This window comes from Amborella trichopoda, chromosome 4 (genome assembly GCF_054954075.1).
Source record: "Amborella trichopoda isolate Santa Cruz 75 chromosome 4, AtrichopodaSantaCruz75HAP2 v2.0, whole genome shotgun sequence".
In the NCBI taxonomy this organism is placed as follows: domain Eukaryota; kingdom Viridiplantae; phylum Streptophyta; class Magnoliopsida; order Amborellales; family Amborellaceae; genus Amborella; species Amborella trichopoda.
The window spans coordinates 26,679,871-26,824,049 of record NC_142339.1 but is presented as its reverse complement, the minus strand read 5'-3'; the positions used below and the strand labels follow the sequence as shown (position 1 = coordinate 26,824,049).

The following is a 144,179-nucleotide window of genomic DNA, read 5'->3' as shown; positions in this document are numbered from 1 at the left end:
GTTTGCTCTTGATTCCAGGTTTTTATGCGCTGAGCCAATCCCACCTGAGTGACGTTCACCACCTCTGGTCGCGATTCCTACGCTCTGTCACCCTCCAACAGGGGTCCAGGGGTGGGGTAGTGACACCTTACACCCTAAAAAATTGTCAAGAGCCTCTTCAAAATTCATTCTTAACTCGTCTGCACGCCGCAAGGCCTTATCCCTCTACTCCTTGAGCTCGAAAATACTCTTGGCAAATACGTCTGCCAAATCACAGACTGACACCGCTTTGGAGCCCAGCCGCTCCAATGAATGAGAATGTCGACGTACCATCTCCTACCCCAGAGGCATCGAGATTTTAAGGAGGCCACGCGAGTTTTCAGCTCCCCAATCTCGCACTCCGCAACCTGAATTTCATCAAAGAGACTAGTGATTTCCTTTTTGAGATGAGCCTGGTCGGAGAGGTGCTGGGCCCTTAACCGCTCATGCTTCTCCATGACCGCACCCTGGCTGGCCAAACGTTTCTCAAAGATGGTCAGGCATTCCTCATTGGATGCTCGCACCTCGGTTTCACACACGTGAGCCTCGAATCCCCAATTTGAAATGTCCCCCAACAGCCTATCACTTTGAAATGTCCCCAATTTGAGATGTCCCCAATTTGAAATGTCCCCAATTTGCAATCCCCAATTTGAAATGTCCCCAATTTGAGAAAGGACACCCATTTATCATTTGAAGGCACAAGCGCAGCATCCCCCTCAACATTAGAGCCTTGTCATCTGAGGGTGATGAGGAAGGAACAGCCACACTGACTACATTGAGAAGAGGGACTTCAAGGATGGGGTCCCTTATGACAAGGGCAAGAGATTCTCCTGAGGGTGACGAAGGTTCAAGTGAAGCCTCCAGCGAGCGCGCCTCCGAGGCTGGCGACTCTAAGGTGGGTGACGCCGCTGATCTCGATGAAGAGACTCTCGGAGAGGGCGTTCTCTCCGCCTCCACTGCCAAAACAGTCGAGGCAAAGGTTGCGGGGAGCGCAGTATACATAAAATGGTCACTAACAGAAGGCGACACCTCCGCCCTGGCTCTCGAAGAAGGCCCCCTCAATTGACCATCCGAACCGGGCGAGGATGAACTTATTCCTCTGAGTGGAGCCAACACCGCTTCTGAGGGCGGAGGCAATGGAAGGCATAGTCGGTGTTGTACAAGCCCCCACCCACGCGTGTTTCACAAGCGACGCCGCCGAGGACGTGTCTGAGGTAGACGGATCCTCCTCACTCACACGGACTCTTCTCACCAAAGCTGAGGAGGTAGGTTTCAACTTCTTCACCCCCTTTCTCTTTCTTCCTCCTTTTCTACCCTCCCTCATAGGAACACTCACCAGCTCCATAGCCGTGCGGACCCTCGGATCGTGCTTAGCCTTGTCAATTCCACCAGTCCGCGACCCACTTTGCCTCGGGGTAGCCAACCCCTAGGCAGGTCTTTCTTCACTGCCAGAGACAACACCCTCCTTCTCCCCAACAAATAAGAAGCTAAGGCCAGCAAAGAAAGACTTTGTCCAACCTAACAACGACAGATACTCCATGCCTACCTCGTCCTTCTCTAAGGAATGGGGTCTCGCGAGCTCTTTCTAGCTGAGGGGGGGGGGGGGTAATAGTCTAGCTCGAAAATTCGAGAAAAGAGAGGAGTGAAGCACTTCCCAGCCCTACCATCCCAATGAGAGCAATTGATCTCTTGCCAAGGGTGGTTCATACGCCAGTAGGCACGGCTGGCAGCATCCCACCACCGTCGGTATTCATCGATCACACAACCCAAGTGACCGTAATGAGGAATCACGAACCAGTTCGAGCCCGGGAGGTCGAGACAAGTCTCACACGCCGTCATCATGTCAAGGTTGGTTCAGCCCTCGTGACTTGTCACCGAGGCCTCGGGTTCATGTGGCCCCCCTTTTCTTCCAAAGTTAAGGATACGGGGGCACAACATCCCTAGTCTAGGCTGTGCTGACACGCAAAACAATGAGGAAAATGCCCCTCAAGTTTCTTGTCACCTACAACTCGGTACGAGAGAATACAACCTCGTATGCTCTCTCTTGTATCCGTGGTCGCCCCGTCGAGCGACTTTGCAAAGCCGACAAGAAAGACCTTATCAGAAGGGCCACCCACAGGAAAAAGGTTGCCCTTGGTAAAGAAGGTAGTCGTGGTCAGGAGTTTACGGGCATCCCTCGGCTCCCTAGGCACAGGCTCCATCCCGGTGATCTTTAACATGTGGCGGCAGGTGGCATCAGTCAAATTGCCATTATTTTCATATGCCCCCTGAAAATACACGGAAAGCCACCCGAAAATGTACTGGATAGGGAAGCTTGTCGTAAAACACCCAAGAAGATCTTCGCCTGCAAGGGCCTGATTCACGATGTCCCTTGGGGGAACCTTCCCATGAGCAATGGCTCCCAGCCCATGGAAGATGCTGCATAAAATGTGCAAAGCTAACACGAAGCCGGCCCCTTCGACCATCATACAGGCCACATAAAAGCAGCATGGCTGAATGAAGTAACCCCTCGAGCTCGGCAGGTCAAATTTACACAGGAAGAGGGCCAGGTGCACAACCACGTATACGCGGTCCCGCCCTACACGCTTAGGAGGGTCACTGTCTTCTTAGAATCCTTAATGGCCTCTGCCATCAGCACATTGTCATTCCACATGACGTTTAAACTTGCGTCTTCCCTCCATGATCCGGAATGCACCCTTCCGGATTTGAGCTTGAACTCCGAGAGCAAGAGCTGATAAATCTCAAAAAGTTCACTATGACCAGACGGAGACGGCCTACCCCTGATGTGTCGGGGCCAAAGATGGCCAAATTGCTTGGTACAAACTATTTATACTCCTCCCCTAATAAGGGAAGGCCGCCCACAAAGTACAAATCCAGAAGGGTAATTCCAAGTTCACCAGCCTCTAAGTGCCAACTATTATTTCTAGGGCACCATGTCTCCAACAAAGCCTTGATGGTATTGGGGCAGCCGTCATAATAGCTAGCCGAGTACTGACACACCGTGGCTAGTCTGCAATCCTTCAAGGTTTTGGTGAAAGAGTCAAGGACGTCAAACGTCTAAGTGTTATACCCGGCCACAAATTGGTGCTTCCCTCAAAACGAAGAGCACCGGCAGCCCATTGAAGGCCGGCTTAGCCAACATCCTCTTTCCTAGCATGGGCGTATCCTTGTTGAAAGCAAAATTCCTATGCAAGGCATGATAAAGAGGTGTGTCATCTCTCTGGATCAGAGGCTCCTCATCGTCGCTCCCAAATGTGCTGAGTTTGGTGCTTTCCCCCACATAGGTGATGCTAGAGGGCCATTTTATCTCCAGGGTAGGTTCAATGTTTCCAAGCAAGGTTCCCCTCACCAAGACGATGCCCGTATAAGAATTAGTTCCCAGCTCCCCCGAACAGGGCAACTGGTTCACGTCAAGAATGTTCGCTGCAAAGAAGCAAAGGAAAGTGAGGTGAGCAACTCAGGTCATGCTGCTTAACAGGCAGCAAAAGGAAAGAAACCTTACCAGGAGAAGGGGCGACGCTTGTGCAGGCCATTACTGTCAACAGACAACTTTGCTTGAAGAAGATGAGGGAAGAGACGCGAGCGGAGGATAGAAAGGAAGTCATGATTCACAATTCAAAGGTGAATCCCTATGCGTCCCCCATCTTATAAGAACCAAAGAAGGGAGATCGCACGTCTCGCAAACCGATGAAGCAAGTGAGTGGCCCAATTATAAGAGGGCGCGAGCAGCACGCAGAGCAAAGTGTCACATGAAAACAAGAGGACGGAAGAACAAACACACGCGAATCGAAGTGTCGCACGAGCGAAATGTCACGTGGCTCAGAGGTACGGAAGTACGAACAACACGTGAAGCGACGTGCCACATGTGCGAAACATCACACCTCGTCCCGAGGAAGCATTGAGGACATGTAATCACGTTATCGTACAATGCCAACACAGCCCTCTCATTCAGCATTTACTACTCCGCATGTGTTACGCGGCTCATCAAAAATGGCACACCTACCACCAGCAAAATGTCGCTCAGGTACGCAACTCTTCCCCTCTCAGCCCGTACAAATCCCATGCCCACTCAAAAGCTTGGTGCACACTCATGCACCACTATACTCGACGAGCAAGCGAACTTTATTCTTTGTCTCGCCCACACACACATGACCCTCTGTGGACCCCAAAAAAAAAAAATGTGGGATCCTTGCGAAAATCAGAAATGACGCATACCCCAAGGGCTGGGACGAAAACTCGCAAGGGTGTTCCAACCACCGAGTCAGACCAAACGACAGCTACTGCATAAGCAAAATGAGAGTTTGACCATTTCTTATCCTCACCATCAGCAGGGATAAGAACTAAGCCAATGAAAAAAAAGCGGCGCAATGGCAACACACACACATGCACACAAGTCAAAGAAGGAGAATTCAACGCGAAGGAGAATTTTATTTCATGAACAAAGAGGATTACAAGATTGATGGTAACTTCAATAAAAAGAAGTACATCTGTTCTGGAATGAATCCACCCCCTCAAGAGCTTCGCTGCCTCCTCGCGGTGGTGTTGCCTTCTAAGAGGTTGTGTCCATCTCTTCAAGCAAGACTTGAAGAAAACAAAGAGCGCCTCTTCCTTCTACGTGTCCTCCGGCAAGGGCGAGGGGCCAAAACTTGGTTACCTGAGCAGCAACAAGAAAAAACCGAACAATAAGGGCCCTACTCCACTTACCAATAGTTTACCCAAGCATCGAACTAACAGACCGACCCGATCCTCTGATCGGTCGACCACCACCAAAAAAAATGACAAGCTAACCACCGCCCCTGCATTTTACCATCATACCTAAAAAGGTATGTCGGGATTAACGGTGGCTGACCCTCCACATCTTATACACGGCCATGAACCTTATGCCATGGCTTCCGTACAAACAAAGGAGCCCTGAAGCCATAGGCCCACCATTTAGTACAAATCCGCTACCGCCTTCCACTGGGTCAAACATCTTCACCCAGATGCCTAATGCTCAAACACACCCCAAAAGCCGGGACATGACAGCCAGCGCCAACATAGGACCTACGAAACACAGAAGAAAGAAAAGTCTTTGCGCGACCTTGTCACACCCCAAGTTTATAACACTAAAATTTCCTGAGATGTGACAGTTTATTATTAAGGAACAACACAAGTTCTAAATTTTTACTATATATTATATTGCTGCAAAACAATTTTTTTATCATATTCTTCTTATACTATGTATAAAACAACATTAAAATTTTATTTACATACTGCACTAACACGAATTTTTCTATTTCTAAAACTTTTGTACAAAGTCTACTCCAACTATTCTTAACATGAAGATCAAGATATTTACATCTTTTGATGGGACAAAATTATAATGGCGAATTTGAGTCAAAAGTTACAAAGGAATTTAATCATGACTACAATTCCTTCAAGGATGGTCCTGCTGCATTCGAACTATGAGACTGCAATTACCTAGAAAAATTACATAATTTGGTGAGTTTGGCTACTCAATAAGTGACCATTACTATCCATACAATTCACGGCTAGTGGTGCAAATATTTCTTTAAATAATACATATTAAGCAAAATTTCAGAGTATCGATTTCATTTTAATGCACACCATTAAATAAATTCATTTCTAATCTCACCCAGGTCATGTATTCCTTATTGGACAATTAAAATAGGCATGGTACATAAACTAAATGTACGTGATTCACTTCGGGATCATATATAATCTAATAGTGTTAAAACATCACTGCATTTGAGTATCAGGCATGGTCAACAGGCATTTACAACAACAAAATCCAATCAACGTGCATTCACAACAATACAAATCCTGCAATAGAAGCACTAATCATTCACAACAACAACAAAAATATTGTAGTAGAAGCACTAACCATTCACAACAATAGAAATCCTGCAGTAGAAGCACTAACCATTCAAAAAACAAAAGTCCTGCAGTAGAAGTACTAACCATTCACTGTAATAGAAGTTCTGCAGTATAAGCATTAACCATTCACAACAACAGAAGTCATGCAGTAGAAGCACTAAATTTAAAAATATTCACAACAACAGAAGTCCTGCAGTAGATACAGTAGCCTTACAAATATTCACAACAACAGAAGTCCTGCAATAGAAGTACTAACCTTGGGTCCAAGGTTAGATCTTCTACCATCCCACAGGAAGAAGCACCACCAACGGGTAAATCTGTTGCGTGGTACCTCACACATGCACACAGTTCCAGCACGCTTTGGGGATTTTGATAGGCAGAGGGCTTGCTAGACACGACCCTCTCATGTGCCCTTCTAGGGAGAGAGCGTTACACAACCAAAGGAGGACCCAATGCATAGTGCACTAACATAGGTTTGGGGGGCACGACCCTCCCCAACAATCACATCCTAACTCTGCTTCCTATCATGGAGAGTTAGGGAAAGATCACAGCTGCCGGCACCATATCACATCATATCATAACAAGGGCATGTTTTCATATTCTCATATCTTATCAAAAGCATGTTACCATGCTCACATATCTCATCAGAAGCATGTTGCCATGCACACATATCTTATCACACATATCTCATTAGAAGCATGTTACTATGCATGCATATCTTATCACACATATCTTATCATAAACATGTTGCCATGCACACATATCTCTTCAAAAGTATTTTGCCATGCACACATATCTCACCAGAAGCATGTTGCCATGTACATATATCTTATCGCACATGTCTCATCAGAAGCATGTTGTCATGCGCACATATCTTATTAAAAGCATATTGTCATTAAACAAATATATATATAACTTATAGTATCGAAAATATTACAGTTAAATGCAGGAATATCTCAGGGAATATAGAGATATCAGGGAAATGAAGTCACTTACAATACCTAACATTTAGGTTGGAAATATTACCATTAAACACCGAAATACGTGATACTTACTGTTGATCAATTTATAAGGAGGCGACAATGAACCACACGAGTTAGGGTTGCCAGGATCTCTAACTGTCGATCTATGGGCCATAATCAGTGAGCCAAGCAAGTTAGTGTCGTGAAGACCTCTAACCGTCGGCCTATGAGCAGAAATTGGCGAACCAAGCAAGTTAGTATCACAAAGACCTCTAACCATTAATCTATGGGTAGCAATCTGTGAGCCAAGAGAGTTAGTGTCACGAAGACCTCTAACCACTAGCCTGTGAGCAGCAATCGATGAGCTAAGCAAGTTAGTGTCACAAAGGCCTCTAACCATCGGCCTATGGGTAGAAATCGGTGAGCCAAGCGAGTTAGTATTGCGAAGAACTCTAACTGTCGGCCTATGAGCAGCAATCAACAAGCCAAGAGAGTTAGCATCGCAAAGACCTCTAACTGCTAGCTTATAAGCAGCAATCGGGGAGCCAAGAGAGTTAGTGTCGTGAAGACCTCCAACCATCGGCCTATGAGCAGCAATAGATGAGCCAAGCGAGTTAGTGTCACGGAGTCCTCTAACCACTGGCCTATGGGCAGCAATAGGCGAGCCAAGTGAGTTAGTGTCGTGAAGACATCTAACTGCCCATCTATAAGCAGTAATCAGTGAACCAAGTGAGTTAGTGTAGCAAAGACCTCTAATCATCGGCCTATGGGCAGCAAGTGGCGATCCAAGCGAGTTAGTGTCAAGAAGAATTATAATCGCCAGCCTATGGGCAGCAATCGGCGAGCCAAGCTAGTTAGTGTCGTGAATACCTCTAACTGTCGGCCTATGGGAAGCAATCAGTGAGCTAAGGAAGTTAGTATCACGAAGACCTCTAACCGTTGGCCTATGAGTAGCAATCAACGAGCCGAGCGAGCTAGCGTCGTGAAGACCTCTGACCGTTGGCCTATGAGCAGCAATCAGTGAGTCAAGTAAGTTAGTGTCACGAAGACCTCTAACCGCAGGCCTATGAGCAACAATCAGTGAGCCAAGCAAGTTAGTGTGGCAAAGACCTCTAACAGTCGGCCTATGGGCAGCAATCAGCGATCTAAGCGAGTTAGTTTTGCGAAGACCTCTAACCGCCGGCCTATGGGCAATAATTAGCGAGCCAAGATAGTGAGTGTCGCGAAGACCTCTAACTATTATCCTCTGGGAATCAGTCGATGAGCCAAGCGAATTAGTATTATGAAGACCTCTAACCGTCGACATATTAGTTGCATATTGGGAATATGGAAGTTGTACAATCAAAGGCAAAATCCTGAGCTCCTAGGATAAAGAACATGGGGTGTTAGTAGCAAAAATTATGATGTTTGTCCCCACAAACCCTGAAGGTACGCTTTTCAAGAGTAGGGACTGTGAGCCTTGCAGGATTTCGTGAGTGTAGCAGCTTCATGGCAGCTCTGGCATCATCTGTAAAACCTCTAGAAAAGATTTGGGCACTCATCTCCTCGGGGTGCGACTGCTACATGCAGTTTGTTGACTTAAGTTGAGATAAGTTAACACCCCCCAAAGAAGCCTACTTCCAAGGATGAAGTCGACTTTAGGCCTGGACTTGGTCCAACCATTGCAGTTTACACTCTTACACTACAGCCACTTTCTCCCTGCACTTGGTCCAACCATATCGCCATTGAAGGGAAATTGGTCTGTTGTCATGAATGCCGCAAAGGGGACATGTATGGTATCTACTAAAAAGGATGTTGTAAGAGCAACCATCGAAGACGTCACCTTTGATGACCTGTGTAAAGACACAGGGGATCGTTCGTCAAGGTATACAAAAAAAAACATAATAGTGAATCAAAGAGATGTAACACAAGATCCATCTTAGAGAGAAAAGTTTCATTTCCTAAACCCAACCAGAGTTGAATTGTTCCCCAATGGATTTGTGACGCTTAAATTGATTAAAATATTTAAAGAAACATTAAACTCCAACCAAATGACCACAGAACATCACACTCGGGGCCAAATTCGCCCATGCCTTTCATATCAAAGAAACATAGGATTTATATCATGTATTAGGAACGAAACAGTTCCAGATATTTAATCATATGTTACAGTTTATATCAACCAAATAAAGCAAAATAGGTCGAATACCCTTGATTCAGGTCTTGAACCTATACATTTGTTTTTAAGAATATATACATATAAAAGAAAGGAATAACACTAATGAGCATATCAGCCCGTAAACTTGAGATTACACACAAGGGTACCATTTCCTGGGTTTGCTCCTTCTCCGAGAATAGGTTTCAAATGGATTATGAAAAATGAATTGAATTTCTTTCTCTATGTGTATTAGACATGCTTAGAGAATAGTCATGTATGGGAATTGTCACTTTACGCCCTGTATATCTCAGTTAGTCTCTCTCAGTTTCACTCTTACGGAATTGCTCGGTCTTTATATGGGTGTCTGCAGTGCTTACCCGGTGCTAGCTGATACTTCATAAACTTGTACCATGTGGTAAGCTTCCTGAGAATAGAAGCTTTACCCTCTTGATTCTCTCAGCCTCTAATCAAAGTAGGGCTCAGGAGGCCACTGAGGTTTCTTTGACTTCTTGCGCTTCCTAGAAGGAGATGGCTCTGACTTAGCTCGAGCGGCTAGAGCATCAACAATTGTCAAGAATCTAGCTGCCTGAGCTAGCGTCTTTCTTAGCCACCTCCGGTGCATCCTGCTTATGTTGGTTCCTTTAAGTTCTCTGTCAAGAGCCTTGAAGTCTGGACATTTCAAGGTTGCACCTGCAGGAGACATAGAAGAGGAGGAGGGGGAAGAAGAAGAAGAAGAAGAAGAAGGAGGAGGAGGAGGGTTAGTAGGTGAGGGACCTTTAAGGTCATTCCCCTCATCAAATCGATCTGGTTAGCTTTTTACGTCATCACCAGAGTTTGAAGTGTACATGGAGTCTTTTAAGTCTTTCCCCTGCTTAGACCCTTGAGGGGTGCTTTTAATGTCGTCACCCTCATTGGACGTGCCCCGAGTAAGAGATGACCCAAGGGTATCCTCTTGATGAGACGAAGGTATAAGGTCAATGGCAACCGGTATGAAGTCTTGTAAATTCGGCAATGGAGGAAGAGGGCTAAGAAATTGTGACTTGACCGGTGGCTGAGGAATCTTGTTCTTTCAACGAGCAGCCCTTGGGGAGCGTCTTCTCCTAGTCACCTTTGGAGGTTCTTGGTCCGTCTTGCTAGGTTTATGAACAGTCGTAGCTTGATTGACTACCTCTCGCTTTAAAGATTTGAGTCTGCTTCGCCGATGGTAGACTCTCCACGGTTGGAAAGTTGAGGGTCCAGTAGGATCTGAATCATCATTACCCGGGTCTTGTGTTGGGAGGCCCTCTTGCACTAGTGAAACAGTGACTTGTGGATCTCCTTCCAAAATGTTACAAGGTTCTAGGCATCCCTGTATTTTCTTCATGATTATGTCATGAAAACTGAAGCACTTGCTGAGGTCGTCGCCCCATATCTGATGGTACAGGTACCAATGATTTTCAGTTCCCTGGGCAAGGAGTCGGGGCTTCCTTGCCAGCTTTGGAGTGATGAGGCCTTCTTGAAACATCATGACAAACAGGGCATGAAGGAGATTGGGCGCTTCATCTTCCTTGTGGACTATCACTATGTAAGAAGCCTCAGTTGCCCTGAATGCTTTCTTTAGTTCTTCAAGCTTGATCTGGCCCTTCTAGATCAGAGCCTCGATGAGGTCTTTAAGTGTGTAGCAATCTTTTGTGAGGTAGTTTACCCTTCAATGATAAGCACAGTATCTTGTGTGCGTGTCAAGACCAACTTGATTAGGAAACTTGATCTCGGGCAGCTCAATCATGTTTTGTTCTAGCAATAGTCAGAGCAATCTTGGAACCCATTCCTTTTCAAAAGGATAAACCTTATTCTGATGTCTAGTCCAATAGTCATCTCGATTAAGGTTCGCGGGTGGGGGTACCTGGTTGTATGATTGTTATTGTTTACCTGCCTAAGGCACAGCCTTTGTTGTGCCTACCCCTTTGGAGAGATCTAAAATCTGAGAGACAACTTTCTTTGGATCACTAATGGTGACAGCTGCACTGATCACCCCTTTTTGATGACTACCTCAGGGTTTGCTAAAGAGCTACCGTTGCCTCGGTTATTTCCTAAGCTTGCAGACTGTTGTCGTGACCCACCATGGTGGTGTAACAAGCTCTTTATGCGAACTGACTTAGCAATCAACTCTGACATGGAGGTCAGATTGGAGGCCTCAACATGTTGAGCAATCCTAGGATGCATGTTTCACACACAAGTCTGAACTGCCTCCTTCTCAAGCATGGGATTGGGATGTCGAGCAGCTAAATCTCTCCATCTTGCTATGAATTGGTCCATGGCTTCGTTAGGTTCTTCGGTCAAGCTGAGAAGCTCTATGGTTTCGACTTCTCTCTCAACCTCATAGAAGTGCTGGTGGAACAGTTTCTCCATTTCCTCCCAAGTATGTACTGAATTTGGGGGAAGCTGAGCAAACCACTAAAAGGCCAGGCCGTCTAGAGTTTCAATGAACTGATGGAGGAGGAGCCTCCCATTAGCTGTCATATCTGGACATGCCACCTGGAAGTGGGCAATATGCTGGTGCGGAGATGTAGTACCATTGAATAGGGAAAACTTCCCTTTCTTGTAGTCTGAGGGAAGCATCACCTGATCAATGTAAGAGGGGTATGGCTTTTGGTATAGCGTTGCACCCTGTATTCTAGGGATCTGTCTGTTCTTGATGTTGTAGGTTACCATAGCATCGATGTCCACCTGAGAGAGGTGGTGAAGGATAGAATTGTCCTGTGCGGCAAGAAGAGGGGGCTGCCTTGAAGTTGTATCATCAAAATGATGGGAATTGACCTCATGGTTAGCCGAATGTCACGCGGCTTCCATGCGATCAATCTTCTCCATCATTGCTTGCGCATCTATTCGAATCTTTCTGTGCATGCTTCCTGAGAGTCGCCAGGTTCGTTTACAACCATTACACTGACCATTTCTCCATGGAGGTCAGCTTTAGGTGCGGCTGAAGGTTCCTAAGGCTGGCGGGTACTTCGCGGCAGATCAGTCAACAGGGGCTCAGCATGCCCCTACTGGACTCGGCTCTTCTACGATAAGCGAGTGAGGACCGGTTCTCAACGGTCTTGAGACCGCGACTGCTGAGTGACTACATTATCTCCTATGACGTTGACCACAATGCAAGATTCTCACAACTCTTCTTCGGGCCTTGTCATCAAAAGAGGGTAGAAGGGGTTCCGGTAAAGAGGGTTATCGAAACTAGGTGCCCTGATTATATAGGTTGCTTCCTTGTCAAGATTTGCAAGCCCCTATCATGCTTGGGTTTGAGGCATTGATGAACCTCATGCCAGAACTGCGATTGGGATTGTGGCTAGTTAGCTCTTTTTGCTCAAGAGAGAGTTGTCTCCATTAGGTGAAGCAAAAGGTGTGGGCCAGGAACTGACGTCAACCTGGGCCGGGGAGGACGAAGGACTTGGTCTCCCATCATGTCTTTTCCCCAAGCTCTCTTATGGGCTCTAGAGGCATGGCTGAAATGACGAGGCTGGTTCAGGATGGTACTCTTGGGGAAGTCTTCGAGTACCAAGGTTTGAGGTACTTGCCCGAAGGAGATGAGGCAGACGAGGGAAGGAACGACTCACTATGATGCCTGAGTTGAGAGCGAGGAGTGGGAGTTTGGGAAGGCAACGCTTGTGCACCCTTTGAAGAAGGATTACGAGTGACTTGGGAGTCAACTAAGGCTCGAACAAGTGGCCTCGCCTTAGGAGACCGAGAACCGTGAGTAGGTGTATGTAAGGAAACAGGCATAAGCCTACCCCTTATAGGGTGCTCTAATGTGTGATGAGTGCGAGGACGAGAGGGTCATCTCTCGTATACTCGGGTTGGCGCAACGACGGCTTTGCCCCGAGTGGTCGAATGCACATGTAAAACGTGTATAGAACTTGTCCCGAGGAGGCCTGATCCTAGACACTGACTCGAGGTATGGCTCGAGTGGATGACCCACGAGCCTTAGGGTGTGTGTGGGAGGCAAAGGCCCCAGGGTCTCCTCCTCGGTGTTGAGTCTCTAAAGATAGAGACCCGAGGTGGTGCAGGAATGTGGGGGGTAACCCACAAAAGCAACGACAACTTGCTTGCCTTTTGCAAAAAAGGACTGGGCAGCTTTCGGTGTACCTCGATAATACAACTGACAAGTGACTTGCCGGTGACAGGATGTATTCTGTGAGTGGTAGCAGATGTACTACCAGTGTAGGGCGCCTTGATGGAAGTTCTACTAGGGAAAGGAGATGGGGAGTTAGGACCTTTAAGTCCCTCCTCACGCTAATCCAGGTTAAGAACTAGGAGCTAAACATTGGGTCTTTGCTTAGAAGGTTGGGAATGAAGTTCGAGGAACTTGTTCTCGAGGGATGCTGGTGAAGGAAAGAAATAGATGAAGTCAGGGTCTAACTTGCCACTGGCTTCAAGGTACGTCTTCGTCAAATCTCCTAGCTTACATGGGACCAGACTTTCGGGTTAGGTCAGAAGCCCCTGACTGGACCCCGCTAGACGGGACCTACAGGACATACCTTGAGCGTCAAAAGAAAACCTGGTGTAGCAGCAAATAATGTCGATCAAAGATTCGTACCATTTGGTCTACAAAAAAGGCTTGGTTATGTACAAGGAGGTCTTGACAAATGCCTCATGCTCCAAAACCACATATAGTCTCTTGAGGGTGTGGAATTTGACAAATATCCCTCAAACTTCCTGAATGATTGCACTTCTCAATTCTCTCGAAGCACAACATTCAGCGGGGCATGCAGTTGGAAGGATTTTATCATCAACATGAGGCCCCCGCTCAATAAAGGCCTAGCAAGTAGTGGAAATTTCAATAGTCTCAAAACAACCCCAGAACTAGCCAATATCTTCATGAGGTCTCTCAAGAGTATCCTGCCAAGTTTCATCACATTTTTACATGTCTAAGGCAATGCAAACTGAGAAACAGTTTCGGCAGAATCGGCCTCTAGCACCCTGAAATAGACCCCTATACCTAGAGCTACATTTTTAGAATCTCAAATTGCTATGATACCACCACCATTGGATCCGACACAGTTGAAAACCCCCAGGGGTCAAGTTTCAGCTCAAACGGACGTTTCAAGAAGAAGTTATAGGTGAAATAGTGAAACAGGAGAGGCCGCACACTATTCCTGTGCGGCTACCCGGCATCACTACACCATTGAAGGGACAATCACGATCAGTGAATTTTGACGCTCATATCTCAGGCTTCCCAAGTCGGATCGTGCTCAAATTTGGTGAGCATGTTCGTCGTGTTGAGACGAGCAATTCGATATATGAAACCCCCTGTAAGGATACCCATGCGTGAAGAAAAGCTAGAGAGAAGTTGCTAATCCATGAAAAAAGTGCAGAAAATTCAGCAGCGTCATGCCTCGCTCGAGTAGCCAAATCATGCCGCCCACGGGCCCGATCGACGCGAGACCAATTCCATTACGGACGTAAGGTCTCGGGCCATCTCTGACCCGAACCCCGTACATGATTAACAATCGAATTCTGCACACGAAGCCGACGAACAGACTGCAAATTCTATCACCGGAATTGATTCCGGTCAAAATTTCAAACTTACAAAATCTTCGTTCGGCCACGGAATCGAGCTGCATTTGGTGCCCCATGATCGTAGTGGCATGCTCAGCGTGATTCAGCAAAGAAAACACAGAAAAACATCAAGGAACGAACACATTATCGATCCAAAGTTTTAAGATCTACTCAAATTTCATGTCACATGATCGTGCACCAAAAACACGATCTATGGCTCGAAGTTGGCATCAATCGATCGCCATGCCGAGCCCTACAAGAAAACAATCATCTTACGATCAACCAAGCATCCGAAAATCCCTGGATCAGTCATACAAGATCACGCAAGTTCTAGGGCAACATAGGGACTGTTCTAGAATTCTACAACTTGTTAAGAAGGGGCAAATATGTCATTTTGCACCCTATTATCTAATTTCTTTTAATTCAATTTGATCTTAATTTTCAAAAATTATGGTTAATTTTGATCATCCACCCATGTTTGGGGCACACTTCTATATATACGTACCATCATTGTACGCAGAAGAAGGGAAGAGACAGATACACACACAAGAGAGAGTTTCACTTAATTAAAGTTTATCTTTTTTACCATTATTGTCTCACCTTTGAGAGAGAGAGTGAGGTGAGAGAATCTTTTGACCAGTACCCCCAGGGTTGAGGTAAACCTTCTCTATCTTCTTTTTCTTTTCTTCTTCTCTCTCTTCTTCATCTGAGTTCCTTGCAGAGGTCGTGCACGGTAGTGGCAGTGTCGTGCATGCCTCTCCCTTGGTCTCACGGGTTGTGCATGGTGATGGCAGTGCGATGCACGAGTCCCCCTCCCCTTCTCTTCTCCTGTCTCTTTCTTTCAGTGAAGTCTGTAAACGGCACTGTCTATTGCCTCCCACAGACGTAGCTGTGACGTCTCGACAAAAAACCTAGACGGTGAAGTTTATTACCTCCGGCAAGGTTCTTCCTCCACTATGCGTCTGGCAAGGATGGTGATACTTATCACCAGCCGCTAGAGGCTCTAGCAACACCCATCGCCATCCGTGAGCTTCCTCTACACGTCCACGAGCTTCCTCCGCATGTCCGGTGCCCATCTTCATTCTCCCTGCGTCCCACGCCTCTTGCCATGCGACCTAGGAGAAACCATCGTCGTGTACCTCGTTAGGATTCAGCGCCGTCCATAAGGGGTATGTCGTCTCCTCGTGTTGTCAATGACAATGCCTATTGACGTTCAAACTTCTCTTCTCTTTATCGTCTCGCCCCCTTCTCTTCATCCCTTTCTCTTCTCACTTGACAGAGGATAGACTTAGCTCAGCACCGTCATGCTAACCTCCATTTTGAGTAGTATTTCCGCCGTGCTGGTCTTGAGAACCATGCCCGTCTTGCTACCACTCCGAGTCGGTAATTTATGATTGTCATGCTAGTCTCACCCCTACGCCAAGCTCTCTTCTCTTCTCTATCTTTCACCGAACCTTGCACTTCATCGCCTTCTCATGTGAACGTGCATTGCTCTAAGACAAGGGTGGGTCCATTCGATCAACTTATCTTACAAACTAACCATAGAAGTGTGGTGCAGAAAAAACAAGAGGATTATAGGAGGTGATTCCCAACAAACTCAAGCAGCTGGGGGGCTTTCTTCGTGATTTAAGAGGGCGCCCACGCAAGCCAGACCAAGTAAGTCCCGTACCCACCTAAAATTCCTCTCTCATTGGTTGGTGTACTTGCCCTTGCCCTTGAGTGAGGTTCCGAGAGAGTGATCTTAAATCCCAAGTTCACCAGAAACCCAAGACACGTGCCGCCATATCACCTAGATCCAATGGGCAAGATCGAGGCACCTAACCAGGGTAGAGTGTCTTTGCGAAGACGACGATCGGCTAATGAAGCACCTGCAGTCAGGATCGAGGTCAGCAAGATAGTGACACTTGGACGACGGGGCAGTGGAAGAGATCCGTCGCGATCAGTTGAAGATGTTTAATTGGCGGCAAGGCGGCAGAATATTTGATCGTGATGCTTCAAGAGTGGCGCTTGGGAGGTGAGGCGTCAGAAGGTTTAAATGACAGTCAAACGAGGCACTGTTGTGATGACACTGTATGTGTGGTTGGACGACGTGCTGCTCGAGAAGCAGCGAGCTTTAATGATGGGCCTATGACCTCTATAAAAAGAGCCTAGGCCAAAGAGTGTGAGGGTAGCTCTTGCCCTTGTCTTTGTAAAGTTCCTTGCTTGCATCTCCTGTTGGTGGAGGATGCCCGGAGACTTTTCTTTCTTCTGTGTTTCACTAGGGAGCCCCTATGTTGGGGCTAACTGTCAGGTCCTGGCTTTTAGGGCGCGTCTGGGCGTTGGCCGTCTGGGTGAAGATGTTCGACCCAGCGGAAGGCGGTAGTGCATCCATGCTAGATGGCAAGCTTGTGGCTTTAGGGCCCCTCTGTTTGTACGAAATCTAGAGCGCAATGCCCAAGGCTGTGTGTAAACGCTTGGACGAACCGTTGCTATGGCTGATGAGAGCGTTTGCCCCAGGCTTTCGCTGGTAGTTGCTCCTTTGACCAGCTCTCGGCTCTTTGCCTTCTTCGTCGAATGAAGGCAGGAGACTCGTTACGGAATGGATGTACTTCCTTGTGGCTAAAGATTGTTGTAACCACGATTTTGTAATCTGTTTCATTTATGAAATAAATCTTCGTTTTTGCTTGGATGTTCATTGCTCTTATGCATTTTTTGTTTGTGTGTTCGCTCTTACCCATGGTTTGCCTCGTCTTCTTTTTCCTCGGCTCAGGTCTTATCCCTGTTAATGGTGAGGATAATAAATGGTCGATGGAACTGTCATTTTTCCCATGGGGCAGTTGTCGTCCACCTTGGTTTTGATGGTTGGGATGCCCTTACGAGTTTTCATCCCAACTCTTGGGGTATGAATCATTTCTGATTTTTGTGAGGACCCCGATTTTTTTTTGTTTTGTTAGAGACCACGAAGGATCCTGTGTGTATGGACAGGACAAGGAACAAAGCTCTCTTGCCTGTCGAGTGTAATGGTGCATGAGTGCGCATCGAGCTTTTAAGTTGGCCGGAGATTTGGAGTTTTGGCGACGGTACGTGTGTTGTTTTCGATGAGCTACGTCATGCATGGGGAACAGTAAATGATGAATGATGGGGTTGCATTGGCATTGTATGGCAACGTGATTACATGTCCTCAATGCTTCCTCGAGGCGAGGCATGATCCTCCGCACATGTGGGACATTACTTCATGTGATGTTCGTACTTTCACATCTTTTAGTCGCGCGATGTTTCGCATGTGCGACACTTCAGTTCCTGTGGTTGTTGTGCTTCTACGCTCCTATTTTCACTTGATGCTTCGCTCCGCATGTCGCTCGTGTCCTCTAGTAATTGGGACACGCGTTGCTTTGGCGGTTTTGCTTGACATGCGATCTCCCTCTTTGGCTCTTATAAGAAGGAATGTGCAGGGGTTTGCCTTTGAATTGTGAACCCTGATTTCCTATCTATCCTCTGCCTGCTTTTCTTCCCTCATCTTCTTTAAGCAGAGTTGTCTATCGATAGTAATGGCTAGCATAAGAGCTGCCCATTACCCTGGTAAGGTTTCTTTTCTCTCGCTGCCTATTGAGCAGCATTACCTAAGTTGCTCACCCCGCTTTCTTTTGTTTCTTTGCAACGAACATTCTTGATGAAAACCAGTTGCCCAATGTGGGCGACTTGGGGACTGATTCTTATACGGGCATCTCCATGATGAGGGGAACCTCACTTGGAAACATTAAACCTATCCAGGAGATAAAATGGCCCTCAAGCATCACCTACAAGGGGGAAAGTGTTGAACTCCGCAACTATGGGGGCGACGACGAGGAGCCTCTCATCGAGAGGGACGGCGTACCTCTCTATCATGCCTTGCACATGAGTTTTGCTTCCAGCGAGCATATGCCTAAGCTGGGAAAGAGGATATTGGCTAAGCCTGGCCTTCAATGGGCCACCAGTGCTCTTCGTTTTGAGGGAGAGCACCAATTCGTGGCTAGGTACAGCACTTGCACGTTTGACGTCCTCTATTCCTTTGCCAAGATCTTAGAGGATTGTAGGCTAGCCACGGCATGCATTATGACCATTGCCCCAATACCGTCAAGGCTTTGTTGGAGGCATGGTGCCCCAAGACTAACAGTTGGCACTTGGAGGGTGGTGAAGTCTACATCATCCTTCTAGATTTGTATTTTGTGGGAGGCATTCCCCTGTTGGGGGAGGTGTATGAAGAGTTCATACTGAGCAACGCGGTCGTTTTTGGCAACCGACCCATCAGGGGTAGGCTGGCTCTGTCTGATCTCAGTGAATTTTTTGAGATTTATCAACTCTTACTCTCAAAGTCCAAGCTCAAATCCAGCGGGGTGCACTTCGGAGCGGGGAAGGATTACTTCCACGACATCCTCCAGGACAATGAAGATGCAAGTTCAAGCATCCTGTGGAATGACAACGCACTGACGGCGGAGGCCATTAAGGCTTTCAAGAAGACCGCATATACCTGGTCGTGTACCTAGCCCTCTTCCTGTGTAACTTTGCCCTACCGAGCTTGAGGGGTTAGTCATTTGGCCATACTGATTTTATGTGGCATGTATGATGGCCGAAGGGACCAGCTTCGCTTTATCTCAGCCCATTTTGTGCAACATTTTCCATTGGCTGGGAGCCAATTCTATTGGGAAGGTTCCCCCAAGGGACGCCAGGAATGAGGCCCTTGCAGGCGAAGGTCTCCTTGGGCGTTTTACCACAGGCTTCCCGATCCATTACGTTTTTGGGTGGCTCTCCGCGTATTTCTAAGGGGCGTATGAGAGCAATGGAAATCTGATGTAAGCCACCTACCCCCGCATGTTAAAGATTGTCGGGATGAAGGTTGTGCCTAGGGAGCCAGGGGATGCCCGTAAACTCTTGACCAAGGCTACCTTCTTCACTAAGGGCAACCATTTTCTAGTGGGTGGCCCTTCTGAGAAGGTCGTTCTCGATGGCTTTGGAAAATTGCTCGACGGGGCGACCTCCGATACAGGGGAGGCTATGTACCTTGTGAGCTATTTGAGATTTATCAGCTCTTGCTCTCAGAGTCCAAGGTCAAATACGGCGGGGTGCACTTCGGAGCATGGAAGGATTACTTCCACGACAATCACCAGAATAGTGAAGATGCAAGTTCAAGCGTCATGTGGAATGCCAAAGAACCCCTGCGAAGGGTGGGACCGCGTATACCTGGTCGTGTTCCTGGCCCTCTTCCTGTGTAAATTTGTCTTGCCAAGCTCAAAGGCTTAGTCATTCGGCCAGTTTGCTTTTATGTGTCCTGTATGATGGCCAAAGGGATGGGCTTCGTGTTTTCTCAACCCTTTTTAGGCAGCATTTTCCATGGGCTGGGAGCCATTGCTCATGGGAAGGTTCCCCAGAGGGACATCGGGAATGAGGCCCTCGCAAACGAAGGTCTCCCTGGGAGTTTTACCACAAGCTTCCGGTCCATTACGTTTGATGTGGCTCTCCACGTATTTCCCGGGGGGTATGAGAATAATGGTAATCTGATGTATGCCACCCGCCCCCACATGTTAAAGATCGTCGGGTTGAAGGTTGTGCCTAGGGGCTAGGGGATGCACGTAATCTCATGACTAAGTATGTACATGCGACACCCTCAATAGGTGATAGTCATGATGAGGATTTGGCCATCGTCTCTTCGGGCCTACCAACCACACACAAGGGTCACACTGCCCCTTTGCAAACTACCTTGGGCATTTCTCCGAACTCATCAAGGGGTAACCTTGCTAACCTTTCTCTATTGTACTTTATGCCTATGTATCTTAGGGTTTTAAAACTCAACTGGCTTAGCTTGTCAAGCCTAGTTTGAGTCTCGACATCAATATTGCTAACTTTGGTCCCTTTGGATCATAATCCTTTAGTCCCTCTAGACCGTACTCCCACGGGAGTTATCATGTCACTATAATCATAGTTTTACATGCTCTCGTAAGGCTTTTATATGGCCAACATCTCCCACTTAAATTTTGAAGGCCTTACAATCTCTCCATCACATTTTCATCCCCTCATTACATTCTCTCTCTCAAGTTTTTCTTACTTATTCTCTTTGATGCTTTAGTACATAATCTGGCAAACTCCTTCGCCATCAATTATTTCAATAATGATTCATGGATGTAGGTTCTATAAGAGTCATGAAGCCTCTCTCTATGCTGCTTGGATCTCATCACGTATGTGGCTGTAGTCCATCTTTACATCCTTAGTAATAACATTGTGAATCATGAACTTGTTGTCGCAAAAGAAATTCATGAACCCCATAACATGGGGTTGTATCTCTGCAGCTCAGAATTTCTTTGATCATGTTGCTTCCTTTTGTAGCCAAACAACCAATAACATATATCCGTGTTCCATGGTGGACAACATTACAATATGTTGTTCCAACAGGTCCACCAAGCATAAGCAGGTACTCCCAATAAAATGATAAGTTATCTGGATCCCTTCGGCTTGCAATAGAGTACCTGTTATATCTGAATATTTGAGCAACTAAAACAATCGTAGGACTGTAGCAACTCCCACTCAAACAAAATACATATTACATGTATTGTCTCAGCATGCTCATGCCTATGCCATGAGGTAGCCCGGCAAGTCTCATGCCAAAATAACTCAATGGTCATGGTCACACGATATGCAATCCTTTTCTGAACCCCAAAGATTCAACCACATTAGTCTCTTTGTACTAAATCCACACAAACCCAATGATCTTATCCACACAACATGTGTCAAGGACAAGATGGGCATCTTAAGACATTCCCTATGGTTCATTGTCTTAGGTAATCGAGGATTCTAATGAACTAACTATTAGGTCACATAATATGTACTATAAAAATAGAGTCAAGATGTATGGGTGTTTAAAACCAGTGCATAGATAAATGATACTTTTTCCAATGTTTATAACACAATTTTCAAGACTCAATGTTTTTCCTTCTTATCAAAACCTCTTGACTTGGTATATTTTTCACCAGTAATAGTTTAGAAAATAGCACAGTAATTTAGTATGATTTTTACAAAAAAACTCGATGAACCTTGCAATAATATGGGGTTTAAAACATACCCATTGACCTAGGTTCTTCATAAATGGTCCAATTCAATTTTTCAAAATACATGCTTAGTCTTTGAAAATTATTTTACCACATATACCTTTAATTACTTACCAAGTCATGTTATAGCCAAAAAATGAATCATAAAATCCATCTATAATTTTATCCCAAAACAAAAGCATGACTAAATGATGGCTATCAAAACTCAACAAATATCCACATTTGGAGAGCTTAGGATGAGATCCTCATCTCATGTGGCACATCATACCACTAGACATTATCGAAAGCACAAACGACCAAAATGATTTTATCAGAGCATACAATAACGAGTGCAACACTCCTTCTGTGCTACATATTTTTTAATCAGCTATACCCATCTCTTATGTTTGATACTTAGGACATAGACCTTGATCGAGAACACCAAAAACCACATCCCATGTTTTTGCTACCTTAAGTGGCTCACACAAGTATAGGAAGGCACATGTATTAAAAGCTTATTAAAAAAATCAACTCTTTCAAAATTGTAGTATATATCAACTAAAGTCCTTACTCTTCATATTTACACATAAAACCAGCCAAGATATAATAAAAAAAAAGTATAAAGATCAGGTGGACTCAAAAAGTATATAAGTTATTGATTATCTTTTCCTATATGGCATAATCATGTAATGTGGGATAGATTTCATACCTCAAACTATATAGCGTAGTAGTGGGTCTTTCTTTATCCTTGTTTTTGCTTGCTAATGAACTTTTATGGCCTTGGAGGAGGACACAACTGATGGAGAATTACTTAGTCATCATTTTGACCTGTCATGAAAGTGTTTAATTCTTCAATCCTTGGATTCTCCTACTCATAACATGAAGAAATAATATTCTCTATACCATTACTCCAATGGTCACAAATTTGATTTTTTAAAATGATCTTTAGAGTTTCTAGGTTGCCACATGCATTTTGACAGATCCCTTTATTGTCAGAAACAAATGGAAACTAACATGACTTTTTACAAGTACATCATGTAATTCTTCACTTTAATTTTGCTGTAATTTCTGGGCTGAGAACCCCTCACATAGGGTTTCATAATTCCTCAATCTTTCATAACGTCTCTTTGAAATTTTATTGTCATCAATTAGACACATAACACAGTAATAGGACTCAGAATGAGCCTTAAATCCTTTGGATCATCCTCTAATAAAGTGAGCATCCTCTAATAAAAATACAATTTCTCTCAACTCACAAAAATTTTCCCTCTCCAACCTTTTGGGCTTAAAAATAGACCCAAATATACAATATGAAAATCATAGTTAGCCCCAAGGCACACCATTTAGTGGGTGCATGAATTGGAGACATCTACGTCACAATTCAGTCCATGCAGAAGAAAAAGAGGATGAATATACCTCAATAAAAAAATCTTTTTTCTCAATCCACAAGGAGTTTCTTCCTCAAACTTCTTCTGTTGAAAACTAGACTCAAAGCCACAACTCAAAATCATGGTGTAAATCCCAATTAATGTCTTTCAATAGGGAAATAAATAGGTAACATTCAAGTCACAATAAAATAGATCAGATTGCAGAAATTCAGGATGTCCCTTCTCCAAAAAAATAATATTTTCTAGTAATGCCCATGGAGTTTATCTATTAAATATATTTGTTAGAAAATAGACTCAAATGGAAATATAAAAACTAAAAGTAAGCCACAGAATAATAAGTGATATAAAATCATGACATTTTTATCACAGAAAACAGTCTTCATTGCATAAATCAATGTTTGAGCATCATTCAATAAAATAACCATATTTTTCAAACCAAAAGGGCTTCCTTCATGAAATTTTTTTATTTGAATGTAGACTCAATTTGAGTGAATAAAAATTAGATATTCCTTAAACATAAAAATATATACTTAGTGAAAAAATTCATGGAATGTAACATATAGTTTCTGGATTTTATGGATCATAATTGGCACCCTTGAATGAAGAGTCCATAACTCTCAATCCCTATATGATCTCCCAGTGAAATTTGCAGGGAGATGTTTATCTCAAAAAAAAAAAAAATCACTAGGTTATGCATAAGAAAATATCCCATTCTCTGGTTTATATCGATACTCAAAAAACTGCATAAAATAACATAATTTATATAATGCCTCTTGGTGTTGGAAACATGCAAAATTGTTTTTCGAAAGGAGTATCACTTAACCACAAAGTCATTGGCTCTCAACTCTCTGCTTCAAAACTCATAAAAACGAAAAAAACAAAAAGAAATATGGTCGCAAGAGATTTGGCTCTAATACCAATGAAAGGATGACTATGTGACTCAGGTAAGTGTATACCGATTAGATTTTTTTTACCTCTTTTTCTTTATTATCACCACTCAGATCAGTTACAAGTGTCCAAATACAACATATGTATTAATAAAAACACAAAGAATATCAAATGACTCTCACTTTCTTTCCATCAAAACAAAACTAATTCATAACATGAATCTAGAAATTACATAATGCTTGGATAAATTCAAGCGAACATGAAATAAAGTAATACCACATACCTTGCCTCAGGTTTCCCAAAGACTTCACACACCCCACGTCGGCTCTCCTCCACCGATGACGCACAAGATTTAGGCCTTTCTTCAATCTCAGCAAACTTGGAAGTAATTCCAAACCCTTTATTCAATTTCAAAGAGCATGTATACAAATATGGGGTTTTCTCTTCTATTCAATCTATTCGGGGTGTGCCCTTGTCTATGAATAAACCTTAGGGGCATGCCCCTTCCTTTTACTTTTCTTTTCTATGAGAGAGAGCGAGAGAGGAGTTGCAGTAAAGAGAGAGAGAGAGAGTGATTTGCCACATTGAGGGGGAGAGAGAGAGAGAGAGAGATCAAGTCCACGGATTTTTGAAGTCCCCATAGATATGCTTATATAGAAGAGAGGCTAGAGTTAGGGTTTGGCATCCTCATGAGATTTCATCTTGATCAAAGGTGCCATGTGAATCTTAACCTTACAATCCATAAATAAGCCATCATGATATTATGGAAGGTGCTAGAACCTTATCCATCAGCTTCCTTAACATAACCTTATCAAATATGTAATGTAGGGAAACCATAATACACTTGCATTTTATTTTCATTAAATCTCTACGCATGCTTCTTTTGATAAATCAATTAAGCCGGATTACAAAACCTTTACTTCTTTTATTTCAATCAAGTGGCTTCTTACACAAGTCAACACATTGGGAAAGATAATGAAGGAGGTTGGGTGTGCAACATTTGGGGCACTTGTGGGCCCCACACAAACCCCAAAAATAAGTGGGACCCACGAAACATAATGGGCCCCCCACATGTTTTAATAATTTTAAAGTCAATAAAATGTTTTTTAGAAAAGAAGTAATTTTATTTTATTTGAATAATTAAAAATATTAAAATGCACTTTAAACTTATTAATAAATCTGTTTGGAGAAAATAAAATTATAAAGATTATTAAAATAAACTGAAAAAACAAAATTACAGAGACTTCTAAAAATTTATTTTAATAATCTAAAAATCATTTATAATCAAATTAATTATTTTTAAATTAATTTGATGGGAATCATATCCAATTTTGTTAAGGAAAATACGCAAATACTGAGGCATTCCATCTATACTAAAGACCATGTTCCACAATTATTTTCTCAATCTGACCCAGTAATTCCCATGACCCACAATCTATCACAAGAGTTCATGATTAGACTACCAAATCTCACCATATATGATGGAAACACAACCCTGGTTTATGGATAACAGGTTCTCCCTAGAGACAGGCCTAGGTCACATAGACTTGTTTACACATATCGCAATTTGGTACATGGAGGTTATCTCTCGCACATGTATATGCAACACTTTCAATGGTGTCCAATTCTCGATACGACTATCATATGTATATTTGTCGTGTGATGGTCATGATGAAGATTTGACTCTCATCCCTTCAGGCCTACCGATCATACATAAAGGTCGCACAATTCCTTGAAAGACTACCCTAATCATCTGTTAAATCTCATCAAGGGGTGACCCTGCTAATCCTTTTTTATTGTGCTCTATGCTCAAGTATCTTGGGGTTTTAGATCTCAACTAGCCTAGCTCAAGTCAAGTTTAAGTCTTGGAATCAATCTTGTTAACTTATGTCCCTTTGGACCATAATTCTTTAGTGCCTTTGGACTACACTCCCACTAGAGTTATCATAACACTATAGTCATAGTTTTATATGATTCTATAAGGCCTTTAAATGGCCACATCACTGCAACAAATTCAGACATCGAGTCCACCACTTCCTCCTAAACCTTGATGCCAAGGCAACTGACTAGGGCCTATGACGCTGTCCCCTGGGTTTACCCCAACTCAAGTTAGGCCAAGTCTATCTTTAGCAAGTCCATAGTCATGTGCCCCAGGTTCAACCTAGAAAGCCCACTTCCTACTATGCCAAGCCTAACGACCCAAGACGTTTGTATAGCTCGTGCCACCTAAACAGCCATGATGTCAGACTTGGGGCTGCCCTCAAGGTGGCAAGACTTCTTCCTACCTCCAAATCCAAGGTCAAAGGCAAGGCTACAGAGGTTCACACCATCAACAAAGCCCCCATGCCTCTTAACTAGCCTGACCTTCAAAATCAATTAGACCAGGGCCGGACTTCTTAGGGCAAGAATCCAGGCCAACACAACTAAAGCCCGTCCAAAACCTAGTCTAAAGGCTCCAAGAGCCGAAGCTCGAGCCACCACAACTCATCCCTTGGGGCATGTGCCTTGAGTACCCTAGGCGTGACCCTGAATCTAATTTTGAGTTTTATGAGTCCTTCTCAACCAAACATCTTAAGAACCTACCCATGGTCAGGGCCTTCCTTCTTACGATGCACTAGCCTTGCCAAACCTCGTGGCCCATCTCGAGCCTTGGGTCGACATCCTACTCAAGGCCAATGGACACCTCCTACTCCGGACAAACATAGTCATGTCAGTTCCACCCATTAGGACGGCGTCACCAAAAATCATTTGTCCTGAACCACCAATTGTCCTAGATCTAGACATGACCCACCTCAAAGTCCACACTACCATCACCCACAGGCACAATAACTTCACGCTGCCCGCAGAAGGTCTACTTGGCCCCTGCAAAACCCCATTATCCACCCAATCTGCTGCACTAGCCGGCTTAGTCTCTTCTGGAAGAACCTCTAGCCTATAGTCACCACCATCGGAGGCGGCCCATTCAATCCCCCCCGGTGGTGCGCTTCCAACCGCCGGTTCAAGCTTACCAGCCCCCGATTCCACCTGTCAAGGTCATCATCATACCTGCTCTTGTCACCCTCTGACACAACCCCCTACCACCTGCACCATCTTCTCAACTTACTTCGACCGTCTTGCAGGCCCAACATCCTCCCTCTTCAATTCTTACACAACCCACATCAGCTGCCTCACCTGCATAGCCTACACAATTAGCTACAGGCAACCAACAAGCTAATGAGGTTAAGGCCTCTCCGCGAGCTAAAAGGCGAGTTGAGCACATTCAAACTGTCCTTGGCAAAAGTGGAAGTCCCCGCAAGTCTCCCACCTAGATCTTATGTTAAGGATGTTCTCAGGGATGTCAAACCCCTTTCATCAGGTTTCGTATTCCCTAAGTTCGAAAACAAGAATCACGTCACTACCTGCTAATTGTCCCTTCACTTGAGGACAAGCCTCACCGACTTAAGGCCATGTTTCAGTACACCCTTCCGGGACAACCCCTGACCTGGTTATGAGAGGTCGTCACTAAATATCCCGATTAGACCCTTGACGACATGTTTTGACGATTTGTTGAGCAGTGTTATAGGACCAAGCAGTAGCCATTTAGCCTTGGGGAATTGGTTACAACAGGATAGAACTTAGGCGAGTCATTCCCCAATTTCACCAACAAATTCAGGAATGCTACATCAAAAGTCATTGATTGAGAACTACCATTGAGGTCTCACATTAGCATGTGCTTGGATAAATCTCTTCCAGAGCTCATGAACTTATTTAGCCAAGGGTTGTGGCCCTTCTCCTTTCTGCAAATGATCGACCAAGTCGAACTGTAGTAAAGGCCAAAGGTGGTTTCTATATGTGTGAAGCCCAAAAACCTGACAGTGGCCGCACCATCCCAGATAAAGCTCAAGCGCAACAACAACAACAACAACAACAAAACAACAAAAACAACAAAAACAACAAAAACAACAAAAACAAAAACAACAGCAACAACAGCAACAACAACATCAACAACAGCAACAACAACAATAACAACAGCAACAACAGCAACAACAACAACAAAAAAAACAAAAAAAACAACTAAAACAAAAACAACAGCAACAACAACAGCAATAACAGCAACAACAGCAGCAACAACAGCTGGTGCCCAAGTAGGCCAAATTGTTATAACACCAATTGGACCCCAAGCTCATAATAGAAACAACCAGCATAGGGGTGCCAGTAGGAATGACAACAACAATAATTACAAGAAATAACACAAATGTTGGAGGCAAGAGGATATATTCCTGAAAGTCAAACTCCGATCATCTAAGGAATCCCTCTCCAACATTTTGAATAAAATCCTATGGATAGGACTCACTATCCCCTCTAATCATGTCCAACTTAAATTTGAGGTTAAGGACAAACAAAATGGCGCAACTGGAACTGAAATCATACTCATAATAACGAGGACTGCTTTAATTTAAAACGCCTTATTAGGGAGCTCCTAGGTAAAGTAGTCTTTAATCACACTCCCATCGACACACAGGTGGGGGCATCTAATCAGAAAATGGGTATCTTTGCTAATCCACTTCAGATAACGGCAAGATGCTCAAAGAAGAACCACCTAAGGAGGTTGCCCCTAACTCATTGGACATCATGATGCTCGAGAGCAAGCCACTTAAGGGGAACTTCGAGAATGCAATTCTCTCTATTTAGGAACAACAAGATACCTAAGGGAACGTACTGATTTGCCCTCACGACCTCACCCCTTACAAAGAGGAAGAACAAGATCAAGACCAATAGTTTAACATCATGAGGTTATTGGGTGATATTGTGTGCATTCCACGCTGCCATACTAAGACGGCATCATGGGTGGCCAATCCAAGTTTGCACTCGGATCCAAACAGTTTTACATTATGCAGTAAGACAGAGTGGTATAGTTTAGAGTCATGTGGCTAGGGCCATGTGTCATACAGTTTAACGTCATGCTACATGGGCATGGGTTTTTGTGAGACTTTTACTCATGACGATCTATGAGACCGCCATGTCCATCATTTGGGAGCAAGCGCCCATAAGGGTTTTTATCATCTTTTCTTATTTTATTTTTTTTGACATTTTTGCATGTAGCACCCTTGCAGGTTTTCTCTACAACCGTCTTTTCTCTCTTCTTTTTTGTGGTATATTCTACCCATAGTGGCCTTTCATATGTCCAATAAATGGATAGTATGCTCCTCCGTAAGATGTATTTTGGGATTGCGTGGTACAGTGAGGGAGTGGTCCGCAATGGAGGGGAGAAAAGTGGAGGTGGCATTTATCACGTGCATACTGCAGTTCACTTGTAATCCGGTGCCCAGATCTCTCTCTCTAACGTGACAAATAAAGTTTAACAAAAAATGCCCTGCTCTTATTCGATGTCTGATCTCGCTCTCGCTCTCTCTGCACGGGTAATCTGGTGCCCAGAGCTCTCTGTCTGTTTCCCTAATCTGGCACCAGAGCTCTCTATTCTCTCTCTATCTCTAGAGTCTAACAAATAAAGTTTAACAAAAACTCCCCAGCTTTGTTTGGAACTGTGATCTCTCTCTCTGCGCTTTGTTTCGAATTGTGATCTCTCTCTCTGTATCGTAACGCCTACCTTCTTGCCCACCCCTTCCTTTTCTTCTCTGTCTCACTTTTCTATGTTCTTAGCCGTTGGAGATATTAAAGGGATGATGAGTGCTTGATGCATTCCCCTTGCCAAGCAAGTTGGTTATCAGTGTCCTTGTCAGAAGGCCGATCTTCGTAATTATTTATTGCTATTCTTTTGAAGTTAATTTAAATTTGTGGAGAGAGAGAGAGGAGCCAATGAGAGCGAGGGGACATGCAGAGCCCATCCTACGACACAGATCGTTCCTCTTCGGTTGCTACTAGAGAAGAGGTGCGTTACCCAATTTCCATTCCTTGCAATTTTCATTTTTTGTTGAGCTGTTTGTTTCTTCACTTTTCACTTGTTTCTTCTTTTCCTGCTATATGGTCATTAAAATCCTTGGCAAGTCGGTTAGGATGGTCAAGTCAACCATAAATGGGCTACCCTGCCCTTAATCTATGGCCAAACTCTGCACTTCAGATGAATTGAGCTTTCAGAGTTAAAGGATTTCTGTATTGGAACAGAATTTCCATGAAGGGATATGTGATTTGTTGATTTGGTTTTGGTCTTGTTGAATGGTTTTTTCAATCAATGCAAGTAGATCTTGTAAGTATTTTTGGATGAGTTCCATTGGTCAAAACATTTCGTACATATAGTGTAACCCCTCTTGCATACAATGTTGGAGTTTCAGTTCTTATGAACGTTAAGATGTTGTTAAGAATAAGAAATGCTGTAGTAAATGTACCTGTAATTCAGCAACTGTGTGCATGCATTGCTGACCAATATATATATATATATATATATATATATATATATATATATATATTTATTTATTTATTTATTTTTATTTTTTCCATTCTTCGCTTGGTGATTAAATCTGAAACAGAAAGTAGAAGGGTTTCTCTTTCTCCCTTTTGGTTATCTGATGATTGGCAAGAGCAAGTGTGGGAATGTAATGGATACATGTTTAGTTCCCACAATACAGGTTTGCCATTTCCAAATATACCGAAATTGAAAAGAGGCAGTCACTATGAAAATCAAAATAGAACAGAAGTGGCATAATTAGCTAATATCTATCTGGAAGATGTTTTCTCGCTTAAAATAATCACAACACTTGAACACAATGCCTTGAAATCAAATTACAGCAACATAGTCCAAAATTTGAGCTCTCAATACAATTTATATACACTCAAAACTCACATACATGACTTCAAGTTGGTCCCAAGACAGGTCCCACTCAAGAAAACAATTTGGAGAATGAGACTACAACACAAAATTCATGCATCATGAAAGATTAAACAATATTTAAAATACTCAGACCAAAATACAAGACAAAGGGGGCTTATGATATCATTGTGTGGGATAGAATGGGATAGCACGTCAATGACAATGGTGGGACTATGGTGTGTCAAATCAAGCATATGGATGGGGATATTTTGGCATAGATAGGGCTACTAAAAATGAACTTCTAAACTCACTAAGAGGGGCTTTAGCTTGCCATTATACTATGGGAAATCTCAGAAAATATCATCCAAAATAACTCAAGGTAACTAACTTGAAACTATGCCAAAGATGTATGATGATGAAGGCATATATGGGCTATTCAATTGGGCATGAAATACTCTAGGAAAATCAACATAAAATAAGCAAGAGGGATGAATTACCTTGCTACTATGATGCATTTACAGCAAGAGGAGGAGGTTGAAGATGATGAAAACCTTGATGCTACTAGCCCAAAAGAAGACTAGAAACTACTGCGCACCATAGCATTCTCATACTAAACCATGGGGGTGTGCCTCTCTCTTTTCCTCAAGGGTTTCTCTCTGAACTTGGACCATAGATAAATAGCATTCAAGGGGTGAGAAGGAGCCAAATTCCTTGCCCTTCATCTCACACAATGGCTATCATATGTGTGGATGTGAGTTTGCCACACCCGTATCCCCTCTAATCCTAATTCTTCTCCAAATTTCCCATTATAACATATAAATTGAAATTCAATTCGAACAGACATTTATACCAAATCTCCACCACTGATCTACATGATCAATGTACAAGAAGTGTGAGAGAGACATAGCCCTAGGTGTGGCATCACACCTCTCTTTTCTTTTCTCTCCTACTTTATGAAATTCAAATTTCAATCCTTATGATTCTCTCTCTTAGTTGGCAAGCTTCATATATGTGTCATAACGCACACATATGTTGTCCTAAGACACATGTGTGTCATAAGACTCATGTGTACACATATTTGTCCAATAGAAATCACACACATAAAACGGAGTTAGAAAACCTTGATTTCAATTTGACAAAGCTCCATAAATCATAGAAAAAATCTACATGGCACTACACGTGCAAAAATTCACATCAAAACCATAACACACAAACCAGACATATCATCAATATGCCAAACATCAACCAAGGCACATGCCAATCTAGGCTGTTCACATCACCCACACGTCAGTAATATGTGGTGATGTGGTAGCCACATGGCATCAATTGGTCACTCGCCATTGGTCACTCGTGCACCACGTGTGGCTGTCCTCAATTATCGTGAAGCCCAGACAAATTTTAAAAATTCTATTTTCTCATCATTCTCAAAAATCAATTTTAATTATTCTCTAGCATTTTAGGACAATTTGGCATCACAGAAAAATGTACTTAAGGAAAATTAGGATCCTTTAGGAGATGGAATTCAGACTAGGGCACTCCACTTGGTTAGATCTGCAATCTTGATTCATTTTAGCAAATTAACCCAACAAGACCCATGCCCCACTGACTTTAGCAGGGGCCCATACTTGGCTTATCAAAGTCAACTCGATAGTTGGCTGGACTTCGAAATTATAGTGGATTGTAGGTGCACCCCCAAGGACACACACTCTTGCGGTTGTGGGTGTTCTCTCTCTTAGCCTATGTGCATAACTCTTTCAAGTGGATCATACCTTGAAAGAGTGCCTTCCTATTTGCAGCTGTATATCCACATAGTTTAAGAAGACTTGAGCTCAAGGGTTTTGGCTTATATCCTCTCATGGCCTCGTTTTTTCACAGAGGTCTCATTCTCAGAATAGCTCTCAAGCTATAGACAGTCTCAAATCCTCGTAAATGCTCATGTCGTAGCTCACACAATCCTGAGGTATGCTTTTGCCGACCGTGACTAGAGGAGACCCTCAAACCTCTCGGTCTAAAAGTCCCCTAAGCATTCAATCCTCCTGATTTGGGTTTTTATAACTCTTAAGATCCCAGTTTGCAACGATCTGGTGAGACACAAAGTTCTTGTTCACTCGCTTTTTGACCAAGAACCAACATAGAGTGGTGGGTCAAGGCCTTGAAAGGCCATGATTCCAACAATATATGACTCTAAAAGCAGTAAATTTGACTCAGAATTCTATCTGTTTCTTGAACTGATCATCTTTAAACCATTCTTAATGAATCTCAATTGAGCATTCATTAGGTTGAATAAGTTGTTGGCCATTTGAGTTTATATCTGGAGGTTTCTAAAACTAATGTAAGATTGTTATAATTGTTTTCTGTTTCTTATTTTTGAAGACCCTTTAAGCTAAAGTTAACCCGACTTGAAGATGTATATTGTTTCCAGTTAACTAACAAAAAAAAGGAAAATATTTCTTTCAATATGTAAGCAGTTGTGTTGATTTTTGTGATAGGATCCCACTAGGCATGACTATACTCAACAACCCAAATGAACACAATAATGCCAAACTTTGATCCTCTTTCTTCTTCCTTGTGCTCCAAGTACGAAATTAAAGGAAAATGGTTCTCTATCCTTTCATTATTCGAACTCCTATTTATACATTCAGCACTTTCCCACATACCAACAAGTAATTCAACTTCAAACTAATAACTAATCTATTCAAGTTGCCGAAACCAAATAACTCCTAAATCTTATTTGAAATATTCAAAATTCAAATAGGTAACTATCTAACAACCCATTCTAATCCCTTAGTTATAGCTACGGGTTCCCTAACACCCTCCTTCAAATCAACCTTGTACTCAAGGTTGGAAGTCTAGAAAGTGCTCACCCCTTACCTCGCCGGATCATCTACCCCCTAATCTACATTGCCATCCAGCATAAATAGCTATTGATACCTAATCTACATTGCCATCCAGCATAAATAGCTATTGATACTTACACCTATGGACGTGCGTGAACGTTTTGTCGTAATTATACTAGAGGCACTCGTCGCTACTCTCCTTCATGTCGATCCAAGTGAATTTCTTAATTGCAGGTCCTGCCTTAGAGGTTGTCGGCAAAGGTGGGATATCCTTTTGCCAATTAAATTGGTTTTTGCATTTGAGGCTAAGTCGTTATAGTTTTTCTTCTTGCATCTGTGCGAGGCCAATCATTTCTATCAAGATTGTGGGCTCGAATATCTATAATTGGATGTTATTACTTCCTTTAGATCTCTGATAATGCAGTCGACCAAACCTTTTCGGGCCATTTGTCCACCCAATTCCCATTGTTCAAAATGGGTTTGATATTACTGATCTGTTCTTGTTTGTTTGAATTTAGAGAGCACTACATCGAAATCTATGTATTTTTTGTGGGATCGCTGTAGAGATGGAGAGCTTTAACCAATTTGCCCATGTTAGAGTTGTTTGCGTCTTTTCATACCACTGGTACCATTGAACTACATCTCCTTCCATGTGGAGGGATGCCAAGAGAACATTTTGTTCCTCTGGCATATTCTGGAATTTGAAGAATTGCTACGCACGATATATCTACCTGGTTGTATCATCATCACTAAGCTTTGGAAAATCTAAATGGGTGCATCAGACTTGGATCGGAATTTCACCGTCACCATTGGGAAACATCCCTCCATTTGACGCATCTATCTTAATCATCCTGCTCCAGTTGACTGACTGATTTGCAACATCTTTTGGCATTGAAGATGCTAGCAGCTCGTAATGAAGGTTCATAGCTGCGATGGTCTCACGTATCCTCTGCAGCAGCCTTGAGTGTTGCTGCACTTTGCCTTCTAGCTTATTCATGTTTTCTTCCATCCATGCATGTTTTGAGTCTTCTGGCCTTCTTTGGGTGTACCCAAGCTTGATGCTCTGATACTAAATGATAAGATCCCACTAGGAAAGAGCATACTCAGCAACCCAAATGAATACAATAGTGCCAAAGTTTGATCCTCTTTGGAGGGGATCTTCCTCCTTGTGCAACACACACAAAATTAAAGGAAAATGGTTCTTTATCCTTTCAGTATTCAAACTTTCATTTATGCATTGACCACTTTCCCAACTACCAACTACTTATCGAACTTGGGACTTGTATCCTAACCTAGCTAAAGGAGATAAAGACTTCCAATAGTACCAATTTAAATTAATAACAAATCTATACAAATTAAGAAACTAACCCAAATTGTATAACTCCTAAATCTTATTTGAAATTTGAAATTTATTCAAATTGGTAATTGTTTAACTACCCATGCAAATTCCCTAATTATAGCTAAGGGTTTCTTAACATTCTATCTTGAATATTTAACTTACATAGTATGTTCATTCTTACACTAATGTTATCTTTTAACTTTTAAGTTCTAAAAATGCAAGACGACCTTTTTTACTAGTTTGCTAATTTGTGTTTGCATGGCTTTTATGAAAGACGCTATAGATCTTTGTTACCAGGATCTTCTAAGGTGGGGGTTGCTTCCACTCCAGAAGCTTGATCCCCCGCTCGAAGACATGGGATCTCGATTTTGGGCAATTCTTGATATATTTGCGATCTTGATACGGGAAATCAAGAAACTCTATCCCATGCAATGGGATCCTATGCCCAAAATCAAGGTTCCATGATCAAGCGGAACCACGATTCCACCAACTTGAAATCGAGTGTCGTCTACTTTGGGGTCGAGTTTCACCAGCACGTTTTTTGGTTCTTATATAATGTAGTATGGATCTCCAAATTTTTATGACCTATCAACTTTTCGAATGCTATGATTTTTTACATATTTTGCAATTCGCAGCTTTACACGCCTTGTGAATTGTGACTTGCGTCTAGTCTCAAAGAAAGCAGCAAGAGTGTGCAAGGAGAGAGAAGGAAGTAGTTGGATGGCGATTCAAAATTTAGTTGTGTTGTGGTTCTAGTGAGGAAGGAGGTTGTGATCAATACGTTTAACTTCCTTTGGGCTAGTTCATTGGGTCCTGTCCACCTTCCAAAGTACTATCACTTGTGTGTTAGTCAACCAAATCGAGCCGCTCATAGGTTGCCTTATGGGTGATGGAATAACATGTATACTTGGAAAATGCGAGGTCTCTCTTGTATTTATGTCATTGATCCCTTAGCAATCCCTGATGGAGGAGAGCTATTGGGAATTATATATGGCAGTGTCTTCTCTTTTTTCTTGTTGTTTAATGGAATTCTCTCCCTAATTACAATAAGTAGATAAATGAACTTTGGGAACCTCGATCCTAAACATAGCGATTTGCGATCCCATTCAGTAATGAATTCAGTCTTTTGCAGATATGGATTGCTCCCTAATAGTCAGGGATCTCGATCCCTATACCTGAACATTTTTCGGACCTTGTTCTCCCAACCACAAATCTGAGAGCCTACCTCACCTCGCGCATCCGATACCGATCCTAGAGCTCTTGTCGCTTCCGTTCCTATTAACTATGCTACAGATTTGTGGTCTAACTGAACAAAGCATGGAATATAGTAATGCAGTCTACTCTTTGTTTTTTTTAGTCCAAGCTTTTAGAAATTGGAATTATCTTTGCAGATTTTATTTGGTTCTTAGGGGCTAAAAATAGTCTCCAAGGTAGTTTACCTCCAGAAGATCGTGGGATATTTCTCAGTCTATAGGTGATGGAAAGAGGGCCATGCAAATGATTTTGTCCTAATGCATACATTACTTTATGCTCCAGGATGGTCAACTAAGCCAAAGCAATGATGGAAGCATCACACCTTCTCTTGGAAGAATTTCAGAGCCTTCTAGACATTGGAGGGATGTTTTCTGGTTGGGTATCTTTGTTATACACTTGGCTGTGTTGGGATTTGTCCTTGCAGTACTTGGACTAAATCGATTCAAGAAGTTGGATAGATTCAAAATCGACCGATACACATACAAGATTATTGAGAATGAAGCAGGACAGACAGAGACATATTGGCCTTTTTATGCTTTAGCAGCTGGTATTGGTACTTCGTTGGGATGGGCTTGGTTGTCACTACTAGGAACTCGTGCAAATCAAATGATGAAGATTTCAGTGCACATCTTGACAACTTACCTTGCTGTCATAAGTGCATTGTGTTTCTGGGACAAGCAGATTTTCTGGGCTATAGCATTTGCTATTGGTGCTGCTTTACAGTTTATGTATGTCATGTCTGTGATGGACAGGTAGGGTCTTCTTCTCTTCTATGTTGTTTTGCTCTGCCTTTTTCTCTTTTATCTTTCTTTATATGCAACTCCTGTCCCTTTTCCTTTTAAGTCAATTATGGTTGCCTACTAATATCTCTCTCATGCTCTGCCTTCCTAACTTTTTCTGTTAAAGACATTCATATTCTCTCTTCTTCTATTTATTTTCCTAATTGCGAGGGACAATTTATATGTCTGCTATTATTTATGCTCATCAAAATTCCTTAAGTTCTGTTGTTTATGGATTTTTAATATGAATTTTTAACACTTGTTATGTCCTTTGTAATCTTTTCTTAAGCATGTTTAGCAATCTACAGCTCTACTAGTTCCTCGAAACACTTACCTAAAATAGGACAGAAACAAATTATCACAGTCAGAGGTAACAATTCTTGTGTTAGAAATCCTTCTTGAAAAGTGTGTGGCTATGTAGAATTCCAAAACATATTTTAATTTTTTTTTGCTTTTCTTTATTAAATAACTGAATTTATACTTACAATTGCCACATTACAATGCAGCTAAACTCTAGGATCTTTAACTTTTACTACAAAGTAACATTTTATTAAAAAAAAAGAATTCAAACCTATGAATTCAAACGTACAATATGAATTCTAATACAATTAGGAATTCTAATCTAAGGAGTCCTAGTCTAAGTAGGAATCCTAATCCAAATAGGACTCCTAATACAATGAGGACTTCTAACACAAATAGGAATCAAGAACTGAAAATAAAACTAATAAACAAAAACTGGGAAACTTGCTAGACCTTTACCTAGGGTTACCCCCTTAAGACATAGCATATGCCACACCTGATTACCAGACTGATAGCGTACTTTGATCCGTTGGTCTTGCTGAATCCTTCGAACCTGGAAGCACCTTAGGCCATACCCTCTAACTAAATTGGGGATTAAGTCGAGCTACTAGAACTAGGGTTCTTAGACCTTTTAAACATTTGGGCCATGCCACTATGTGGCAGCACCCCTTAACAAGATGGGGATGGGCATACCCCTATCTATTCCCAACGTGGTGTGCACCACCCTAGAGAGGGGAGTAGAGAGATATATAGAGAGAGACGTCTGAAAATCAGATGCTGAGAATGAGAGTGGGACCCCCTTTATGTAGGCATGGATGGCCCTATTATACCTATCTCAATTAGGACTCAATTTACCCAAAGGATTTCCAAGTAATCTGTGAAGAAGAGAGAAATAAATCAGAGCCATCCATTTCTAAAATCGAGCTACCATGATTAGGAAGGAAAATCTAGGAACCTTTATCCCCTTAACCTTTTAGTTAGACTTGGAACTAGATCTCACATCCAATTCAAATTCAAAAATATTTCAGTGGAGCGATCCACCTAGGTGGGGCGTGTGGCCCATGTGGGCCCCCCACGTGTTGGATCTTGGCCCTTGATGCCCCCATATGGGTCCCACCTCGCCCTTATAATCCTTTAAAATATCATTTATGTTCTTTTAGAGTTTTAAGACTTAAATTAATTTGAAAAGATTTTGAAAAATATTTGAAAATCACAATAACATAAATGAAGCTGAAAATAATATTTTTAATGTTCTTAAAAATTCTAAAACACTTCGAAGTATCTTTCAAAGTGGATTGGTACCAGGGGGTCAAGAAAAGTGATTGGCAAGGCACTCCACCCGTGCTAGAAACCGTGATCGACAACTATCTTCTCAAATCAACCCAAAAGGACCCATGACTCACTGTCGTGGGCATATGCTCATGATTGACCTGTCAAAGATGACATATAAATGGTGGAACCACTGTCCTAGTATGTGGTTTTCAATTCCCTCCTATAAGCAAGTCATATACACATTATTATTTTGCGAAAGGGACTCTCTCTATGCACATGGACACACATCCCTTCAGAGGATTGCTTCCTAGAATGCAACTGTCATATGTACATGCTGTGTGGAAGTTTGTTTAGGGTTTGACCTTGCTTTCACAAGCCTACAAGTACGTGTAGGAGGCTAATAAACTCTTTCAGCCTACAAACTATCCCTGGATATATCTCTGATCTCACCAAAGGATGAATCTACGAAAACCCTCAATGATAGTGCGGCACCTGTGCCCAAGGGAAACAATTTTGTACATGACTCGGGCTATACATGCCTGACCTTAACTTAGTCATCCAACATACACTCCCACTTTCGTAGGCAAGGCCGGAAGCCTCAACGCATCCCATATTTTTTGGAAGCATGACACTTGTATTGATCCATACGAATCAGGGCATTTACACATCTTTCTTATTTCTACCCTGCTTTTTTCTTTCATAGCATCCAATCTTCTTGGACTTGATACTTGAGCTACCTTCGACATTATTATCCCTTCCATCCTATCCCCTTGTTGGCTGATGAAAATTCTTTTGAGAAGATGAATCTTGTAACCTTGCATAATTTAAATTCAGGTTACTCGTAATATAAATATATATAGATGTGTACCGCTACTACTATAGTAAGTTTCATAGCAACACTGGGAAATAAACAAAGAAAAAAAAATTGAGATTGGGAGAGAGGAAACATTATGTGCATTAGAGAGCAAAGAGGAAGAATAAAGGTAAGTGAAGGCGTCTATTTCTCTTCCTTTCTCTTTTTGAATATTTGTTTTCTCTTTTCCTATAACCATCTAATGTTTACCCACCAAAACCACCTAACCTTGTTGGGAGCTCATTGTTTGCAAAACCGGTCGGTTAGATCGGAACCGCCATGGTTCCGACTCCGGTTATGGCCGGTTCAGGGGTACTAGTAGCCTAGGGCATACTTGCAAAAAATTTTCGACCCAAACCCGGCCGGTTAGAGGTCAAACTGGCAATTTTTAAGTGAACCGGCCAGTTTTATGTTAACCGGTCCGGTTAGACGAGATAACGGCCGTTTTTTACGAAATAACGGTAATGAACCCGTTATAGCTGTTATTTCGAAATCGAGGCCGTTATTTGTAGCAGGCATTCTTGAATCCAAATTTTCACTTTTTTTATCTGTTTTCGTGCCTTTTTTTGTCCTTTTTCGTGATTTATTGCTGTAAATCACTATCTATAATCTATAAAACAAGAAATTTGGATTGAAACATAAAAAGAAAAAGAGTTTCTTAGATCAAAATGGCGGATTTTTTAGGTTTTTGAAAATTTCCGCCATTCTTTCAATAATTTCTTCAATACCTAATGGTTCTTGAAGAAATTTGGTGGTTTTGATAGATAATTGAATTATTCATCAGATTTATGTTTCAATTTGTTCAGAAAACCAAATATTATGGGTTGATTTTGGCTCGAAATGCTACTGCTCAAAAAACCTGTAGTTGATAAAAAAACACAGATTTTTTATCTATTTATTGGTCGTTTTTTATTAAATTGAGTTGTAGATTTTTATGATCAATGCTTGATCTCTCAAATAAAATAGGTATGTCTATTTATGATTGATTAAATGTTTTTATATGAATTTTTTCGTTGCACCATATCATGAAAATTTCAAGATCTGAAATTTCCGCCTTTTTTCAATTAAATTAAAAATACCGAATATGTTTTGATGAGATTTGGTGCGTTTGAAAGATGATCGAAGCCTTTGCAATACATGTATGTTTATTTGTTCGATTATCCAAACATTGAGGGTTGTTTCTTGCTCGAAATGTTGCTTAATTTTTGGGGTTTTTGAAAAATCCATTTTTCTAAAAAAAATATTTTGTTTAATAAAATTATGTTTTTTGATGAATACGGGAAGTGTTTTTCTATTTTTCTTAATAAAATTATTTTGAATAGATATATGATTTTTTAATAAAATTACTTTTTTTGATGCATATGGGAAGTGTTTTTCTATTTTGCTTAATAAAATTATTTTTAATAGAATTATGATTTTTTAATAAAATTACGTTTTTTGATGAATATGGGAAGTGTTTTTCTATTTTGCTTAATAAAATTATTCTTTTTGATAAAATGTTTTTTTGATGAAAGTGATTTTTCTTTTTGATAAGTGCATGATAATGTTGCTCGAGTTTTTTAAATTATGTTTTTTTAAGTGCATGATATAGTTATATTTGTAGTGATGGACATGAGACATTTTGTTTTTTTAAGTGCATGTAAAAATTTTGGTTGCCTTATGTACAATGAAACACTACTACGCCATCGTCTTGTATGTGTTTGGTTATTCTCTTTTACTTTTTCTTTTTTTTATCATTTTCTATCAAGGTTTTTGGAATGTTATGGAAAGAGTCTTTAAAAGATCAGCCGATTTTTTAAAAATCGGCCGACTAACTTGGGATCGGTCACTGGCCGATCCCAATCTGGCCGGATTCCAGAGAGAGAGAGAGAGAGAGAGAGAGTTTTACAAAGGTGATCTTAATTTCAAATCATCCCTTACATTTTGAGAAATTGATTTTTTTGAAAAAAATTCATTTTGCTTAGTAAAATTATGTTTTTTTATCAATATGGGAAGTTTTTTTCTATATTGCTTAATAAAATTATCTTTTAAATAAAATTATGTTTTTTAATAAAAAATTGTGTTTTTTGATGAATATGGGAACTGTTTTTCTATTTTGCTTAACAAAATTAATTTTTTTGATAAAATTATGGTTTTTTAATAAAATTATGTTTTATGATGAATATGGGAAGTTTTCCATTTGCTTAGTAAAATTATTTTTTGATAAAATTATGGTTTTTTAATAAAATTATGTTTTATGATAAATATGGGAAGTGTTTTTCTATTTCGCTTAATAAAATTATTTTTTGATCAAATTATTTGTTCTACTGTTCTTGTTTTTTGTTAAAGTCAATGCACAACACACTGATATGGATATGGTAGATACATATAATAACATATAAGAACAGTTGTACATTAATTTTTTGTTTTGTTGCATACCTTGATATGTACTTTTTGTGAAGTATGCCTTATTTAACTTCATCGAAAAAGTATTGTGTGAATTATGCTTTATCTAACTATATGGAAGCGATCCTTTCCATTTCTTGTCTTAATTAGTTGGCATTTTTATTTGATTTAATAGTATCAAGCTACTTTTGTTATTTGCAAAAAAGTGCATAAACTTTCATTCCTAATGTGAGCGATTTTTGTACAAAAGAAACTAGAAAGTTTTTCATGTAAGGTTTGGAATGAATATGTTAATTATTGGAAGAAGATGTTACATGACAAAAATATCTTCAAAAAATATCATAAGATATTTTCATGTACAGGACCATAGTATTCAAATATTAATTCATAAAAAGTTGTTTCAAATTTTTTTTTGTAAGATAATTATATGTAATAAGATATTATACACTTAATCTAAGTATTTCTATTTTTGTTTTTTTTTTGGGAGTTTTTGACCCATTTATTTTAAAAAAATCCACTTGACCGGTTATTCGGGTTAACCGCCCCGGTTAGTCCGGTTCCTGTTCAAACCGCTCTCAGCCCCATGTCCGGTTAACCGTTTCAGTTTGATTTTGCGAACATTATGTGAGCTTGTCCATAAACATTAGGTATAAAGTTTAAAAACTTTGTAATTCTCTCTCTCCCCTCAATGGGAAACTACCAAACCGCAAAATATTTTAAATTTCAAGTTTGAGGGTTGAATCAGCCTCTCTCTCCTCTCTCTCTCTTGTTGTATGTCAATGGTCAATGAAGGAGCTGATCCAAATCACACCCTTAAAATTCCATCCATTTCCTCCAAATGCATACTTTCGTTTGTATTATATGTCTACATGTTTTTGTCATTAATGTGTAGGAGCAGATTTTATAATCTAAAAGGGTATAAAGGTAATATATTATATTGTATGGGGTATTTATGTAATATCATATCCTAAAGTATAATATACAAAGTGAAATGAATTGGAGAAGTGGCCATGTGGAATTCAAGGGAGTCGATAACAAATTTTTCTCTTTACTTGTATTAGTATATATTAATTCCACTACCAAATGCCTCTTAAAACATTATTGTAAACAAGAAATTACAGTCAAGGATCTTTCTTTTATAGCCAAAATGACAAAATCCACGAACTGAATGCAAGCTTAAACTAACAATTCCAATACAAATAATGGGCTTGGAAATTGCAATAAAACTGAAGAACAATGATTTAAAATGAATGTAGAGAACCAAGATGACTAACTTGATTTTGCCCATGGTCACTCCCTTAAGACTTCGTACCCACACCCACACCTGATTACCTGACCAATGGCGCACTCTTATCCTATTGTCATGCGGAAATTTCTTAGTCAGGAAGCTTCCTTAGGCAATACCTTTCAAGTCTAAGGTTTTGAGAGCATAAAGAAAAGTAGGATTTCTTAGACCCCTTATCGACCTCTGTAGATCCCTTAATCAAAATAGGGAGGCACATGCCCCTCTTATTAACCATGCCACCTCTAGCTACCTAGGGTGGTGCATCCAGCCATTAGGGTCTAGATAGGGGAGAGAGAGAGAGAGAGAGAGAGAGAGTAGGGTGGAGTGGAGAAGAGAGGAGAGCGAGAGGCTAGAAGCTTGATATGTAGAGAATGGGAGAGGCCCCACTTTTTATAGCCTCTAACGGTCACTAGGTATGATTTATCCATTTAGGACTCGTCATCACCAATAGGATTTTAGGTAATCTTTGAGGTGAGAAAGAAACAAATTTGAGTCGTCCATTCCAAAAATAAGCTATTATGATTTATGAAAAATCTAGGATTATCCCCTAAATCTTTGACCCATATGTACTTCTAGTCAACCTAAGATAAGACCAATAAAAAACAAGTCTTCTACAACTTCCTCATCTCTCACAAGATTGTAGGAAGTCAAAGTCAAAAGATTTGGTCAAAGATTTGTAGAATAATTTTTTTAAAAAATATTATTTTGCTCCCACAAAATATAGACAAAAAATATTTTTCGAAGATTTCCTTAAGCTTTCTTACGAAAATAAACTCTTTTATTTTAAAATAATTTCAAGGTGAAGAGAAAGGGGGGCATCCCACGTTATATGTGACATGTGGGCCCCTGTGGGCTCTACGTGTCAGGGCTATATTCAAGGGCCCTAGATGTATTCCTACTGACCCCTCCATGATCTTAGAAATTATCTAAAATGCCCTTTGAGGGTTTTATATTGGCTCGTCAAAGCTTGCCAATAATAGTAGAACCATGGTCCCTGAATGCAGAATACTGGTTAATCCCCTTAAGAGTAAGTCACATGCATATATCACTATTGCGCAAAGGAGATATACATGTATCTCTTTTGTAAGGTTGCTTCTTATTATGCAGCTGTCGTGTTTACATGTCATGCAAATGTTTGTTAAGATTTCGCCCTTGCTCTCACATGCCTGCAGCTGCACACAGGAAACAACAAAGCTCACTTGCCAATAAACCATCCCTGGGTGCATCTCTCCAACCTTAACATGGGATGACCCTCTAAATACCCTCTATTGTAGTGCGTTATGCTTGGGGGAAAGGGTGTTGGACATGACCAGGGCCATAGATCGCCTAATCCTAGGTTATTCACTAACACATACTCCCATTGAAGTGTGCAAACTACCATAATTCTTATTTACATACTCTCACGGGCTTTAAAGGCCACAAACCCAAACATCTCCCACGTGGCCTTTGAGGGCCATACTTTCACTCCCTCTCAAGCTCATCCCATGTTCATGCTTGGCAAAATCGTAAAATCATTTTCCAACAATTCTTTTGTCAAAGCATTTGCGAACATAGTTTGTGGGGAGATAAGCCACCTCGATGTCTCTTGCTTGGGTTAGTTGCGAATGTGGTAATAGTTTGCCTTGATTTCTTGTGAAATCGTAGCTCTTTGGCTACACAAATTGTTGTTTAGCTATGACAAACAATTCTTACACACGACCACTATCACAAGCACAACTTGGTTATGTTGATTGAGTTAAGTTCATCAAGCGTGACTTCTTCCCACTATGCCTTTTCTGGATAAGTAATAGCTTCTTGGTAGGAACAAAATTCATGTAAGGGTTATCGTTCAATTCTCGTATAATATTCTTATAGGAAGGTGAAGAATTCAGATCTTTTCCTAATTCGGTTCCTTCTCCGAGGACAAGGGGGTTGAGGATCCTAGGCCTAGACTTGTGTCATTCATTATCTCATAGAAATAAACTTACTTATGAGTGGCATGTAACCTCAAGGAACTCTTTTGTCAAGGAAATGGGCATTCCTACTTCCTAGGACTGCCCCTATGTTAGGGTTGTAAAATTAGTTTCCCTTACCTTTCGTGGGTATCCTATGAAGATGGAATTAACAATCTTGGTTTTTAAGTTTGTCCTATTTTGATAGGGTATTAGGACATGGGTAGAGCATCCTCACACTACTAGGTGGTTAAGGGACGAAGCACAACCAGTGAAAATCTCATGAGTTAGTGGGATGGAATTTGTGGGAGTCTAGTTTAGAATATAACCGACTGTTAAAACTGCTTGCCCCCAAGAATCTGGGGAGAGCTTAGCATGGCCTATTGTGCTTCTCACCATTTCCATCAAGGTCTTATTCCGCCTCTTGGCTTCCCCATTCTATTGAGGAATGTACAACATAGTATATTGCTGAATGATACCATGCTGAGTTCAAAACTCTTTAAATAACCATGACGAATATTCTCCACCCCAATCGGTTTTAAGTACTTTTCTGGTTTGTTTAGGTTTCTACTTCAGTTTTATATGCTTTGAAACAATCTAGGGCTTCAGATTTTTTCCAATTACAAGTATACATAGTCAAAACGTGAGTTGTCATCAATGAAAGTGATAAAGTACCTCTTGCGGCCTTAGTGTCCGCATTCAAAGGTCCACAAATATCGTTATGGACAACTTCTAAAATGCTAGAAGTTCTTTGAGCTGTCGCAAAGGATTTTTTAATCAACTTTCTTTGAACACCTTTACAATCTCCGGTTAAGTCTCTATTGAAGTTTTTCAATGGTCCTTCTCCCATTAATCTCTCCATTCTCTTATGATTTATGTGCCCAAATCTCATATGTTAAATGAATGCATCATCATCATTATAACACGAGACATAGGAAATATAGTTCTTTATTGCAATTGAAAAGAAACCTTCTATAAGAAGAACATTCATGACTAATTCTTTCCCTAATTTCACTTCCACCATATTGCCAATAAAATTTGTGGAGTATCCTGCCTTAGCCATTTTAGAGACCAAAACCAAGTGCTTCCTCATGTCCAGAGAATAAAGAGTTTGCTTTAGGACATACTCTTTCCATTCTCCAACTGAAGAACATAATCTCCAATACCCAAGGTCTTGGATCCATGCTCTAAATTTGAATATGTTCGATCAACTTCTCTTTTCATCTTAGGTCCGAACATTGCTGCATTGCCATGGCTCCTCTAGTAAGGGAAGGAGTAGCATAATCAGCGTCGAGCTTTTGATGGATTTCTTTTGCAGTCTTCAGGGGCTCGTACTTGGGGGCATATCATCCATGGCCATGAGAAGGAGATGCTTAGCTTGGGTATTTTTGCGCTCCCACTAGCATAAGCATCCTTTATAGATTGCCTTTCATAAACTTTCTTCTTGGCTCAGGTGGATGGTTCTCAGTAAACATCTAGCTGAGTCCTTCAAAGAGGACACAACTAATTTTTCTCTTCTAACTTGCATAATTGTTCCCGTCGAATTTTCCCGATTTAATAAGTTCAGCCATAAAGCATTTTAGCTGCTATCTTTCTTGACTCAAGAATAAAAGAAAACTCCTAGAGTATGGCAGTAAAATATGACTGCTCTGATACTAATAAAAGAAGTAGCTATGTGGAATTCAAGGTAATAAAATAAAAGAATTTCTCTTTTTTATTAATAATACATCTGAATTACACTTACAAGTGCCATTAAACGTTGCTGTCAATAAGAAATAAAACTCTAAATTCAACCTAGGCTCTTCTTTTACTGCCAAATTAAATTGACAAAAGCTAGTGACTAGATACAAGCTTAAACTACGGATTTGAATACAAAGTGTTCTTGGAATTTTCAATACAACTAAAGAATAATGGCTTAAATAAACTTAGAGAGCTAGGAAGACTTTACCAGGGGCCACCCCCTTAGGACTTTGTGCACCCCACACCCGATTATGTGACCGATGACGTACTTTGATCTTGTTGGCCTGCTGAATTTTCTGAGCATTGATTAAAAAAGAGGTCTGCCCAGCATTTAGGCTGGTTAGGGGGGTCCTAGGCAGATCAACAAGCAGGCTGACCTTGGATGCCTGCCTAGTACCTCGCCTATGTTGGGATTTTGTGGCCATTTAAAGGCCTTATGAGAGCATGTAATGAAAGTTTATAATAGTATAATAATTAACTCCAGTGGGAGTATGGTTTAGAGGGGCCGAAGTTGGCAATAATGATGCCAAGGTTCAAACTAGGCTTGACGAGCTAGGCCAGGTTGAGTTCTAAAACCCTATTGCCTTGGGCATATAGTACAATCATAGAGGATTTGCAGGTTTAGCTCTTGATGAGGTCAGAAAGATACCTAGGGTGGTTGGCCAAGGGACTTCGTGACCCTTGTGCGCGATTGGTAGGCCTGAAGAGACAAGGGCCAAATCCTCATAATTACCTCCGCGTAGCATGTACATATGATAGTTGTACTGGGAAGCAGACACCATTGAGGGTGTGATATGTACATGTGCAAGAGATAGCCCCCATGTACCAGTTGGGATAAGTGTGCACAAGTTTGTATAACTTAGGCTTGTCCCCTAGCAGGGAATCTGTAATCCATAGACTAGGACTATGTTCTCATTACTAATTGGTTGACTTTGATAGTCCAATCATGAACTCCTGCGATGGGTTGTGGGTCATGAGAACTGTTAGGTCAGTTTGAGAAAGTGAGTGTGGCACATGGTCACTAGTAGAGAGATGGGGTGGCTCAGTATATTCACATTTCCTTAACATAGTTGGATCTAATTCCCATTAAAATAATTTTAAAATGATTAACTTTATGTTAAATGATTTTTGGAATATTAATATGGACTTTTAGAAAGGCTTGGAAATTTTATTTCATCAAAAATGATTTTGAATAACTAAAATTGATTTTTCAGGAATTTATAGATTTAGAGAGAAAAATAAAATGCCTATGGATTTCTAAAAATCATTTTATTAATTTTGAAATTTACTTAAGGTTGTGGGGGCCCAAAATTAATTGGGGCCCACCACATTAAGCCCATTTGAATGGGGCATGGGGCCACTAGAGTGTCACACCCCATTCCCTTGTATTCTCCCTATCTCTCTCTCATAAAATGGCTTGTTGAGGAAGCCATCTAGAAGGCATAGAACGACATGGATAATTGTTTTAAAAAAGAAAAGATTGAGATTGATTGAAAATCATATAACACAAATTGGAATGATATGACACTTATTCATAAAATGGATTTTTATGGTATTAGGTTAAGGAAACTGAGGAATACAGTTCTAGCACATTCCTTTTGATCATGATAGCTGATCTAAGGAATGAATGGCTAAGATCTCTTACCTCGCAGGTTACCTAAGATCTACGGTCAAGATTGAATATCCATTAGGATGGCTAACCCTAGATGCCAAAACCCTAGCAATTACATTAGAGATATTCTTTATGTGGGGGCCATTCTCTACCGCCTAATCTCTTATCTCTCTCTCTCTCTCTCTTCCTCCTAGGGTGGCACGCCACCCTTTCTCTACTCTCATCCTCTCTAGAGTAAGAAAGAAGGGGTATGCTCGTAGTAGATCAAAGAAAGGGGCATGCCCCAAGCTTATGAGGCAAAAGGAGGCCCTATCCCATATGCTTATTCTCTCATATTTGTGTAAAGGGTTTAACCAAGCTTCCCATTGGTGAGATTCAGTGATAGACCAAGATCCCACCATTGTTGTACGAAACCCAGTGTGGGCTATGCTAAGTCCATTGGAGGTAATCCTTTGGCAACTACTTTTATATTTTACTATCTTGTGCTTTCTTGTTCTCAATTTCCATTTATGTAATTTTGCTTGTGTAATAAAAGAAGTTTTAAAAAGTGGCAGAGAATCCTATTCTTGTTTTTGGTTATTTATTGAAGTTAAAATTGTAATTCTTAGACATATGTAAGTGTGTTCTAGCCGGTATTATAAAAGAAAGAAAGAAAAATTTTGAACTATACATACTTGGCCAGATCACATCGTCCTCGTTCAGCCTAGGCGGGCGCCCAGCATACCTGGGCGGGTGCCTATGAAATTGTGTCCGCCTAGGTGCAAAACTACCTATCGGGAGGGGTATTTTTTATTTGTATTTTGTTTGGATTATAAAAATGCATAAAAATGCATTTTTAATACAAATTCTAGACCTAAACAAGGATTACTAGACACCCCTTTCCCTCTTTTGAACCTAGGAGGCACAGGTTCTAGCTGCCGCCTAGGCCCCCGGTGACCTAGACCATCCAGCCGCCTAGGCGCTGCCCAACACTTTTTTGGAACACTGTTTTTGAGTTGAGAAACTTCCTTTAGACAATATCATTCAAGTCTAGGCTTTTGAGCATAAAACAAAACTAGGGTTTCTTAGACCCCTCTTGAACCTTTGTAGGGCATACTGCAAGTGGCATCTCCCTTAGTCAAAATAGGGTTGGGTGTACCCCTCTTATTGACGTATGGGTGGTGTGCCACCTCTAGCTATTTAGGGTGGTACGGGCCACCCCTAATCTAGAGAGGAGAGATAGATAGAGAGAGTAGGGTGGCATGGACGAGAGAGAGAGAGAGAGAGAGAGAGAGAGAGAGAGAGGCTAGATGCTTGATGTGTAGAGAATGGGAGAGGGCCCCCCTCTATAGGGCCACCAAGGGGGGATAGGGATGCCTTATCTAATTATGACTTATCATGACCAATAGGATTTTAGGTAATCTGCAAAGGTGAAAGAGAAACAAATATGAGCTATCCATCCAAAAAATCAGCCATCATGATTTAGGGTGGAATCTGGGGACCTTATCCCTTGAATATTTGACTCCTATCTACTTTTAGTCAACCTAAGATAAGAGCAATCTAAAACAGGTCCTCTAGAATTCCTTACCTCTTACAAGATTGTAGGAAGTCAAAATCAAAAGATTTGGTCAAAGATTAGAAGAATATTCTCAAAAATCTAATTATTCTTATGCTCCCACAAAATAAGGATGCAAAATCCTTTTCAAAGATTTCCTGAAGCTTTTCTAATTAAAACCAAACTCATTTATTTCAACATAATTTCAAGGTGAGCGAGAAAGGGGGATGTCCCACTTTAGGTGTGATGTGTAGGCCCCTGTGGGCTCCATGTGTCACAAATGTGGGTATGGTGGACATGTGGGGTTGGATCCAAGGCCCCACATGTGTCCCTAATGCCCCCTCCACAACCTAGGAATTATCTAGAATGCCCTTTATGGCTTTTTACTAATGCAAATGATTTGAAAAAATTTCTGAAAAAATGTCTAAAATTCATTGAAACATTTCTTAAGTTTGTAGCCGAAATATCTGGAAGTCGATTGGTACTAATGGATCAAGAAAAGTAACTGTTAGGGCACTCCACTTAACCTAGTAACAATGATCCTCGACTATCTTCTTCAAACAACCCAACGAAACCCATGATCCAGAATCCCATTCAAGGGCTAATGATTGGCTTGTCAAAGTTGGCCAACAAACAGTGGAACTACGGTCCCGGAATGTAGATTATAGGTTCCCCCCCCTTAAGAGTAAGTGACACTTACATATCACTATATTGCAAGGGGGACTCTGTCTATGCACATGTATGTGGCCGTTTACAGGGTTGCTTCCCGGTTTATGGTTACCATGTGTATATGCCGTACGGTAGTTTGTTGAGGATTTAGCCCTCGTGCTCAAAGGCCTGCAACTACATATAAGAGACCACGAAGCTCTCCTGCCTTACTTGTATGTCCACCTCTCCTCTACATTAAATTTTTCATTTACTTATTCTATACGTAATCTCTCTCTTCTCTTTTGTCGATCTCTCATATAAGAAAAAAGATCCATTACCTCTTCAAAATTAGTCTTCATAAAAGATCTATGAAACTCATTACTCAGAAAAGGGGGCTTGAAATTACATATATTTTTTAAAATATTTGTGCCATTCTAGGGCTCTTCCTCTAAGTCTTCATTTCTTCCAGAACTTGTTTCTGAATAATTAACACCAACAAATTTCCTTACATGAAAGTGCCAAATCTTGTGTTTCTTTTGGGTCACTTGGATGGATCTGATCCCATGCCAATTAAACAAACTCATAGAGAGAAAGAGTTGAGAATGGGGTTTGACAAGATGGTATCTAGTGAAAAGCCTGCATAAAGCACGTGGTTATAGTACGATCCAGCACTGTTGCATATATTACATCCATTTTGTCTCGAGAAGTGCTGCTTGGGATTACACATGACAGTAGTGCGTATAACTATAGAATTGTCTACATGAGACTTATCCCCTGTGAGTTTTGTATTAAGGCCCATTAGCTCTTGGTTGTTTTATGGACCTCAGTTATTTTCGAGTACTCATGATCCTATAGTATTCCCAATTTTGGTTGGAGTATTGAGCTTTATGTGGTTTAGAGAGGTACGTGACAGGTCATGGTGCGCGGGCTCCTTGATTAGCTGCTCTATGTACTTAAAGCAGGCTGGAAGACTGTTTTAGACGACTCTGGGACTCTAGTGTTTATAGGTACTGAATTAAAACATACAGGGCATTAACATCTTATGCTGGCTGAAGATGTTCTTTTGTTTAAGCCTACTGCAAAGTTTTCCCTAGTTTCTCACAAACAATGGATTCTCAGAGAAATAACTGAAGTCTGCAATTTTATTAAATCTGCTATGAATCTGCAAAAAATTGTCCAAACTGAGGTTACTTTATCTCAATGACTCTTGGGAGAATTGGGAGGTGAGGCAGGGTTCGGAATTTATCTTGAATTATAATTATGGATCTTGGGAATACAATTTTTCTTTGATATACGTTCGTTAGGATTATGATGTCGGTCTCAAGATTTGACTGGGCAGAATCCCTGCAACGAGCTAGGACTTGGGGACTGACATTAATTTTATCCTGATTTGGTGATTTGGAATTTGATTTGAAGCTTGCAAACTGGGAATTCTTGAGCCAGGTAGATTTTTGGAATGTCCCATGTTCGACTCCTAAGTTTTTTACCATTAACCGAAGACCTAAATGAAAACAAGTATTCTGCTGAACTTGGATTTATCCTTAATGAGTAGTTTCTGGTTTGGGGAAATTCAGAAATGTCTGGCGGGGTTTTATTGGATTGTGTATCTCGGTTGGGAGTAGAATTCATAGGAATGTTTATATTATCTAATATATAAATTTCTAGCTCATTTTGAAATCTTTTAGATGACTATTAGTGAGAGTCGTAGTATGAGTCGTAGAATACATTTAATGTTTTTATTAATATTTATTTTTTGATTGGACAGTTGAATCTTTTTATAACTCCATTACGATCGTCAATTGGCCATATGTATATAGTTGAGTTTGGCATGGGCATGCAAGTTGTTTCTCTAGATGCATTGCCTCTTATCTTCCTTCTGTTTTTCCTATTGCCATCTGAAACATTTATAAATACATGCTTAGAGGTGAGCTGCTATATAAATAAAGCAATTTGTTGGAACCAATGGTTTAAAAAGCGGATCGGTGACCCGGATCGGGCACCTCAAAAATCGATCCGGATCGGCAAATCAGGTGAATCGGTCAGAATAAAGCTTCAAAAAAATCCGAAAAAATTAAACGAATCATCAATATTAGCAGGCGTCTGACTACACCCAAATCCCTGAGTGTTAGTGTTTTGTTGTGTTCTCAATCCAAAATCCCCGAAGCTTGTCCATCTTCATGCTCACCTACATTGTCGTGCTCATCCCTACATTGTTGCTGTTGGGACTCGATATGTGAATAATATGGCTGGGATAGGGTGGCCTCAGAATCATCGTCTCTTTCATTTTCTCTTAGATCCCCTTCCCACTCTCCCTCATTAGGTGCAATATCACCGACATCACTGATGAATTGTGGATATGTTGGCTGGCTGCTTCCTCTTTCATGCTGCTCATCACCTTCTTCAAGATCTTCCTCACCGATAGCCTCAAGGAATGCTCTCTTGTGCAACACTGACTCTTCCTCTTCTACTACCCATTGGTCTGCTGTGTTTGTGATAAATATTGTGTCTAAGTCTATCGACCCATAGTCTTCAAGCTTCCTTCTTATTTGTCGCTCTCGGAGGTTTAAATTATAATGAACGTACACTAGTTTATGAAGCTTCTCAGAAGCAAGTCGATTCCTCCTAGTAGTGTGCAACCATTAGAACGTACTCCAGTTGTGCTTACAGCCAGTAGCAGAACATGTCTGGGAGAGCACCTTGATTGCTATCCTCTTTAGGTGAGGTGCATCAGTACTATATATCTCCCACCATTCAGCTGGATTAAAATGCAAAAAACACTGTTAGGGCAAGAACAATTCATAAGATTAAATATATAAATGAACAAAATATTAGCGAGGGGATAACTGGATCAATCATAGTTCGAGAATTCCTGGCAAGTCTAATTCCGAAGGATCCTATAGCATCCCTATACATAGCAAGCTAAAACAAATATATTACGTTTTAGTACATTATTCCTCACAAATATAACAACTCAATGAAGTTCTTACCTAAACATTATATAATACCTCTTGTATTGCTGCTATTTGGTTTCGATGGCTTCTCTCCAACCTTGCAATAATGTATCTGACCCCTTCCATAATCTTGTAGGGATATTCAGGTGTCAAATAGAAAAATTTTGGGTTGAAGTAATAACCTACAAAATATATAAATAGAAAAATGTCATTTACAATTTCATAAAAAAATGATTTAAAATGAAACATTGTAATGATATAAATATATATTTACCAGCATAATGAATTGGACGTCTAAATTTGGTGTTCCACCTCCTTTCTATAATCTCGATCACTTTGCTAGCAAAACTACACTTCTCCCTAATAGCTGATTTCGCCCTCTCAATACCTTCATAAAGGATACCCATGGTAGCTTTCTTGTCAGCATCCACCATTCTTAATACCGTGACCAAAGGGGCAGTGGCCTCTACAACACTAGAACATCGAGACCAGAACTGCCTATTTGAGACTATGTTGTCCACTTTTATACCGGTATTGGATTTCGAGAGGCGGTCATTTAACCACTCTTCACAGGTAAACAATCTCTTTAATGCACCTTCAGATTCTCGAATGGAGTCCACAGCTAAGTAATCGGTTGCAAAACGGGTTATGGCAGGCCTGATTATCTCTTTTTTCTTAGAGTGTTCTCTAAACAGAAATAAAATTTTAGAGTGGTTGTATATAAATCTCGACACCAACCTTGCTTCCTCTAGAGTCTCCTTCACAATTTTGATCTCACCGATCTCCTCTAACATAAGATCGATGTTGTGTGCAGCACACGGGGTCCATACTAGATGCTTCCTCTTATCCATCAACTTGCTGCCCGCAGAAACACGTGCACGCGCATTGTCCGTAATAAACTGGACTACATGCTTATCTCCCACCTCTTCCACTATCTGATCATATAGTCGTACGTAGAAGTTTGTATCCTTCTTCGTCCTTGATACTTCTTTGCTAAACAAAAAAGCTGTATCTTTTTGGGGAATAGGCCAAGAAGTTTAAAAACTTTTGCTAACTTTATTCAACCAACCATCACTCATGAGAGTAATGCCTGTCCTTGGCCAACTCTGTTTATATTCTTCAATCCACTTTGTAACTTTCTCCACCTCTTCATTTAATATTGGCCCACTGAGCTCATATGCCGTCGGGGGTTTTACCCCAGGCCCGACTCTTTGGATTGTACTGACTATAGGTGAAAAATATGGGCTATTGGCTGCGTCAAAGGGAATCACTTTATCATAGAACCATTTACCAACATATCTCCCCAACATGTTTCTTGAACTTTTATCCATGTCTTTTAGGGTCATTTGTTGTGACTTAGGCTTTGAGAGAAATGGGTCTTTACGACCATGACCTGCAATACTGGCACTCCTAGGTAACCTAGAAACAATTTCTTCAACATTTGATTCTCCTTGATACATATTGCCACCAACCCCTCCATACATATTTGAGTTGGCCCCGCCATACATGCTTGAGCTTGGCCCGCCATGCATGTCTGAGCTAGGCCCACCATGCATGTCTGAGCTAGACCCATCGGGCATTCTAAACCCACGTTCCCTCTGATATTGTTCATGTAAACTCAATCTTGTGGCCATGTTCAGGTCATTAGTATATTGCTCTTGTAGATCATTATTATATTGCTCTTCTGTATCATTCCTGCTTGATGGCGTATATAAACTAGCTATCTTCTCATTCATCGTATGCTTAACAATTTTTTTACCTTTGTTAGCATTAAGAATTGCCGCCATCTGTTTTTTTACATTACTAGGGACACTAGTGCATGCAGAAACCCCTGCCAAGTGTTGCTTGAACCTATGTACCCCACTACTTATCACTCTTTGACAGTAATTACAAATAATTGTCTTTTTTGTTGAGATCAAGTCTGACCCCATGTTGCCATGCAGGGTCTTCTGCAGATCTTGACATGATTCAATTGTTTTAAGATGTAAAAAGTTAAAAATTAGCCTGACAGTTCAACAAGAAAAATAATCACCATGTATAGTGATAATAAGTTGGGGTAGTTCATGTAGTCATATTTGTTGTTATTTGTTATTGCAAAATACCTCTATTGACAATAATATTTTCGTACATATCAATTACAAACATTCAGGATAATATAATACAAAATGCAAGCTCCAAACATGGCTACAACTCAATTATTAAGAAAATACATTTTTTGCATTAAAAAATTTATAATAAAAACAATTCTTCACAGAGCCACCTAACATCAGTCATTCCAACTAAAAAATGCATTAACAACAGATTAAAAAAATACAGTTTTGCATTAAAAATATAATAACATGCATTTTTTTGCATAAGTAATCTATCAACATACAATTTTTTCAACAAAAACTTTAACAATAAAAATTTTAAATATGGTTTCATACCTCATGATAATTAAAACTTTGTCACGAATTTCACATCTTTTCGGAAAATCATCATTTTTCAAAATATTAGATCATGGAAAAAAAAAAAAAAGTACAGCAAACTCAAACAATAAAAATAAAAAATTGGGTTTAATACATTATGATAATCAAAACTTTATCACGATTTTCACATCTTTTCGTAAAATCATCATTTTTCAAAAAATTCGATCATGGATAAAAAATAAATAAAAAAAAGAGTACAACAAATTTTCAAAAAATTCGATCATGGATTACAAAAAAAAATTCGATCATGGACTAAAATAAAAAATTAAAACATTTTCAAAAAATTCGATCATTGATTACAAAAAAAAATTCGATCATGGACTAAAAAAAAAAATCACAAATTTTCAAAAAATTCGATCATGGATTACAAAAAAAAAATCACAAATTTTCAAAAAATTCGATCATTGATTACAAAAAAAAATTCAATCACGGATTAAAAAAAAAAAATCACAAATTTTCAAAAAAATCGATCATGGATTAAAAGAAAAAAAATCACAAATTTTCAAAAAATTCGATCATGGATTAAAATAAAAAAATCACAAATTTTCAAAAAATTCGATCATAGATTACAAAAAAAAATTTTATCATGGATTAAAAAAAAAAAATCACAAATTTTCAAAAAATTCGTTCATGGATTAAAAAAAAAAATCACAAATTTTCAAAATAGTTGATCATTGATTACAAAAAAAAAATCGATCATGGATTAACAAAAAAAAATCACAAATTCTCAAAAAAATCGATCATGGATTAAAAAAAAAAAATCACAAATTTTCAAAAAATTCGATCATGGATTAAAAAAAAAAAATCACAAATTTTAAAGAAATTCGATCATAGATTACAAAAAAAAATTTGATCATGGATTAAAAAAAAAAAATCACAAATTTTCAAAAGATTCAATCATGGATTACAAAAAATTCGATCATGGACTACAAAAAATTCGATCATTGATTACAAAAAATTCGATCATGGATTACATAAAATTCGATCATGGATTACAAAAAATTCAATCATGGATTACATAAAATTCGATCATGGATTACAAAAAAACAAAAAAATAAAAAATTCGATCATGGATTACAATAAAAGAAAAAAACAATTCGATCATGGATTACAAAAAATTCGATCATGGATTACAAAAAACTCTATCATGGGTTACAAAAAGAACAAAAAACAAAAAATTCGATCATGGATTACAAAAAAAAAGACAAACATTTCGATCATGGATTACAAAAAATTCGATCATGGATTACAAAAAATTCTATCATGGGTTAGAAAAAAAAAAAAAAAAACTCTGTTCTTCACAGAGCCATCTTACATAAGGCATTTTAACTAAAAAATCCACCTCTAAGTGAATAAATTACATCCAATTGAGTACATTTTCTGATAAACAACAATATAAGGAATCAAAACCCTAAATTTTGAACACATTATCATCAATAAATCAAATCAAATCGATTAAATTGAGCAAAAAAAGAAAACGCAGTTCTTTTCTTCACAGACAACAGTCATTGAATCTAAAAAATGAAGCTCAAATTGAATAAATCAGATCAAATTGAATACATTTAATTACAAACAACACTATAACGATTAAAAACGCTAGAAATCTAACACATTATTTGTAATATATCATGAACAAAAAATCGAAAGGCGGAAAAAAAAAAAAAAACAGCAGAAATTTTTTTCCACAGACATCACTGTGTTCATCTAAAAATTCATGCTGTAATTGACCAAATTACATAAAATTGAATATGGTAAATCATAATAGACACAATAAAGATTAAAAACCCTACAAATTGAACTCATTATCTTCAAAATATGCAGTGAAATTAATCATATGGCGGAAAAAAAAAAACCCAAACTTCTTACCTGGTTTTGTGAACCCGAGCCTTCAATCGCCAAATAACTCTGTTTTTCTCAACGATTATCTCAAATTCGTAACAGAAGGTTTTGATGAATAACTTTATGATCAAAATGCCTACAAATTTTGACAGATTCATGCCCTATTTGGCATGAAACACAAGGAAAGGCGGAAACCCTAAAAATGCAACTTTCGTGATCCAAAAACACAAAATTTCTCAACCATTTAATCCGTGAAAAATCTGAATAAAGTTGTTTAAAGCTCGCATATTAGATCACATGCCAAAAAAAACAAGAAAAATGATCAAAAAATGTCAAATTTTGAAGAATCCCGTGAAGAACACTGTGCAGCCCGTGTTCTTCACGGGACTCACTGAGTCCGTACAGTGAATTGGCGAGTCACTGTACAGACTCGCCCGGTTCTCTCTAGAACCGGGCGATTCTCGGTTTTTCGTGTGATTCGAGACGCTACTGTCGATTCCCGAGTCGAACCGGGCGAGTCCAGTTCGACTCGGCGGTTTTTTAAACACTGGTTGGAACTAATCCATGTTTTTGGTGGCAATATCGAAAAAAGTGGGTGGCAATGGTTGGTGCTTAGAAAAATTTTTGTTTTACACCTAATTTATCAAAAACAGGTTTCCGTTCACAATGTTGGTTTTGCAAAAAGGCGTCAAGATGGTTTGGAACGTTCCTGAGGTTATGAGGGTTACCTATGCATTTATGGGATTAATGCTCGTGTGGTTCGCAATTTGGTCTTTTGGAGTATCTGGTGTGGTTGCTTCAAGCATAGGTGATGGTGGCTGCTGGTGGCTTCTTGGGGTGAGCTGGCAAGTTTTCTAATTTCTTCCATTGATTTAAGATTCCAACAATTGCATTCGTAGTATTGTATTGTAGCATACCCACCAATTTACTCACAAGTTTCTATATTTCACATACAGGTACTCTCAATCAGTTTGTTTTGGACAGGTGCTGTTCTTTGTAACACTGTCCATGTGGTAGTATCTGGTATGGTTGTTCTAGTTCTCTTAAACGGTGGTCAAGGATCATCATCAATGCCACCAAAGCCATTGCTAAGGACTCTGCAACATGCTTTGACTACATCTCTGGGTAGCATCTGCTATGGATCTCTTTTCACTGCTGCCATCCGAACATTGAGATGGGAGGTATTTTAAAGCCATAATTATATTTATTAGCTCTATTTAGTTATCTATTATTGGTCTTGACTCTTGATATTGGCAATTCACACATTTTGGCATTTTCTATAGATCCGTGGGTTTCGATCGAAAATTGGCAACAATGAGTGTTTGCTCTGCTGTGTAGACTTCTTATTTAATCTTGTTGAGACACTTGTTCGCTTCTTCAACAAATATGCATATGTTCAGGTAGTGCACACTACATATCTACATTCTTTCCTTTGTTTCTGGAGAGGTTAAGATTTACTATGAATAAAATTGAAGAGTTTCAATTTTCATCTTTCATTTCACAATTTTTTTGGAGCACAGTCACATTTACATCAAGATTGCTTAATGTTCAAGAACTATTTACCCTACTGTGTAACCCTATTTTTGTTAAATACTTGCTACTTAACTCGCATCTTAACGTTCCCAATAATGACGAATTACATAAATTGTTTGAAACATACATGATGTTTATGCAAACATGACATCAAGCTGCTCAGGGCAGGGGAATTCTCATTTGAGCCATCAAACTTTGTTGAGGGATCACCCCTTACTGATATGCAAACCTATGAAGATCTCCAAGAACATTGATGGCAACTTATGGGGCTCCTGCTCTTGCATAAATTTCAATGTAGCCTTTAACTATCTCCTCTCTGGCATTAATCATGCCTCTAACCTTGTTCCTATTTGAAATAAAGCAGCATGAAGATTTATGCAATGCCGATTGTTTCATGACATAATTTTGCTTTAATGTTTTTAAATCTATAATGTGTACAAGTTCATCATTAATCTTCAAGGACTAAAACAAATAAACTAATTATTTTGTTTATTCATTTGCCTAGTGTACTTTCGTTCATGTAAGATTGTGGATTCCCAGATTTGATGATTCTCTTGACCTCAGTATAGCATGATGTCTTTTGTGTCTGCACTATATTTTCAGGGAGTGGAGTTTGTACTCTTGGTAGTTTTCCCTCTTTCTCGCTGGGTTGGTAATATCTCTCCATGCAACTGGGAGATGAGGAGTTGCAGCATATATACTTGTAAAATTCGCCATATACACTTTTCCACTTATAATGAGTGGCATGCAGGTCTACACCTTGAGGGATAACCCAATGCACAGCCCACCCACCAGCTAGGTCTCACCCCTCTCCACTTGCAGTAACCCTTGTACACATGAGCATCTCTATGTTTAACTTCTTCCCACAAATATGTCAACTATTTTACCCTCTATTGGTCCCTTCATCGTTACTGTTATATATGCAACATCAATCAAAATAATTAAGGTACAAACACATCTTAGCTTCAAGGTTAATGTGTCACAAATTATCCTACCAGTTCCATGTGTCATAGCTGAAAAGGAGTGGCTACGTAGGATTCCAGGGGTGTAAATTCAAAACTTTTCTCTTTTTCCATTATTAATAACTGGTAATTCTACTTAAAATGCCAAAATTACAGAGTGGATGCATAAGATAAAACCTACTACATGCTATGGATCTTTAACTCTTACTGCCTCAAGAAGAATATATATAAAACTTTTATTCATGAACTGATCTCAGTTACAATGCAAATTCCAATACACATAGGATTTCTAATTCATGTAGGAATCCCAGTCTGAATAGGAATCATAATTCAAATAGGAATCCTAACACAAATAGGAATTGAGAACAAATTGGTCTGAGCTTTGCTTAGGATCACCCCCATAGGACATGGGACACCCCACACCCGATTACCAGGCAGATGGCACACTGGTCCTTGGCCCTTCTTGAGTCCTCCTAATCTAGGAAGCACTTATGGTGATACCCTTTCACAGAATTGTGGCTTGAGCATGAAACTGAAAACAATAGGTATCCTTTCAACCCAAAACTAGGGCATGCCACAATGTGGCACCACCTCCAACCACAAGACCTAACTGGGCTAGGAGTACTCTCCTCTCAGGCTAGCCAGGGTGGTGTGAAACCTCTATGGTCGTACCTTACTAGGGGAGTGCCTAACCTTAGAGAGAGAGAGAGGAAGCTAGAGAGAGAAAGATTGAGAGAGGTGGGGAGTAGAGGATAGAGGAGAGAGAGAGTCCAGAAAAGCATATGGTGGGTATACCATCTTCTAATAAGACTCGAATTTGACTAGGGAATCCTACGTAATATGTGAGAGGAAGAAATGATTAAATTTGAGTCATCCATTCTTTAGATTAGCCATCATGATCAAAGAGGAATCCTTGAACCATTATCCCTCAGATCCTTGACCCATATCTGCATCTATTGAAACTAGAATTAGACCTTCCATAATCCCATATAATTAGGATTCTCTCATAGTAAACACTTCTAATTTATGTTGGGGTCTGTAACCTTTAAAGCCCATGAGAGCATGTAAAATAATGAATTGTACTTGGTTATATAATTCAGTGAGAGTGTGTATTGGTTAATTGACCCAATGTTAGGCGATCTATGGTCTAGGACATGTCTAAAACCCTCTTTTGGTCATATGGAACTACTGTAGAGGGTTTTTAGAGTGTTATCCCTTGTTGAGGTCCGAGAGATACCCATGGGAAATTTATAGGCTAGGAGAGCTTCGTGATCTCCTTTGTGCAGATATAGGCCTGTAAGTGTGATGGCCAAATCCACAACAAACTTTCACACGACATCTATATGTGACAACCACATACTGGGATGCAATCCTACAAAAAGGTACGTGTACATGTGCATAGAGAATGCCCCCCTTCAACTATAATGATATGTGTGTGTGACTTACAACCAATAATCTACATTCCAATACCATGGTTCCATTATTTATTGGTCAGATTTGATGAGCTAATCATGAGCTCCTACAGGAGACTGTGCATCATTGCTCTCGTTAGGTTGGTTTGAAAAGATGGTCATGGACCATGGTTACTGGGTTGGGTAGAGTGCCCTGATAGTCACTTTTCTTGAGCCATGGGTATCAATTCACTATTAGAATTTTTCTTTTCAATATTAGAGATGATTCTATGAATTTTAGAATTTTTTGCAATTTTTAAAATCATTTTCAGCAATGAAAAACCTGAAAGGATGTTTTTGCAATTTCCAAAAATCTCTAAGGCAATGTGGGAGAGGGAGCCAAGGTCCTAGATCCACATGTTGCGGTCCCACATGGGTGTGGGACTTGGGGCCCTCATTGCCCACATGTCCTATCCTAGTGAGGATTTCCATGTCCTCGTTGGGTCATGGTTCATTGCAAACCAATCTGAAAAAAATAATCATATATAGCTTCACATAAGAATTAGGATATAATATAATTATTTATGGGCAAGCTTTCTGTGCTTCTTCTACGACATCAAACTTATATACTTCCCCTTATCCAACCCTCCATTCTAAATGGAGGCCTAAGATTGCCCCAATCACAATGTCACGTCTCTATGCTATTTTATTTTTAATTTTTTTCTATAAATATTTTGACACCAAATTTTGGACATCCAATCCTCTATTAAACTCGCACTAGCGAAAAATATAAAAAAAAAATATTTCTAATAAAATAAAATGACCAAAACACCCCTGAAAGTTTCAAGGGGTATTTTGGTCATTATATTTATCAAAACAATATTTTTAATATTTTTTATAGGTGCGCCCCAATGAGAAGATGACACCTACCAAATTTCATATTCATACAATTTGTATAAAAAAACTAAAAATAAAATACTTTGAGACGTCGGATCTAAGATCAAAAGGTGATTGGCTCTCTTGATCAAAACTAGACGGCTGGATGATTGGGGAAGCATAGATCTTCTATGCTGTAGGGGAAGTATAGAAACCTTTCCCTTATTGATTTATCTAAAAAAGTAAAAAAAAAATAATTGAATATCAAAACATGACATGTTGTACAAATAAGGAATCAACTATTCATAAAAGAATTCGATATAGGCCCTATTTCATTGTCCAAATGAGGAAAAATTCAATTAATAACAAAAAAAATTCAATCTTTCAACTACAAACATGTAAATATATCATAAAAATAAAAAAAAAGAAAAAGAAAAAACAAATGATTCACAACATAATACATTATTGCATAAACAAATCAAAACCCTTATTTAAATATGATAATGCTTTTAAAATATCAAAATCAAAACGATGTCAGCCCAAACCTTGTCTATTGGGTTCCAAAAGTCCTCTAAATCAACTACTAGAAGCTCCAAAACACCAACAAACTATTGCCTTTATTCTGCCCTCGGCACATTGCATTGAGGTGGCGCCTTGGCTGCTGCCTTCATTAAACCGCCTAGACAGGTAAGGCACCTAGATGAAAGCCACATAGGTTACCTGCCTAGATGCTGCCTAGGTGTTTTGGCCGCTCATCTGATTATGCGGCTGCCTAGGCGGCTGAGTTTTCGAACATTGGCGAGCTTTCACATATTCATACTATCTTGTTATAAAATTCCGACACTAACATCTTCCGCTTCTTACAATCTTGAAGTTCAGATTTTAATTCATAGCATGAGCCTCTGATCATGAGAATAGAACTCGTTGAGGGATCTGCAAAGATAGTACACAGTAGGTAAATTCACCAATTGAGCCAAAATTTCTTCAGACAAGGTTGAATTTATTCAACCAATACCATTTTGGCCTTTAACAAGTCAATCTTCAAAGGCTGGGTTGACCACCAAAGTGGTCTCTCTCTTCCATCTAAGTTTGTGTTTTCTTGAGTAACATATTCTGGTAGTGGCTTAGTATATCCATCCAAATGACCATAGAGATGTTGGCCTCTGATGAAGGGAGCAACAGTCCTTTTCCGGACAATAAAATTATCAGATTTAAGTTAGACGGAGACATATTGAGGATTCGGGAATGAAAACGAATTTGATTGACTTGGGGAATTGGAAAGCATTTACTATCCCATAGTAAAGGGGAATGAGCACATACAATCTCACGAAATCTGGAAAAGGAAAACAAGGAGAGATGATGGGAGAGATGACAGTGGAATAGTGTGGAGAAACGAAAAGATGTAGAGAGAATAAAACCAGATCTAGGGAGATGATGGAATAGTGTGAATAAAACCAGATCTAGAGAGAGAAACAAAAAAGTAGAGAGATTAAGAAAGAGTGTAGAAAATGATCTAGAGAGAGAAAGAAGGGACTCAATTTGCGAAGAGAAAGAAAACTAGTTTGCGCAAAGATGTTCAAGAGTGAGAAAAGGATCAAGGGGGGAAAAGCGAAGGAACTTGGATTGGTATAGAAAACGAATCTGAACGATAGACTCAAGATGTATTTCAGTAATGGATGGATCTATTCTCCTCACCAAACCTGCTTTGATACCATGTTAACTTGCGTTTGTTTGTGAAACTTCACAGCTGAAAGACAAACGAGAGGAAATGAGAGAGAGAATAGAGAATTATGCTTAGGGCTTGGCTTGAACTCCTCTAAGCATACCTACACGCTAGGAAGATTAGACTATATATATAGTGTAGTGATATTACATTAGGGTAGCAGTTTTACATAAGACCTTTGTACAAATACATATATCCAAAGGCAAGAAACAAGAAAATACACAAAATACACATGAGATCAAAACAATGTGGCAAGTCTAAGAGGGTGCAGATAGGGGGCTTCCACAAGGGGCATTGGGTTTGAGATCTCAATCTAAACCTTTAGGCTTTTGGGCAATGAAAGTGACCATTTCCATGCTACTTGGCATGCTTTCTTGATTCCATTTAAATCCCATGTGCTAGTGAGAGAAAGAGCTTAGTTTTAAATTTGAAACTTAGAGATAGAAAACTTTATTCAAAAGGTTTATATAAGGTGTCAACCTTATACTATAGAAGTGGTACACCTCTAAAATATACTTAAAAAGGTTGTTCCTGTGTTCAAAAACCCTACTATTGATCAAGTCAAACTCAATGTATATGATATAAAAAATAAAAAAAAAGGTTTCAAGGCGTAAAAATAATGCATCTTGTAACATATTATCTAGACTGTCTATTTTTTTAAAAAATAAGTGTTTATGAATCTACGCTATTTTTGGGGCTTTAAATTTCATAATTGGGGGTGAATATAGATTTTAGGTCATTGTAACGATTCCTGATTCTGGAAATGCATATTTTAGCAAGATTTAGAGGTGCATGTTACTTTAATTTTTTGAGGTTGACACCTTATATAAACCGTGCGCAACTTTATTTCATACTTAGGAGCACGCCCCTCTCTCAAAGTTCTCTCTTACGAAATCTAATTATGATGAAGAACAATTAAGTCTTTGATCCAAAATTTGAATTTGATTAAAATGAATTTAACCTTGAATATGACTATGCTCATTTGTAGGAATTTTGAATTGAATATTGGACTTAAATTTGGGTTTGAATTTTAGCCAAGGGATAATGGTGTTAAATCTGGACCCTTGACTTATGATAGCCAGCAAGGGATTGGATGGCTAGGATCAAGCCTCTCTCACCCCATAGATTTCCTATTTCAAGGGCTCTAAATGGCATTTAAGTTCTCTCTTATGAAATCGAATTATGATGATGAACAATAATTAAGTCTTTGATCCAAAATTTGAATTTGATTAACATGAATTAACCTTGAATGTGACTATGCTCATTTGTAGGAATTTTGAATTGAATATTGGAGATAAATTTGGGTTTGAATTTAAGCCAAGGGATAATGGTGTTAAATCCAGACCCTTGACTTATGATAGCTAGCAAGGGATTGGATGGCTAGGATCAAGCCTCTCTCACCCCATAGATTTCCTATTTCAAGGGCTCTAAATGACATTGTTACTATGTCAATTGAGAGAGAGAGAATGGAACGCCATAGCCTAGAGAGCTAGAGAGAGACTGGAAGAGAGGTTTATCCATGTGTGAGAGAAGAGCCCATGGTCTGCACCATGGCCTTGTGCACTTAGCCCACCTTGCTTCCATGCTCCATCAGGCTCCATAGCCTTGAGACATCATCTGGTCCTCCAAACATTGCTGTAACCTGCCGCAAAGTGCATTTACAGGAAGGTATTGTCACTTTCATTGTGTTCTTTACTTCATTTTTATATGTCCTCACTATGCTCTCATAATTACTATGCTCCATCATTTCAGACTAAAATAGGCACAAATTTTGTACCGCACACTAGCATCATTTTTTCTCTCAATCTTCTGCATCAAATCGGTCCCTAAATTGATCTTAGATTGTGCATTTGAAGTTTATTTTATGCTTTCCAAATATTAAGTGTGATGGAGCTTGGATCCTCGTGTTGTTGTAATGGAACTTCAGTAGGGGTTGTTGTAAATCCCGAGGAGGTAATTGCTGGGAAATTGCATGAGTTTTGTCTTGCCATGGCTTATGTCTTCTATGTACACATTTGTGAAAGTGTCTGTAATAATTGAGATTGCATTTAAGCCATTGGTGTATGTAAAAGTGTTTGATGTAATTCTAAGAATGGCTGAATTTTACATTAGTGTACATTATCTTGTACATATGCAATCTCATGGTGTCCAAATGAATGGAAATGATTATGGGCATATTATAAGGAGTTTGTGATCCTCTTTTCCTACTGCTTTGGAGTTGTAAGATTTGTTGTATCAATCAAAGTTGGCGGTCCTTTTGAAGAAAGTGTATATAATTGAGGTGTATATTTTTCTCTTTGTGAAATTTTAAAAGAGTTGTACCTAGGACAAGTATCTACACCAACAATTATGACCCTTCAGTTCAATAGTGGATAAGTTTCTGTGCTCCTCTAAATGATCTAGCTCAGCAATCTCTTCAAGTAAAGCCGATTTCTTTACATCCATAGCCCCAAAGGATTTTTTCCTCCAGGTTTTAAGCTTTGATTTAAGCAAATTGTAACTTCATACCATTCTATCCATCCAATGGAACTTGTTTTTTGTTGATTTTCAAAATTTTGGAGTTCAAATGCAGCAAAAGACTAGACATGTAGGGGCAGACAAAGACAAAGTATACACATGATGGTCGTACATGAATTTTTGAGTTGTAAACTTCACAAGATGGAACAGCTGGAGTACTTTGCATTCTTGACACAGGTAAACAGCCTATAAAGTATGTTGTGCTCAATTTCGTGTTGCCATCATTGCTATTGTGGTAAATGAAATTCACATGACAAGGTTAGTGTGTAACACAGCCAAAGTTAGTTGCTATTCAACAAACAAGCCTCTTCATTATAATTGGTGCATTATATATATACAATTCTTGACTACCATTACATCTGACTTCTCGTGCAATTAGGAGAACACTAAAAACGGAAGAAAACAGAAAAAAAAGATCCCTACCAGTATAGATCTACGTTTGTGGGTGAAAATTTTCCGCAGTTGGCACATGACTTATGAAATACAATTTTCCTAAGCCTTAGATATTTTCATCCTTGCTGCAAGGCAATTAGTTTGACATTGATTTCACAATTATCGAACATCTCATTTGAAAGATATTAAAAAAATTATATATAAATCCCATTGACCAAGAGCCATCTATTATTATGTCATAGGACCATGATCTGGATATCCGGACAATTAAAATTTTAAACTGTAGATGAGTGTTACTCCAAGATTGTAAATTTTGCTAATGTCTACTTGTATTTGGTTAATGGCCTTCTTTGTTAATTGGAAGCACTTGAGTGGGATAGTACAAGACATGGAGATTCATGTGGTGAGCATTATATGTTGACTCAGAAAAGATACTTCTGGCCCATCTCATGACATGTCAATTATGTGGAATATCTCTTCCCAATATATGTGAATATTTTCTAAGATCCGACTGTGTGTTGGCTTGGCTTCTAAAGACTCAAAATATGAATGACACCTATGGACTTATGAATTTTATCTTTGCAGATAGCAGTTTCTGGGAAGAGCTTTAACCATTCAGCAAGGGATGCGTGGGAGCTATTTCAGTCAACTGGCATTGAAGCCCTTATTGCTTATGATTGTTCTGGTGCAGTTCTCTTGATGGGAACAACTTTGGGTGGACTTATTACTGGAACATGTGCCGGAATCTGGACATGGTTCAAGAAAAGTGATAGAGTGGTTATGGTTGGTTTTACGGCTATGTTGATGGGGATGATCTTGGTAAGTCCTCAAATAGTTCCTAGTATATTTATTTATGCGGCAAGTTTTTCCATATACTGCAGATTTCTTAAAGACGTGAAGCAATTAGTTGTCATATATCTAGGAATAACTATCATAGAGAGGGCTTCCAGCTATGTTTGGTTAAAAAAAATCTGTTTGATTGCTTTGAAACAATTCCTTCAAAGGTCTGTTTGGTTTCTTTGGGAAAGACATCGATCATTCCATTAGATGTGATGATCCATATAAATTACACTTCAGTTTTTTAGATGCTACATGCTTATGGTTTCACTTGCAAGCATTTTAGTGTTTGAGGTTTTCATCTTAGTTGTCTATCTTTTCAAGTGTCCAGGTACCAATTACCACACACAGTTGCTCATTCCCTTTTCCTTTTTGGAAGGTAACATATCTTACACCTCTATGGAATTACAAATTAAACATCAGGTAGGATTAGCCTTCGTTTGGATTTGTGTCCATTAAAGGCTTTACCACTTGGTTTTCAATTCACAGCTAGTTTATCCCATGTATTCTGTATTGTTTATATAATCAAAATAAAACTCCCAATTTGAGTGCGAGTGTTGGCTCCATGGATAAAACATGCCATGAGAGCAGGCAATATATTGTTTAGGGTGGTTTTGACATGAGCATCTGTTTTGATCGGACTCTATGGTTGGGGCCAAGAGCGCTCTATCACTCTCACATTGGATGTGACTAAGCCTTGGTTAGGAGGAGCGGAATCCGCACCTTGGGCTGGATATGTGCTAACAATAGTTCCTGGATGCATCACCAAATTGGTCTGATGGGTGTTGTAGATGTCAAAGCCTATTGTCATATCTTTTTTGTATTTCCCTCGAGGACTTATTCGTCCTTTTGCCATACATAGGGAGCACGTTTTGTACTTTTTATAATTGATCAATTCTAAATAAGAATAGGAGGGGCATATGGATGAGGTAACCCTAATGTGACAGCCCCTTCATGCTTCTCTCCTCAATGCCACACTTTCTCACTTCCTCTCTCGAACTCTTCTATCAGTAAATCTGTGCTCTCTCTAGACTTTCTCCTTCCTTTTCCTCTTCTTTTTCTCTGTTTCGACATTTTTTAACCTGTTATAAGAGAATGAGACTTCAACATAGGTGTTTTACATCCTAATGATGTGATGTGATCGTGCAAGTGTCTTCATCAGCCGTACGGTTAGAAACCCGTATTCCAAAAAACAGGTACTGAATGTAAAACCTTGATTATGCCGTTGGATTCTACTTTTGATGTTAGGTTAGAAACTCTAGATCTGGTTGGGATGATTTGATGATTTCAAAATCAATTGTTGGACAACTTGACCATGTCAACCCCTTTATTTTGAGTTGTGAGACTCATGTTCTTGAGATCTCTTGTATAGATGATCTCAAATCCTTGTGGGAGGGCATTTGAGCGGCTGTTTGTGTTGATTTTAAACCCCACTTTTCTTGTTTCAAATTTGATTTTAAAATTAGTTACAGATAAGATAGGAAATCTTTAAATTTTAAATAAGATTTGATTTCTTATTCTATTATCTTAGATTATGGGAGATCTAGATAATGATAAGATTGGTTATATTTTTAAATTTAAAAAAGAGTTGGACTAGGGTCAAAATCTAAAGGGATAATATTATTATCCTTCCACCTAAAATCATGATGGTTTATTTGTGGGATGAATTGCTCTCGACTAAATCTCTCTCACCCCACAGATTTCTTAATTATCCTAAAAATCAAGCTGAAAATTAAATAAGGATACTTAGATTGGTTACCTATTCAAAATAAGAAATAGATCTTGTTTCTATTTAAACAAGATTTCAGGCCCCTCTCTCATTACGAGATTTTTTCTCTCACATAAAAAGATTCGTCTCTCACACCCCAAGTTTTTTCTCTCCATGCCAGAATATTCTCTCTTTCACATCAAATTTTCTCTCCTCTTAGAGAATCACGCCATCCTCTCTCCTCTTAGAGAATCATGCCACCCTCTCGCCTCTGCTATGTACATGGTGAAGCCCTAGAGTATGGTTTGTTGTATTTGAAGAAAAGAAGGGAGAAGCCCAGCTAGAGAGAGATCAACTCACAGATTCAGTTCTAAGTTGTTCTTACAGGGTATGTAGAAACCCTAGTTTGATTTTTGAGCTCTCTAAAACCCTAGAGGAAGAAGTATTGTCTAAAAAGCTTCCTATCTTAGAATTTCCATCAACACTTAAAATGAGTAAAAGTACGTCATTGGTCAGGGAATCAGATGTAGGGTGTACCAAGACTTGTGAGGGTAACTTCAGGCATCTTTCAGTAAGTCTTTTTAGTAGCTGTACTTATTTTCAGCATTATTTCTTCTTCTTTTTTGTGAATTTCTAGGAACTTGTTTTGTATTAAAAATCATAGTGGAAATTAGTTTAAAGCTCTTGGATGGTTTTTATTTCTTTTGGTAGTAAAAATAAAGATCTTAGGTTGTATATAGGGTAGTATTTTAATTTGTAGCAACATATAGTGGTTCACGTAAATGGAATTTTGGTATTTGGAATAAAAGTAAAAGAAAATTTTCAAATTTAATACCTTGAGTTCCACATAACCACCCTTTCAGGAATAGACATCTTTTGGGAGGTTGATCGAGCTCTTTTCTTGAGCAGGAATATTCCCAAAAAATTTTGGTCCGAAGCTGTGCTCGCAATATCTTATTGTATAATTGTACATCGTCTTGTGTTCTAGACTGAAAATCTCCCTTTAAGCTTCTCCACCCTAATTGTCCATTGTTTAGTGTACCTTCGATACTCTGGACGTGTTTGCTTTACTCTTGTATTTGGTTCGTAGCGTACAAAGTTGGATCCCAAGTCTGCAAAATGTATCTTTCTTGGCTATTCGTCATCTCAAAAGGTTTGCAAATGTTATGATCCAGTCTTAGGGAAGAAGTTTGTTTCAATGGATTCCACTGTCTTTGAGTGAACTCCATTTTTTCCTTCTCGTTTGGGGGAGCATAGTGTGGAGGAGAGGTCTTTTGTTCCCCTTCCTATTTTCGTTTTTCTTGATTGTGAAGCTCAGGAAGTTAGTGGAGGGCAATCGTATGATGTTGAAAAGAAAGAACTGAAAGTTTGTACTCGACCGAAACAAAAAGTAGAGCCGCCATAGCTGAGAAGCCTCCAAAGCAATTGCGTAACTCTGATCCAGGTAATCCAAACAGTTCTCAATGTGATGATTCATATCTGCCCATTGTTGTACAGAAGGATAGAAGAAATTGTATTGTACACCCAATAAACAATTTGTTTTGTACGAGTCCTTGTCCCTTCCTACATGCTTTTGTATCTTATTTGTCTTCTGTTTGTATTAATTCTAGTGTTACAAAAGCTTTAGCTCATCCAATGTGGAAAGAAGCTATGTAGAATGAGATAAGGGCATTAACGAAGATTGGTACCCAGGAACTGGTAGATCTTTTTAAAGAGAAATTAGTTTATTACAAATAGAGTTTATATTGTAAAGTACAAGAAAGATGATACAATTGACAAATATAAGGCATGATTAATTGGCAAGGGGTTCACTCACTAAGATGACCTTCATTCATTCTTTTGTCCCGGACAGCTACCTTGGTATAGCCGTTACACCAAAGTGGATGTCACGAATGTGTTCCTTCATGGGAACTACAGGAAGAAGTGTATATGGTACCTTCACTTGAATTTCGGGCTCTTTCAACTGAAGAAAAAATCTGCAACTTGAGGAAGGCCATTTATGTTCATACATGTTGCTCAAAGAATAGGGTGTACTCAGAATCACACTAACCGTACCTAATTGGTCAAATATACTAAGACCAGTAGCACGGCCCTGATTGTAACCAGTAACTGTCTCAAGGAAATTTGGCAACTCGAGTGTTTTTGGTGAGGGAATTTTAAATTAAAGATTTGGGTCCATTGGAGTATTTTCTTGGAATAGAAGTGGCCAAGCTAAGAGAGGAATCTTTCTCTCTCAAAGTATGTGTTGGATCTTCTTAAGAAAATAAGAACACTGGGGTGATACTCCTATGGACCACAATCTTGACGACCAAAGGACTGAATCTCTCAAAGTTGAGGATGTGTTTCCATAGATTAGTAGTTAGATTGATATATCTCTCACTCATATGTTTAGAAATAGCAAATGTTGTGACCGTATTAGTCAGTTCATGCATCCACGAATTATTCATCTTGAGGCTTCTAATAGAGATTCTTAGATATCTGAAATCATCAAGTAGAGGATTCTATTTACTAATCATGGGCACTTGCAAGTTGAAGCTTATAGAGATGGAAATTGGGCTGGTTCAATTTGTTGATCGGAGATTTACACTAGGCTACTGTACTTTGGTTAGAGATAATCTTCTAACTTGTAGTAAGAAACAGTTAGTTTAACTAGATCAAGTGTAGAAGCAAGTACAGACCCATGACCCATAGTGCATGTGAATTATTTAGGCTATATATTCTCACACAAGAACTTGGTTTTCCCCTTTGAAGGGTTCACTGTCTTTGTAGTGTGATAACAAGGCAAACATCAATATATCTCACGACCCAGTCCAGCACAATAGAACCAAGTACATAGAGGTAGATAATAATTTCATTAGAGAAAGTTGCTATAAGAGAAATATGCCTTCAATATGTTAAAACAAAAAACTAGGTAGCACAAGTGTCCTTACTAAGGTTGTTGGGAAACCTTGATTGCAAGTGATCTTAAGCAAGCTGGGTATGAATGATATCAGCTTGAGAGGGAATGTTGCAAAAGTTAAAGTTTATTGTTATTTGATTTTGTATACAAGTCCTTAAGGACTTTTTCAACCTTTTCCAATACGTATAGGCATTTTGTAATTTTTCAACCTTTTCCAATACATATGGGCATTGTACTTTTTAATCATTTTAAATAAGAATGGGAGGGGCTTGTGGGTGAGGTAACTCTAATGTGACAGTCCCTTCTCTTTTCTCGCCTCAAAAGGCAATGTCACTTTCTCAAACTAACTCTTGTATCTCTAATCTACTCTTCTCCCTGGACTTTCTTCTTTTTCTTCTCTTCTTTTTCTTTGTTTCTATAGTTTTAAATTGGGTTGCCTTAGTCGAGGTTTGGATTAGCCCACTAGTGGATTGCTGGCCAGGAGGAAACTAAAAAGGTCTCGTTTGATAGGATGGTGCATTTTGAGTTTTGATATGGCATCCTAAACATGTGTACTGCTAATTGCGGTTTCTTGAGTCCAATGATAAGAGTACCCCCTGCACTAGAAGACTGCGTGTCAATATATAGGTTCGACCATACGTGTGTACTTAGGGGACACTTGTATTATGTGCCTGCATTGTGGTTCCTCTTGTCCTTGGCTAGCTTTGATAGGCCAGTCATGAGCCCCTTGCATGACATATGGGCCACGGGTCTATTGGGTTGGTTTGAGGTTTAGGGTGTAATTATTGGGTATACATGGAGCATATAATTAGGATTGTATTTCATTGCTGGTGCACTCTCTTAGAGGTGCCCTCTAAAAGCTTTTTAAGGGTTTTTTTGAGGAAAATAAAATATATTTTATTTTCTCCTCTCAGTCATCTTATTTTTGGTATTGTGAAATTGTTTTTTAAGGGAATTTATGGAAGTAAATTTTGTTTCGATCTATGACCTTGCTGGAGTAATTTTTTTTTTTTGTTTGTTTGGAAGACTATTTACGATGATTTTATGAAATTATGTGGAGCACATTGGCCTGTTTAAGGGCATCTTGGGTCACGTGAAAGGGCAAAGAGAGTTATGTGTGAACCCCATTGATTATGGGGTCCCACTATGTACAATATTTCATTAAATATTTTTTGGACATGATATACCCAATGTGGTGCGAGGCCCACAGGAGGTGTTTCTAGATGGTTTGATTCCAATTTCCCTAGATTTTCTATATTTCCATGATTTCCCAAGAAAGTTAATTGGATTATGGAATCAGTGTCAGTTAGGATTTGCCTTGAAAAGGTTCTGAAAGATTTTGGAAAGATTGAGATATATAGATTAGGAGGTAGGTCTAATAGAAACCTTGATGAAGAAGGTAAGTCTGAAACTAAATACTCTAAGCCTGAAACTTCTGCCTGAAACAGAGAAAAAGAGAAGGTATTTGTCTTCCAAGACAGAAAAAGAGAATATATTTATCGTCCAAGTAGTGCACCATTGATATGGAGGAATCATGAGGGATGTAACATGTGCAAAACCCTAAATTTTAGGTGGTTTTCAAGGCGGATTTTCATAACCAGTTTTTGTTTTTCTGAGTCATGTGTTTGTAAATGTAGCAGCAATCATATCTTGGAATTTTCTATTTGTTCTTTTGTATTTGTCTTTAGGTTTCATTATAAAATTTCTAAGAACAATGGTAAAACATGTACGTGATGGACATACTAATAAAAGTTGTCTGATTATTGCCGAAATTTTTTTAAAGTTGCTCCACACACTTATCCTTCGTTGCTCAGAGTCTTGTGTAAAATTAGGAACGTTCAAAAAGACTTGGAAATTATTAGTGAGATAATTTGGATCAATTGCAGTTTGATATTTGCGTTATTGGACATCCATCAAGGAGATCTTTGCATTATTAGGACTTGAACTTGCACCATCAACGAGTCCGGCTCACGAGCACCAAATTGTTTGTTGTGTCCATTAACGTATTTATTTCTGAAATATGCGGAAAATGGTTCCCCATAAGTCTCTATCTTTGGGGTACAATTAAGTTGTTCCAGTCAAAACCCTGACCAAATTATCAAAGGTTATCAAATCATGTCTAGATAATGTTTAGAACCTCTGGAAAAGCATTATTTAATGTTTGGTTACCCGATGCCATTAAATTGGTTGCAATCCATGCGGAATTTGAGTATCCCATCCACACCAGTTAAAAAACTTAACACAATGTTTTGGAAAGGACTGCTAACATGTCAGAAATGCCTCGAAGCTTTTTATGAGACCAGATGAAAACTGAGGGATATGTTTCTGTGAAAATTTCAAACATATTCTATCCAGCAAATTGTGAGCGCAGTTGAGTTTTCTATTGTGCTGTGCATTCTGTTGTAAGAATCATGTTTACCTGTTCAATAAAAAAATAATAAAACGAAAAACAATCATTTTTACCATCCTCGCTGCCTTTCTGAGTTTTAATATGCATATTAAGTTCAATTTCCCATGCACTAGCAGATCCTTTTATGCGGTGGACAGCATAACCAACAATTGGTTCTTTCTTTCAGGTTGGTCTGGCAATGGTCGTGGTAGAAAGTGCTGTTACATCCATATACATCTGCTATGCTGAGGATCCTCTTTTAATTAACAGATGGGACTCAGAGTTCTTCAACCAGATGTCTGAAGCACTACATGAACGCTTGCGATATAGAAGTGCAAGAGCGCAAGAAGTTATGCAACATAACATAATTGAAACCCAGACATCACAAGAAACTACTACTGTCTGAAGAAGGGGAACACGATACAACTTATGCATTACTGTCATTTTATGACAGTTGTTCATTTTAGCACAAAGTGAGCTATTTTTGGGGCAAAAACAATTTGTCCTCAAAATCCAAAGGCTATTTTCTCATATGATGTTCCCTCATGTGAATTGTAACTAAACAGTAGTATCTACTATTAATTCGATTCAGATGCTGATGCCTCAGTTTCACTAGTCCAGGAGGTAATAGCGAGAGTATGCCGCCCTCCACACGCCACAAGTTTAACAAACCAGCTCCCTTCTGTATTTTCTGCATTACTTGGTGGAGACAGGTCTATGGGTACTTCCATTGGATGCCCTGTAGTTACCTTCCTTCCATATCCCAAACGTCCATGATCCCCTCGCCCAAACTGCAACATATTAAACCAAAGTCATACATCACAACTGAATCATTTCATACCATCTCATCTCATCTAATATTTTCTTACCGAGTATATCCGGCCATCACATGTACGGGCGACTGAGTGCGTGCCTCCACAAGAGACCTATCATGGATAATCAACAATGAAACAATTATTTTTTATGTATGGCCAGCGAAATGATAAAAGTTGGGGACAAGTGTGAGAATTGAGTCCACCTGAGCTACAACCTCTCCAGCAAGAAGTTGGACCTTCTGTGGAACCATTTTACTGCTCTTGTCATCACCAAAACCAAGCCTACCATGTTCTCCCCTTCCCCAAGCATACACCTGCCAAAACAAAAAGAAAACTATGAACTCTTTTGCTTCCTGTGAGCTGAAATACTGTACGAGACCACATACTATTATCATTAGCGCATTACAATTGGGCACTGGTGGACTTTTTAGCAAAATTCATCAAAAGCATTCGCGGGATGAACATTATATGCATGAATGTCCTCTAGCAAGTAAGACCAGCAAGCAACAAGGGAGACTTCACCTAGCCCGATAGGCAGGGGAGCAAGACAAGCAACAAAGCACCAAGCAATAGATGGATACCGCTGGAATAAGTAGTTTAACATCTCACCTATTTCTGTTGATTTAATTTCCAGAAACCCATTAGTGGACACATAATCATGTGTTTTACCAGCTGATTTTTACATGTTTTGATAATGGGTAAAATATAAAATAATTTATATTTTAGGGGCTTTCTGATAAATTTGCCTTTACCCTTTCTGTTAGGAACGGTATACGCACACGCATGTAAGAGTGATATGATTAGGTGCAAAACACTTAGCAGCTTGTTAACAAAGGAAAATTTTGCATGTATAGAGCTCCATTGGAAAAAAAAAAGGGATTCGCTTTTGGGATTACAAATCACAAACTTATTATAATGTCCTCATAAGAACCTTCTAAATGCATGCCCCATTTAGTTTAGAATATAAAGTTCCTTCTAAATTCATTACAGTTTGTCAATCAACAGAATCATTTTGACAGAAAAAAGGAACCAGAGAAGTCACGAAACACCCTATGGTACGAATGGTACCTTTTCAAGAGGCCTCAATTGACTGCATATACCTTTTGCAAAATTCCTAACACTTTGCAATCAGCAAGTGCAAAATGTGGAGCAATATATGCAGGCTAGTTGAGTACATGCAAAATACATTCTAAAGCAATACATTTTCATTGAAATAGGAATACATATCACACCAATGGAGTTTGAATTAGCTTCTGGTGAACAAGTAATAGGCTATCAAAGAGTACTGTGGGCACGAGATATACACAGCACAAAAGATTCCGAGACAATAGAAATGTAAAGCACATTAAGCACACAATACAAATTTGATAGATCACAACCAGGAACAAAGACTACCTCTCCGCTGTCTGTCAGTGCAGTAGAATGCCATCCTCCAGCAGCAATATCAACCTACAAATGAAGAGCAGATGTCCCTTAGGAGCTCTAATATTAAAACATAGCAGTAGAGGGTTCTAGTTTTGACTCTGCACATAAATGCTTATTCATTATGATTAGGTAAGTCATGGGTAAGTACAATCTGATTCAGTCACTATGGAGGTAAATGAGGTAAGTAATGGGCTAAATATAGAGGTAAGTAAGGTTTAGGCAGCCGGACTGTGATTTAGGAAAGAGAACTTTTAGATCAAAGGAAAGGAAAGGCTTAGGAATGATAGTTATTAAACTCAGGTAATAAAAAGTTTAGATGGGTTAAACACTAAGGTCACAGCCTGGCACACAGTAGCGAACAGGAACACCAAGCAAGAAGGGTTATAAGTCTGAAGTTCAAAAGAGACTGCATATTGCAGTTAAGATTTAAGTACAAACAACAATGCACTCCAAACTATTAAATAATGTCAAAGGAAGCCTAATGAATCCTCATCATTCTAAAAGGACTTTTGTATGATCCTTTGAATAGTATACAAAATGCAAGCATTAATCTACCAATCTTTCCAGAAAAAAAAAATGCAAGTGATCTAAAAAGAAGCACCTTATGAAAACCACTTTACTATGTAATTGTTTGACTAAACAAAATAAAACCCTTGAGCTCCTGTTCACCACAAAAGCAGAAAGTGTTGACTAATGTGTTATCAGTTCAAAGCACTCTTCTACAGCCACTTCTACTCCAGGTGGGTAACCTCTCACATGGGTAACCGCACGTAGGAATCCTGGTGGCTTACTGACCTACAAATATCGTCTCTAGGCATCTATCAGACCTCAACAAGATATGACCATTCAGGAACCCTCGAAACCAATACCTATGCCCAAAGGAATGGGTTTTGGATATGACCCAGACCATAGACAGCCCAACCCTAGGTCAGTCAACCAAGAAACACTCCCACTAAAGTACACAATCCATTACATTTATTTTTATATTTTCTCACGGACTTTAAAGGCCACAAACCCTAACAGAATGATCAACCAGAGATAAATAGAAAATCATCATCAGCATCATCGGAGCCTTATCCCAAGTCTTTGGTGTCGATACACAAATCTCCACGCACGGGAACGAACCTACCTGGATCTGAGTTCCACCATTCCGCTCTATCAAGAAAAAAAAGAAGCTGGACACATCATTAGAAGTTATGTGCGAAAGAATTAAAATTGACAACCGTAAGGTGTATGATCTTTTTCCATATAAAACAGGCCATTTCGGAAGACAACAAAAGAAGCACAAGTTTCAACAGCTTAGTATCGCATCATTATAATCTTAGTCCACTTCGTGGCTATTGGATCCAAATCACTAGTGGTGCTATTGTAGTTAGGTAACTGCAGTTTGCCTCCACCAGATTCACATGGGATTCTTATAATCTAATTTGTTATGATATTTATTGCAAATACAGTTTGGCCATTGGAAGCAAGCAAAAGTATCCTTGGAGTCCAAATAAATATATTTCCACATGAAGAGGCACCCCAATTCCTTGAAAGAGTTTGGGAAAATTCAAGCTCACTGGCTCAGAATCTAAAAAATACATATTTCACATGAAGAGGCATTCCAACTCTGGGAATAGATTATTTTGGGCATATTTCAAACAGACCTGGTCTTAGAAACCGGAGTCTAAGAAATACTCTGCAACTCAAAACCCAAATGCCACCTGTAGCAGACTTTTTTTGCTTACATGCGGCGAGCCAAGTTGAAAAAAACACTCTGCACAGTGCTTTTCTTTTTCACAATGGTGACTTGTATTTCAAACAAAGGAGTTCTGAAATCGGTCTTCGAAGATAGGATGTATATAATTTGGGGTGGATAACCACCGTTAATCTATACAGAGAATAGGGGTGGGGATACATAAAATTGTGTGCGTACAAAGGTGGCCGATGGCGTGGTGACCAAGAGGATCTTATTCTTATCAGCAGGTGGTGCTGCTGGGAGAATCACTACTAGGCTGGGTTTACACACACCTTCCTTAGCCAAGGTATCCGCCAAGGAGTTGGATTCTCTCCAAGTGAGAGTAGACACCAGGAGAGGGGAATACAGTGATGAGATGTTGCCAAAGACTTATTGAAATGTCCAAGGAACAGAAGTAGATTGGGAGGCCCAGAAAATGATATTGCCATAGTCTCGTTCGACTGTGTGATGCGCTCCACAATGGGTACTAAAGTTTCTCAGGTCAGTGAAGAGCACCATGCATTTGGCCATGTTGGAATAAGGCTCCGATGATGCTTATCCCAAAGTGTGCCAGTGGGATTTCAGCTTGATGAACTCAGAAGACCCCCCTGATGCCACCAGTCCCTGGCGTTGCCTAACGAAATGCCATCGAAGTTCGGTTTGACCAGCCCTTGGTGGGGAGGGATCCACAAAGAAAATCTTGTAACAAGATGGAGGTGGATTCATATCATATTTTTCCACAGGGAAATGGAGTCCAAAGAAGAGTAGCAGAGGCATTCTTTAAAGGAAAGAGCCCGAGCAATGTTCCGAGATTTGATGGGGTCAATGAGGAATGGTGTTCTAAGTTAGACGCTTTGGAAGGTTTTTCGAGTTTATTTGAACCAGATGGCCCAAAAAAGGAGAAGATGGAAAATCTCCAAATGAGGAGTACGAGTTCTGGGATCAGTCTTTCAGTGGACACAGAAGTGACCCATTGTATTTTCGAAGAGTCTCAGTCTCAACGAGAATATTTAATTCAAGCTGGGCGTGTGAAGGTTCGTTTTTAGGCAAGAGTTCAGTGGACGAAGCACAGTGGATCCATAAACCACAGGTAAGAACTTTGCAATTGATTTAGAAAACTAGATGAACAACAGACTTGAAACCTATCTACCTTTTGAAGTTGTTCTCCCTGTTTAGAATTTCTCTGTTTTTCAATTCCACATTTTATATTGGTTTCAGAGCCTGGTTATATAAAGTAATATGGATTCTATAGATCCAAATGTAGAATGTGTTGTAAAATTAGAAAAGACTGGACATTCAGAACATATGAGAATAGGTGAAGAAACTATAATAAATATTATTGAAGTTCTTTAAATTTTTAATAGATCTTATATATGAAAAAATATATATATAATGCTCTAGAAGAAAAAATAGAAAAAATTCAAAAAAGAATCGAAGAAATAAAACAAATAGAGAATATAGATTTAATTCAGCAGACTAAGGATCTTTCATTAAACGTAAAAAAATTTTTAATAGAATATGTAGAAAATAAAAAAAATTAACTAGAAGCTTTAATAGTACACTATATATGATGAAAAAAATACAAACTGCAAGGTTAGGAGAAATTTATAATGAAGAATGTAGCTGGGAAGAGAAAATAAAGAAACATCAACTAAAAGCTTTAATAGCAGCTAAAGCAATAGTAATATTTATATCATTTGTAGGTGCAGCTAACTCCCCCAGAGGTAACTCTATGATTTTCCGAGGTAAAAGAGCGCGCCTGACCAGTTAGAAACAAAAATAAATAGGAACATAGTTGCAATAAAGGGAACCCGAGGACCATATTCTTCTTCTCCAATATGAGTTTTGGTCAAGTCTCGAATGAATTCAAGCACATATTCAAAGAAATTCTAACCATCGGTGGGAATGATTTGTGGTTCCGAACAACTATGGTGGTTGAACCTAATAAGAGAGCAATTACGACCCAAGAAGTGATAAGAAGCTTTAATAGTACACTATATATGATGAAAGAAATAGAGACTGTAAGGTTAAAAGAAATTTATAATGAAGAATGTAGCTGGGAAGATATTAAACGATATAATGAAATTTACCAATGGAAAATACATGAAAAGAAAAAACAAGAAATCTATAAATTGTCTATGTTTGATCTGAAATCATATACATCTATTGAAATAAATGAAGGAATCTCTTAAGTATCCAAGAATAGTGAAAAAAGCTTGACGATTCCAATCCTTGACAATAAAAAATTATAAAAAACAAGGATATGATCTTGCACATTTAGGAATGATACAAATAGGAGTTTGTCCATTATTTAGAAAAGGGTTAGACATATCAACACTAGTGTGTGTTCTAGACTGTAGACATACAAGACTTCAAGATGCCTTAATAGGAGGAATACAAGTGAAGGACCAATTCATTTCGAAATATTTCCAAATTTTAACGTATCATTAGAAGATAAAAACCTTAAAGAAACTCTAATGATTAAACTACAAAATGCAAGATAAATGATGACAAAAGGTAGTGACAATATTGTTCAGTCCAGTATAGGGTTTGCGATAAATTAGTAAGAACATCAATAATAACAAATATGATAAATCAGAGTAAAAAAGGTGAGACTACATTAACAGAAAACAAAACCCTACATTCCAAAAAAGATAATTCCTAAAACTATCCAATGGAAAGATTTGACTATTCCAAAACAATGGATAGAAACACCCATAGAAATAAGACCGAGAGAATCAGAGTTAGAATTAGAAGAAGAGTTAGGAAGAATAGTAATGAAAAATAATATGGGGAAAAACAAAGTAGAGACAGAAGAAATAGCATATAAACAGGTAAAAATTCATTTATATGAGAATACAAAAACGATAAATATAATAGAAAAAGAAAAGAAATTATGGGAACAAATAAAACAGTCAGTGGAAGAGTTTTTAGAAGAAAAAGAAAATCTAAAGCCCATATGGCAGTTAACTGAAGAAGAAATAGAAAATGAATATAAAGCAAGAAGAGATATTAATAGAATGAAAAAGCTTCACAGAAGACCATGAAGAAATCATAGGGGAAGGGCAAAGAGAGGAACAAGAAACTTCTAATGAGGAAGTATGTATGGATGAAGAACATAAAGCTGATATACTACCTAGAACAAGACCCTATGGAGAAGGGATGAGTGAAAAATGAAAATCTCCATATTATCAAGGAAAGTATCCAAGCCGAATGGGATTCACTAGAGAAGTGTATGAAAAAGAAAGAAGTCCATTAAAATCAGAATATTATCCTAAACCAGTAAAAAATGAACCTAAAAATCCATTAGGAATATATTTGGATTTAGATTGTGAATTCAATAGAAAAGCAGCCATATCTGATTGGGAAAGGCTATGGATATTGTCATAGGATTGAATTCTAATTGGACTACTCAATAAGCAAGAGACTATATGTTTGCTATGCTGAGAGAAAAAGCTAAAGATCTTATGGAACATTTAGATTGTGTATTTGATAGAAAAGCAGCCATATCTGATTGGGAAAAGGCTATGGATATTGCCATAGGATTGAATTCTAATTGGACTACTCAATAAGCAAGAGACTATATGTTTGAGATGCTGAGAAAACAAGCTAAAGATCTTATGGAACAAAACAAGAAAATGTAATAATATGTTGTCTGACTGGGTACAGCTCCGTTAGATAAAGATCCAAAATCTTTAGCAAATTTTTTGATAGAAATTAACTTAACATTAAATAAAATAATATACATGAGTTTTGTCGATACTGTGAGGCCACCAGGCATGTCCTCAACAGCATCGTGGTCCCTGAGAGGAGGACCTACAAAGACTTACACTACAAACACTACAAAGACTTACACAACAGCATAGGGGACTTACAGCAGAGGGGGGCTTATATATATGCCCAAGTACAAAAGCGGGTAAAATCTTTAGCAAATTTGAGAAAACAATTTGTAAGAACAACTAAAGACCCTGATGAGCAGGAAAGAATTAGGGCTGAAAGAAATTTGATGAACATCACTATATGCTCTATATGTTACTTTGAAGAATTTACTAGTGAATATAAAAAATATTATTATAAAAAGGAGACTTCACAAGTGAAGCTTGGAAAACGATGTATTATGCCAAACTACCACCACTATGGAATATATGGTTAGAAGAGTGATACCAGAATATAGATACCTTAGGAGAAAGGATTTACCATGCAAAAGAAGAATTCCAGAAAGCTTGTTTACAATGGAAAAAAGAAAAACAAGCTAACTATGAGTATAGAAAGGAAGTATGGAATCGTTGCAAATATATTTTAGAAATCCCTGGACAATGGGGATGTGAATCAAGAAAACCATATAAATGAAAAGGAAAAAAGAAGTCTAGATTTAGAAAATCTACTACCTATAAAACGAGAAAGAATTGACCAAGAAACAGATATTATAAAAGAAAAAAGTATGGTAAACCACCTTACCCACTGAAAGCCAAAATCTTAATGCAGATGCTGGCTATGTAACGAAATGGGACAAATAGAAACCGACTGTCCAAAGAAGGATAAAACAAAGAACATAAACTTATTAGAAAGATTGAAGAAGTGGAGGAAGAGAATTTAGAACCAATATATGACAAATACATATCGGAAGATGAAAGCATATATTCTAAATTAGAATCAAAAGACTTGGAAGAAGAGATGGAGGAAATAATAATGATGAGTGAAATACAAAATTGAAGATGGGAAGATGAGGAAGAAAAACAAGTTATTCTCTAAGAAGACAAGCTTACACTATAAAGAAGCGACATTGTTGATATAAGAAAAGCCTTATAAAAGCTGATAAATTCCCCTTCCTCTATGGAAAAATTTCCTACTCATAATAGAAGATAAAGTCCTAATTCCTAAAATACCCCTAGAAGCTCTGTAAATGGGGCAACCACCTCTTATTCTCCCATTAGTTGTCGCACGAGGGGTCATTCAGCATTGAGATTTTGGGTCAGAAAGGTCAAAGAGAGGTTTGTGGTGTCCTAGAGTTTTGGAAGAGAGAAAAGTGTGAGATAAAGCTTCTAGAAAGCAGCAATCCCTTGCTCCCAATCTCACTCCCACTCCCAACAACTACTGTTTCTCCATTAGTGCAGTCGTGCAATAGGAATGATGTCAAGTTATTTTCACATTTAATGCTAGGATTTACTCAACCCAGAGCCAAAGCAGAAATTGAAGCAATCAAGAAAATAAGCATATATCATGAGGACATAATAGTGATAATGATGCATGGAGATGCCAAAAACTATTAAATTGCATTGAGAAAATTCATGCCGCAATGAAAAGCCTCGGCCTCATAATACAATTATTACATTCAAGTGGCACTGTCTGTATTCATGAGAATTCAACATCACACTGAAACAAAGGAAATGGCAAGATTACATTGTCTGCATTCATCACAATCCCACATCAGTCTAGAAATAAGGGAACTGGCAAGATTACCAAAGTTCTGCATATTTCTACTTACTCTAAAACCAACAATTAGCACAACTCCAACATTACTGAAAATGTGTTATTTTGTTAAACACAGTACTTTGTATTTACAACAGTTGGTAACAGATGTGCATTGTTAACAATAAACTCATAGAGCTTCAATAAACCTACAAAGTTGAGATAACAAATAGCAGTTCTCTAAAACACAGGCAAGAACAAGATCATGGCATACCAGAGCAAGGTCAGAGAGCCCTTGAACAGAAATTGGTTGTGACCTTGGTTGGGTATCACCAGTCCCCAGTTGGCCATACTCATTGTTTCCCCATGCCCGCAATGTTCCCTTCTCCAAAAGTGCCAGATTATGAAATGCACCCACAGCAATCAGCCTCACCTTTTCCAAACCTTGCACTCTTACAGGAGTAGAAATCTGTTTTCTAAATGAACGCACAAAATTTCTTGTATTGGATTGCGAATACATTAATAGATCAGACATATAGCTCAACTCGCCTCTCAAGCAGTTGTGCTCAAGAAATCACAACTACACAGACATATAGAAAGAAAGAGCATACATATCTCCTGGAGGCCATGGTTGACCCCATGTCCAGACATGTCCTTCATTTGTAAGCACCACAGAATGTGTACCTCCAGCAGCAACCTGTAATAGAAACAAAGCAAGTGTATCAAGCACTGGTCTTCCCTCTTGCTGTATCTTGGAAAAGGCTAATCAAAACCAATGGCTGAAACCATCTCTCTAAGACAAATTTGAACTGAAAAATCTTAACAGTTCCCAAATAACAAATATTATTGGAGGAGTATTATGCCATTTCATTTTTAATTTTAATCTTATATAGAATACCTTTTTAGTGATGATAGGAAGGATCAAGACCTAAAAGAAAACTACGGACATCTGAAAGAATTTACCCAGTTAAATTACAAATCAAAATTATTCTATGAAATATAAGCCCATATAAAAATGCTATCCAATCGTATTACTGTGCATCTGCTCAACACTTTTGATCCAGGACCATGTGATAGTATAGTAAATTTTGTAACAAGCTTCCAAAGGTGCAATTCCATAAGCTCAACTTAGATATGGAATGGGGCCAAATAATGTTAATTTCCTGAGCTCTGGCTTACCACAACAAATAAAATATTTAGAAGAGGCAGATGAAGATTCCAGCACATTTTTACTCAGTTTCTAAATATTAAAAACAATGAGCAGCGATTATCAGTACATAAATTTTAAATATACGACCAGTGCTAAATATATAATTTACTAGGGCTGCCAACGGATCGGGCTGGTCCACGGACTTTCAGGCCAGACCTGGTCAATGGATTAGGTTTAGGTTCAGGTGCCAATTCAAGACCATGGGCCGTGCCCGGGCCACCCATAGCCTGGCCCAAATTCCTATAGTCTATGCACGTGGACTATATATTCCACAATATATAGATCGTAATTTTTATGATCCATAGATTATATAGAATTTCAATTTTGTATGTTAAGAATATAAAAATATAGTCCATGGGCACTAAAGGGTAGAGAATGATCTCTCTCTCTCTCTCTCTCTCTCTCCTTTTTTCTTTACCCAAGCCTTTCTCTTGCTTGCTGGTCTCCTTTTTTCTTTACCCAAGCCTTTCTCTTGCTGGCTGGTCTCCTTTTTTCTTTACCCAAGCCTTTCTCTTGCTTGCTGGTGTTGCTGAGATGATGCTCCAAGATTGGTTGTTTAACATTTAAGCTGCTTTTGCAGGAGATTATGCTCCAAAGGCTATTTTTCCAAACCTTTCATAGTTTCAATCCTCTCTCTCTCTCTCTCTCTCTCTCTCTCTCTCTCTCTCCCCTTTTTTCTTTACCCAAGCCTTTCTCTTGCTTGCTGGTGTTGCTGAGATGATGCTCCAAGATTGGTTGCTTAACATTTAAGCTGCTTTTGCAGGAGATAATGCTCCAAAGGCTATTTTTCCAAACCTTTCATAGTTTCAATCCATTCCTCCTTATTCATTTATTGATGTCTGGGAGATTTTACCACTCATTTCATGAATAAATTTTCATCACGAATTTCAATAATGCTTTTGAAAGAAATCCTTATATTAAAATCCATCTTAAGAAAAATATGTTTTATATTCATTGTAGTTTCCATTATTTCTTTTATTAATTTTCTACGGTTCATAGGTGTAAACCTAATTAAGGCTTTCCTTTGTTAGCAGGATCAGTTCTCCCTTCTTATATGGTTAGTGAAGCACTCAATTGTAAATAGTACAATAGTGAGGAAAGGAGCTCGTAAGTTTTTCTTTTTATTATTATTGTTTCCTCCTTTTCTATCAGGAAACATGGATAGGGAGCAGCATTTTCAATACCTGCCAAATTGTAAAAGTAGCTAGCTGGTTTGTTGACCACCAACTAGTGTTCGCAAAACCGGCCGATTTAACCACCAACCGCCTGATTAGATCGGAACCGACCTGTGGCCGGTTTCGATTTTGGGCGGTTTTGGTGATCACCGGTATTTTAAATGTTAAATAAAATATAACTTCAAATTTGTATCAGCTACGTTACAATGGTAAGTTGGTTAGCTTTGACGAGAAGATTCCGTTTGATTCGTGGGTCGAATCCTGTCGCCCGAGCGTTTTCTTAAACGCTATTTTAAACCCCCGCCATTTATCTACTACTTAGTAGTGCGTTCTTTTTAAACGCCATTTATTTACTACTGAAAAAATGTCATTTTATTTACAATTTAAATTATAGCGTTTTTTTTTTTAAACGCCATTTATTTACTACTTAATTGACTATTAAACCCACTAACCAATATGCCATTTACTACTTAGTTGCCAAAAAGACGGGCCTATATTATATATATAACTTAATTTTTCCTTAATTTTCTTTTTAAAAAATAGTTGAAGTTGATTTTTTTTAACATTATTTTAATATTTTACATTATGGTAAAGATTAAAAATTTCTTTGGTTGTTGATACTCATTTTTATATTTTCTCATCTTTTTCAAAAAAATTTAATAATACCTCTAAGCACAAATTGATTCATTAAAATCCATTTCTTTCATTAATTTTCAACTTCGTTTGAGTGTGTATTGTTTTAAATCTCATTCTTTATAGGTTTTTTATATTTTAGAAGACTTTTTTTGTATCTTTTTTATTTTTTTTCAACACTTTTTTTATCGTTCAGGACTTGCCCGGTTAGAGCGGTTGAATCAGCCGGTTTACCCGTTAGGCCCGTTAAATCACTTTCAGTTAACCGTTCCGGTTAGATTTTGCGAACATTGCCACCAACACAATCTTTATCGCATTTTATCTTTACTGCATAAAAACCCCTTTCCAAACAGAGCCTAAATTTATTAACCCAGTTCACTATTAGAAGAATTTAAATTATTTATTTATTTAAGGGATTTGCTGTTCAAATTCATGTTTCACCATGCACCCAAAATCATGATTACAGTACAATACCTGGCTCCATGGGTACTCCCACCCAAACAGAGGCTGCATGCTACAAAAACATGAGTTCAGATAGTAATACCATGCCTATTATGTTATCTTTTATTGTACTTTGTTTGATACAAAAAACTTTAAGTAATTTTTCAACATGGATTGCTTCCTCAGAAAACAATAGTGAATATTTTACTAATGTGTAAATTTAACTTGGTGACTTTTATAGTGATAGACCAGCATGATACACTAAATTTCTACACACACGTTTGGCACACTAAATTTCTAAATCCATGCTGCCGATAGTGAGAATTTCAAATGTACTCACCTTTTGCAGAGCTATTGTGATGCTTGGCTCCTTCACACATGTGAAAAAGCCAAACCCTATGGGCTGAAATGTATGTTCTGTGTCATTTGCCAAATTCATTTGATTCTCAAAGTGAATAAAAAGAAATAACCCCACCACATTAACACAGGTGAAAGAACTGCAGAAAAGAAGCAAAGCAGCTGGCATGTGTGTGCAAGGATAGTGTGCTGCATTACAGAAGCAATAGAGAGTTTAATAGGTGAAACACTTTTTAATCAATAATGAAAAGTTTTATCATATAAGAAAAAGTAGTACAAGCATCAGAACCAAAGGGGTCAACAAGTGGACCAAGAGAGGAGAGCTTAATAATTGAAATGTAAGAAGAAATGAAAGTACTACAAGCCAGCAAATTCCAGCTACAAACTTCCCCATTTGGGCAGCAGACCTGAAGCTCCAACAGATAGGAGCTTTTTTAAACATGTGAAGAGAAATAGAGTGAATACAAGAGTAATTCCCATTCAATTGTAAACGGGCTCGATAAGCCATCACATTATATCACAATAGAAAGGTGATGAAATGGTAAATACCTCATACAAAATAAAAGAAGACTGCATATTTCTGAACTTGACGAAAAGAACAGAATATGGTGCAGCTACATTAACAAGTCCCTCATTCTGAATTCAATGATATGAATAGCCTAGAAATTTAACTGATCCAATGGGGGGCCTAACCCAAAAGGGAACCTAAAGAGGATGGAACCCACAATGGTTTTTCTGTATGGAAAGAGCCAAAGTTGTTAGAGGTAGCGGCAAGTGCAAAGAGGAAGTGAAAGTGAGAGAGGGAAGTCACTGGCATTACCTCATTTGGGATCATCCATACAATAAATATTTAAAAATCTATAAAATTTAAAAAGTAAAAGATTGATCAGAATTTTTCAAATATTTAGGTTGAAAATTAATATATTACAGATATATTCACTACAGTCACAAATATATTTATTCAAATAAATTTGAGAGAACTAACATATTTATATGAGTTTTCTCATATATAAGTCCATCACAATACATACTAAAGATATTTATATGATCTTACAATACATATGATAATAAAGGAAACATAAGTTGGACCCACCTACCAACGTTAAATGCAATTGGGGGATCGTCATTCGAAGCTCTCTTTTCTATTGATTCAGACTTAAGAATCTCTTTCTATTTGAAAATTTTCAAAACATGGTTTGCAATAATTATTATGTTTTTAATTGATATGCACGTTATTGCATTTTCTTTACGGATATACATTTCTTGCTTTCCTTCCTCTAGTGACAAATATTTGTTGCTTGTTCCTTTAGAATATAATGAATGTAGGAGTGTGGAGTTGTTGACCAACCCTTACTAGATTGGGCTGCACTAAGCTGACATGAGATCGCAGCTACATGCAATCCCACTCTAGAAGCATGAGATCACATTCACAAAGCGGGATGGCAGCCCATATTACGAGATCCCGGTAACTAGGTGTTGGATTTGGAGTCAGCCCCCTTGCGAATGTAAGGATATCCACAGTATTTTCGATATTTTAGTGGTTAATAGAGAGAAGGTCATCCATGGTATTTCAGGACTTGTTCATGGTGTAGAGAAAGGAAAGGGAATCCCTTGTGACATGGATTTCCAATTGGGAATAAAGTTTGCTAGAAAGAATATTATCAAAATATGAAAGATTACTCTTTTTTATGGATAGGATTCCCTCATTGGACATTCCTATATAAAAGGGTCAAGAGAGAGGAAAAGAATTCCTCATGGGAGAAAAATTGACAACCATGTGCCTCTTGAAAAAAGAGCTCCTCACTCCACACCAAAAGCCCCCCTTCTCTCTCCCATCCTAGTTTTTTTCTATAGAAGCACTAAGAAAAGAAAAACCCTATTACCAATTAAAGAACTCCCAGACCACCCACCAAAGGCATGGGATTTGCATTGTGTATTGTAGTTATACATCTTATCATTAAAGGTCGACCCCAGGTTGCGGGCATCGAACTCTTGACATGGAGGAACCGCAAGCAAAAGGGTGGAAAAGATCGTTACCGATAGCATACGGGAAATCAGATTCAGAAAAAGGTATATAATCTCTATCTCATTATGTTTTTGTGTTTCCATTGTGTTGCTATTCGCTTGATGAATCGAACATGGGTATCAAGGAGCTTTTGATAGAGGTTCGCCTCTTAGATCTGATAGCTCATGTGGTTTGTGTGCAATAAAACAAAAAATCCTAGTTATTAGGAAATGTTTTGGCATATTTTTAGTTTTTTGGTCTTCACCCTGCAAAAACTGGCCCCTAAAGGCACAGTATTTCCCTGGGTTAGTTGGAGCACGGACATACATGTTGGGCATGCACGAAACGTGCATAGAATGCACATCGGGAATGAATAGATGCATCTGGAGCATGAAGTCTCTTGTCGTGGTCCCCTGGGTGCACCCACAGACCAGAAATGAGAGGTGGTTGTGCAACGAGTGTGCATCCATGCTCACTAGACCAGGTGGTCCAATGCTTTGGTAAAATGTGCGTGGACTTGCGAGACTATTTTTCCTTAGGTCAAGCACGACCACTACGTTATGATGGTCCCACGGACCACTCCAAGGTGGCCTCATAAGACCACATAGCGCAGTGGTCTAACCCCTTCAGAAAAAAGATAGTGTTGGCCACACGTGTGGCCACACAAGTGCCATGACAAGTGTGGTACCACAATTGTGGCATTACAATGAGGCCACATGCGTGAGTCACCATCTGAGGCCATACAACTATCTGTTGATGTGGTTCATGGAGTCTGTGTGCGGCCTTGCAGCTATCATGCAGCCACATGAAGCTAGTGAGGGCACACCTGCACGACCGCATACACACTAAAGAGCACAAGTGCAACTACACTGTTTTATGGTGAAGCTGAACAGAAATTATGCGGCCTCAACCTTACAGGGACCTTGGTTGTCAAAACTCCTCTATTGCAACCACTCCAAGCCCAAAAAAGTATCTGATAGAGCAACTTTTAATTTTGCAAGAAACCAAAAACTTTGAAATATTGTTTGATCTTGAGAAAAACCTCAAGGACAATTTTTTTAGTGTATTTCTCGGTCAAGAAGGCAGAGAAAGAGTTTTGGGGCCTAGAATGCCCCCAAAAACCCTTCCCCCCCTTTAGGGGGGAAATTCCATTTTTTCCCTTGGCCAAGGGCCTTTTTCTACCCATGGCCACGGGCATCGAGGCATCCGCCTTAAGGAAAGTGCCTTGGGCACCTAGGTAGGCCGCCTAGGAGAACTCCTGCCTAGGGTAAAATTATGTGTTTTTTTCCCTTGACGAGTAAGGCAGTCAAGCACACAAATTTTGGAACACTCTATCAGAGAAGAAAAATTAGGCTTGTACCTTCCCAAGGACATCATTTGCATTTAGGCGGTTGTACAGACTCAAAGATGCTCCTTTTGTATTGCCCATGTGATTGTACTCAATGCCATTCGAACTACTTTGTTTGAGTGATAGTGTTGGACTTACATGGATGAAACAAGTCATGTGAACCCTACTTATATGAGACAGGCCATTAGCTTAGATGAGCTCCACTTGGATGAAACAAGCCATTAGAGCAAGCTTAAGGAGGCTTTACTCGGATGAAACAGGCCATTAGAGCTAGTTGGAGTCATAATTATCTGTGAACTAGTGAGCTCCGTCCCTCTCGTCCTTGCATGGGACCATACCTTGGCTAGATGAGTGAACCTGCACACCCCAGGATGGATAAGCTTAGTCAAATATGATGCGCATCACCAAAGAGGGTTAATGGGTTCTAGAGGTTGGCATAGCCTGTTGGTGGATGTTATTAGCCCTGAGATGATAGAGTCTCTAGTGTGTCGGGATTCTCGCTTGTAGGGCAACTGTTTGAAAGCTTCAACATGGCATCCTATGCAAAGTGTGTGTTGCTAGCCAACATGAGCGCTTTGAATAGGAGACGTGTAGGTCAGGGGTCTGTTACGTTGTTTGAGGTCTAAGATGGGGTCATAAGGTGGTTATGGAACACGTTTGCTAAAGGATTTAGTTCCATTGCTAGCTTACTCTTCTAAGGTTTTTTAAAGAAGCATTTCCAAAGGTTTTAAAGGTAAATAAATGTTTTTTTTTTTTTTTCTTCTCTATTTAACCACCTAAATATAGAGCAGTGATTTTCGTATTTACACAAAGGCTACTTTAAAATAAAATATCTATTTTTTATACAGTGGCTTTCTTGGAATTACTAATTTGCTGACATAAATATTTCAGAAGATCATGAAAGAGGTGCATGGGAACTATATGGAACAAATTGTCTCATGAGCTACAAGGTTAGACTCATTGACCAACATGAACCCCACTAGCCATGGGGTCCACGTGGCTGGTCAAAGACTCACAAGTGAGGACGTATCAGCCCATGGAACTCCTATACAATGAGTGACTTCCAACTGAGATTTCTTAGTGCATATTCAATCCAAGAGCAATTTAGGCAGTTACATAATTGAAAACGCTAGAAACATTATTTATTGGGCTTCTAGGGCAGCTACTCCCCCCTGGTATCTTGGGTTTATTTATGATGAGATTCAGCATCTTTGCTGAGATACACCCATCTTATGGACGCATATCTCGCGGATGTCGAACGGGTTCGCAGATCTGTTGGCCAAGGACGGAGCTAAGGCCCACGTTGATCAATAGGCCATACCACAGTTGGTTTTGGGTCGGCAATAGAGCACGCACATCCTTCTTGGTTTGGGATTTTTTGTGATCTATTCTCTCTACTTTCTTTGTACATTTCTTGAATACAGTGTAAGGGGATAATTTCATAACCCCATTTGTCTCTCTACTTTCTTTTTACACTTCCTGAATACTGTGTAAGGGGATTATTTTATAACCCTATTTTGTATAGGGTCGTATGACCTATTCTTTTTACCAGGAGTTCCGTGTACTTAAGGTACTCCTGGATTTACTTTTACCATTTTGTATCTATCCCTTTTATCAATACAAAGTTAACAGTTATCAAAAAAAAAGAAAACGTATTTTGGAAACATTTTCAAAGTCAAAGTTCCAACGTGGTTAGGGTTAGAATCTTGGATTGAGATATATTTCTAATCAGTAGTTGTTATGAGAATACAATCAGAAGTGGAAGTTTCCTAGGATAGTTCGAATGGACCTCTAATAGAGTTAGAAGAGTGACTGGATGGGATCCTTGTAAGGATAATTGTCCAACATCCACCTTGATCCATGATTCCATGATGGTTGGCCAAGGGACGGATGGCTAAGATCAGCTCTATCACACCATTTCTCCTAATAGAAACTAATTCATTATTACTTCATCTCTAACCCAATGGACCTGTATATAAAGGGCACCCCGCCCCTTTATGGACCTGAGCTTCCATCCTACAAAGCAAGTTTAGAAGACCACATGGGAAGGCTTAGGCCAGGCGGCATGAAGGTTATTTGAGGTCAGAGAGAGAGAGAGATGTCCTCCATATAATTGTTTAAGTTAGGAAGAATCAAAGAAAAGGGTGGTACATGAGATTTAGTCCTCTTTTTCTCATTGTTTAGTGAGGTGCAAGTAAAGAGAATAGGAGTCTTATAGCCTGCAACTCCAAGCCTGGTTTTTCACCTAAAACAGTGGGGTATGTTCTCCTTAATGGGGTTTGGGTTTGTGAGAGTTAATGTAAGAGAAAGTTGTTGGACGTCTAAGCTACAGTTAGGGTCAGTGTTCGCAAAATCAAACCGGAACGATTAACCGAACATGGGCCTTGGAAGCGGTTTAACCGGCCTAACTGGTAAACCAGCCAATTTAACCTCTTTAACCGGGCAAGTCCCGGGTGGTCAAAGAAGTGTTGAAAAACTATAAAAAATTGTTGAAAAAAATACAAAAAAAAAAATCTACTAAAATATGAAAAACATATAAAGAATGATTAAAACAAAACATATTCAAATGAAGTTGAAAATTGATGAAAAAGATGGATTTTAACCCATTTTATATTTTTCGATGGCTATTTTTTAAATTTTCTAAAAAAGATGGGAAAATATAAAATTGAGTATTAATGACCAAAACAATTTTTAATCTTTACCATAATGTAAAGAATATTTAAAAATGCATTACAAATCAAATTCCTTATTTTTGAGAATTTATATATATTTTTTTTATTTTTTTTTTAAATACCAGTTGATCACCCTAACCGCCCAAAACCGGAACCGGCCAGTGGCCAGCTCCGATCTAACCAGGCGGTTAGTGGTTAGATTAGGCGATTTTGCGAACAATGGTTAGGGTTTAAGTGCTTCTTTCTCCTTGTTTGAGAGATCAAAGTAGAGAGAGAAACCTTACAACCAGACAACCTAGGCTCAGAAACTCACCCAAAACAGAGAGAAAAAGCGATCTACCAATGATCTAGGAATACGAGATGGGGTGCAAAGTCCCAAGGGGTGACCCTTCAAAGAACTGGTCAGTTTTCTGCATATTTAACTGCATTTGGGGCACTTGCTTGGGGACGTGGTCACAACTTCTCCCGTGCAAGGTATGATTTTCTTCTTTGATTTTGAGTCTCATTTATTGTATCAAAATCTCACAATAGGCTGGTGTAATACCAGGTAGATATGGGGGCATTAATAAAAGGTGTTCTGTTGGATTTTTGCTAGAAATTTTAAAAGTAGCACTCTGTATCACCCAGGTGAAGCCTCTCACAATTGTAAACCTCAGGACTCAAATAGTCCATGCACTCTAAGAAGTTCCTTGGATGATGATGACTTATGAAGGGATCATCACAAAACTCACAATAGCACAATGAAGATGCAATGACCTGTAATAGAGGCAATCTGGAAGATGCATAGTTTGCCACCAATGAGTCTCCAAATGCTATACAAAAGTAGCAAACACATATCTCCTTGGTGCTAGCATTTATAAGAAGCAGAAAACTCCACCCAGCCTCTTCAAACTCGAGTTCCCAGTGTTCTAAAAAATGCCAGGTGGCTCCTAGGCACCCGGGGGGGCTCCTAGCCACCCAATGCCTAAAACCTAGGCAGCTTAGGACCTAGGTTGAACAAGAGGGGCAAGGAGCAGGGGAATGTAAGCATACATCATAAAATAATAAAAATCCAAAACGTTCCAAACCATTATATATTTGTAATAGATAGACTACTAGCATAAACAAAAATAAAATATAATAATAATCAATAAATTAGTAATACAGGCACAATCCATATTACATAAACCATACTTCATACTCCATAGTTCATATCATTCCATAATCGATATTTTCATATATTGATACAACCATATAGTCATACACATAAAAGTAGATAGTAGAAACTAGAAAATAAAAAAAAGAAAACATACAGTCTAAGACGCAACACCAAGAGTCAAGTGTCGTCAGTCATCATCAGATTAAGTAGGATATACCTCATCATATGCATCAGACTCGAGGCCATCATCATCAAAGTCATCTCCATCTTCAACATACCACTCGTCCTCCTCTGTTTCTTTTAAATCTGCTTCTTCCTCCTCTTCTTCTAACCCCCTCTTACTGTATGCACATGAGGCCCTAGGAGTCTTAGTTGCTCTACTTGGTGCTTCTTCAATGTTTTAAAAAACGGTCCGCCCGGCGCTTGGTTAGGTGCCCTGGACCAAAATACCACACGCTCAGACCCAGACGGCCCTACACGGGCGTGAAGTACAAGGTACGTGGGTTCTTTTTTTTCTTTTTTTTTTAAGATACCCAAAAGGGAAAATGGGGTAATTTTGACCCTCCAAAAATGTTTAAATAGGTTATGGGGATTATTTTCAACTCCTAAAATTAAAAGAACAATTCCATAAACCCTTAATGTCTTAGCTATACCTATTTCTGATAATCAAAAGTATTTTTTGTGGTTTGAAGAAGCTTCCTAAACTTTTTCACTTATTATGGAATATGGAGAGTTGGTGACTATTACTAATACATATCCTATTAGACTTTTGAATTTTGTACGGTTTGGAGTTTGAAATTTTGAATAAGCTTATTCTCAATTTGCGATATGTCATATGTTTGTATATAAAAAAATATGTTACAATAATACAATATTTTCAAATGCACTAAATTACAAATTTGACACAAATATATATATTTATTTTATATATATATATATATATATATATATATATATATATATATATGTATATAGAGAGAGAGAGAGAGAGAGAGAGAGAGAGAGAGAGAGAGAGAGAGAGAGAGAACTTGTACTACAAGGCACCCAAGGTTCTGGGCACCCACCTGGGCACTGGGCGTCAAGCCGGCCGGCTAGCGTTTTTTGAAACCTTGTGCTTCTTCACCTTTTTCTTGTTTTTTGTGTTTCACTAAACTCAAATATTGCTTAACCTCCTCCCTAGTAGCCTCAGGAACATTTTTACACAAGGCAACATCCCCCTTACTACCAGCAAAGTGTTTCTTAAACTGGTAAATACCCCCATTTGTATCCTTCCCATAATAATTACACCTTATACAATTTTTGTTATTCATATTCAGGTTATTACCATACTTCCAACCCGGATCACCACCTTTAGAAGAACCTGGAGAAGATATTTCCATATAACAAAGCTCCTTTTCTTCCCTTTCTAGTTTTACTAAATTCAAATATTGTCTAATCTCATCCCTAATAATGTCATGAACCTTTTTACAAGAAGCAACATTCCCTTTGATATCAACTAGGTGTTTCTTGAATCGATTAATACCCCTATTGGTATTTTTTTCACAAAAATTACACCTTATATAATTTTAATCATTTGGTTTCGGGTTATAACCATACTTCCAACCCAGATCACCATGCCTAGAAGAACCAGAAATAGACTTATCCAAATGACTATGTTTTTATTCCTGTCTTTTAAACCGGTTTATACCCTGATTAGTATCTTTTTCGCAATAATTACATCTTATATGATTTTTTTTCATTTGGATTTAGGTAATAACCATACTTCGAACCTGGATAACCATTTCTAGAAGAACCCCACGAAAACATTGAAATAACAAATAAAATCTCGAATATGAAGATTTTTAACAAACCTTTTTTTCGATCTCCAATCTTCAATGTTTGAGATGTTTCTCAATCTCAAATACCTCCCAAAACCCCTTAATAAGCTACAAAAATCATCAAAATCAAATCCAAACCAAAAAGTCAATGTTTGGATCGATTTTTCAAAACTCTGAAATACCCAATTACTCTCTTAGAAATGTAAAAAATGATTGTGTTTAAATTTTTTTCCACTCTAAATGTAAACAAAGGGGTTTAAGTGGCACAATATCCTAAAACAGATAAAAAATACGCCTCACCGAGGGCCATTTTCACCCCTAAACGGGATGCATTGCGGCCGCCGAAGGCTGGTCATTGGGCGGCCGCCCAAGGCTGGTAATTGGGAGCCCGCCAAGCCAGGGTCCCAGGTGCCCGGTGGTCACCAAGGGACTCTTTGCCCAGGACACCCGCCTAAACCTGGGCGATGCTCATAGGCCCCCTGGCGCGCCTAGGTGCTAGGCAAGCAACTTTTTGATTCATTGCTAGTTTCTACAAGAATGTCCACCAACAGGTCTTCATCTGCTCCACAAAGTAGCAAATACACATCTCCTTAATGCTAGCATTAGTCTTAGAAGTAGGGGCTCCACCTAGTTTTCTTAAACTCTAATTTCCACAAAAACATCATCTACGCGCAAATTGCCAATACCGACTGAACATCTATAGAACATATGATGTAGGAATTTAGTCAAGACTCCAAATTGGGATTCATCTCATTGATTCCTCTTATAAATTTCGTTTGATCGCCTCAATGTTAAATGTATGAAAGGATTGAATGAAAATTTATCAAGCTCCTTCTTGGCATGACGATATAATTTTGGTCTCCCATCAAACAATAATAGAAGAACAAGGACCTCTACCATAAATAAAAACCTCTATTCATGAGAGAGCTTCCAGGATTTTTCTTTTTTTAAAGATAGTTGAAAAGGCTTCTATGATATGAAATTTGAAGCTCTGATTATTTGTCACGACGATTTGTTAGCTTCTTTAGATCATGGTATTAGGAGGTTACTTTACACCTGGAAAGAGATATCCTTGGAATCCAGGCAGTCTCAACAACCACCATTGCCTTGAGCATGAGCAACCTCGTAACAAGGCCTTATCCATATAAAACGAATACAACTGCTGCAGCTTGGGTTGCATTCAATGCTATAGGTGGGAGCAACAAAACCTAGAAATCCACTTAATGTCTTGCGGCACTGAATCCTAAAACACCACCTTCGGCACTAGATTGATAAATACATTCTCAAAAGAAAGTTATACTGCAGTTCACTCAATATTTTGTATTTATACAAGAATGTTCAAATAATCAAGAATACCTTAAAAGGATATAAAGAACAAAGAAGAAATATTGCTGTCATGATTGTAAAGATTAAACAATATTTTTACATCGCAGCAATACTAAATATACTACTAACAAACTCCCAAATCAATCCAAAAAGTTAAAATAGAAATTCAACTCGCCTGGCAAACAGAAAGCTTGGGGGCACAACGTTGAGGAATTGTAATATCTCTTCTCAAAGCCTTACTATTATCATCTTTGCGCTCGGGTTCCTCACCACATTGCCCATATTCATTGCCACCTAGATAGATGTCAAGATTAACTAACCAATTACGTTCAAGATGTTATGCAAGTTTTATTGAAGTTAGATTAATCTTGGACATTTTTGGGGAATAAAAAAAGTTTATTTTGTATTTTTTTTGGTTGTATGGTATCACTTGATGCCTTTTTGAAAAGGACCATTAAAAAGGGTTATGTACAATTCTAGAGAAATTTACCCCTATATTTCATATAAATATCGTAATTACATAAATCTTTGCTAATTTTTTAATATTACATTATATCCTTTTTGTTGCACATAGAACTAGAACTAAGTGTGTGAAGTGAAGATGTACAACCAAAGTTTTATGTGATCACCACATACCAATAAAGCTGAAGGCAAGTTCTATAGGCCAACTGTGAAACCAGCTTTGCTTTATGGATTGGAATGTTGGGCAATCAAGAAACAACATACCCATGGGATAAGTGTAGTTGAGATAAAGATGTTGAGATGGATGAGTGGCAAGACAAGAAGGGCTATAATCATAAATCAAAACATTTGGAAGAATTTAGGTGTGGCATGAATAGGCAATAATATGAGAGAAAGTAGACTTAGATGGGCTGGCCATGTGCAGTGCAGACCCAATACAGCAATTGTTAGGAGATACGAGTTAGTTCAAGTGGAAGGCTCAAAAAAGGAAGTTATGGCCTCATTGAGGCTATGGCCCTTGTTAGAGCATAATGGCAAACCAGGATTGTGTAGCCGACTCCAAATAGTTGGGAAAAGGCTCTGATGATAATGATGAAGATACCTTTTGTCTTTTCTTTTAATTTCATGTTTACCGTCACTATGGAGATTGAAAATTCAAAATCACAAATATCAACAATTGTATTTTTTTAAAAGTCATTTTTAGGAAGAAAAAGGACTCACTTTGTATATTGAAAATCTGAAGACACTCTAGATGACTGATCTTGAAAATCCAAAGTCATCAAACGATCTGGTGACTTTGTATTTTCAATCTCCAAGAGTGAGGATAAAATTGGAATAAAAAAGATAGGCAAAAAGAATATGTTCGTAATATATAAAAATCAAAGGGTAATTTCACAATTACACTATTTATATGGGATGTATGCGTAAATTTCTCAAAAATTAATTGTATTTTACTATAAGGTTCTATTTACATTTACAAATGATCAATTGATGGAATTTAGTTAAGAGCATATAAGAGAAGAGTTTCATACTAGAAAAAGCCAAAAGCACATTTCAAAAAAAACAAAGAGATATTGCAATAACACTATTTATATGGGATATATGGGTAAATTTCTCAAAACTTTATTGTACTTTGTTGTACAGTTCAATTTACATTTACAAATTGATCATTGATGGAATTTAGTTTAGAGTATACAAAAGAAGAGTTCCGTATTAAAAAAAAAAGCCAAAAACACATTTCAAAGAAGAAAATAGAGATAAGGTAGAAAATTCAATAATGGTAGTAAGATGAAAAATTTATCAAAAAGAGAAAAGAAAAAGAAATTTTGCTTGCCACCTCAATTAAATGAAAATCCAAGATATCCATTTTTATATATAGTACTTGGCCAAAATCAAGCACATAGTATCCAAATGAGAAAAACCTAAAAGAAGGAAACAAGACCTATATATCAAGAGAAGGAAATTGTTTTTGAAGAAAAATATTTGGACCATTTCTAGATTAGTGTGTGTCATCCTTGCGCCAGGGCCATGGTAATCTTCCCGGTACATTCCAATTTTATCAGATGTTAGAAGAAGGAAATGATTGTGGAGCTAAATGAGTCAAATTCAAGTGCATACAAACCTTCTACTACTCTAGCAACAAAAGGTGATTATATTCTTCATCAACTTAATTTAGACAAAAGTTATACTTTTATGAGAGACAGAAATAATATTACGACTCCAAATGCGAATATGTCAAAAATCACATTTTTCCTAGGATAATAAAAATGATATGACAAAGTAATTTAAAATTATTTTAAGTGGCATGAGGTACTCATTAGAACCTCTGTAAGGATCATGGGATGCACCACTAGTTGATCTCATCATGTACACCATAACAAAATGGTGATGGAATGAGGAATTCCATAATAATTTTTCACTTGGTAACGACAGTGGTAAATAAAAAAGGCAGTGCTGAGTGAACTAGCATACAATTTGAGACCAAAATAGTGAAAAATGTGTTTGGCTTACACCAGAGGAAGCGATGTGGCCTTTGTAATTTGACTTGCACAAGACTTTATATTCTACGTGAAGTAAGAGTAGCTGTGGAAGTACCAAAAGGTCGCACTTGGAAGCAGCTATAAAGGTAGAAAAAAAACCCTAGAAAATAATAAAGGGAAAAATAAAATAAAGGTAGTAAAAGTAAAATAAAAGCAACCTTAAAAAGTCCAGATAAACTCAAAATCTATAGAAAAACTGATTTAAAAAATTGATTCAGAGTTGGGGACATTTCAAAAATCCAGGAAAAAGGAATATAAAAATAGGGATTATGCAAAAAACAGTCATCAAGCTTTGCCAAAAAACCCAAATTATACACAAAAAAATACTATATTCCCATTTTTCATTATTTTTTTGGATTTTTAAAAAAAAAATTGTGAACCCTTAATTGTACAACTACTCGGGGTAACTCGGCCTACTCGCCGAGTCCAAGTAGACTCCGGCGAATCGTGTAACCTGTTTAGTGGTATAACATGTGTGAGGAATTTTAAGGAATATGGGAAAATGAAAGTAAGTGTTTGCAGAAGAAAGATAAGTTTAGTTTACCATTTCATGAATTATTTACAGGTTAAGTAGTTCCTACTTTTTTCATAATTACCCAGCACGAGAATTTCCATCTCAATTGTTACATGTTTATTCTCTTTTTTTCTTGTGTTTTTTTTTTTGTTTTTTTGAGGATTCAAGTTCATCCCTTTGGGCCTTTATCATAGGAAAGGGGAAACTAAAGCAAAGGGAGAAAAAGAAGGACGGATACCCCAAGCATAGGCACGGCCTTGATCATCCACAGCCAAACAGTGCCACCCACCAATTGCTGCCTGCAAAAGCAAAGCATGACATAAACCAAAATAATAAATTATAGCTGCTCTGACCACAAACCAGTTGGGTGCTAGTCTACAGAGGTTTTCTCCAACTTTCAGGAGAACATTGGTTCCGTCTGTTCCGAAATGGATGGTCAGAGATTAACTGTACACAGATGATGTCCTGCACGCTTGCTCCACTCCAGTTAATGTCCAACCATCTGTCGGTGGGAATCGATGGCGGATGTACAATTGGGGTACAGGGTACTATAGTCCACTGGAATAAGGTACAGTCTTCGTAACTTCTATGGAATCAGGTTCCATATATGGTTTATGGGTTTTGTAAGGCAATTAATTTGAAAGGAGAAAAGCAAGAGAATTGACAAAACCCATTAAGCAAGAAACGATCCTTACCTGAACAATCTTCACATGGCTCAGAGATTTAACCTGCATCAAAAGCAGAAAAGATGAAAAAAAAAAACCAACAAAGAGAAGAACAATGCTGAAAAGGGAAGAAGATACACAGAAAAAGGGAGTGGGGATGAAAGAGAAGTGGATGGTAGAAGAAAAAAAAAAAGAAGGGATGGACCTGGTTGGGAATGCTCTCAGTTTTCGTTTCTGGAGGGTGGCCCAAGGTGCCTCTCTGGTTCCAACCCCATGTAAAAAGCTGAAAAATAAAAGGGGGGCCATTACCTCAATTGAAAAAGAAAACAACCCAACATTTACACAATGCAATGGCAATAGGTGATGAGTGTTGAGCTACCCTCCCATCATCACAGATTGCAAGAGAATTCCTGCTACCAGCGACCACCACCACCACATTCTCTCCCTCCAGAGTTTTAACACTGCAGACCCATTCTTTCTCCTCAGAGTTGCCAGTGCCCAACTGTCCATCCTCGCCAGAACCCCTAAAATTATAAAAATAAAAAGAGACATGAAGAAACTTCTCAATATTGAATATGAAAGCAAGGAAGTAAGATGAATGAATGATGAAAGGCGAGCACTTACCAGGCCAGAATAATGGAGTCTGAGGATGGAGAAGAGCACATCAGATCAAAGTGGCAGTAAGCAGCGCTCATGAGCTCAGACAGCACGTTTGTTATTTGAGTCGGTGCTTGGGAGATATAGTCACGTTAATAAGATGCGAGGGGAGTAAAAATTCGTTAAATAAAAAGATTGAAAATCCTTAAATCCTTAGCGGGAGCAAATTATACACCTGGTCCGACCGGCAAATCGCTTGCAAGATATTCTTTTTCTTTTTCTTTTTTCTTGAAATTCCGAGATACATCAGTATTTGATAATGGGTGTAGTTGCACCTTAAGCTTGCAACCTTAAACAATCCAATTAAGGCGTACTTTTCAAATTTTATCATAATATGTAATTTTGATATAAATTTTTTTTTTGGAGTTATCTCAAAATCTATTTTCATATCTTGATTATAAAATTTTAAACTTTAAAAATCGATCAAGTAGATCTATAAACATTTCTTGAAATAAACGGTCTAGATGTATTGCAAGATGCACTATTTTTGGAACTCAAAATATTTTTTTTGTCATAGTCATACATATCGTTGTCGAGATGATCAAAGGGTTTTTCAACATTAAAACAGTCTTTTCCAATGGATTTTTTAGATGCATCAATTATTTTATATTTTATTGTTGTAATCTTATATAAACTTTTTCTGATAATTATTTTAAAAAATTAGATTTTGAGTTCTTGAAATTCTAGATAGCTGTCTTCAAGTGCAATCTTAGGATGTTACTTTTTTTAGGGACATAGAGAGCGATAGTTAAATTTTTATTTATTTGCCTAGGTGAGTAACTGAATAGTACACTCACGCAGGAGTAAGAAACCATTTTTTATTATCCCTCCGAATACAGTACTCGAACAACACGATGCCTCCTTGGCCTTTGGGCGCACCGGGATCGATCCTATATACAGTCTTGTACGAAATATGCGAAAAAAATCCTGCTCTCCCGTCACATATAAAAAATACGTATTTTATGTGAGTGCGCATCAATGCTCTTTGGAGAGAGCATATTATACATTTATTCCCTCAGGCAACACATTATAGAGATTTATTTCCATTTCAAGTTTATAGATAAGTATATGATTATTTTTAAAGAAAAAACTTAGATTTTGAGTTCATTAACATCTATCTCATTTCCCACAAAAATTTGTCTGAGGGAGTAAATGGATTGTTTGCTCCTATGGATTATTATTTTTCTTTTTGTCATCTTTAGTTTTGTTAATTTATCAAAATAATACTAACTTATAAATAAATAATATATATTAATATAAGTAAAATTAATTTAGTGAATGATATAATTAAGAAGAAAAAAAAAAACATAATAAGGAAGTTTTTGGGTGCTGGTTTAGACCCATAAATAAGTAGAAGGCATTAAATTAGAATAAGAGAAAAATATTTATATTTTTGTATTTACTTTATTGTTTCCCAATTATTTTTATCCAATAAGACTAGCAAAGTAGGTCTATTTTCTCTCTCTATAATTATATGAAGATGGATCTATTTGAAACTCTCTCTATAATCGAAAGTCATTTAAAAATATTATTTCAAAATAAAAATATATTTTTATAATTAATAATTTATTTCACATGCAACGCTCATGCGTATAACTAATTATATAATAAACGAGAGCAACACCTTCTTATTATCGTGCCACATGTTTTTTTTTCATTCAATTCTTATCCCTCTCTCATTCCCATATTTCTGTACACTCTCTTTTATTTATCTTAATTTACTCTTGCTTTTCATCTATCTTACGTTTCTCCATTATCTCTCTCTCTCCATCTTACACGCATGCAAATATATAAAAATAAGTAACTCCTTTGGTTGTGTGAGGACACCTCATCTTCTCTCAATCTCTCTCACTTTTCTATATTAGCTCTCTCTCTCCCCCTCTCCATCCTACATGCATTGCAAATACATAAAAATATGCAACTCCTTTGGTTGTGTGATAACACCTCGTCTTTTCTCTCTCTCAATTAAAGCAAACTTAATTTACTCATCTTTTCCTCTCTTCCAGGTTTCTATATTTTCCTTCTAATTCTTTTTCTCCTTACATGCATGCAAGGACATAAAAATTGGCAACTCCTTTCTGTCTCCTTAAAGGCATGCAAAAGCATAAAAATAGGTAACTTATTTTTTAGTATGATGGCACCTAATCTTTTAGGTAACTCATTTTTTTAATGTGGTGGCTTCTTATCTTCAATCTTTTCTTAATTTAAGTAAATTCCTTTTTCTTTCAAATTTAAGTAAATTAATCTCTCTCTCTCTCTATGGTTTTCTCTCACTCCCTTCTATATTTTTCTTCCCTTCCGACATTTATCTCTCCCATATTTCTCTTCCCATCACACATACCTCTCTCCCATATATCTCTCTCCCATCTTTCTCCTTCTACTTTTTCTCTCCCCCTAACACAATTCTCCTACCCACATTACTGTCTTTCTCACACACATACACGCCATATCTCTCTCTTCTCTGCCTCTCTCATGCATGCCACAACTCTCTCTCATGACAAATGTGACTATGCTAATTCTCTCCAAGGCAATCATATGTTTTTCCTCTACACATGTATGTTGATTTCCATTTTCTTTTGATATTCTATATTGTATGAATTTATGTTTATTTTTTTTGGGTTTTTCTTTTTCAATAACCCATAGATGAAGCCCATCAACATGCTCTGGAAGAAGCAAGAAAGATGTATATAGCAGTCTTGGCTACTTTGAGAGAGAACCTAGATGAATCTTCATTTGGTTGTTTATTGGATATTAGAGTTCGTCGGTATTACTTTTGCCTTTTGCTTAGAAGTGTGTGTAGTGTTTAATGTAAAAACTGAATAATTTCAATTGTTTATCAGTTGTACTTCTATATGTCCAATGAAGTTATGCAAGGCAATCATATTTTTTTCCTCTACATAGGTATATTGGTTTCTATTTTCTTTTGATATTGTATATTATCTGGATTTCTGTTTTTTCTTTTTCTTTTCCAGGAACCCATAGGTGAAGCCGAGCTACATGCCATGGAAGAAGCAAAAAAGATGTATCTAGCAGCCTTGGCTACTTTAAGAGAGAATCTCGATGAGCCTTCATTTGGCCGCTCATTGGATATTAGAGTTGTTCAATATTATTTTTACTTAGAAGTGTGTGTAGTATTTAATGTAAGACTAAATAATTTTAATTACTTATCAGTTATACTTTTATATGTGCAATGCAGTTATGCAAGGTGCTTACATAGATGATAAAATACACCCTAATAAAATTTATTAGTTGCCATGCCTGGACACATGCAAAATTTCATGAAGGTGAGTAAATGTTACATCATCATCTTTGCATAAGTGAATTTTCATTTTTTATGCGATACTCATTGTTTAATTGCAGCAATTTATTTTTTGATATATGAATCATACAAGTATAGTGTATTTTTTAGGAAATAATAATCTCATGGTAATAAATATATTTAATACTACAATGGTAACTATTTATTTATAAATACTAATAGTAACAAAAATAATTTAGTTTTATTATAATTTTCAATAATAATTATTGAATTATTATAAAATATATCCTAATGTAATACTACAATTTTCCCTCTCTTTTCTCTCTATTTTTTCTTTACCAACATTCTCATGTACCTACTTTCTCTCCTAATAAATCAACTTTCGTAAAATTTCTCTCATATTTTCTCTCTCCTAATAACCCCCCACGATTTTCTCTCTCTCCTCTTTCCTTACTAATATTCTCACGTACCTCCACTCTTTCTCTTTCGTAATAAATTAACTTTCCTAAAATTTCTCTTCCTCTCTCCCCCACATTTCAAAACTTCCCCCCTTTTTTTTGGGTAAGTCAGTGGGGGTAGAAGGCCCTCTGTTTGATTTTTTCATTAATAGAAAATGAAGAGCACATTATTTTACAACCGTATAATAGGGCAGTTGCGCCAAAACATGTAATGAAGAGAAAGAACGTTTGAATCGTGGCCCCTGAATAAACCGATGCTCTCTTAGCAAGAGCATCAGCTACCATGTTCGCCTCGCAAAAGACATAGGCAATATACCACCTATGGGGCAAGAGCCTTGCACTGCAATTGTCAACTAACATCTGTAATCTCCATGGGGCACTGCATCGATTATGAATAACATTTACTAATAGAGATGAATCACTTTCTATCTGTATTAGGAACAACCCATTTGCACACTTAAGATAGTACCTTCCTCTAGAGCCTGAAATTCTGTATAATTATTGGACGCAAATCTAAAGTGTTTGGCAAATGCTGCCAGAAATCCCCCATTATTGTCTCTTGAAAATCCATTGTGTAGTTTGCATTGTGCTTTCTTAAAAATCCATTACCCTTGAGAGATGAGAGAGAAAACTTTGTGCCAAAGGGATAATACCCCTCTCCTACCATATTCTCTAGTTAGACCACACTCCCATCCTAGTCCATATCCCATAATCCTCCATACTCCATACTTATTCATACTCCATACCCATCCATACTCCATACCTACCAAACTGCATACCTACCCATACTCCACCTCTATACATACTCCATACTTATTATATACTCCATACCTACCCATACTCCCTTACCTAAACCACTCTTTAGGAAGCATCGTGAGGTGTACTCTAGTCGAAATTGACCTATTAGTGTCGCAACCTCAAGATCTTCCGGGGTACTTAAGCCATAAGAGCAGTACCTTTTCCCATTGCTGTCGGTATTGCCTCCTAGGGGAGGTGATGTCAAAGGGCCGCCATATTTTTGAGTGGTCATCTCATCCCTTAGCCTACCTAGCCTACTTAACCTAGCACACCTAGCCTACCCTAGCCTACCTAGCCTACTTAGCATGTCCTACCTAGCCCACTTAGCCAAGCACACTTAGCCAACCTCGTGTAGCACATGTAACCCACCTAGCCTAGAATGCCTAGCCCTCATAGTCTAGTTGTCTAGTCTCCTTAGTCTAGCCACCTTCTTCAACACAACCCAACGTAGCTTAGTGTACTTCACACCCAACTAAGCCTTACATCCAAAACTTTTCCAAGCCAAAGAGACAAGCCTAATGGTTTATATGACCAAGACCATATGAGTAATAATAGCTCATGAGGGAGCACCAAGCTGAGGATTACGAAGAGGTTGATTCCAGATCTTGCCGACTAACTGTCGGGGGGCTTTTCGCGAGCGCTCCAGAGCGTTGGAATCTAAGAGGGCAACCTAGCAGGGTGCATCAGACCCCTCCTCACGAGGTAAGTCTTACCTTGTTCTTTTCTTTTATTGGTTCGAACCGCTCATCGCACTGCCCACTCTTATCCTAGTGGGCACACATACCACAGTCACTCGTGTGCGCATACACGCACTCACCCTAAGGGGCACAAAACACATCTCTCTCTCTTTTTTTTTTAAAAAAAGAGAAGGATCGTGGTTTTAAGAAAATCTAGGGCCAACCAACTGACGACTCCAGTAGGATGCCCCACCCGTCCTCTTATTCGCAAAATCACTCCGCTCATCGAGCACACACTATAGTCATGGAGTCTTTGTACTCTTATGCTCACCTATTGCTCCTACCTTTCTCTTGTGTGGTGGTTCGACCACCCGCATCGGGGCTCATATGCCACTTGGGTTGAGAAAGGACTCTAGGGTTCCTTACTCCTCACTTGTTGGTCATACCGACAGTCTGTCCACTGGTGCCATTTGCATGGGTGGCCCAAAGGCTACTCCCACAAGCACTCACCTTGCCACTGGCGCTTAGCCACCGGTCAAAGCTGCAAGGGTGGCCAGAAGGCCACCCCTTACCTCCCTCTCTATGCCACTGACGGTGTCTGTGGTGACCACAAGGCCATCCCCCATCTCTCTCACACTCAGGGGCCAAGTTTTGGCTTGATCGAATGTTTTTGGATCAAGTTATAACCAATTACCCAAAACAGATAGGTCACACACTATTACGGTGTACCCTCAGTAAACCGGTTTCCACTAATGGAAACTGAGTTTTTTGATTTTGGGCTCAACTTTGAACAATCGTATCTCCTTCATCTTAGGTCCGAATGAGCCTAAATTTTGGGAGCATATTCGTCTCGTTGACTCGATCAATTTGATATGTGGCACACTTGCTGATGCAGCCTGAGCCAAGAGAAAACCTAGAGATAAGATTGCGATTCAGGGCAAGGTTGCAGAATTTTCAGCTAGTGCATGCCTTGATCGAGCGACCACATCACGACGCTCGCGCGTTGGATCGACTTGTAACTAGTCCCATTGCGACCACAATGTCAAGGGCTTCACATGAGCCGAATCTTGCATGTGATGGATGTTCAGATTTGCCACACGACAAGGATAAAATTTCTACACTTTCCAGCCACCGAAAACCAAATTCCGGCCAAAATACCTAATTTGGAAAACGGTTGTTCGAGCACCAAATCAAGCCACGTTCGTTGCCAAATGACGGCATACTCGTTAAATACAACGAAGAAATCATGGAAAAACAATGAGCAATGAGCGTGATCTTGAACAAACAATTGAACGTTTCTCATGATTTTCACATCTCAAGATCGTGGCCCAAAAGCCTGATCCAAGGCTCGAAATGGGTATTAAAATGACTCTCCCTGAGCCGATCAAGAAAGAAATAATCTTTTGCCCGGACATAGGCCGGAAAGACCCCGAACGAACCACAAAAGATTGTAAGAGTTACATGGCCATGACAGGGATTGAATTGGAATTTCGAGAATTGTGGGCAAGGGACAAAATCATCATGTTGCCCTTATTTTCTTATTTTTAGTTAATTCTTTTAAATATCATTTTTCAACAATTAGGTAAAAAATTGAGCATCCACCCATGTTTGGATTGAAATTCTATATGTACACGTGATGAACTCATGTAAAGGACCCGGGATCAATTGAAAAATTTTGATCTTCAAGTTTTGGGTCACGTTTTGCTTCCCTTGGAGAGAGAAAGAGAGAAGAGAGAAAACTTGGACTTGTACCCTTAGGCCCTATTGAGGTAATCTTCTCTCTCCTCCTCTCTTTCTCTCTCCTCTTCTCTCTTCTCTCTCTTCTTTCTCTTTCTCTCTCATCTTCTCTCTTCTTTCTATTTCTCTCTCATCTTCTCTCTCTTCTTATTTCTCTTTCTCTCTCCTCTTTTTTCTCTTTCTCTCTTCTTCTTTCTCTTTCTCTCTCCTCTTCTTTCTTTTTCTCTCCTCTTTTCTTTCTCTCTCCTCTTCTTTTTCTCTCTCCTCTTCTCTTTCTCTCTCTTCTCTCTTTCTGTTCTCCCTTTTGGAAGGATTAGCAAAAGCCAAGCTAACCTTCACCCTCTTTCTCTCTCCTCTTCCCATTCTTTCTCTTTTTTCTCTCTCTTCTTTTTCTCTTTTTTCTCTCTTTTCCTTCTCTCTCTTTCTCTCTCTTCACTCTCCTGGACGACAACATAAGCTACCATCCATATTTCTCTTCTCTTTCTCTCTCTTCTCTCTCTTTCTCTCATTTTCTCTCTCCCCTCTAGGACGGCGGGCTTAGCTGCCATCCCAACCTCACTTCCTCTTCCCATCTCTCTTCCTCTCTCTCCATGTCACCCCACTTCCTGCCGTGCTCCCTCACGTCTAAGCTGCTGCCCACGATCTTCTCCCTGCAGTCCACAACCCACACCAGGCAGCAACCTCACTTGCCACCTTTGACCTCCTTCCTGCCGGCACCTGCTACTAGGACTCCCCTTTTCCCTATCTCTCCCATCTTCTGTCCCAACGCACTAGACGACAGCTACCCCCCTTCCTCCCTTTCTCGCCCATCTCTCTTCCTTCTTCCTGCGCCCAAAACCAAGAGCCAATCGTCTCCCCCTCTTGTGCCCCTTTTTCTTCTACTCTGCATCAGAACCAAGCGGCAGCGTCAGCCATAGCACCCTCTCATCCACTCACAAGCCATCTCCGTCACCTCTTGTTGCTACACCCTCTCATCCACTCGCGAGCCATCTCTGCCACCTCTTGCTGCCCATCCATGTCTCTCCACCTCGCGAGCCATCTCCGCCACCACATGTCGCCCTTGTCTCCGCTCTCCCTGTCGCCCCCCATTTCTTCCTTTCGTTCCTTGTTTTTGTTTCCTTTCGCCCCATTTCGTTTTGTTTTTCCCTCTCCCTTTCGTTCTTCGTCTAACCCTCCTCTTACCTCATTCTCTTACATGGCCACCACTTTGTCCTTTTCTCCTTATCCCTTTTCCCCTTCTTTTGTTTTATTTTATTCCACCTTATTCCATTTTTATTTTATTACCTCTCCCACTTTATTTTATCTCACTTTATTCTCTATTACTTCATTTTTATGTTACCTCCTTCCTCTTATTTTATTTTACTTCACTTTATTCTATTCCTTTATTTCATGTTACCTCTTTTATTTTATTTTATTTTATTACTCTACTTTATTTTATTTCATTTCTATTTTCTTCCATTTTACATCCCTTTCATTTTATTTTTATCTTACCCCCTTTCATGATATTTTCTTTCATTTCATTTCTTTTTATTTATCTCACTCCTCTCATTTCCCTTTATTTTATTTCATTTCCTCCCTTTATTTTATTTTATTTCCTTTCTTTCATCGCACTTGGTTTTATTTCATTTTATTTTTGTTTTATTTTATTATTATACTCATATAACTACAAGTCAGGGTCCACAGACCCATCTGCTTGTTTGGACATCATACGTGTGTGTATGTATGTGTGCAGGAACGTAGAAAAATGAGTCAAAGGAGTTGAAGTCGAACCGGCCTTAGGCCTGGGGGACATTTCACGTGATCTAACAGGGTGCCCATGCGAGCAACCCGAGTGTATCATAGACCCACGTGAGGTAAGTCCTGCTTCACGACCCAAATTCCTCTCTCATCGGTTGGTACCCTACCTGCATCCTCTATACGTGGTTCCTGAGAGAGCAATCTTCAGTCCCGGGCTCATCGTGAACCCGTGACCCTGCCACCAAGTCATCCCGACCTGGAGAGCGAGATCGAGGCACCTAACCACTGCATTCACATCTTGAGATCGTTTTACAAAAACACCCATAGATTGCTCGATTGAAATCAGAACAAGCTCAAATTTTGACACAAGCTAGGTCTCAACAACTCGGTCATTTTGACATTTGGCATGCATCGTGATGTGACCTAGAGCTAAAGTTTTTTTAGAAAGAAGAAGAGCCCAAAACCATGGAAATAAGAGTTTTTGAAGAAAAGACATCTCAGACTTTGTGAAGCATAACTCAAGATCTGTACATTGGATCATCACAAAGACATGATTGATGAGAACATATCACGAAGGGTTGTAAGATGGTATAGCTTTTACACTCAATCAAGGTCGGATAAAATGCAGATTCCAAGGTTGAAGAAAGCAAGATCGCCCATTTGCCGGAATCCCTTTTTTCAGTGATCTCCCAAAATCAGAAAGTACTTCAAGCAAGGACCAAAACAGACAAAAATTAGTGCAAGACAACTGTGGAAGTCTCCTCTTTAATTTGCAATCAAAATAAAGACTTGGAACAACCACGGATCGCACTATAATAATAGCCAAAGTTCATGATCTAGCCAGATTTCTACTTCTCGGGAAAGAGTATGTCTCAAGACGATCAAAATACGTCAAACTCTTCAAAATAAAGCAAGCATCAAGACAACAATGATGGATCGTCTGAAGCACAGCCACAATTGTCTAGAAACGCTTCCAAGATCTGGCAATGGAGAGAGGCCCCTCAAAGAGAGATGGTCTTGTCATTAGCACAAAAGGTTTAAGGGGTATTTTGGTCATTATTTTTTAATTCGAGATTTTATTATAATTTCTTTTAATTGTAAGTAGGTTTAGTTTTGAGCATCCATCCCTATTTTGTGGATCGTCTATAAATACAAGCCTAGGTCAATTGTAAAAGGATCGGATCATTCATCAACTAAATAGAGGCATTAAGTTTGTTTTCACTTGTTTTTTGCTTCTAACCTTAGATCCCACGTCGAGGAGAGAGAAAACTTATAAGAGAGAGAAACTACCCCTGGCCCATCTTAATCATGCTAGTTAAATACCTTGATCTTGCCCCCCGGTCGAGATGACCAGGTGGCACGTGTCTCGGGTTTTAAAGAAAACCCAAGACTTGAGACCGCTCTCTCAAGAACCTTGTTAAGAAACAAGGGCAGGTACACCAATCGATGAGAGAGGAATTTTGTGTGAGGTGGGACACACCTCACCTGGGTCTATGACTCACTCAGGTTGACTTGTGTGGGTGCCCTCTTAGATCACGACGGAAAACCTGTCAGTCCTACAACTGGATTGAAATCGCCCTATTAGATCACGACGGAAAGCCCCCCAGTCCTACAACTGATTTGAAATCGCCTCCCTTGACATATACTCTCCTGTTTCTACAATCACACATATATGGTTAATTTACATGACAAGTGGGCCGAGGGACTCCACATTGTCTTTGGGCGAATGCACACAGATGTGCACATTCAAGAAATGGAAGAATAGAAGGATAGAGATTGGGGTGAAGAATGGAGAAAAAAAAAATATAATAGAGGATAGAGAAGAGAGAAGAAGAAGAAGAAGAAGAGAAGAAGAGAAGAAGAAGAGAAGAGAGAAGAAAGAAGAGAGACAAGAGAGAAAAAAGAAGAAAGAAAAGAGAAGATGGAAGAAAGAAGAGAAGGAAGATAAGAAGAAAGGGAGAAAAGAAGAGGGAGAAGAGAAAAGAAAGAAGAGGGAGCAGAGAGAGAAAAGAAGAGAGAGAAGATAGAAGAAAAGACGAGAGAGAAGAGAGAAGAAAGAAGAGAGAGAAGAGAGGAGAAAGAAGGGGAGAAGAGAAAAGAAGAAGAGGGAGAAGAGATAAGAAATAAGAGAGAGAAGAAATAAGAGAGAGAAGAAACGAGGAACAAGAGAGAAGAAATAAGAGAGAGAAGAAATAAGAGAGAGAAGAAAAGAGAAAGAAGAGAGAAGAAGAGAGAAGAGAGAAGAGAGAAGAGAGAAGAGAGAGAAGAAAGGAGAAAGAAGAGACAGAAGAGAGAAGAAAGAAGAGAGAGAAGGGGGAACGAAACATGGACGGTGATGGGTTCTACCGTCCATGACAGATGAGAAAGGAAAAAGAAAGAAACATGGACGACAATAAGGTTCAACTGTCCATGACCGAGGAGAGAGAAAGAAAGAAGCATAGACATCGATGAGACTACGCCATCCATGACATAGGAGGAAGAAAAGAGAAAGAAACATGGACATCGATAAGGTTCCACTATCCATGACAAAGGAGAGATAAAATAGAGAACATAAACGTTGATGGGGTTTCGTCGCCCATGACATAGGAGAAAGAAAAGTGAAAGAAACATGGACAACGATAGGGTCCGCCGTCCATGACAAAAGAGAGAGAAAAGAGAGAACATGGACGACGATAGGTTCCACGGTCCATGACAAGAAGCAGAGAGACACGAGAGAGAGAAAGAATGAAGGGGGAAAAAGAACATGGACGACGAAAGGGTTCCACTGTTCATGAGAGGAGAGATAGTGTAAGGTTATGCCGTCTATAAGAGGGGAGAGAGTGTAAGAGAGAATATGAACGGTGATAGGTTCTACTGTCCATGAGAAGAGGGAGAATGTAAGAGAGAACATGAACAACGATAAGTTTTACCGTCCATGATAAGGGGGAGAGATATAAGAGAGAGAAAGGAGGAGACCCGCACAACAATAGGCATCGTTGTGCGTGTCAAAAGGGACTTAGACATAACCCAACCTACCACTTAGGAAAGGGCCCGGTTCAATGTCTTTGTTAGAGAATAAGGGAAAGAAGAACTCAATGAGAGACCCGGCCCGCCACTCGGGTTAAGGCTCGGCTCACTATGCATGTTCCAAGAGATAGGAAAAGAAGGAAGATGTCATGCTCGGCGATAAGCGTCGCCGTGCATGATCAAAAAGGAGAGAGAAATGAAAGAATAGAGAGAGAAAAGGAAAGATAAAAAAGAGAGAGGAGGAAGAGAGAAAAAGAAAGAAGAAGAGCACAACAGAGAGAGAAAGAAAGAGAAGGTTAGGAAAGAGAGAAAGAGTTAAGAAAGAGAGGGGATGAAAGAGGAAAGAGGGCAGATATAAAAGAGGAAAGAAGGGAAAGAGAGAGGCATGCATGGCGGTGCCTATCGCCGTGCATGTTGAGAGAGAAGAGAGAGGCAAAAAAATGAAGAGAGAGAAAGACAAAAAAGGAGAGAGAAAGAAGGAAGAGGAGAGAGAAAGAAAGAGGAAGAGAGAGAAAGAAAGAGCAAGACAGAGAAAGAAGAGGAGAGGGAAAGAAATAAGATGAGAGAGAAGAGAGGAGGAGATAAGGTTACCTTCACAGAGGGGTACCCGACTTTTCTTCTCTCTCTGCTCTTTCTCTGTCCTAGACGTGGCCCACAATCTTAAAGCTTAACTCTGAATTTTATTGATCTGATCAAAGGTCCTTTACAATGAGACATGGTTTATATAGACTTGGGCCCAAATATGGGTGGATGCCCAAAATCTAACCTAATTCATAATAATTACAATTTATTTGAATTAAAGAAAAATCTAAAAATGAGGGCAAAATGATGATTTTGCCCCTGCCCATCAATACACAAAATTCCAAAATAGTCCATGTTACAACCATGAAAGTGTTCAATTTTCCTAGGCCGGTTTGGAGTTCCTGTGATGCTTGGTTGACAAAAAGATGATCGCTTTCTTGTTGGGCTCGGCATGACAATCAATTTGATACTAATTTTTAATCACGGTTCATGTTTTTAGGCCACGATCATGCGACTTGAAATTTGTACGCATCTTGGAAACTTTGGATATATAGTGCTTTCGTTTCTTGATGTATTTTATTGATTTCTTCGCTGAACTGTACTGAGCATGCCTTACAATCGCTTTGCAACAAACGCAGCTGGATTTCATGCTCAAATGAAGATTTCACAATTTTTGGTTTTTGGTCGAAACTTGGATTTCGACGGCTGGAATTCTGCAGCAACTTTAACATCTTCGTACGCCATATCTAACTCTTCATCATGCGCAGGGTTTGGATCCCCTAGACCTTACAATGCAACTGATTTCGCATCGATTGGGTACGCGAGGGCCATGATATAGCCACTTGAGTGGGTCATGCTACTGTTGATTTTCCTGCAACCTTGATCATGAATTGTCATCTCCTCTCTAGCTTTTCTCCCTGCTCGGACATCATCATGGGACGTGCCACATATCACAACACTCGTCTTGATGAGACGAACACCCTCGTAAAATTTGAGGCGATCTGACTCGAAACGAGGGAGATATAGGTCTTCAAAGTTGCTGGTCGTGACTGTAAAAACAGGTCTCCTTAAATGGAGATTGGTGCAGGGAGGGGGCACGGGAATAATTCATTTTTTAGTCTTTTACCCATAACTTTGTCCTGGAACATCTGTTTAAGTTGAAACTTGTCCCCTAGGGGTTTTTTTACCATGTCAGATCCAATGACAGTGGTTCCACAGCTGTTTAACATTGTGAAAATAGGGTTCCAATTACAAAGTCCGTTTCAAGGTGCTAGAGGTTAATTTTTCTGAAACTGTTTCTTTGTCTACACTGCCTTAGACATGTTAGATTGCGATAAAACTTGGTAGGTGGCCTTTTGAAGTCCTTAGAAACATTCTCACACATTCTCTGAGACTATTGAAAATTCCACTGTAAGTCAAGGCATTATTGACCAACTTCTCTTTTATTCTGATCGGGGACTTAAGGTGCTGAAAAATGTCAAAGCAGCTTGCCCCATCGAATGTTGTCCTTCTCGAGATTCGAGAGAAGCGAGAAGGACAACATTTGAAAAATTTTCTTCGGTTTTATTACTTTTTTCTTCCTAGCCACAGGATGACATGAATGCCGAGGAGATATCCACGCAATGCTGTAACTTGGATGCTCATATGTTTGGATGCATTTATCGCAGGTTTATCCGTAGAGACTTTGGGTCAAAGTCCTCACTCTCGCGTGGACTGTTTGTGATGTGGAGGGATTAGTATTTTAAGTCCTCACCCTGTCGGATGGTACGTGTGGCGGCTTTGTGATGATGACTGGGCTACGTGGTCACCTGGTGCCGAAGAAGGGATGTCGACTAGGCTATGTGTTCACCCAGATGAAAGAGAAGAAAAGAGAGAAATATATGAAAAGAGAAAGAGAGAAAAAGAGGCATGCACGGTGCTGCCACTATTGTGCATGTCGGGTGAGAGAAGAAGAGAAGAAGAGAATGATTGGGCTACGTGGTCAGCCAGCACTGAAGAAGGGAAAAAGAGATGAAGGAGAAGAAAAGAGAGAGATAGAAAGGAGAGAGAAAGAGAGGCATGCACGGCGCTGCCACTATCGTGCATGTTAGGAGAGAGAAGAGAGAGAAAGAGATGAAGAAGAGAAAAAGAGAGATAAAAAGGAGAGAAGAAGAGCAGAAGAGAGGTGTGCACGCACGGTGCTGCCACTATCGTGCATGTCAAAAGAAGAGAAGAGAAGAAGATAAATAAAGATAGGTGATAGAGAAAGAGAAATAGAGAGATAGAGAGAGACATAAGAATCGAGAGGAAGGGAGAAAGAGAGATGAATAGAAAGAGAGATAGAGAGATTGAAGAATAGAGAAAGACAGATGAATAGAAAGAGAGATAGAGAAGAGAGATAGAAGAATAGAGAGAGAAAGTAATAGAGAAAGAGGAAGAGGAATAGAGAAAGTGATAGAGAAATAGAGAAAAAGAGAGATTAAAGAATAGAGAGAGAAATAGAGAAAGAGAGATGAATGGTTAGATGCCTCAATCTCGCCACCGGGTCGGGGATCACCTGGTGGCATGTGTCTCAGGTTTCAAAGGGAACCCGAGACTTGAGACTGCTCTCTCGAGAACCTTGTTAAGAAACAAAGGCAGGTACACCAATTGATGAGAGAAGAATTTGATGTGAGGTGGGACACACCTCACCTTGGTTCATGACTTATTCGAGCTGACTCGCATGGGCGCCTTCTTAGATCACGACGGAAAGCTCCCTAGTTCTACAACTGGTTCAAAATCGCCTCCCTTGGCCTGTACTTTCATGTTTCTGCAATCATACACACATGGTTAATTTACAAGACAAGTGGGCCAAGAGACCTCACCTTGTCTTTGGGTGAATGCATATGAGGTGCACATTCAAAAGAAGAAACGGAAGAATAAGAGGATGGAGGTTGGGGTGGAGAAAAAGGAATAAAATAGAGGAAAGAGAAGAAAAGAAAGAGGAGTTTGACCAAGTGGTTAACCTGACACATGGGCTTAGACCAGTACAGCGACTGATTTTGTGTGGTAGAAAGACAGGCACGGTAACTCTGACCGGCACGTTGACAATACTACTTGACGACAAAACCAACGCCAACTAACCTAACATGATAGTCTGTTGTGGCAGCAAGACGAGCACGGTAACTCAGACCGGCACGTCGACAATATTACTTGACGACGAGACTACCATGATAGTGCTAGGCTTAACCCATCCCTTAGTTAAATAAGAGAGGAAGAAGGAAAAGAGAGAGAAAAAAGAAGAAAGAAGAGAGAGAAGAGAGAAGAAAGAAGAGAAATAAGAGAGATGAAAGAGAGATAAGAGAGAAGAAAGAAGAGAGAGAAGAGAAGAAAGAAGAGAGAGAAGAGAGAAGAAAGAAGAGAGAAGAGATAAGAAAGAAGAGAGAGAAGAGAGAGAAGAGAGAAGAGATAACAGAGAAGAGGGAGAGGAGAAAGAAACATGGACGTCGATGGAGTTCCGCTGCCCATAACAGAGGAGTAAGAGAAGAGAAAGAAGAAATGATGACGATATGGTTGCACCATTCATGACAAACGAGAGAAGAAAAAAGAGAAGCATGGATGGTGATAGGGTTCTGCCATCCATGATAGAGGAGAGAGAGGAGAGAAAAAAGCATAGATGGTGATGGGATTCCACCATCCATGATAGAGAGAGAAAAGAGAGAGGCATGGACGATGATAGGGTTCCACCGTTCATAAAAGAAAAGAGAGAATAGAAGGAGAAGTACGGACGATGATAGGGTTCCACCGTCCATGATAGAGGAGAGAGAAAAGAGAGAGAAGCATGGACTGCGATAAGGTTCCACCGTCCATGGAAAGAAGAGAGAAAAGAGAGAGAAGCATGGACGACGATAGGGTTCTGTCGTCCTTGACAGAGGAGAGAGAAAAGAGAGAAGCAAGGATGGCGATAGGGTTCCGTCGTCCATGATAGAGGAGGGAGAAAAGAGAGAAGCATGAACGATAATAAGGTTCTGCCGTCCATGACAGAGAAGAGAGAAAAGAGAGAAGTATGGACGACTATAGGGTTCTGCGGTCTATGACAAAGGAGAGAGAAAAGAGAGAGAAGCATGGACGACGATAGGGTTCTGCCATCCATGAAAGAACAGAGATAAAAGAGGGAGAAGCATAAACGGTGATGGGGTTCGATCGTCCATGACAGAGGAGAGAGAAAAGAAAGAGAAGCATGGATGGCGATAGGGTTCCACCATCCATGAAAGAGAAGGGAGAAAACAGAGAGAAGCATTGATGGTGATAGGGTTCCACCGTCCATGACAGAGGAAAAAGAACAGAGAGAGAAGCATGGAAGGTGATAGGGTTCCACCGTCCATGAAAGAGAAGAGAAAAAAGAGAGAGAAGCATGGACGACGATAGGGTTCCGTCGTCCATGAAATAAGAGAGAGAAAAGAGAGAAGCATGGGCGACGATAGGGTTCCAACGTCCATGAAAGAGAATAGAGAAAAGAGAGAGAAGCATAGACGACGATAGGGTTCCATCATCCATGACAAAGAGAAAAGAGAGAAAGGAGAGAAAAGAGAGAAGCATGGACGGTGATAGGGTTTCGTCGTCCATGACAGAGGAGGGAGAAAAGAGAGAAGCATGGAGGGCGATAGGGTTCCGCCATCCATGACAGAGAAGAGAGATAAGCATGAACAACGACAGGGTTCCACTGTCCATGACAGAAGAGAGAGGAAAGAGAGGCATGGATAACGATAGGGTTCCACTATCCATGAAAGAGAAGAGAGAAAAGAGAGAGACACATGATGATGGTAGGTTTTGCTATCTATGACAGAGGAGAGAGAAAAGAGAGAAGCATGGATGATGATAGGGTTTTACCGTCCATGAAAGAGACGAGAGAAAGGTGAGAGAAGTATGGACGACGATAGGGTTCTATCATTCATAACAGAGGAGAGAGAAAAGAGAGAAGCATGGGCGACGATAGGGTTCTACTGTCCATAATAGAGGATAGAGAAAAGAGAAAGAGATCAAGAAAGAAAGTAAAGAAAGAAGGGAAAGTAGAGAGATAAGGAAGGAGAAGATTAAGAAAGAGAGAAGAGATTAAGAAAGAGAAGGAATGAGAGAGGAAAAATAGTTGAGAGATATAGGAAAGAAGGGCAAGAGAGACATGCGTGGTGATGGCTACCGTCATGCATGTTGAGAGAAAAGAGAGAGAGAAGAGGAGAGAGAAGGAAAGAAGAGGAGAGAAAGAAAGAAGAAGAGAGAGAAAGAAAAAAGAGCAGAGAGAAAAGAGAAGAGAGAAAGTTATTTTCACCGAGGGGTACCAGAATTTTCTTCTCTCTCTCTCTCTCTCTCTCTCTCTCTCTCCTGGATGTAGCCCTCAATCTCAAAACTTAACTCTGAACTTTATTGATTAATATTGAATGTTGAAGGTCCTTTACAATGAAGTACATCATGGTTTATATAGACTTGGGCCCAAACATGGGTGAGTTGATCAAAATTAAACCTAATTGATGGTAATGAAAATTTATTTGAATTAAAAAAAAAATCTAAAAATGGGGGTAAAATGACGATTTTTGCCTTGCCCATCAATACACAAAATTTCAGAATAGTCCCTGTTGCAACCATGGAACTTGCTCGATTTTTCTAGGCCGATTCGAGGTTGCTCTGGCATTTTTTTGGCCGAAAGATGATCGCTTTCTTGTTAGTCTTGACATGATGATCAATTTGGTACCAACTTCGAATCACGGATCTATTTTTAAGCCATGATCACGCGACTTAAAATTTGCACGAATCTTGGAAACTTCGGATCGATAGTGCGCTTGTTTCTTGATGTATTTTCTTGGTTTCTTCGATGAACTACATTGAGCATGCCGTCATGATCGCGTTGCAACAAACATAGCTCGATTTCGTGCCAAAATTAAGATTACGCAAGTTTGTGTTTTTGGTTAGAACTTGGATTTCAACGGCCAAAATTCTATAGCAACTTCATTATCTTCATATGCCATATCTAACCGTTCATCATGCACGAGATTTGGACCAGACATAACCCTGGACCTTATACACATGATGCAATTGGTTTCGTATCGATTGAGTATATGTGCGCGGTGATATGGCCGCTCGAGTGGGTCGTGCTACTGCTGATTTTCTTGTAACCTTGATCACGAATCATCATCTTCTCTCTACCTTTTCTCCTTGCTTGAACATTGTCATGGGATGTGCCACTTATTAATACGTTCGTCTTGACGAGACGAACTAGCTCACAAAATTTGAGCACGATCTGACTCGAAACGTGGGAGATACGGGTCTTCAAAATTGCTATTCGTGACTGTGAAAACCAATCTCCTTTAATGGAGATTGGTGCAGGGAAGGCGCAAGGGAATAGCGTGTGGCCTCACTTTTTTTAGTGTTTATCCATAACTTTATCTTGGAACATCTGTTTAAACCAAAACCTGACCCCGAAGGGTTTTTAATCGTGACGGATGCAATGGCGGTAGTCCCACAACCATTTGACGCTCTGAAAATAGGGTTTTAGTTATAAGGTCCGTTTCAAGATGCTAAAGGCTGATTTTTTTGAAATTATTTCTTTATTTGCATTGCCTTATACATGTTTGATTGCGACAAAATTTGGTAGGTGGTCTTTTGAAGTCCTTAAGAACATTCTCACCCATTCTAGAGCAATTTGAGACTATCAAAAATTCCACTGTAAAGTCAGGGCTTTATTGACCGGCTTCTCTTTTATTCCGCATCGGGGACCCAAGGCTTTGAAAAATGTCTTCAAACAATGAATAGAAAGAGATATAGAGAAGAAGAGAGATAAAAGAATAGAGAGAAACAGAGAAAGAGAGATGAATATAAGGAGAGAGATAGAGAAGAAGAGTGATAGAAGAATAGAGAGAGAAATAGAGAAAGATAGATGAATAGAAAGAGAGATAGAGAAGAAAGATAGAAGAATAGAGAGAGAAATAGATAAAGAGAGATGAATAGAAATATATATAGAGAAGAAAAGAGAAATTTTTGTGGGATCTTATCAAAGTCCTCACCCTCACGTGGACTATTTTGTTTGTTTAGGGGATCCTATCGAAGTCCTCACTCCCGCGTGGACTGTTTTGTTTGTTTAGGGGATCCTATCAAAGTCCTCACCCCTACGTGGACTGTTTGTGATGATGAGTAGGCTACATGTTCACCAAGCATCGGATGTTGATTGGGCTACGTTTTCACTCAGTAATGAAGAAGGATGTCGACTGTGCTACGTGTTCACCCAGCAATGAAGAAGGAATGGCGACTGGGCTATGTGTTCACCCATCACCGAAGAGGGATATTGAGGGATGCTTTTTAAGTCTGCTCACCCTGTTGAACGATATTTTTGTTGATGAGGGCTCTTCTGGAGGCTAGCATTGCATCAACCTGCTCTGCTGGTCCAAGCGCCTTTTTGCGGATTTTCGCTTGGACTTGGGAAGTGGCCTCATAGAGATGGTTTTCACCTACCTCATTTTGTTCGGGGCTCTTTTACCCATGACCTTACAGCCATGTCCACCCTTTCATTTTTACTCTCGGCACCCTTTTGAGTTTTCACTGTGCCCGGGTTTTTATTTTCACGAAACTCTCTTACTCATGGTTATGTGACCATGCCCATTTTTTTTTTGTGAGAGCTTGTTTAGGGTCATGCCTCCAGGATATGTGCGAAGCCCTTTAACATCATGCAGCCAGGACGTGTACTATAGTTTAAGGTCATACAACTGGACCGTGGTGAAAATGGATGACAGTTTGTGGAGGCCACGGGGTGAGCATGGTGGTGGTTTGTCTCACTTTGGGGAGATGGCATGAGGTTGTCTATGAAAGATGAATGGTGTTCGTATGGAGCATGGATAGTGGTGACCCACTAGCTGACAGCGAGTATGGATAGCGAGATGGCTTGCCTTTTTTTTGTGAGCGTGGGTGAGACTCACTAGGGAATGATGGATGATAATGAGGGAAATGGATGCATTGGGGATTTATGAAAATAGAATGCACAGAAGGGGTGTGTGCTTATGTGTGGGGGAGAGTTGAAGGTCATGCCTCCTGAACTTGTGCAAAGCAGTTTAACGTCATGCGGTCAGGACGTGCACTACAATTTTAAGGTCATATAGCTTGGACCATGGCAATGAAGTTTAAAGTCATGCAGCTAGGACCATACAATTTAAGGTCATGTGACTAGACCTTCGTTATAGTTTAGGGTCGTGTAGTTTGGACCATGGCTATGCAGTTTAAAGTCATGCAGCTAGGACCATGCAGTTTAAGGTCGTATAGTTTGGACTATGCAGTTTTGGGTCATACATCTAGAGCACTGTGTGGGTCGCCATGTACGTGGAGCTCCATGGGGAATAGGTTCGTGAATGGCAATCCGACTTCCTGAGGATAAAATGGTTAAGGCCATACACAAGAAAAAGGCTTAGAAAGAGATGGTAGCCCGACGAGGGATGGTAAACGAAAGCAAACTTCACTAGTGATTAGGAGGCGAGTGTGACCATAGGGGTGTAGGGATGTGGCATGCTTGTAGCTTTGATGGGGATGGCAGGCAAGGGCATAGGGGTAACCTCACTAGGGATAGTGGCAAAATATTCATAGTAGTGGTCAGGCTTGGACACGCACGGCGCTAACATGGGCGGCAATAACATGTGCGGTGCTAGCATGGGCAGCAGTAACACGCGACGTTAGCATGAGCAACAGTAACATGCGTGTCGATGTGTAGTCATCACAAAAGGCATTGGTCGCTCACGGCCTTAGCCAGTGACTTTCACACGTGACATTAGTGACAGGCGGCGATAGTCGTGCACGACATTGGTCACAGGCACGCGGCGTTAGTCACAGGCGGCGTTAGTCTAAGTTTGGGCCTTGGGTCGGAGTCCGACCCGACCTTGATCCTCTTGACGCTTGGTGCTCGGCATTACATGGGCAGAGGTAACCCTCTTTTCAGGCTTTAGGCCTGAGCCCGACTCGATCTGGCCCATCACCATTTAGCCTTCAGGGACCTGACCGTCATTTTCAGTTTGTGAGGAGTACTCCAGGGAATCATCAGCTATATAAGGGGGTAAAACTCCTTTTCACTGTTTTACCGAAGGTAAAACATTTAGAAAGTTTTTAATAGTGAGAGAGAGAGAGACTTCCTGGCAAGAACTCTGACAAGAACGTAGGGCACTTGAAGGGATTTTTACGGGGGTCTGCTGGTGAGAACTCCAGCGAGAAAGAGAAAGTTCCGGCTAAGAAGAGAGAGCACCGATATGGTTTACACAGTGATTCACAGAGGCATTCGCAGGCATCTCCTCACCGGTGTCAAAGCCATAGAAGTTTCGACAAGGGTTTTGGGGTACTAGAATAGGGACTGAAGGTGTAGTAGTGGCCCGCCTCCGGCTTTTAATGGTTTTCTAGTGGTTTGGAAGAAGGGGAAAGGTCCATCAGTTGGTTTTCGACGAGTGGGGAAGTTTCTCAGGCAAGATAAAGGGGTTTCCTGGCTAGCGAGAGGAGTTTCCCATTAGGGAACTGAAGAGTTACAGGAATAGTAACAGTCGGGGGAGACGAAAGGTCTCAGGCAACCGAAGGGTCACATGAATTGAAGGGTTACAAGGAGTTGAAGGGACACGGGTAACCGAAGAGGCACAAGGAACCCAAAAGTCAAAGGTAGCTGGATAGTAGCCAACAACTGAAGCGTTGCCGGTGAACGCATGTGACGATAGTCGTGCATATGACGCTCGTCATGAGCGGCGATAACTATGCCCACATGCCCACTCGGCGACCCTTTCATAGATGACGACAAGTCATGCACGACTGTGGTCATGCATGGCGATGAGTTGTGTGTGGTGATTATCGCGCACAATGCTGTGTCACTCGCGACGGTGATCATGCACGACGCTGAGTCATGCGAGGCGATGATCACGCACGACGATGACTTGGGTAGGCAAAGAGTGGTGACCAATGGTAAGGCCAGGCTTATGAAGTCTGTTGAAAGCCAAGTCCTCCAGCGAAATTGTGAACTCCATGTTGTTTTGTGGAAGGGTACTCGCTGTGAAGAAAGCATGCTCTCCATCATAGGCCAGTTCCTTGCCAGAAGGGTCTACTTTGTATGTTTAATAAACTTGATCTAAAACCATTCTGCCTTCCTATGATGCGAGAGAGGCTAGCTTTTGGCCTGTAACCGTCCTCTTTTCCTCAGATGCAAGAGTAGCATTGGGGGTCAACTGTTCTCTTTTCCTCAGTTGCAAGAGCAACGTTGGGGGTCAACTGTTCTCTTTTCCTCAGATGCAAGAGCAATGTTTGATAATATATATTTGTAATCTCCTTGATAATGGGTTTTGATTGTAACTTGTAATTTCTTCTAATGCAATAAAAAGAGTTAGACTTTGTTGAACTGTCTTGCTTCTTTTTCCTTTTCTTTTCTTTTGTTCTTAACTCTTTTTATATTGCACATTGAATCTTTTGAGAGCATATCGGGGATAATACTTCTTTGGGTATCACCCATTGATGGCGGGCATTGCCTTCTCCATCAGATTGTGCCAATATATAGGCCCCATTTGGCGAGACTTTATTGACTATGAAGGGCCTTCCCACTTCGGTTCAAACTTCCTTTGCGCTGCCCATGCATAACGATTGTCCTTTTGATGGCTAGAACCAGGTCCCCACAAGCAAATGAGTGGACCTTGACTGACTTGTCAAAGGCCCTCTTCATTCTGCCTTAATTGAGTTCGAGGTTCTATTAAGCTTTCAACCTCTTTTCTTCAAGTGAATCCAGATCTTGATAACAAAGCTTGATTCTTTCATCTTCAGTTAGTCCTTGATGTATGGCAACATGCAACGAGGGGAGTTGAATCTCAAGGGGCAAGACTGCTTCACCCCCATAAACCAGGGAATAAGGATTGGAGTCGGTGGCATTCTGTGTAGTGGTGCGCTAGGCCCACAGCGCTTCAGGAAGTTTCTCATGCTAGTTCTTCTTCGAATTTGATACTGACTTCCTTAAAACATTGAGCTAAGCTGTTTTCCCAAAGGGTGGTACATAGTTGAGCACTTCCACTCGAAACCAAACTGGTTGACCAAGCGATCAATGTGATGACTTTTGAATTTAGGGCTGTTGTTAGATATAATCTGGTCAGGCACCGAAAATTGATACATGATGTGATTCGCATGAAGTTGGCCACCGTAGTCCTAGGAACTTGCTTGAGGGGGATCGCTTCAGCCCACTTGGAGAAGTAGTCTGTTGGTGCTAGAATAAAGACATGACCCATTGCAGAAGGAGGGTCGATAGGTCCTATAATCTTAATACCCCATTGTGAAAAAGGCCATGATGCTATTGTAGGGTGTAGGGGTTCTAGAGGCTGATGAATAAGGCTCGAACGCATTTGGCACACCTGGCACCTCTTAGCATAGTTTAAGGTATTAGCAGTCATCGACGACCAATAATACCCTATCTGCATATCCGTTCATAGAGCTTAGGGCCGGATTGATGCAGTCCGCAGATCCTTGAGTGTACTTCCTCCAACACCTTATTTGCCTCTGGTGCGTCTACACATTTGAGAAGAATACCGTCAAAAGACCGTCTGAAGAGAGCATCTCCTTCAAGGAGGGTGTACTTAGTAGACATTTGACACACATTATTGCGCTCGGCACGATCTTTAAGCAGTCTACCATGCTTTATAAAGTTAATGATGGGCTCTCTCCAATCTTCCACCTGTGCAATTTCTGCACATATCGGGTCGAACAACTCTGGTTGTTGTTTTTGAACATCAGCTCCTTGACTCTGTGCCATCTCCTGTTCGGCTTTAATAACTTCTTTGGCTGATAGAAGTGCCCCAAATGAATAAGGCGGGCACTCAGGGAAGAGAATTCTCTCATCATCTGTGTCCACTTCGGTTCTCAATTCAATGTGTCTCCACTCTGCCACCCAAATGGGTGTGGGTCTTGGTGAGGACAATTGAATGGTAGCTCCGAGCTTTGCGAGTGCATCAGCCTGCGAGTTTAACCTTCTGGGGATATGACTTAAGGACCATCGTCAAATTGAGCCATATATGATTTTCCAGTTTCATGATGGGGCTTAAGAGTGTCTTTTCTCACATCATAGATCCCCTTGAGCTGTCATATCACCAACTCAGAGTCGCCGTAGATATCGAGTTGCTCTAAGTGTAGATCCAAGGCGATCTCCAATCCAACTATGAGAGCCTGATACTCGGCTTCATTATGTGAGTCAGCTTTAGTGAGAGAGAAGGATAAAGGAATTATACCCCCTCGTGGAGTCAGGAACACTACTCCAGCGCCTCCTCGGTCAGATTGGAAGGCCCCATCGAAATACATCTTCCACGCATGGGCAAGTTCCGCACAAAATACCTCTTCATCAGGACGATCACTTGATAAAGGAGATTCTGCTGAGACCGGATGTGTTGCCAGGAAATCGGCCAAGGTTTGATCTTCGATAGCCTTTTGCGGTATATATGTAATGTCAAATTTCATCAGCAATATGCCCATTTAGCAAGGCGTCCTGACAGGTATGAGCGTGTCATAAGAAATTTGATCGTGACCGAGCAAATAGTGGTGGAGCTTCTATACCACGAAGATCAGCGCGAGGCACATCTTTTCAATGAGCATATAATTCTTTTCAGCCCCTTGCATCCTGCGGTAGAGATAATATAGTGCGGTCTCTTTTCCCTCATTGTTCTGCGAAAATAGTGCTCCAAGTGACTCGTCAAGAGTGGTCACATACAGGATGAGAGGTTTTTCCAACACCGGCGTAGAGAACACTGAAGGATTGAGTTAATGCTGCTTGATTTCATTGAGCGCTGCTTGACATGCTTTGTCTCAGATGAATGAGGTATCCTTCTTTAGCAGGTGTGTAAAAGGCTTACAATGACCTGAGAGGTTCAAGATGACCTGAGAGGTTCGACTTGGAGGGACCGCCGCTCTTGCAATGTAGTTGGTGGTGGTATTTCCTAGATTTCCTTGATCTTGACTCGCTCAATTTCTAGCCCTCGGTGTTTAATAATGAACCCCAAGAACTTTCCTGAACGCATGCCAAACGAACATTTCAGCAGGTTCATCTTGAGCTGATGAAGGCATAACCGTTCGAACACCTTTTCAAGATCTTGCATATGAGCTTATTTCCTTTCGGACTTCACTACCAAGTCATCCACATAATATTCCACCTCCTTATGCATCATGTCCTTAAATATGGTCGTCATTGCTCTCTAATACGTGGCACCGACATCCTTTAACCCGAAAGGCGTCATCGTCTAGCAGAGGACCCTTTTTGGAGTTAAGAATGCAATGGCTTCCTCATCTTCTGGCTCCATCCGTATCTGATTATATTTAGAGTATCCATCCATAAAAGTGAAGGTCTGACAGTGGGCTGTGGAGTCAATGAGCATCTCTGTAAACGACAACGGGAAGTCATCCTTTGGGTAAGCGGCATTTAGGTTGCAGAAGTTAATGCAAACCCTAATTTGGCCATTTTTCTTCTTGATTGGTACAATATTTGCCAGCCACTTTGGGTACTTGACTTCACGAATGAAGCCAGATAGCCAGAGCTTGCTTATCTCAGCATCGTTCTACATTTCGAGATCAAGTCTGAACCTTCTTGATTTCTGCTTAACTGGCTTGACAGATGGATCAATGCTGAGACGATGGACTGCAACTTGAGGATCTAAACTAGGCATCTCATGGTAATGCCAGGCAAAGATGTCCCGATTTGCTCACAAGAAGGTAGTAAAATTATCTTTCTCCTCTGGGGTTATATTTGCAGAGATGAAAGTAAGCTTGGGGTTAGCTTCATCCCCTAGATTTATCTCGTTAAGTTCATCGGCTCTGGCTTGACCACCATCTTCCCATTCTTCTGGGGCCTCCTGCAACCCCTCATCATTGGCTTCGGAGGGCTTCTCGTTAACCTTCAGTGAGGACACCCATACTTCTGTCATTTCTTCTTCTAGTTAGGCTTTGCTATGGAACATGGCTCCAATTTCTTTATCTTGTTTGCCAATGAAAGGATCAACTTCGAGCAGGGCAAATGTATCCGATTGAGAGAATTTGCCCTGAGGTACTTGGGATGGTTGCAACTCGGTGATTGTGTAGACATCCAGTGCCTCATGAGGACTTACTCGATGTTCCCCCGTATCCACCATGGGTCTAGATAGTATGGTAGGTTGAGGGTCAGGTTTAGGTGGAGGAGGTTTATTTTGGGTTGTTGGTTGACTTTGTTATGCAACCAGTATGGCTTGGGACGTTTGGGTGCTAGGGATTTGTTGTAGTGGAGAGGAGGTTTGAGGTTGAGACTTTTAAGGTAACTGGGTGTACGGGACTAGAGGTGTCTTCAGTAACTTGAGGATTCGTGGATTGGCTGAGGTATTTAAGAAAGAAAGGAGTGGCTGGGTGTATGGGACCAAAGGTGTCTCAGGGAATTTGAGGATGGGTGGATTGTCTAGGGTATTTGGGCGAGGAAGGAGTGGTGGACCAGGAAAATTCAAGACCTTTGGCTTTTGAGGTGGAGGCTATAATGTTTTCCCCGATCTCAAGTTCATTTTCCCTGTGCTGGGTGATGTCTCCGAGATCTGCACCATATGACAGACTTCTTGAGAATAGAAGCTCTATCCTCTTGTTTCTCAACCTCTGCTCAAATTCAGGCTTAGGAGGCCACTGGGGTTTATTTGGCTTTGACTTCCTGTGCCTCCCAGTAGAAGAGGATGGCTCTAACTTGGCTCGAGCTGTCAGCACGTTAGTGACTGTCAAGAATCCAACTGCCTGGGCAAGAGTCTTTCTGGTGCGACCTGCTTATATTGGTTCACTTGAGTTCTCTATCAAGGGCCTCTAAGTTTGGACACTCTCAGATTGTACTTGCAATAGATATAGAGGAGGAAGGAGAAGAAGAAGAAGAAGAAGGGTCAGAAGAAGAAGAAGCGTTAGTAGGTGAGGGACCTTTTAAGTTCATCTCCCTCATTAGACGGATTTGGGCAGCTTTTTACGTCATCACTAGAGTTGGACGTGTGCAGGGGATCTTTTGAGTCTTTTCCCTTCTTAGACCATTGGGGGTGCTTTTAGTGTCATCACCCTTGTTGGACGTTCTCTGAGTAAAAAATGGCTCAGGGATGTCTTCCTAATGAGATGTGGGAGTAAGGAAGATCACGTCGGGGATGATGTCCTGTAAGGTCAGCAATGGAGGAAGAGGCCTGAGAAGTTGAGGAATCTTGTTCTTCCGATGAGCGGCCCTTGGAAAACCTCTCCTCCTGGTTCCATTTGGAGGTGTTTGATTTGTCTTGCTAGGTTTGGGAGCAACCCTAGCTTGACGAATTGCCTCTCGTTTTAAGGACTTGAGTCTGCTTTGCTCATGATAGACTCTCCATGGCTGGGAAGTCGAGGGTTCAGAGAGATTAGAAGTATCATCACGGGGGACCTGTACTGAGATGTCCTGGATGGAAGTAGTGTCTTGAGGGTGCTCTTCTATCACATCGTATGCAATGTTACTTTTCTGCACTTTCTTCGCAACCACGGCTTTGAACTCATAGCATTCGCTCAACTTGTGGCCCCATATCTGATGGTACGGGCACCAGTGGTTCTCAGTTCCCTAAGCAAGGCATCTGGGCTGCCTCGTCGGCCTTGGTGTGATAAGACCTTGTTGGAGCATCATGGTGAGCAGAGTGTGAAGGAGATTTGATGGCAGCTCATTACAAGAGTGCGGGCCTTCGCCTTCCTCCTATATTGTCATCACGTGGGAGGCGTCAACTGCCCCGAATGTTTTCTTGAGTTCTTCGAGCTTTATCGGACCCTTCTGGATTTGACTTCGATTATGTCTTTGAGTGTGTAGTATTCCTCTGTGGGGTGACTTATCCTCCGATGATAAGCACAATAGTTTGCATGTACATCAAGACCAGCTTGATCAGGAAACTTGATCTCAGGCAGCTCAATCATATTCTTGTCCAGCAATTGTCTGAGTAATGCAGGAACCCATTCATTTTCAAAAGGATAAATCTTATCCTTATGCCTATCCCAATAGTTGTTTCAATTAAGGTTTGCAAGGGGGGTACCCGTTTGTATGACTGATGCTCCTTGCCTCCCTGAGGTGCTGCCTGTGTCTTTGCTCTGCTTACCCCTTTGGAGAGGTCAAAAGTTTGATGGGCAGCCTTCTTCGGATCATTAATAGTGACGACCGCGTTGATTACCCCTTTCTGCTGATTGCCCCGTCTGTTGGTCCAAGAATTACTATTGCCCCTATTGTTTCTCCAGCTTGAAGACTGCTGACATGACCCGCCATGGTGGCGTGACAGGCACTCTATGCGAACCGGCTTAGAGATCAGCTTTGACATGGAGATCGGATTGGCGGCCTCAACATGTAGAGTGATCTCAGGTTGCATGTTTCGTATGCAAGTCTGAATTTCTTCTTTCTCCGACATAGGATTGGCGTGGTAGGCAGCCAAATGCCTCCATCTAGTTATGAATTGGTCTACAGGTTCGTCCGACTCTTGGTTCAGGGTGAGAAGCTCAATGGTTTGGACCTCTCTCTGAACTTCATAGAAGCGCAGGTAGAACAGTTGTTGCATCTCTTCCCAAGTGTGTGCTAAATTTGGGAGAAGCCGAGCATACCACTGAAAGGCCGGGCCATCAAGAGTTTCAACAAACTGACAAAGAAGGAGTCTCCCATCAGTCGCTGTCTCTCAACATGCCACTTGGAAATGCACGATATGCTGGTGCGAGGATATTGTACCATTGAACAGGGGAAGTTTCCCCTTGTGGTAATACGAGGGAAACATAACTTGATCAATGTAGGAGGGGTACGAATTTTGGTAAAGTATTGTACCCTGCATTCCCATGATTTGTCTTCTCTTCAAGCTGTGTGTTACCATGGCGTCGATGTCTGCTTATGACACTACTCGAGGGACAAAGCTGCTTGCGAGGCCGATTGGGAAGTCTACTTTGTAGTTGCATCTTTTGGAGAATGGGAATTGGCCTCATGGCAGGACGAATCAACTGCAGGTCGCGTGCTTTCCATGGGATCTATCTTCTCCATTCAAACCTATCCATGTGTTCTTCTTGGCTGTCGTTAGGTTCGTTCACAACCATAATACTGACTATTTCTTCAGAGAGGTTAGCCTCAGGTGCAGTTGAAGGCTTCCGAGCTTGGCGGGTCGTGCGCAGCAGATCGGTCAGCAAGGGCTCAACATGCCCTGACTGAACTCGAGTGTTATAAGCTAACCGCTTGAGGATCGGTTCTCGACAGTCTTGGGACCATGGTTGCTGGGTTGTCAGGTCATCTTCTACGATGCTGACCACTATGTAGGATTCTCGTACCTCTTCTTCGGGCTTTATTCTTTGAAGCGGGTAGAAGGGGTTCTTGTGAAGAAGGTCATCGGAGCTAGCTGCCTCGACTATTTGAGTGGTTTCTCTGATGTCGCATTTGGCTTTGAGGCTTTGATGGACCTCACGCCAGAACTGCGATTGGGATGTGGCTGGTCAGCATTTCTTGCTTAAGAAAGAGCCGTCTCCATTTGATGAAGCAATGGTGCGGACCAGGAACTGGGGTCAACCTAGGCCGGGGAGGACGAAGGACTTGATCTCCCATTAGGTCTTTTCCCCGAGCTCTCCTATGGGCTCCAGAGACATGACTGAGCTGATGGGGATGCCTCAAGATGGTACTCTCGGGGAAAGTATTTGAGTACCAAGGCTTGGGGCGCTCGCCCAAAAGAGAAGGGGAAAGTGGGAAAGGGATCAGCTGATGATGATGCCTGAGTCAGGAGCGAGCAACAGTCTGGGAAGGCGGTGTGCGTGCGCCCCTTGAAGAAGGATCACAGGTGACTTGAGAGTCGACCCGAGCTCGAACAGACATTCGGGCCTTAGGAGACTGAGAATCGCAAGCACTTGTCTATAAGGGAACAGGAGGAAGCTTGTCTGTTACAGAGTGAGCTAGTGTGTGCTAAGAGGGAGGACGAGGGGGTCATCTCCCATATATCAGTTGGCACAGCAACAACGTCACCTCAAGTGGTGGTATGCACATGCAGAATGTGTACAGATTTCACCTCAAGCAGGCCTGATCCTGGACTCATATTCGAGGTAACGCAATGGTTGCCTCGAGGTCGAGTGGATGACCCATGAGTTTTAGGGTGTGTGTGAGAGGTGGAGGCCCTAGGGTCTCCTTCTCGATGTGTTGAGTCTCTAAATATAGAGACTCGAGGTGGTGCAGGAATGTGAGGGATAACCTTGCGATACCCAAATGAGTAACAACAATTTGCTGGCCCTTTGCGGAAGAGAACATGGTAGCCCTTCGGCATGCCTCGACAATACGATCAGCAAATGACTTGTCGATAATAGGGTGCTTGCTGTGAATTGTAGTAGATGTGCTGCCTATGCAAAGTGCTTTGGTGGGAGTTCCACCAGAGCTAAGACACGGGAAGTTAGGGACCTTTAAGTCCCTTCTCACAGCATCCAGGTCAAGACCTAGGAGCTAGACATTGGGTCTTCACTCAGCAGGAAGGTCGAGAACGAAGCTGGAGGAGCTTGTTCTTGAGGGAAAGTCTCGAATGCAGGGACCAAAAAGTCCCAATTCGAATAAACGGGTTAGAGAATCCTGAAGCCATGTGAATGCAATGCAGAAAAACAAAGGAGAAATTAGCCAAACAAGAACAATCCAACAAAGGGGTAGTGTGTCCCCAGGAGAGTAACCAAGCTGGTTAGATGCCTCGATCTCACCTCCAGGTTGGGATGGCCTGGTGGCACGTACCTCGGGTTTCAAAGAAAACCCAGGACTTGAGACTTCTCTCTTGGGAACCTTGTTAAGAAATAAGGGCAAGTACACCAACCGATGAGAGAAGAATTTTGTGTGAGGTGGGACACCCCTCATATGGGTCCATGACTCACTTGAGCTGAGTCGTGTGGACGACCTCTTAAATTACAATGGAAAGCCCTCGACTCTTACAACTGGTTTAAAATCGTCTCCCTTGACCTGTACTCTCCTGTTTCTGCAATCACACACACATGGATAATTTACAAGACAAGTGGGTCGAGGGACCTCACCTTGTCTTTGGGTGAATGCACACATATGTGAACATTCAAGAAAAGAAAGAATAAGAGGATAGAGATTGGGGTGAAGAAAGGAGAAGAAAGAAATAGATAGAGGATAGATAAGAGAGAAGAAGAAGAAAGTAAAAGAGAAGATAGGAAGAGAAAAGAGAAAAAAAGAAGAGAGACAAGATAGAAGAAAAAAGAGAGAAAAGAGAAAAGAGAAGAAAGAAGAAAGAAGAGGGAGCAGAGAGAGAGAAGAGAGAAGAAAGAAGAGGGAGTAGAGAGAAAAGAAGAGAGAGAAGAGAGAGAAGAAATAAGAGAGAGAAGAAAGGAGAAAAAAGAGGGAGAAAAGAAAAGAAAGAAGAGGGAGAAGAGAGAAGAAAGAAGAGAGAAAAGGAAGGAGAAAGAAGAGAGAAGAAATGAGAAAGAAAAGAGAAGAGAGAAGAAAGAAGAACGAGAAGAAAGGAGAAAGAAGAGAGAAGAAAGAAGAGAGAGAAGAAAGGAGAAAGAAGAGAGGAAAAAGAAGAGAGAAGAGAAAAAAGATGGGAGAGAAGAGAGAAGAAAGAAGAGAAAGAAGGGATAAAGAAACATAGAAGGAGATGGGGTTCTGCCGTCCATGACAGATGAGAAAGGAAAAAGAAAGAACATGGACGACGATAGAGTTCCGCCGTCCATGATCGAGGAGAGAGAAAGAATGAACCATGGATGGCGATGAGGTTCCGTCGTCCATGACATAAGAGGAAGAAAAGAGAAAGAAACATAGATGTTGATAGGGTTCCACTATCCATGATAGAGGAGAGAGAAGAGAGAATATGGACAGTAATGGGGTTCCGTCGCCCATGACATAGGAGAAAGAAAAGCGAAAGAAACATGGACGCGATAGGGTTCTATCATCCATGAATGAGGAGAGAGAAAGAGAGAATATGGATGATGATAGGTTCCACTGTCCATGACAAGGAAAGAGACAAGAGAGAGAAAGAATGAAGGGGAAGAAAGAATATAGATGGTGATAGGGTTTCGTCGTCCATGGGAGGAGAGAGAGTATAAGAGAGAGCATAGATTGTAATAGGTTTACTGTTCATGATGGAGAGAGAGTGTAAGAGAGAACATGGACGATGATAAGTTCCACCATCCACGACAAGAGGGAGAGATACAAGAGAGAGAAAGGAGGAGACCCGCACAACAATAGGCATCGCCGTGTGTGTCAGAAGGGACTCAAACATAACCCGACACGTTGGTTAAGTGCCTCGATCTTGCCCTCCGGATCCCTAGGGGATCGGGCGGCTCATGCCTCTGGTTTCGAGGAAGACCAGGGACATTAGTGAGATTGCTCTCTTGGGAACCTTGATAAAAAATGGGGGCAGGTGTTACCAACCGGTGAGAGAGGAATTTAAAAGGTGGGTTCGGGACTTACTCGAGCTGACTCACGTAGGCTCCCTCTTAGATCACGAAGAAAGCCCCCAGTAATGAAACTAGTTCAAAATCGACTCGCTTGGCTCATATTCTTCTTATTTCTGCTTTCTGCAATCACACACATATATGGCAAAGGTTATGGGATAGGTGGGTCAGACCTCACCCTTTTCCTCTTTGATGAGCGTACACAAGCATGCGCATTCAAGAAGAAGAAAGAAAGACAGGGGAAGAGAAGAATTTGACTAAGCGAGAAGGTCAGGGCAGTGACTAGACTGGTGGATAATTGACATAACGTGGTGGCGAAACGAGCTAGGTAACTGAGACCGGCTCACGGGAACGCTACTAGACATTATTGCTGATATCGACTATCTAGGCACGATGGTCGGTCTATCGTGGTCGTAAATCGGGCTAAGCAAACCTGACGCGAAAATATTACGGCTAGACTACAGAACTGCCATGAGATGCTAACCTCAATCCTTCTTGGTTGAGCGAGAGAGTAACAAAGGAATGGTTAAAGAGAGGAAGGGGATAGATGGAAGGAGAGAGAAGAAGGAAGAGGAGTTGTAGTCGGCACTAGACATCGTCGACTCTTTCAAGAGATAGGAGAGTGAGGAAGCAGTCAACAGCAAGCTTCACCAACTGTGTTAGATGAGAAGAGAGGAGGGGAGCCAACTAACGCTTAGTCTCGCCAACTGATAGAAGAAGAGAGGGAAAACCAGTTGACGTTAAGCCTTGCCGACTGATAGGAGAAGAGGGAGAAGACCCACCTGGTGCTAGGCCTTGCCGATTGGTAGAGAGAGAAAAGACAATTAGCACTAAGTCTCACTGATTGATAGATGCAGAGAGAGGAGACCAACTCAAAGCTAGGCCTCACTGACTGGTAGAGAGAGAAAAGACAATCGACGCTAGGTCTCATTAATTGATAGATGAAGAGAGAGGAGACCAATCGGTGCTAAGTCTCACCGATTGTAGACGAAGAGAGAGGAGACCAACGGGCGTTAGGTGTCGCCGACTGATAAATAAAGAGAAAGGAGACCAATCGGTGCTAAGTCTTACAGACTGGTAGAAGAAGAGAGAGAAAGCCAATCGGTGCTAAGTTTCACCAATTGATAGAAGAAGAGAGAAAGCCAACCAGTTCTAGATCTTGCCAGTTGATAGAAGAAGAGAGAGAAAGCTAACCGATGCTAAGTCTCATTAGTTGACAGAAGAAGAGAGAGAAAGACAACCGGTGTTAGGTCTCGTCAGTTGACAGGGAGAGAAGAGAGAGAGAAAAGAGAGGAGAGAGAGAAGAGAGAGAAAGAGAGAGAAAGAGAGAAAGAAAGAGAAAGAGAGAGAGAGGGAGAGAGAGAAAAGAGAGGAAGAGAGAGAGCGAGGGGAGGAGAGAGAAAGTTTCCTGCTTAAAGGGTACTAGCCTTTTTCTTCTCTCCTCTCTCTCTCTCTCCAAGGCGTACTCAGGCTCAAGCAAGGAATCAAAATTTTATTGAATCTTTAAATAATTCACTCAAGACAGAGAGGTGGTGGGGGGTTTGCGTGCCATCCTTTACAATCAGGCAGTGCCTGTTTATATAGAGTTGTTCCCAAACATGGGTGGATTGATCAAAATTAAACCTAATTACTGAAAATTAAGATTTAATTGAATTAAAAGAAATTCTAAAATGGGTGAAAAAAGACTGCTTTGCCTTTGCCTTACAATGTGTGGAATTTCAGAACAATCCCTATGGTGGCCCAAAAACTTACATGATCTTTCGTGGCTGACCCGGGTTGTTTTGATGCCCGTTTGATCGAAAGATTATTATTTTCTTGTAGGGATCGACATGGTGATTGTTTTGATACCAACTTCGAGCCATGAATCATGTTTTCGAGTTATGATCACGAGAATTGGAATTTGTTTGAATCTTGGAAACTTCAGATCGATAGTGCAGTCTTTCCTTAATGTTTTTATGTGATTTCTTCATCATAGCACACTAAGAATGTCATCACGATCGCGTGGCAACAATTGGAGTGCGATTTGGAGCCGGAAGGAAGATTTCACAACTTTTGAGTTTTGGCAGGAATTTAGAATCCAACAGTCAAAATTTCAGTAACTTCGTCAGCTTCATGCATGAAATCTGACCATCCATCGTGTACATGGTTCGGTACAATGATAGCCCTGAACCTTATGCACGCAATGGAGTTGGTTTTGTGTCAATCCATTGTGCAAGCGTTGTGATTTAGTTCATTGAGCGAGGCGTATCACTGCTGACGTTTCTATAATTTCTTCACGGATTGACAAATTCTCTCTAGCTTTTCTCCCTACTCAGGTATCATCTTGGGGCGTGCCACATATCGAAACGTTCGTCTTGATGAGATGAATGCACTCATCAAATTTGAGCGCAATCTGACTTGAAACGAGTAAGTTACGGGCCTAAAAAATAACTGCTTGTGACTGTAAAAACAACCACCTTTAATGGTCTTTTGATACGGGAATAGTGTGCGGCATCTCCTGTTTCAATGTTTTGCTCATATCTTTGTTCTGGAGTGTCCGATCAAGCCGAAACTTATCCCATATAGGTTTTCGACCATACCGAATCCAAGGGAGGCGGTCCCAAAGTAATTTGATACACCAAAGATATATCTCCAGTTGTAGGGTCCGTTTCAGGATGCTAGAGGCCAATTTTCAGAAAACTGTTTCTTTGTGTTCTCTGCCTTAGACATGTTCGGATGAAACTTGGCAGGTGGTCTTTTGAAGTGCTAATGATGATCTTGAGAAATTATGGGTCCATTTTGAGACGGTCAGGAATTTTCCACTGTTTTGTAGGCTTTATTGACTTGCTTCCTACAAGGGACCAAGGTGATGAAAAATACGTTCAAGCAACTTGCCCCGCCAAATATTGTGCTTCAAGAGAAGCGAGAAGGACAATCATTCGAAAAGTTTCTTTCGGATTTTACTTTTTTTCCTTCCTAGCCACAAGACCACGTGAACATTGAGGAGGTTCACGTAATGGTGTAACTAGGCTGCTCAAACATAGGGATGCATTTTTCGCGGGTCCGTCCGTGGAGACTTCGGGGGGAGAAGAGACTTTTTGGCAGCTTTTTTTTTTTGCTACGCTGGGTTTGCTTTTAACGATCAAAGTACCACTATTGGTCTCGTCTACCGAGTCTAGTCAGGGCCATGTTCTATTAGCCGATCCCGAAGGTCTGGTTGTGCCGGCTAGGTGAGCTGAAGGCTCCGGCAGGTTCTGCCTTGGCTTTGTCAGTTTCTACCATGGAGGGATGATGATTGGGCTACTTTGTCACCTAGCCTCATGGAGAGAGTGGTTTATAAGAGAAGGAGAAGGGGAAGGCATGCACACTCCGTGCATGGGGAGGAGATCTATAAGAGAAGAAGAAGGCATGCATACTCCATGCATGGGGAGGAGGTCTATAAGAGAAGCAGAAGGCATGCTCACTCTGTGCATGGGGAGGAGGGCTATAAGAGAAGGAGAAGGCATGCACACTCCGTGCATGGGGAGGAGGTCTATAAGAGAAGGAGAAGGCATACACACTCCATGCATGGGGAGGAGGTCTATAAGAGAAGGAGAAGGCATGCACACTCCGTGCATGGGGAGGAGGTCTACAAGAGAAGGAGAAGGCATGCACACTCCATGCATGGGGAGGAGGTCTTGTAAGAGAAGGAGAAGGCATGCATACTTCATGCATGGGGAAGAGGTCTTATAAGAGAAGGAGAAGGCATGCACACACCGTGCATGAGGAGGAGGTCTTGTAAGAGAAGGAGAGGGCATGCACACTCCATGCATGGGGAGGAGGTCTTATAAGCGAAGGAGAAGGCATGCACACTTCATGCATGGGGAGGAGGTCTATAAGAGAAGGAGAAGGCATGCACACTCCGTGTATGGGGAGGAGGTTTATAAGAGAAGGAGAAGGCACACATTCCATGCATAGGGAGGAGGTCTTGTAAGGGAAGGAGAAGGCATGCATACTCCATGCATGGGGAGGAGGTCTTGTAAGAGAAGGAGAAGGCATGCACACTCCGTGCATGAGGAGGAGGTCATGTAAGAGAAGGAGAAGGCATGCACACTTCATGCATGGGGAAGAGGTCTTGTAAGAAAAGGAGAAGGCATGCACACCCCATGCATGAGGAGGAGGTCTTGTAAGAAAAGGAGAAGGCATGCATACTCCATGCATGGGGAGAAGGTCTTGTAAGAGAAGGATAATGATTGGGCTACGTTGTCACCCAGCCCTGATGAAGGATGTGAACTGGGCTACCTGTTCACCCAGAACTGAAGAAGGATGTCGACTGGGCTACTTATTCACCCAGGACTGGAGGAGGACGTCGACTGGGCTACCTATTCAGGTATCCACCATGCCGGTTATTTCTTCTTTTTTTCTTTTGTAAGGGCATGTTTATTACGGTCATGCCTCCTGGACCCGTGTGAAATAGTTTAATGTCATGCAGCCTGGACGTGCGCCATGGTTTAAGGTCATACAGCTGGACCGTATGGCTATGGATGGCAGTTTATGAGGGCCATGGAGCGAGTATGGTGGTGGTTTGGCTCACTTGGGGAGATGGCTCAAGGCTACCCATGAGAGATGGGTGATGTATGAAATATGAGTGGATGATGGTGGCCCACTAACTTACAACGAGTTTGGATGACGAGATGGTTCGCTGTTTTGTGAGCATGGGTGAGACTCACTGGGGAATGATGTATGGTGATGAAATGAATGACCTCACTAGGGAGATAATGAAGGTGATGCGCGCACACTATCAGGTAGGTTAGGAAAGGCATGTGTGAAAGTGCACATAAATGGGTGTGCGCATATGTGGGGGCATGTTTATGGTCATGCCTCTTAGACCTGGGCAAAGCAGTTTATCGTCATGCGGCCAGGACATGCACTATAGTTTAAGGTCTTATAGTTGGACCGTGATTATGCAGTTTTAAAGTCATACAAGTAGGACCATGCAGTTTAAGGTCATGCAACTTGACCTCCGCTATAGTTTAAAGTCATATAGTTAGGACCATGGTGTTGTGTAGTTTAACATCGTGCGACCAGAACTTTGACTATAGTTTACGGTCATATAGTTTGGACAATGTAGTTTAGGGTCATGCAATTAAATCTCTGCTATAGCTTAAGTCATGTAGTTCGGACCATAGTTATGCAGTTTAAAGTAATACAATTAGGACCATGTAGTTTAAGGTCATGCAACTTGACCTCCGCTATAGTTTAAGCTTGTATAGTTTGGACCGTGAAGTTAGGGTCATGCTTCTAGACCAAGGCTGTGTAGTTTAGGGTCATGCAGCACGGATCAGGGCTGTGCAGTTTAGAGCCATGCAGCACAGACCGTGGAGTCTAGGGTTGTGTGTCTAGACCAGGGCTGTGCAGTTTCGGGTCATGCAGCATAAACTGCGGAGTCTAGGGTCATGTATCTAGACCAGGGTTGTGCAGTTTAGGGTCATGCTGCATGGACCGCGAAGTCTAGGGTCGTGCGTCTAGACCAGGGCTGTGTAGGTTAGGGTCGTGCAGTAAGGACCACGGAGTTTAGGATCGTGCGTCTAGACCAGGGCTGTGCAGTTTAGGGTCATGCAGCACCGACCGCAGAGTCTAGGTTCGTGCGTCTAGACTAGGGCTGTGCAGTTTAGGGTCATGCAACATGGACTATTGTATGGATCACCATGTAGGTGGAGCTGCATCGGGAATATTCCTGTGGATGGTAATCTGACTCCCTGGGGATAACATGGCTAAAACCATTCACAAACTGAGGGCTAGGTGGAAATGGTGACCTAATGAAGGATGACCAGTAGAAGTGAACCTTGCTGTGATTTTTAAGGGGGCAAGGCAGTCTCTGGGGTGAAAGATGAGACTTTATGCCCTGTAACCCGACTCCCTGGGGATAAGGTAGCTTAGTGTGCAGCTGACCCACTGGGTATTTGGGAGGTAAGAATGACCCCAACTTCACTAAGGATGATGGGTTGCAGTATGGGTGTGACTACTAGTGGGTGACGAGGGACAACTCCTGACTCCATTGGGGAAGTCACGGTTTAGGTGCAAGTCCACTAAGGATGACACGTCCTAGATTAGGTACACAACTCCACTAGGGATAGTGGTAGGGCATACACTGCTTGAAATATGGTCGCCACCACTTGTAGCGCTGATGGTTTATTGCCAATATTCAACCGGCGCTAAGTTCTCACAACACAACTGGCACTGAGTTCTCACAACAGAAACGACGTTGAGTTTTAACACAACAGGCACTATACAGCTGGCAATGTGAATGACCCGTGGTATCATCTGAAGTCAACTGACACTGAGTTAACTGATACTAGGGTCGTTTCGAAGACACACCCGGCGCTAAGTCAACCGGTGCTAAGGTTGTATTTGAAAACACACCCGATGCTAAGTCAACTAGTGTTACGTTGCATTTGAAAACACACTCGGCGCTAAGTCAACTGACGTTAGGTGGTATTTGAAAACACACCCGGCGCTAGGTTTGTTTTGGAAATTTAGCTGGCGCTGCGTCAATCGGCACTGGGGATGGATTGATGAGAGTTACCTCGGGCCTCATGTAAAGCCCGACCCAGCTTGTTGTCGCTTGGCTTCTCTTGGACGCAACTGGACTTCCGAATTTGTGAAGCGCTTTTGAGGGCAGTGTAGTTTATATAAAGGGGTAAAACCCCTTTTTTCCTTTATTTTTCACCAAGGGTAAAAACTTAAGCAAGTTTTCTTTAACTGCTAGGAGAGAGTGCTCGGTTGAAGTTTCCAACGAGCAATGGGACTTCAATAACAGCTTATGCAAGGAAGGTTCTTCGACCGGCAGCAGGATTCCGGCAAGGGTTTTGTTGAGAAGACCTTCGGTGTGCGTACTTTGCCCATAATTTGGAGAAGTTGCAGAGAGAGTAGCAAGGAAAGGAGAGTTTTTCGAGAATCTTTCTGAGAAGTAGAGGAGGCTCCAGCTATCTTTTTTCTTTCTGGAAGAGGGGGGAAACGCATCAGCGAGTATTTTCGCTCGTTTTGAGGGCTTTTCCGGGGTTTTTAAGGGGTTTCCCAGCTGTTGTGGAAGTTTTTCGGCACTTTCGTGGCATTGCAGAGGCTTCCCGGTGAAGTTCTGGTGAAGTCCAGACTAAAAAGATAGGCAGGATAGTTTTTTATGAGTTTTCGGCCGTGTGGGAGCAATTCTAGCAAAAGTCGAACGACCACGGGATGTGAGTCGTACGGCTGCAGGAGGTGAAACGTCGCGGGGAAGGCGTATGGTCGCTGGAGGTGAACTATCGCGAGGAAGGAATACGGTTGCTGGAGGTGAACCGTCGTGAGGAAGGCATACGGTTGCTAAAGGTGAATCGTCGTCCTTTGAAATCCTGTGACCATTTAAGGAGGTGTGAAAACGAGGAGTCTCGGGAGGTGAGTAGTCGCGATAGGGCCGACGTTAACAGAAGTCCAATTGGTGCTAAGGTTGCCGGCGCTGATGATTTGGAGTGCTGATACAATCGACACTGACCCTCAAGCAAAACAGGAGCACAACCGGTGCTGACCTTTGGAGAACACAACCGGTGCTAGCTTTAGTTGGTGCTCGTCAGCACATGTGGCTTATCACGGTGCAAAGAAAGATGTTTGCATGTGTCAGTTAGTCATGTGTGGGGTTCGCGGCGCTCGGCGATGAGCTATGTATGACGATGTCCATGGGCCGGCAAAAAGTGGCGAAGGATGAGGCGTGGCTTGTGATATCTATTGGAAGCCAAATCCTCCAGGACAACAGTGAGGTCTATGTTGTTCTATGGAAGGGCATCCACTGTGAACAGAATGTGCTTCTCGTCATAGGCCAGCTCCTTGCCAGGGCAGCCCCTCTTGTATGTTTGATATCACGTCGAATGGATCCTACGTCATATGTTCGACATACACGTCAGATGAGGTATTTGGCTTGTATGTTTGACATACACATCGATTGGACTGAGGCTAACTTCTTGGAGTGGCTCTGCTTTGTCTTCTGGCATGTAACCATCCTCTTACTCATTAGATGAATTAAAGCTAACTCTCCAAGTGATTTCACTTGTTCTTCATGAGGAGGTCCTTCCTTTTGTGGGTTTGCCTCTTCCTCATGGAACAGGCATTTGTTTTTGCCTGTAACCATCCTCTTACTCTCAGATGCAAGAGCAAAAGCAAAAGTTTTGGTTTGTAACTGTCCTCTTATCCTCAGACACAAGAGACTTATAACCTCCCTAGTAATGGGTTCTTGTAACTTTTAACTCATTTTTACTGCATTATAAAAGAAAAATGTTAGCATTTTGTTTGGACTATCTTGCTTGTTTTCGTGTTGAGTCTCTACGTATCACGGATAATACTTCTTTAAGTATTGCTCGTTGATAGGGGACATCGCCTCTTCTCCATCAGGATGTGCTAGTATGTAGGCCCCGTTAGGCGAGACCCTTTTGACTATAAAGGGACCTTACCACTTAGGCTCGATCTTCCCTTTATGTCGGCCATGCATAACAATAGGCCTCTTGACGATTAAGACTAAATCACCATGGGTGAATGAGCGATCTTGACAGATTTGTCAAAAGCCCTCTTCATTCTCCCTTGGTTGAGTTCAAGGTTCTACTGAGCATCTAGCCTTTTTCCATCGAGTGCATCAAGTTTTTGATACTGGAGTTTGACTTTCTCATCTTCGGTTATTCCCCAGTGAATAGCTACTCGCAATGAAGGGATTTGTATTTTGAGAGGTAAAACTGCTTCTCCCCCATAAATCAGAGAATAAGGAGTGGAATCAGTAGCATTTCGTATAGTAGTGCGATAAGCCCATAGTGCTTCGAGAAGCCTCTCATGCCAGTTGTTCCTTGTTTTTGATACTGACTTTCTTAGAACATTGCTTAGAGTCTTACTGAAAGCCTCAGCTAATCCATTCTCTCGAGGGTGGTACATAGTCAAGTACCTCCATTCGAAACCGAACTGGTTAACTAGGAGATTGATGC

The 144,179-nt window shown here is 40.2% G+C and overlaps 2 protein-coding genes and 1 non-coding gene across 10 annotated transcripts; 1 reads left to right on the top strand and 2 right to left on the bottom strand.

Annotated features, from left to right (window-relative positions):
• Positions 1-29,204: 29,204 nt before the first annotated feature.
• LOC18424757 (Plasma-membrane choline transporter family protein) lies at positions 29,205-75,451 on the top strand. Of its 8 annotated transcripts, none has more exons than XR_016053434.1 (8): positions 29,205-29,705; positions 36,294-36,763; positions 58,262-58,445; positions 58,565-58,789; positions 58,892-59,008; positions 67,589-67,822; positions 70,862-70,992; positions 75,024-75,451. XR_016053434.1 is itself a non-coding variant. In XM_011630847.3 (7 exons), the coding sequence occupies exons 1-7, from the start codon at positions 29,649-29,651 to the stop codon at positions 75,240-75,242; spliced, it is 1,506 nt and encodes a 501-aa protein (XP_011629149.2). In that variant the 5' UTR covers positions 29,205-29,648; the 3' UTR covers positions 75,243-75,451. The 8 variants fall into 8 exon arrangements, 3 of the variants coding, with proteins under 3 accessions (XP_011629149.2, XP_088720065.1, XP_088720066.1); XR_016053435.1 differs by lacking the exon at positions 70,862-70,992 and adding an exon at positions 66,666-66,787; XR_016053436.1 differs by lacking the exon at positions 70,862-70,992 and adding an exon at positions 65,365-65,761.
• Positions 75,219-102,717, bottom strand: LOC18424758 (ultraviolet-B receptor UVR8). Its single transcript, XM_006829335.4, has 12 exons — positions 102,632-102,717; positions 102,387-102,531; positions 102,213-102,290; positions 102,038-102,070; positions 101,581-101,641; positions 98,503-98,621; positions 84,817-84,902; positions 84,480-84,681; positions 77,047-77,100; positions 75,855-75,965; positions 75,706-75,762; positions 75,219-75,627 (listed from the first exon to the last, which is right to left on the bottom strand). Exons 1-12 carry the CDS (start codon positions 102,700-102,702, stop codon positions 75,415-75,417), a joined length of 1,230 nt encoding a protein of 409 aa, XP_006829398.1. The 5' UTR covers positions 102,703-102,717; the 3' UTR covers positions 75,219-75,414.
• On the bottom strand, positions 100,266-100,369 carry LOC148782382 (U6 spliceosomal RNA). Its single transcript, XR_016055173.1, has one exon. It is a non-coding gene; the product is annotated as a U6 spliceosomal RNA (small nuclear RNA).
• Positions 102,718-144,179: the final 41,462 nt, after the last annotated feature.

Coding starts and splice junctions, on each gene's coding strand:
- LOC18424758 (XM_006829335.4), bottom strand. CDS start 102,702: ATGAGCGCTGCTTACTGCCACTTTGATCTGATGTGCTCTTCTCCATCC. Junction 98,622..101,580: donor AGGCCGTGCCTATGCTTGGG/GTATCCGTCCTT, acceptor ACATCTATCTAG/GTGGCAATGAATATGGGCAA. Junction 75,966..77,046: donor CACTGACAGACAGCGGAGAG/GTAGTCTTTGTT, acceptor TTGTTTTGGCAG/GTGTATGCTTGGGGAAGGGG.
- LOC18424757 (XM_011630847.3), top strand. CDS start 29,649: ATGCAGAGCCCATCCTACGACACAGATCGTTCCTCTTCGGTTGCTACT. Junction 59,009..67,588: donor ACAAATATGCATATGTTCAG/GTAGTGCACACT, acceptor TTATCTTTGCAG/ATAGCAGTTTCTGGGAAGAG. Junction 67,823..75,023: donor TGTTGATGGGGATGATCTTG/GTAAGTCCTCAA, acceptor TCTTTCTTTCAG/GTTGGTCTGGCAATGGTCGT.